General features: G+C 39.0%; 1 protein-coding gene across 3 annotated transcripts; it reads left to right on the top strand.

Annotated features, from left to right (window-relative positions):
* The first annotated feature begins 38400 nt into the window (after nt 1–38400).
* ITPK4 (inositol 1,3,4-trisphosphate 5/6-kinase 4) lies at nt 38401–132171 on the top strand. 3 transcript variants are annotated; one of them, XM_089167438.1, is made up of 14 exons: nt 38401–38748; nt 39903–40058; nt 42593–42628; nt 57258–57456; nt 58422–58516; nt 59132–59233; nt 72255–72323; nt 72794–72993; nt 86426–86579; nt 108718–108831; nt 123542–123604; nt 129777–129922; nt 130044–130200; nt 130701–132171. In XM_089167438.1, exons 4-14 carry the CDS (start codon nt 57258–57260, stop codon nt 130836–130838), a joined length of 1437 nt encoding a protein of 478 aa, XP_089023564.1. In that variant the 5' UTR covers nt 38401–38748; nt 39903–40058; nt 42593–42628; the 3' UTR covers nt 130839–132171. The 3 variants fall into 3 exon arrangements, with proteins under 3 accessions (XP_089023564.1, XP_089023562.1, XP_089023563.1); XM_089167436.1 differs by having other exon boundaries at nt 39903–40077; nt 130701–132165; XM_089167437.1 differs by lacking the exon at nt 59132–59233 and having other exon boundaries at nt 38402–38748; nt 39903–40077; nt 130701–132160.
* Nucleotides 132172–144179: the final 12008 nt, after the last annotated feature.

Raw genomic sequence — 144179 nt, 5'->3', positions numbered from 1 at the left:
AGGTACTTTCTCGACTTTTATTATTAAATTATTTGAATACAAGGAATTGTTCTTGCTTTTGATTATATTATTGTGCTAAGTGACTATGATCGTTCCTAAACTTGATCGGCGGGACAGTAATTCACTCCCCGGGTAATCCAGATAGGGTATCCCCTTGGTGGATTTAGGGCGGGATGTGACAGATGGTATCAAAGCCCAAGTTTTCGGACAATCATAATCATGGAACACAGTAATAAAGCATCCTTGAGTCATAGACGCAGAAGTGACTCAAATTTTCTTAGAAGTGAATAATAGAAAACTTGGATTAGAAACTTGAATAAATGAAGCATACATCTTGGTCGAATAATACACAATAATTAAAGGTTTATGACTTATACTTGGGTTGTAGTCATGGTTAGAGTTAAGTTATCAGCTTTGAGTTATTGAGTTTATGTGTTGAGTCTTGAGTTGAAAATTTGTCGCCGAGAGTCGCCCTTGTGAGTAAGTCTTTGTGGTGAGCCGTGTTGTCATTATGTGTTGTTATGAGTCTGCGTCGTATTGTCGTCGTGTGTTGTCGTATGAGTCTGAGTCGGGAGTCGTCATTGGGAGTAATGGTCGTGAGTGGTCATCATGAGTTATAAGTCATAACTAAACATTAACAATTTCTAATGCAATAAAAGAAATGCATAATGTACAATAACATAAATGAAACAAACTGAATTTCATTAATCACATAGGAGATTTTTACAAGTCTGAAAGGAAATACATCCAATAAAGCATAAAAGGAAACTCCTAGTACTATCTATCTAGGTGATCGACTCTGACGATCTGTCTGATCCCTCCTGGATCTGAACTCCTTCCCCAGTCGTGCGAATCTCTCTCCCAAGGTATACATATAGGACTGTATCCTCTCCTGTCAAGCCTCGATCCTCTCAAGTATAGAGTAAATCGATGACTAATGAGAAGCCACACCCGGAGCCTCAGAAGTCATATATGTTGGATCTCCAATCTCATGGAAGCGTGGTGTAAGAATCTCCTCGTGTCTCGGAATCTTATCCTGACCGCGATCCTCATCTCTATGATCCTCATCTCCCTGATTACCAATAAAACTTCCTCATCCTGAACTGGAACCCCATCATGATCATCATTGTCTCCATGCTCATCCCCATCATCACTGTCATCGGCATCCTCATCCTCTATGTCATTCATCCTTGACAATATCACCCTCATCCTCTGACCTAGCTTGCGTCGCGAAGCCTCTGTGATGTCTATGCCAACCAGAATCTACCAACGGAAATCCCATACATACGAAACGTCCAGAATGCGGGCTAGTACTTTGGTAGTGAAGCCAATCCATAGCCTCCAATCTCTCTCGAATGTGAAACACCTCTAAATCATCCACATCCACCAATCGTCAGTGCTCGATCGGTATATCATGGAAATAGTGCTCGTATAGAAACTCAGCCGTAGGAGTAGTGAAATGCTCCTCGTCCGTAACCTCAGCCCGGGGAACAAGTCCTCTACCCCTATCCACCCGTCGCCCTCCTCTAGGCATGGTGAATCTGTTGAAACAAAGAAAGAAATTCATTTGAATTAGTCCCAGTGCGTGATTGTTACATGAAGGGCATTTTCGTAAATTTTCAGAAAATTTCGTTTTTGTTAAAATTTTGATTTGATTATTCTAACATGTGCATAAGACCTGTACAAACATGCTAGAATACTTTGTTTGGTGAAAATTCATCTTTTTGACATCTTCAAGGTGAAAATTCAGCAAGTAGGAGAGAGAAAATCCCTCTTTTAGCTTGCATTTGTGATTTTTAAAAAAAAATTGGAATTTGACCGAATGGAGAGTGGGAACACCTTCCCCATAGTAAATCAGTATTGTAGAAATTTATTTCATGTTAAAATTCATTTTGGTTTGAAAATGAGACAAGTTTTTGTAAAGTTGGGTTTTTATGAAATGAATAGTGATTTGATAACCAAAATGAGTGTAATCTTGTGTTTGAAGCTTAGTCTTACTTGAAAATTAATGGAAGCATGTTTCTAATCACCTACATGCATGATTCTAACCATTAGCAACAAGTTTTATTCAGTTTTAATGAAAAACACATCAATGGTAAATGAAGTTTTCAAGAAAAGAGAAGTGGGCCCTTTTAAATCTAACTTTCGCGCAGAATTTTTTTGGTCAATCCTTTTGGTCGATGCCATCGACCAAAGTGCATCGACCAAGAAAGTGAAAATTTGCTGCTTTGGCCAATTTTGAGAAAAATTGCTTTTTATTACTTTGTTTGGATTTTTGATGACTTAAACAGTTGAAAGCAAGTGTGTTTGTGATATTGGAAGCGTGATCTTTGAATTTGAACATTTTCCCTATAGATTTTAATTTTCGTTTGGTTGTTAGAATGCCCAGAAAAAGGAACTGCGGTGCTTCCTCAAGTCGGAATGGGAAGAGAGTTGTTCCTAAAGCTGGAGTGTCCTCTGGAAATGTTGAAGTCCAGAACCCTCCGAAGGGTCAAGCTACCGGCAACCTATCCGGTGCTCCTCCAGTGGTCAACTACCAAGAAATCATTAATCTCATGGGGGATATGTTGCAACAACAGAGTGTGCAGTTCAACCAAATTTTGAGTGGGTTAATGGCCATGCACCGCGAGACCCGTGCTACTACCCAGGCAGACCCTGACCTTGTTAATGTTGGAGAAGTGAAGTTAGGCCACCAGAAGTCCCTACCCAGCGGAAGTTCTAGCCACACTAAAAGGACGGATAAAAAGTTCACTAGGCCTGCACCGTATCCCGCTTCGACTTATCAGCCCCGAACTGTGGGACAAGGTGTTGGGGATGCAAACCTCAATCAAACTGCTGCAGACCCGAGTCCGGTGCATCAAAGACCTATAGAGCCGGTGCAACTTTGTAGGACGAGAGGAACTCACTTGTTTCTACTGCCGTCAAAAAGGACACTTCGCCCGCCGCTGCCCTCACAAGCTAAGTCGTCAAGTTGCCTTGGCTGCAAAACCAGTTCAAGCCCCTCCTGCCAATTAAGTAATTAGCATTGTTGAAAGTGAATCAGAACCAGATCAGGATCTCATAACCAGTGCGTTACTCTTAACCCCCAACTCTTATTATTGACCTATTCTCTGATTTTTGCATTTGCATATATACTATAAGCATTGTTTTGATTTATAGTTGCCTGTGCATTGTATGAATGCCACAGGCATTGTTCCGATTTATTTTTTACTTATGCATTACGTACATATCATATGTGTTGCTTGATTTAATCCTTACTGATTCATTGCATAAAGGCCATATTCGTTATTTTGATTTATTCTTGCTATATGAATCTGCCTAGTCCGTATGAAATATCTGTGAGTAATGTTTGAATTCCTCTTGACTATTTGAGAAGTCAGCCAAGAGTCCATGCTTCTTTACCTATTAGACTTATTTCTCGTTGTACTTTCCTTTCCCTTGGTAAAGATTTGGTGGAACAATCACACCCCTGAAAAAGTTTCCTCATCTTATTGGAAGTCCAGGTATGCTTTCAATTTCGAGGACGAAATTATTTTAAGGGGGGGGAGAATGTGAAATCCCGCCTAATCCTAACCTTGCTACTGTGCCAAATCCATACCTACCTTATACATTGTTCGATTTATTCTTTGTCATATGAGTTGCCTAGTTTCATTTGGTGGAAGTTTATCTCGAAGCTGATCTTTTTCCCCTTCTATTTCTTCCCTTTGATGAGAGAGTGATCTTAAGTCATTCCCATGACTGATCCTTCTATCCCTGCTGTTGTAGAGTGGACCTCCATACACCCTATAACCTTGTGAACTCTCCACATGATGATTTCTGAGAGAAATCAAGTGTGATCTTCATGATTTGTTATCCCTTTTAATTGTTTCAAGACTTCAAGCTTTTCATCTCTTGTTCCTCAATCAAAGGTTAATAATCTCTCTTGTATTGTATTGATCTACTCTTACTATGTTTTATTCTTTGTGATTGAGATTTAGAAGAAGATGATGCATCCTTGCAACCATCTCTTCTACAATCTCCTGTCATTCTTATGGTTTTATGATCTTCATATTGATCTTCACCATGATCCTTGTGAAATCTTCATGAAACCATGATCATACTTTTGATTTGATTTCAAAGCATGTTAGATTTATTCCTTGTTTCTTATAAAAGACTTATTGTTAATTGTTTTCCGAAGATTTTGGGAGAAGAAAGGTCAAGATAAAAGCAATGTCTTCCATCTCTTTAGAAGCCTAGTACTCTCCCAATTTCGAGGACGAAATTATTTTAAGGGTGGGAGAATGTAACATCCAGCCCAAACCTAGCCCGGACACCCTTTTTATTTTGGGATAAAGAAAGACTTGTTTGATATTAGACCTTAAAGTTGGACTTTAGTTTCAATATTATTATCTTTGAAAACCTTAGGAAGCCATGTCAGACCTTTCCCTTAGGGTAGATTTGTAATGTTTGGCCTTATCCTACCTTGGCCCGGCCCGAGACCTGTTATGTTTGTATGTAAAACCCAGCCCTAACCTTGACCCGGAAACCTTGTTATTTGTAGGTCCGATGACCCGAAGTAAAGTAAGAAGTCAGCTTTGGGCCATCCCAGTAGAGGACTTGGTGTCTGGCTTTGAATCCATGAAAGTTGATGATGAGGTTCTATTTATGGAAACTGAATCCTGATGAAGATCTAATTAGTTGATGGACTTGGAGTGCTCTCTATCTTGGTTTGAAGGCATTTCTACCTATTAGGTAAGTCACTTGACTTGTGTGCAAAACCCCTTTAGGATTGGATTTGATCTGGACCTTCAATTCCCTGTTTTGGTCTTCTTTGTAAGCATTGGTCGATTGATTGGTCGATGGACCAGTCGACCAATCCACTCGACCAATGAGTCTTGTCTTTGGCAATTAGGTTGTTCTTGCTCTATTTAAGTCCAATCTCGAGTCCACTTCGTATTTGCTGCCTCCAAACCCTCTGGAACGAACCAAAGACTTCTGCAAGTCATCTCTCTTGCATCCTTGGTGTTTTCTTGACGGATCTTCATCGAAACTCTTCTTTTTGCATCAAAAGGTATGTCTACTCTCTCTTCTTCTCCTCCATCTTTGTTTTTCTTTCCTTTTTGAGTTGAGACAGTAGAAGAGATGCTGCATTCTCTGTTGCAAACATCTCTCGAACATGTTCTCATGATCATCCTAAGGATTTGAGGCTAGAACAATGATCTTAACCATGATCATTGCAAGCTTTTGAAGGAATCATGATCAAACCATGATTTAATCTCTGTTAAACTTCTAATCTGAATTCTGATCTCTTTGGATCTTCTATGTTGATCATGTTAGTAGTTAATTACTCTGTTTTCTTTCCATGATCCATAATCTATCAATTTCTAGTTGTTCTCTTCTACCATACTATGTGTTCTTCATGATGCATGATAGTTACATATATGGTAGGTTTTATTTCCTTATTTAGATTTATGCTTCTAAGCCTTATTCCCTGAAGATCTATGTATGTTTTCATGTTTTCATTACCGAAAGCAATGATCCATCCTCCTATTGTTCTTGTCTTTGTTTTCTATTTCAAATTCATCAAGATCCATGGTTGAGTTAATTATGGTAACTTTTTGTTTCCTAATTTGGATCTTGATATCTTGATTTGATTGGTGTTTTGAGGCCCCCTATTTGTTAGAATACTACTGATGTAGTCTACCCCTTGATTAGTACCCTTTTGAACCACCAAATTCGGATTTCATATCTTAAAACTCGATTTTATAGGCTTGTCGCATTGGTCGACTGATTGGTCGACTGGACCACTCGACCAATCCACTCGACCAATGAGTACAAAGCAACTCCAGATTTGGTCTGTTTCGGATGTTTTGATATCTTTTCTCGTTAGGGATCTTTCCTAATATGTTGTATATACTTGTTTAGGACCTTCTTCTCAAGTTTGCCAAGATCTTACTTGATTTCTTAGGATTCCTTGCGAGTTATAAAAGGTAAGGATGGTTATTTCCTTAATTACATAGATAGCATGAATCTAGTTTCTATATTTGAATATCATTAATATGTTTCCTAAATTAGATTCTTACAATGATATACTACTGTTGCATAACTTTGATTACAAGTAGCATTACTTATTCATATTTAATTGATTCATGTATGATTTACTTACCAATGTTATACAAGTGATTGTAATTACTGATTTCTTTCCATATATGAAGTTACCATATATGTGATGATATGAATTGATGCATGTGTATGCTTAAGTATGGTTTGGAAAGGAGAGGTGTCCTTTTGACACTTCTGTCCTTGGACTACTACGGGAATATTATGGGATGTTTCCGGAGATGCCCTCTGGACACCTTCCTAAACTGTTGGATGACATATCTAGGATTGTCTAGTAGTGTTTGGCTAGGATGTCCTGTTATGTCGGACCCTAATCGGAGGGGTATTGAGACCGAACGACCCGTGGTAGCAATGGGGATTCATGGGCGCTCAAGACCGGTAACCAACCCGTGAGAGGACGGGAATCACATTGTGGGGGCCATTTATTGGTAGGGTTGCATATGGTTAGACTTGGGCTCACGGGCGCTTAAGACCGGTAACCAACCCGTGAGAGGACGTGAGAGCTTCCCGTTTACCATATGTGGATGATCAATAGGGTTGATGAGTCCGTAGTCCGAGTTGGTCGGTGCCATAGGATACGCCGACTCTAGTGTGAAGGATACCGGAAAGGATCGTCGGGGACGAGGAATGGAAGTATCTGGATCTCGACTTGATGTAACCAAGTAGAAGACTTGCATTTGGCTAGGTTTTACCCCGACATGCGCCAAGATTTATACCAAATGGTTGTGAGAGAGTGTGTTGACTTAACCCCCTGCCATGGTTTGTCCTGAGGGATGAAGGACCCATTACCAAACGGCTGCTCAAGACCGGTGAAATGATCCGTGAGAGAATCCAAGATATCTTAAATGGTTGAGGATGTGAGTGGACTTTCCTAAAGAAGTACGGTGCTATGACTTAAAGCATGTCCGCCAATAGAGACCAGCATACATAGAGTTAGATTCATTCATTCATTGCTTGTCTCATATCATATTGCATTTATGTTTGTTCGGAATTCTCGCCATTTATGTTATTATGGATTTTAATCGCTTTATCGAGTTTCTTTGAAACTCATTCCTTTATTGTACAATGTTGTTAGATTATCCTGCAGGTACTGAGTGTTATGACGGTCCCTATGAAGAAGCGCAAGGCGAAGAGGCATATCTCCAGGAAGGTGATTGCGGTTACCACAATTACTCTGAAGATCCCGCGAGTGGTTATGCTCCGTACGATGCTTAGTCCGACCATTGAGTGGAAGCGTCCTTGTGCCATTTATGAGATTTACACTTACAAGGATGTTGTCTATAAAGTGGAGAACAATTTAGTTACCCAATGTACTTGTTACTGGGATTAGGTTTTGTCTAGTTTATTCTTTAGAGCTACTTTTCCGCTGGTTGTAAAGTGGGATTTTTGCCTCGCTTTACTTATCTGTTTGATACTCTGATTATATCTATTATTCTGATTCATTTATGATTCATTCTTTCCTATTTGGATCTATGATTTATCTTCCGCACTCTTGTTATGATTGTTCATGATTATGTTATTGTTTATGTGGGAGGTTGATCACTCGATACCTGATCTTCGGGCTGTGGATCACACTCTCGGGTATGCCAGATAGGGTACCGGCTAGGAGGGCGTGACATTGTAGGTCCAAAAACCCGAAGTGGGGGAAATGAGACTTGTGGACCCTTTTGGTTGATGTTTTGGTGTCGGAACCCAAGCCCTTGGACATTGATGATGATGCCCCTCACTTGAGAGCATTGTTAGTGTTAGTTTTGAATCTGCGCACCGAAGAGGGGTGAATTAGTTGAAATACAAAATGAACTCCTGTTCTCAATACAAATATATTTCCTGAAACTAGACTTCTTGATGGACTTTTAGGAGAAAACCCCACTCCATTTGACCCCATATAGCCCTCCAAATCCTTGTCCGAAGTTGCTGAACTATGTCTGACAAGTCCTGCTTGCGCATCGAATAAGGTGAGATTAGTTGGTGGAACTAATGACCTCACATGCTTGATCCAAAGGTATTTCTGGAAATTAGACTTCTTGATTGACTTGCAGGAGAAAACCTCCTCAATTTGACCTTGTATAGCCCTCCGAATCCCCTCGTTCAAGTTGCTTGAACTATTTCGGATTTTCTCTGAAACACAGCACTGTTTTGGTCGATCATTTTGGTCGATGCCATCGACCAAGGACCATCGACCAAAGTTGCCCAGAATCGAGAAAAAGATGCTTTTTGGATATTCCTTCATCTATTTAAGTGAAACCTCGAACCTAGAACAATATTTCACTCATTTCAACACCTGAGAACGTGGGAAGGCTCCTCTTAGGCTCCTCCTTGGCTTGGGTGATGATCTTCTACAAGAATCCTTGTCTCTCTTCTCCAACTACCATCTTCCAAGGTATGATTCCTTCTCTTGCTCTCTATCCTACCCACTTCTCTTCTTCTTTTTACTGTTGAGACCATGGCCAAGGTGCTGCAACCTTGCAAACACCTTGCCATGAACGTCTCTTCCCATTTATACTTGCTTTTCCTTCATTCTTACTATGCTTCACTTGCATCTTGATCCTTACATATACATTACCATGATTCCTTGCTTAACAACTTGATTTCTTATACTAAACTGAGATGTGGAGTATGATTAGTCTAATCTCTGGCTTGCAAATGATTGTAATCAAGTTCCTAACCTATTCCCCAACTAATTCTCTAGCTTCCCTTTCAATTACATCAATTTCTCATAAATGCTAGGATTCTTGTCTTTAGAACATAGGACCTCAATTTGGGGGTTTTCATTTGGACCATTGGATTTTGATAATACTTGCTAGGTAGTGTTCTTACATTGTTATTAATCATCCCTCCAAGTTTCAGATCGATCCGAACCCCAGAAGATCCATTTTGGACCGAAATCCCCAAAATCCACTATTCGTCCCGAAGACAATTTTGGTCGATCCTTTTGGTCGATACCATCGACCAAGACCATCGACCAAACTTGTTGCTGACAGCAACCTTGCTCCGTTTTGATCCGTTTAACATCCAATCTTCCCGATTCCTTCTCTAACTTATTATTGATGTTTGTTTAGGGCCTTAACAATTATTTTGGACTATTTCTTGGTACTCTCAATTCATCATCAATTCAACCCAAGGTAAGGATGGTTATCTCCATAAACATATAGATCATCAACTTATGATTTATGTTCTTATTTATGAATAGAATCTCTTGATTTCTTTTAATCGTTATAAGACTGTGATATATGTGTTAGAAGAGTAGTATTGAAATCTTTATACTCTTGTCATGTTACATTACTATTCTTGTTTACTTATGTCTATGATGATTCATTTCAATATCATGATTTAACTTGTATTATGAAGATGTATTGGATGGCATGAGAAGTGATGAACTTGAATATGTGATTGCCTACGTATAACTTGGGATTGGGGAGTGTCCTATTGACGCTTCTGTCCTTGGGCACCGGAGGGAATAGTATGGGATGTTCTCCGAAGGTGCCTATCGACTCTTTCCCGGGTTATTGGATGACATACATAGGATTGTCTAGTGGTTTGGCTAGGATGTCCCTGTCGTATCAGACCCGAATCGGAAGGGCATTGAGACCGAACGACCCGTGGTAGCAGTGGGGATTTGTGGGCACTCAAGACCGGTAACCAACCCGTGAGAGGTCATAAATCTCATTGTGGGAACCATTTATTGGTAGGGTTGCAAATGGATAGACTTGGGCTCACGGGCGCTCAAGACCGGTAACCAACCCGTGAGAGGACGTGAGAGCTTCCCGTTTGCTATTTGTGGATGACCAATAGGGTTGATGAGTCCGTAATCCGGGATTACGCTGACTCTAGTGAGAAGGATACCGGAAAGGATCGCCGGGGGCGAGGAATGGACGTATCTGGATCTGAGTTGATATGACTGAGTAGATGACTTGCATTGGGCTAGGCTTTACTGTGACATGCGCCAATACTTATACCAAATGGTGATGTGAGAGAGTGGTGACCAAATCCCCAACCATGGTTTTTTTTTAGGACTTTACCGATATTCCCCGGCCATTCCCAAGATATGGAACGGGAGAGTGACAGATGACCCAGAGAAGTATGGTGCTATGACTTAAAGCATGTCTACCTTAGAGACCAGCATTCATAGAGTTAGAACCATACTTGCATCATGTGTTCCATATCATATTGCATCATGTTATGGCTTGTATCATATGGTTTATATTTTATGGAATGACTACCTTGCTAAGTTCTTTCGAACTCACTCCTTTTTGCAACATATTTTGTTAGACTTTCCTGCAGGTACTACCACTGTTGACTGTGGCAGTCAACCCTCTGGAGGCCGAGTTGAAGACTTGTATCATACTGGTGGCGATGAACCAGTTGATAAAGAGGAGTAGACCGAGATCGGGACTTGTTTGTAGCAGTTCAGTTTTATATTTGTGTGTTAGGGATGGGATGTCGCCTCATTCCCTTTTTAACCTTTTATTTGAATTGTTGGGACTATAGCTTAGTTGTTTCACTTGTTATTTGGTGAATCGGTTGTAACCTTTACTTTTAGTCGTCTCATCTTCCGCTATTATTATAGGATGGGTTTCCTCCCTCCTTTTCACACTTGATTGTTTATACTAATGAAATCCTTTCCACACTCTGATGTTATTTGTAAATCCTTCTGAGGTACTTTCTCGACTTTTATTATTAAATTATTTGAATACAAGGAATTGTTCTTGCTTTTGATTATATTATTGTCTAAGTGACTATGATCGTTCCTAAACTTGATCGGCGGGACAGTAATTCACTCCCCGGGTAATCCAGATAGGGTATCCCCTTGGTGGATTTAGGGCGGGATGTGACAAGTATTGGGGATTGTCATGTAAAGGGCAATTCATTCCTCGATATCCAATGCGGAAGCAATATGGGAAAATTGTGGCTGGCCTCTATTCATATGCAAAGTGTATAAAGATGGGAGGATTTTGTGTCCCATCGAGCTTAATAGAGGTAGGTAGGTCCATGTGGAGATCAAGTGCAACACGAGCTGCCAAGGAGTAACTGGTGAGGGCCCTTGATGGGCATTCAATCTCTATCACATATCTCACCTATGAAAAGACAATTTGCAGAATATCATAATCGAAATACAGCCAATTCATAATGAGTATTTGCACCCACATGATGCCATAGTGAAATGGTACAATAGCTGCGGGAAAGGTCGGATCCCTTGGGTGTATAAATATTAAATGATGTCCTTTATACTGCCATGGTTGAGAAAAGAGGAGACAGTGAACATCCCGTGATGAGTTTAACTTGAGAATGAATCGATCTGGTGCACCCACCTTCTACCACATAATAGCCTTCGATTTTAATGGCTTCCGCCTTCCACGCCTTACCAGCAAGAAGCTGCAAGTCATAAGGATTAACAGCCGATACATTTGGTTCCCAACCTATGATGGAATATCGCAAAGCATAGTACTTTCTTATTCTTTGGTATTATTAACTTTAAAATCTTAAATCTTAAACTTCCAGGATATGGGGTCAAGAATTCAGATTTCCTTTGCGTTAGGAACAAAGCTCTACATATATTAAATAGTTATCCCCCCTCCCCTTTAATAAAGCTACTAGTTCCCCAAAAAAAAATCTAAAACTTTATGACTATAACCTGCTTCGTTCATCCCACAATATGTTGAGTTGAAAAGACACAAGATATAACTATTAATTTCAGTAAAATGAAATTACAATCCACTTTCTTTCATTTCAGTAGTAATTCCCAACATCCAGGAAACATCAATTTCACTAACAGTTAACCTGTCCAAGTGTGAAATAGCAATAGGATCCAATGCTTAACCACAAATTAATTTCAACAATACAAAATACAAACTTAAATCTGTTAAAACCTCAGTTCTCAATACTACATGAATACTTCATGATTCTCTCTTGATTAAACAAACCAATAACAAAGTATTTCTTGAGAACCTATATCAATACAAAAGTCTACATAATTAGTGAGCTAATAATCAAATAACTGAACTTTTTAACTACGGATCCAGTGCCCTGAAACTTCGCTTCTTACCAGTACAAATAGACTTGCCAAAATATAGGCCAGCTTATGAATGGCCTCAATTATCACCTGATCAAATAAATAGGTGAGCAAAATCAGTGTATATATATGCTTCTGTAACCAAAACAACAAATTTCAATAATTTTCCAACTTGCATAAATTAACTGGACCTTTCAAGGTACTACCATCGATGGATTAGACTAGCTACTTTGGCTTTAAAGTCTTCTACTCTTGCAAGTGCTTCTTTCATATCTTCCCTTTCTGCACAGATTGTTCTTAGATCTTCCAGTTTAGCAGACATTGCTTCTAGGACTTCTAATTTCTTTGCCTGCTCTTCATTTCTGTTAACTATAGGTGATCATAACGGTTCAGTGCTTCAAACAGATGAAACCAATAAACCTCACACAACATGACAAATAGAACAGAAGCGTGCAGCTATTTGGTTAAATGAGATACTTGAAATATCACAAAACCATATGATATAAGAAACAAACACTACTAGGGAGAATTTTACCATTACCCCAAATTGTGTGCAAATCTCAGTCACAAAATCACAAAAGATGTTAAATGGTTCAGACTCATTAAAGATAACCAGGTAACTCGAGGATAATGATCCACAAAAGTAACAAAATACTGAAAGCCTAAAGTGGAAATGATAGGACATGGTCCCCACACATCAAAATGAACAAGAGAAAAAGGTTTATCTCCACTATTATGAACTCGAAGGGGATAGCTTACACGATGAAGCTTCCCAACTGACATGACTCACAAGGTAAAGAAGAAATGGAACTAAATTGTTTATCCAAAATTTTCAATGTTTTTAATGAAGGATGGCCTAGACGGTAGTGAATTTGGAAAAGAGTAGACGTGCTCGAGCAAGCAATCGACAAAACATCCTCAAACAAGTACAGCCACCCATCTTACGGCCTCTACCAATTGTCCTCTTCGTCCTAAGATCCTAAAACACACAATAGCCCAGAAAGAAAGTCACAAAACAATTATAGGCGGTGGTTAATTTAGGAACAAACAATAAGTTAAAAGGAAACTCAAGTAAGTATAACATAGAAGACAGGGACAAATTGGCGATGAGGCCAGCAGTTCCTATACCTCTAACATTGGCATGGGACCATCAACTAGGGTGACAATGGAAGAGGATGGGGAAAAGGATGAAAAATTACTTGAAACTCCAGTCATATGGTCGGATGCCCGTGAGTCAATAATCCAGTGACATGAGGTAGAAACAAGTATTGTAGCATTACCTGTCTAAACAAAGGTGGTAGTAGGAGGTGAACCTGAAGTGCCTATAACTGGGCGAAACGGACATATTCTTCATCAATCATTTTCACAGTATTCCCTTCTAGATGGATGTCTCTAATGATACAGTTGTCGAAACCTGAAGTGGCTTGCTATGAAGCTTCCAACAAAATCTCTGTGTATGTCCTAATTTTCCAGAGTGATGACAAGTCTTGACATTCCCAGCAGTTTCATTGGATCCCTCAGTGTTGGGGTTTCTAACTAACCTCCATTCCCATGACCATAAGTACTTGATCCACCACCAGAGCCGCAATTTGAAGGGAGCCTCGATATTCTCTAAAATTATTTGTGGTCAAGATATCATCAATTGAGAGTGAAAGCAAGCGACACATGCAAAACGGCGTTTAGGACTCGATATGGCCATTACGAATTCAGAGTGATGCCTTTCGGCCTTACTAATGCACCAGCCGCTTTCATGGATTTGATGAATAGGATATTCATGATGTCTTAGATAAATTTATAATAGTCTTTATTAATGACATCTTGATTTATTCTAAAGATGAAAAGGAGCATGTCGAACACTTAAGGTTTGCTTTACAAAGGTTGAGAGAAAAGAAGCTCCATATGAAGTTTTCCAAGTGTGAGTTTTGGTTTTCACAAGTAGTGTTCTTGGGTCATTTTGTATCTGCGGATGGAATCAAAGTAGACCCAGATAAGGTCAAGACAGTGGCAGATCGGGATCAACCCAAGTCAGTTACTGAAATTAAAAGCTTCTTGGGACTTGCAGGATACTATAGAAGATTCATTGAAAATTTCTCTAGGTTATCCGCACCAATGACAAGGTTGACAAAGAAAGGTGTGAAGTTCGTGTGGAGTGAATTGTGTGAAAAGAACCTCCAAGAATTGAAGAAGAGATTGACCAATGCACCAGTTTTGATTGTACTCGATAACTCTGGAGGATTGACAGTTTACACGGATGCATCGAAAATCAGCCTCATTTGTGTTTTGATGCAACACAGGAAAGTGGTAGCTTATGCATCACGACAACTCAAGTATCATGAACATAACTATCCCACTCATGACCTTGAGTTGGCTGCGGTGGTCTTTGCTTTGAAAATATGGTGCCACTACCTTTATGGAGAGAAGATAGTCATTTTCACCAACCATAAAAGCTTGAAGTACTTCCTCACCTAGAAGGAGTTGAATATGAGACAACGTCGGTGGTTGGAGCTAGTAAAGGACTACGATTGTGATATCCAGTACCATTCGACTAAAGCAAATATAGTGGCCGATGCTTTGAGTAGGAAGAGCACTCAAGAAGTGATTGATCTTAATGCACTTAGCAAGCCTTTGCTGAACTCCATCATGGAGTTGGAATTGGAGATTGTACCAGAAGGTTCCGATGTGATCCTTGCCACTTTGACAGCAAGGCCTACCCTAAGAGACAGGATCATTACCTTACAACCTTTGGATCCATTGTTGCAAGAGAAGCTAGAGAAGATTTCTTCAGATCCTCATGAGGTAATTGATTTTTCTTTATCCTCCAATAATGCTCTAGTGTACAGAGGAAGAATATGTGTACCGGCGAATGAAGATCTAAGAAAAGCGATTTTTTGTGAAGCACATCACTCTATGTTCACTGTGCATCCCGGTAGCATCAAGATGTACAAGGACTTGAAAGAGCACTATTGGTGGATTAGATTGAAAAACGATGTTGAAGACTTTGTGGCCAAGTGTGAAACTTGCCATGGGTAAAAGTCGTTTGACAACCATCTGCGGGTCTTTTGCAACCACTCCATGCATGTGCCAAGTTAGAAGTGGGAGGACATCACGATGGATTTTGTCACGGGTTTGCCTCGAACCAACAAGGGAAACAACATAGTGTGGGTAGTAATTGACAGATTGACAAAATCAGCGCACTTCATTCCTATGAAGATTACCTTCACCATGGACAAACTGGCAAAGTTATATGTGGATAACGTGGTGAGATTACATGGTGTGGCGGTGAGTATTGTGTCGAATCGTGACCCAAGGTTTACATCAAGATTTTGGAAGAGTCGGCAAAAAGCTTTGGGTACCCAACTGAGTTTGAGCACAGCTCATCATCCCCAAACGGATGGACAATCTGAAAGAACCATTCAGATCTTGTAGGACATGCTTCGTGCTTGTGTAGCTGACCTGAGTGGAAGTTGGGATGTACACTTAGCATTAGCGGAGTTCGCTTACAACAACAGCTATCAATCTACTATTGGCATGGCACCATTCAAGGCTTTGTATGGACGAACATGTAGAACTCCCTCTATTGGGATGAAGCTGGAGAACTAAGAGTTTTGGGCCCTGAGTTGATAGAAGCCATTGGAGATATGGTTGACTTGATTAGAGAAATAATCAAGGCAGCTCAGTTTAGGAGAAAATCTTATGTAGACAAAAGGAGGATAGACCTTGAATTTCGAGTAGGCGAAAGGGCTTTTCTGAAGGTCTCACCAATGAGAGGTGTGATGAAGTTCAACATCAAAGGGAAGCTCAGTCCAAGATATATTGGTCCTTTTGAATTATAGAGAAAGTAGGACCGGTTGCATATCGGTTGGCACTTCTGACAACCTTGGCAGGTGTACATAGTGTGTTCCACGTTTGTATGTTTCATCAATGCATAAAGAACCTAGAACACCTATTACCACAAGAACCTGAAGGATTGAGTGCGGATTTGTCTTATGAAGAAGAGGCTGCTGAGATATTGGACCGAAAGGACAAACAACTCCGAAATCGAACCATTCCATTGGTGAAGATTAGGTGGAAGAATCACACAATAGAAGAAGCCTTGTGGGAAAAAGAAAATGAAATGCGAGCGAGGTATCCTATCCTCTTTGGTGCCTCAGGTACGTCAATTTCGAGGATGAAATTTTTTTAAGGGGGCAGGAATGTGAAATCCCCCGGATTTCTAACCCATTAATCCATGATTCTAGGACTACGAACCCGGGCCTCGAGTCGGCGACAACTGTGGACAATTTGAGTCTAGCCCGATAGTTTGGAAGTGGACCCAATGATTATTGATGATCCTAGTGATGATTCAACAACTCTCCTACAGTTTAAGAGAAGAGAGAAAGTCAATCACGATGGCGTTAAAAGACGATTTTGGCACATCTGTCAACCGACGATGGAGTGTCCGATTGACGTGGTTAAGGTATCCAAACGTAGATAATCGAAAGACCTTTTATTGAAACCAAAAATCACTGAATTCGGAGTTTGGATGGGGGTTCAAACTTGGACCGGTCGGTTGGCCCAGTTGACCGCCCCAACCCCCCATCCCTTCTCAAACTCTAGGACAGAATCGGGATTCTAAGTTTTTAAACCCTATTTTAGGTTTTAACTAGGGGTGTAAATGGATAACCGAAATCCGCTTCCGAATTCGCATCCGCATCTGTTTAAGGGTATCCAAATCCGTCCGATTACTAATAGGATGCGGATATGGTATACCCATTTCCTACTGATTATTATCTGTCCGAAAATATTATCCGATTTACTTATTCAGATTTATTTTTCTTATTTTTATAAATTTTTTACTCATGATATGTGACTATTTTTCTAGATTTTCTACTAAAATAGCTACAAAAGTTGCTAAATTCTTAAATTTCAAACTTATTCCTCACAAATAAAATGGTAAATATGTAAACAGGTAGTCAAAAACTTGTATTCAGTCTATATTCATGCCTATTTAGAAGAATCTACTTAAGAAAATAACTATCCAATTATCATCTGAATCCGACTAAATCAGTCCGAAAATTGATAGGATATTATTTGAATCTTTCCGAATATAATAGGATGTGGATATGGTATTACCACTATCCGATCCGAATTTGGTCCGTTTACACCCCCAGTTGTAACTCACCTCTAAACGTATTTTCTAATGCTAGAGTGCGGCTAAGGCTTTGGGAAGAGAAGAAACTAAGGAGAAGAGTAGGTCCCATCCAACCAAAGGTGCTCTGTGACTCGGATCGTTGCAAAAACATTGGAAAAAGGTGAAAATTCTTAAACCCTCTTTAAACATAGTTTGTGGGGGTTTTTCTTCTCTCTAAATGTGGGATTGCGGTAGTGTAGTGGTGTCAACGGTGCGGTTTGGAGCGGTTTCGGGCCGGTTTTGGTTTGGTGTAGTTTGGGTTCAGGCTAACTAATGGTTTGGGCTAAGGGTTTAGATTCGGGTTGACTAACGGTTAATGGTGTGTAAGAAAAAGAACAAGAAGAAACAATTGAACATCCTACAACAAAAAAGAAAATTATATGAAAAGCAAAGTTGCATTGGTCAATTTCCATTAAAAAAAAACCCACCCATTCTATAGAAATCAAGAACCTAGATATTAAGTAGTAAAATAACTATTTGATCTTTGAACCCACGCATTCATGCTTAATTTTTTTAATTGTCTATACCAACTACCTAATGGTAATATAATGATTCAAATACTATTTAATATAAAATTATAAAACGGGTTGTAAACGGGTTATAACGGGTTGCGGTTCGGTTTCGGGTTGGTGCGGGCTCCACAACCCTCAGCCCAATTACAGCCCATTAAGGTTTGGTTCGGGCTGGTTTGGGCTAAACGGACCGGTGCGGTTCAGTTTTAACGGTTCAGGCTATAAATTGACACCCCTACGGTAGTGGAAGCATGTTAGGTTTATTGAATGCTCTTCAATTCTTGTTTTAGTGTTTTCCTTTAGTAAGAGAGTTGTTGGTGTGAATTCTTGCAAAAGATTTCGTTTTTTGACTCTCTGAGACGCCCGCAGGCGATTTAGGAGAGCCAAATTTGGGGCTTTTTTATCTAGACCAAATTGGATCAAATTGAAGGTACCCGTAGGATCCTTTTGCTGCCAATTAAACTTTCTCAAAGTTTCATTTCGATTTGACTTAGAATCGGTGGTGAAGTAGTGACCATCCACGAATTAGGTTGAGAACTACCTTTTTTAAACTAGTGGTCAGGATTTTGTTTTGTGGGAAGATTTGGGATATCTTTTAAAACCCAAATTGACTTCTAATTTGTATTTATTAATCCTCTTGCATGAATAGGTTTATTTATTGTTTAGTCACCAACTTGTGGGAGTGAATTTTGGACTTTGGAGAAAGGATCAAAGTGAAAGGTGATGAATGACTAACCATGTTTTGTATAATTAATTGTTGCTATTTTAAACTATATTGTTGATATAAATTGCTGTAAATTTCTATCTACCATGATATGTTTATGTGTGACTTTGCACGAACGGAAGGTAAGGTTGGCAAGAATGAGTCTCTCTTTTTATGTTGAAACCCTAAAATTAGTGATAAAACAATATTAGAATGTATGAGATGAATGAGATTGGATGAATTGAGTTTTTCTTTTATTCTTAAATCTTAAATTATTGATATGAGAGTATATGGATGATGTGAATTAAATTACTCTTTTTATTATATATTACAAACTAGGGTTGTGGGTTTGCCCATTACCCTAGTGACCCTATGTGATTGCATCTAAACTAAAATACATGATTGATAGGTGTCTAGAAGTGTTGGGCTAGAAATCCTTAAGAGTACTACTACCCTTCCGGTAGGGGTATTGAAGCCGGCTAACCCGTGATGCTAGTGGCTGGGTCTTGGGTGTCGAACAGGCCTACTATCATCATAGAGAGGTAAAGTTGCATAGAATAGACAAGGGCTCCTGGACACTTAAGACTGGTAATCAACCCGTGAGAGGACATGGAGAGCATCATGTTCATTATATATGGATGACCACTGGGTTAAGGAATGTGATCCAACAAACACCTCCCGTTGAAGATTCTATTCATAGGTGTGAAGGTATTGAACCAAAAAGGCACTAGGCATGAGGGGAGATATCTGGACCATATGTAGTACGAGACCGTATGATGTTGCACTGGGTTTAGGATTATCCTTGACACGCACCAAATCTCATACCAAACGGTGATGTGAGAGAGTGGTGACCTATACCCCAACCATGGTTCGACAGGACTTTACCCAACAACCGCGAAAAATCCAATAGACGTCTCTTATTGAGGGTGAGTGACTGAGACCGCCTAAAGGAGATTGGTGTTTAAACTTAAAACGTGTCTACCTTAGAGACTACATGATAGAGTTAGGAACATCATATCACAATCATGCGTCAGTTTACTTATATTATTTATTTACATGGTTATCCTATGAATATAATGTGAAAATTGGATGAATGTGTGATATGGATGTTAGTTAACCTCACTGGGTTCAGTGAACTCATTCCTTTATTTTTGTGTGTGGTCTTTAGACTTCTCTACAGGTTGAGGACCCTACTCCTATGGAGGATCCTATGTCAGGAGGTTACAATGAGGGCATGATCGGAGAAGATGTGGATGCACATGATGCTTCATGTTCGTGTCAAGATTGCTCATATAGAGTCGCTTCCATTAGAGTTTTCCTTAGATTATTTTTCGTTGTAGACATTCTTTCTTTTCTTAGAACTCTGATGTTTAACTTTGTGTAATCATTATTTCAGATTTGATAACTTATTATTATTTGAACTTGATTTATTCCTATCCTTTTGATTATGCTATATCATATGTTGTATGGAATTGTCACTGAACCTAGGTCTTGCGGTGTATCACCCCCACGGGTATTCAGGTATGACCGGATATGGCTAGGTGGGGTGTGACACCTAGAGAAAGAGATATACCACCTAGTTTGAATCTTTTAAGCTAACATGAGAGTCAGATAGGATTTTTTTTTATTACATAATTAAATTAACAATCCTAAACGCATTAGACGAATTGAATTGGAAATAAATAAATAAAATGCCTAACCATTCGTTTTCTAAGTAAAAAGGTGCATACATAAATAAAGGCAAGAATAAGTGGATCACAATAGATAAGAAAAATAAATAAATAAATAAAGCAGAAAGTGGTTTGAGTGTTAGCTCAAGATCAAGCAAAGAGGATTGTAGCTAAGATGCTTTGACTGTGGACCATTCGCCATAGCTTACAATCCACTGCATAGTATAATATAAAATTGTGCAACGAAAATAATAGAATAATTAAATAGGCAAAATTTCAAGGACGCCTCAAAATCTATAGCCAAAATCACAAACATCCCAAAAATATATCAAGCTAGCAGAGACACCCCAAGATGTCTCTTAAATTGGCAACCCTTTTCCATTAGAATGGTAAATTGAATTAGAGGAAAGAAAAATATATCCATATTAGTATTTTTATATAAAAATTAATATTATGATTTTATCCTATTCTATATATTATAATATAGAAAGATCAACATACCCTTTATATATATATATATATATATATATATATATATATATATATATATATATATATATATATATATATATATATATATATATATTTTTTATATATATATATATATATATATATATATATATATATATATATATATATATATATATATATATATATATATATTTTTTTTTTTTTCTTTTCATCAAAATATATGATTCCTTTATTACTAAAAAAATCTCTTAAAAAGAAAAAAGAAATCCAAAGATTAAAATTACATTCCTCTTTTACTCTAAGTGAAATCTCAAGATCCAAGTAAAACGCAAACTTCATTTATCTTCTACGTCTTCCTCATTCCAAGCCTGTTCGTAAAACAAGAACTGTAAATTGTAATCTTGGAAATGAAAGTTTGTTTAATCTTCTTCATTCTGGGTCGAAGAACTCCCGAAAGTTCTCTGGGCATATTGAACAACAATTCGTACATCAACGGGGGAGACACCACTCAAGTTAGCTTATGGATCAAAAGCTTTAGCTCCTGTAGAAGTAATGGCAGGAACTCTCAGGGATCGAGAATTTGAAGAAAAGGCAAACGAGCAAGGATTGTTAGATAGCCTAGAGCTATTGGATGAGGTTCGAGCAAAGGCTATCGCCCGAATACAACATTACCAAAGAAGGATAGCCTCTCACTACAATGCTCGGGTGAAACACCAACAGTATTGATCGGGAGATCTTGTCCGTAGAAATACCCTGGCCTCAGATCCACGCCATCAAAGGAAGTTAGACCCTTCTTGGGAAGGACCGTATATGATCGTGAAACCAGTCGGTTCGAGAGCTTACAAGCTGAAGAATCCTACAACCAATCGGGAGCTAGATCGATCGTGGAATGCAAGACATCTGAAGAAGTTCTATCCTTGAAGAAATTATTTTTGTTTTTGATGTGATACACATCAATTTTTCCAGATATCAATCCAAATTTTCAAGCACTGAATCCTTTCAAATGGAGGGCACATGAAATGATCAGATATTCATCTTCAAGTCAAAAGGTTTCAGTTACGTTGATTATGGGGCATCAGGTGTATGCTCGAATGAGTCCTCTAAAAGCTTAGGAATTCGAAAGAATTCTTCTAAGTATGTTGATTATGGGGCATCGTGTGCAAACCCGAATGAGTCCTCCAAAAGCTTAAGGAATTCGAAAGAATTCTTCCAAGTAAGTTGATTACGGGGCATCGGGTGTATGCCCAAATGAGTCCTTCAAAAGCTTAGGAACTTGAAAGAGTTCTTCCAAGTACGTTGATTATGGGGCATCGGGTGCAACCCGAATGAGTCCTCCAAAAGCTTAAGGAATTCGAAAGAATTCTTCTAAGTAAGTTGATTACGGGGCATTTGGTGTATGCCCAAATGAGTCCTCCAAAAGCTTAGGAATTCGAAAGAATTCTTCTAAGTACGTTGATTATGAGGCATCGGGTGCAAACCCGAATGAGTCCTCCAAAAGCTTAAGGAATTCGAAAGAATTCTTCCAATAAGTTGATTACGGGGCATCGGGTGTATACCCAAATGAGTCCCCCAAAAGCTTAAGAACTTCGAAAGAATTCTGGTAAGTATATTTATTAGGGGGCATCGGGTGTATTCCCGAATGAGTCCTCCAAAAGCTTAAGGAATTCGAAAGAAATTCTTCTAAGTACGTTGATTACGGGGTGTTCGTGTGAAATCCAGCCCAAACCTAGCCCGGGGCACCCTATTTATTTTGGGTGAAGAAAGACTTGTTTAATGTTAGACCTTGATTTCAGTGTTACTATCTTTGAAAACCTTAGGAAGTCATGTCCGATCTTTCCCTTAGTGTAGATCCATGTCCCGAAATGATGGAAGTTGTCCTTGTGGGCCCTCTTTATGGAAGACATGGTGTTTGACCCGAAACCCATGGATGTGGTTGATGGTGCTCCATACTTGGATGCATTGTCAGTGATTGTTTTGAATCTGCAGCCTGAAGAAGGTGAGCTTATTTGGTGGACCTAATGAACTCCCGTGCTCAAGCTGAAGGTATTTCCCAAAACTAGACTTCTTGATTAACTTGTAGGAGAAAACCCCACTCAATTTGACCCCGTATAGCCCTCCGATTCCCTGTCCAAACTTGCTGAACTATGTCTGGCCAATCCTGTCTGCGCATCGAAGAAGATTGAATTAGTTGAAGCACATAATGAACTCCTGTGCACGATCCAAAAGTATTTCTGGAAAAAGACTTCTTGATTGACTTGTAGGAGAAAGCCCCACTCAATTTGACCCCGTATAGCCCTCCGAATCTCTTTCCGAAGTTTCTGTTCTTGTCTGGTCGACTGCCTGGTTGACTGGCCAATCAACCAGCCAGTCGACCAAGGGAATCTAGCCCGAGAAAATCTGTTTTTTTTGGTCATTTTGGGTTCTATTTATGTGGAACTTCGTGGTTTTCACCCCATTTACTGTTGGGACTCTCTTGGGACGTGGGAAGGCTCCTCTTGGGTCTCTCTTTGGTGTGGGTGAAGAACTCCTACAAGACTCTTGATTCTTCTTCTCCAATTTCTTCCCCAAGGTATGTATTCTCTCACTTACACTCTAATCTACTCTCACCTCTTCTCTTTCTTGCTGTTGAGACTATGAAGATGGTGCTGCAACCTTGCAACCACCTCTTCTAATATCTCTTTTGATTTGCCTAAACTCCATTTGCATTCTATCAATGCTATATTCCCTATACATGATCCCTAACCTTGCATTCTTATGATTTTCTACATAACATCATGATTTCATCTCCTAAAACTGATTTGCTATAGTATTCTAGGTCTGATTTCTTGTTAGTAATTGATTCAATCTATTGTTCATCATTCCCTTAATTGATTCTATGAATTCCCTTGCAATAGCAATCAATTTCATTGAAAACTATGATTCTAGCGTATAGAACCTAGGGTTTCAATTTGGGTATTCCTAATTGGACCGTTGGATCTTGATGAAACTTAGTGTATAGTGTTCTTATATTGCCATAATCATTCCCTCCAAGTTTTGGATCGATCGAAGCACTGGAATATCAATTTCGGGCCAAATCTCATATTCAGCCCGTTCTTCGTTTGCTGGTCGATGCTTGTCGATCGCTTGTCGATCGATCGATCAACCAGCCAGTTGACCAAGATATGACAGCAACTCTGTATTAGCCCGAATTGCTCCGTTTGACCCCGATTCGATTGTTTTCTTCTCTAATGTTGCTTATGTGTTGTCTAGGGTACAAACATTGACTTTTGGGCTATTCTTGGTGATTATTGGTATTATTCCGACTCGATTAAGGTAAGGATGGTTATCGCCATAAATACATAGGCTATGTGCTTATGCCTTGATTTTCATAACTTGGTGAACATGGTCTCTTTATTACTTTTGGACATCATACGACTATTATACATGCTTTAGAACAGTAGTATTGTGATTTCATATATTCTTGTTATAATGATTAATTATTATGGTCACTTATACTTATGATGAATCATTTCAATATTATGACTGAACTTCTATCATGATGATGTATCAAATGTATGTGAGATGTTGGACTTGAGTATGTGGTTGCTTAGGTATAACTTGGGATTAGGGAGTGTTCTATTGACACTTCTATCCTTGGGCATTGGAGGGAATAGTATGGGATGTTCTCCGAAGGTGCCCATCGACACTTTCCCAGGTTATTGGATGACATACATAGGATTGTCCAGTTGTTTGGCTAGGATGTCCCTGTCATATCAAACCCGAATTGAAAGGGCATTGAGACCGAACGACCCGTGGTAGGGTATGGTTTGATGGGCGCTCAAGACTAGTAACCACCCCGTGAGAGGACATAAACCATACTACGGATACCTGAAAGGGGCCATTTATTGGTAGGGTTGCAAATAGCTAGACTTGGGCTCACAGACGCTCAAGACCGGTAAGCAACCCGTGAGAGGATGTGAGAGCTTCCCGTTTACTATTTGTGGATGACCAATAGGGTTGATGAGTCCGTAATCTGGGATTACACTGACTCTAGTGTGAAGGATACCGGAAAGGATCGCCCGGGGCGAGGAATGGACGTATCTGGATCTGACATGATATGACTAAGTAGATGACTTGCATTGGGCTAGGCTTTACCTTGACATGCACCAATACTTAGACCAAATGGTGATGTGAGAGAGCGGTGACCGAAACCCCAGCCAAGGTTGTCTGGAAGGTTTCAGGACCCAATTCCCACCGGCTTGAGTGATTGAGACCTACCCAAAGAAGTATGGTACTATGACTTAAAGCATGTCTACCTTAGAGACCAGCATTCATAGAGTTAGAACCATACTTGCATCATGTGTTTCATATCATATTGCATCATGTTATGGCTTGTATCATATGGCATATGTTTTATGGAATGACTGCCTTGCTGAGTTCTTTTGAACTCACTCCTTTTGCAACATGTTTTGTTAGATTTTTCTGCAGATACTACTACTGTTGACTGTGACGGTCAACGCTCTGAAGACCAAGTTGATGACTCGTACCACACTGGTTGTGGTGAACACGTTGATAAAGACTAGCAGTCCGAGACTGATATTTGTCAGGAGCAGTTTCGGCCTGGCTTAGTTTCTTATGATTTTTTTATTTAGGAAACATTGTATAAGCTAGAAGAAACTGTAATTTAGTTGCTTACCTTTTCTTTCCCTTGTTTTGAGAACCGGTTGTAACCTTTACTTTTATTCGATCTACCTTCCGTTATTGTTGTAGAGTGGATTTCCGCCTCATCCCACTTTTTAACTATTTATTTTATTGGTATCTTTCCGCACTCTGCTGTTCTTTGTGATTCCTTTAATATTCCTTCCTTGACTTTTATTATTAAATTACTTGAAAACTATGAATTGTTCTCGCTTTTGATTAAGTTATTATGCTAAGTGGATATGATCATTCCTAAACTTGATCTTTTGGGCTATGGATCACTCCACCGGGTATTTACGATAGGGTACCCCCGGGGTGGATGTGACAGTTCGGGCTCGTGGCATTTGGCTTTATAAGATTAACGAAAGGTTCATTGATATAAAGGCCCGAATGGGGGGCTAACCCTTACACACACACACACACAAAAAGAAAAAAGAGAAGAGAGTCCAAAATACAACTTTCTTACGAATTTCAGACAAAAAGAATACAGGTTCGCAAGAGGATCAATGATTTGGTCTTGGGCAGGATCGGGAGTCTGGCCCTAAGTAGTTGGTTCTGCAGTATCCTTCAGAGGAACATTTTCTTCCATTTCTTCACACTCGGGAGTCATTGGAGGCTCATCGCTGAGGTAACCTTCGATGTTCGGGTTAGTAGGAGGAGGGTTGTCCTTCTTAGAAACCCAGTTTGGGATAGCCAACCCCAGTTCCTCGAAGGTCTCATCATAAATAAGGTATGCATGCTGCTTGATCGAGTATGCAAGATCCCTCGTCAAAATGCTCTTCCAGACCTCACTGATGCCAGCCCGATAAGCCACCAAGTTGTAAAGAGACAACAAATCGCCAAAGGGCTTACTGTTTAGGTACTTCTCAACACAGGCTTTCTGAATGTCCGGATCTAGATCTGCGGGGCCTGAAGGATTAGCAGACCCTAGTTTATCCTCCAAATCCAGCTTCTCCTGAATAAGACCTCCTCCGATAGCTTTGAGACCTCTTTCTGTTTGGACTTGTCTAGGGCATCGCTACACTTAGCCCAAGCGCTAAGGCGGCCTACCCTTAGGTACGTTTCCGTATCATGATGGAAATGTTTCGTGAGGACCCTGCATCTAGAAAGAAAGCATTCGGGAATAAGTCAACAAACATGGCAGGAAAAGAAATCCAAGTACATAAAGCTAAGGTTCGGGACAAACCTGATGTTAGAATTCACCAGCTCCTCATCGGGCATATCACTCAGAGCCTTCTAATCTCTAGGGGCCCGAGCATTTATTTCCCAATCAATGGACTCGTCTGTGTTTCGGGAGATTAGGTCCCGAGTCCTCAGTTTCCAATTGGGGACGTAGATCTCCCCTTGATTGGTTTTGCTTCTCTTGGAAGCATCATCATCAACCAACTTCCGTTTCCTTCGAATGAGAGTTGTCTCATCATGGGTGGACTCCATAACGTCCACCGGTTCCTTCCCCTTGGTAGTAGGATCCTGCCTTATCTTCAGAAGCCCCTTCGGGGCAGAAGGAGACACTCCCTTTGGGGCAATAGGAGAAGTTCCCTTCGGGGCAGGAGAACCCTCCAAAGCAGCCTTGTCTTTCCCCTTTCAGGGAACCCTTTCTTCTGCAACATTAAAGCTCTGCTTGGCTAGAGCCTTTATTTCATTCCGGTTGAACTTGGGAGGCACTGCAAGATCAAAAAGAGAGTTAGAATCACAACAAGAAGAATGAAAGAATTGATAATAGACAACCAGATTCGGGCGCTCACCATGGGTTAGACCCCAAAAACGAAGAACCACTTCATATTCCAAGGCATATCCATGGATCTCTTGATGTGGCTGAATGGCTTTAATGGATTGAACCACCTCATCTTCGGTGGCAGATAGAGAAGGAGGACGATTGAGCTGAGTGAAGGAGTTCGGGTTACTCCAAGAGATCGAGAAGTTCAGATGGGACTCGGGAGCACAACAGAAGACATACCCATGATGCCATCCTTTGTGGTTTGAGGGGCAAGTGCCTTCGGCAAGTATTCCTCCTTGCCATCCCAAATCACCCTTCGAGCGCTTAAAGAGAAACACCCATCCGGGAGGATTTGACTTACTCATATAGTAGAAGTGTGAAAATAAGGCCAAAGAAGGGGTTATCCCAAGATCGCGACAGAGCCCGAGGAAGCCAATAAAATGCCTCCAGCTGTTCGGGAGGAGCATACCAAGATAAATATCCCAATGGTTGAGGATTTCAGAAAAAAGCGGGGAGAAAAAAGGAAATCGAACCCCACTTTTAAGGGATTCAACATAAATGGAGAATTCTCCAGGAGGATTGGAATTAACTCTTTCATTCAGGTTCGGGACCTGAAGAACATAAGAAGAAGGAATGGAATACTCAAAATAAAGTCCATCAATTTATGATGGATGAGCATGGGACACATAATAGGAAGGGCTGGTGGAAGGACTTTTCGACAGTCAGAACTCCCAGCCATCGGTTTCTTGGGGGCTTTCCTCTTCTTGGAAGAAGTTCCCTGAACTTCGGGCACATTTCCAGAGGGGTCCCTAGGGCTAGCTGGGATAGAACACAACCAGCAATCGGTGATCCTGTCACCTTGATTGCTAGAAAGCTCAACAGAGGCAGTGGGGGTTGCTACCTCAACAAAACCCTCTCCATCAATCAAACGATCAATGGAGTCATCATTCGAGGTTTTATCACTACCCATGGTGGAAAAGAGTAGAAGCTGGAGGCTAAAACATGAGGTTTTGAAGAAAAGGGAAGAGAAACAAAGCAGGCTACCCGAATGTATTAAAATAAGAACAGAATAACAAGCAAAGTGGAAGAAACTTACTTGTGATTTGAGAAGAAGCTAAAACTTGAAGAACAGAGGTTGATTTGTGAAGGTAGAAACTGGAAATCCTCAGAGCAAGAGCAGAACTTCTAGAGCAAAAGCAAATTCGCAAAGAAGTGAAAAGGAGAAGAGAAGAGGGAAAAGCCTTTTATAGATGTGAAAGAAAAATAGACGAACGAGATTGAGTTCAATCAACGAACGCGATTACACGACGGTTCGAGTAGGATCAATCAACGGGCAAGATTCAAGACCATCACTGGTTCTCAATTGTTGACAGTTTGAGCGACAGAGTAATGATGGCAACACTTAATTATTGACAATTCGAGCGATAAGAAGTGATGGCAACGCTTCCCCAAGCACTACGTGGCGTATGACGCGCAAGAAATGAGGAATTCATGCAGCTCGACGACACATCGCTGGGTGTGAGTGTCAGAAGCATTAAATGCGGACTTATTCAAATTGACAAGACATTTCGTCTCCACTCATGTTCGGGGCAATGAAGACCAAGCCAATCGTTCAGTCCAAAGTCCTCCCGAATCCCTCGACTTGGGGGGCAAGTGATACGGAGAAAACCTAACCGAACTTGATCGGATCGGGTTAGAGTCTCAAGACCCGGTTGAATCGAGATCGGGACCGGTCTTGACCCGATCTCTACGATCGTGAAGGAAAGAGCCATCTTGACGGTGGTAAGCCATGAATGTGATCTCGAACCTTGCGGGATACGTAACCAAGTTATAGGAGGTAATTGCCATTGAGGCAGAGAAGGGAATCGTGCTAAGATTGGTAACTACTCACGATCCCGAATATCAAGGGTAAAACCCCTACAATCGGACAGCCACCAACAAGGATCATGAATTCATCCAACGATCGAGAATGACAGGTAAAATCTATATAAATGAATAGCCTACTCGCATACGAGGTATTTGAATCGTTTCCTCTACATTTACGTTCATTTTTACTTTGCAATCAGCCAGAGTCTTGTGATCAGTTCATTGGCTGACTTAGCCTTCCGAGGTGGTCTCTCGATCATATGATCAGGCCACGTAGAACTATATTTTGCAGGATCATCTTCACAGATCTTGAGGCTAAGTAGATTTTGGACGCATCAGTGCTAAATATGTGAACCATGATTTGATAGATGTTTTTTTAAGAATGAATCTACAAATTTCATTCCAAAGATTTAGGCTAACTAAACGGTTAATTTTTTGAACCATGACTTCATATATTTGAAATCTCTAGATTTTTGAAATATCTAGACTCAGGTAACCAAACAGACCCTAACATAATGAATAACAGTGAGTAACGAGTAATATTGCACTGTGTTGCAATTGGGCCACCAGTAACTTTTGTGACTTAAAAGGAAAACCTAGTGAAAGACCCTAACGGATTTGTTATGGTTTGAATTTGATTTTTGAATTCAAGTTTTTTAATTCAATTTTTGAATTCAAGTTTTGAATTCAAGTTTTCAATTTTGAATTCAAATTTGAATATTCTAAATGAATCTTGTACAACAGCCATGTTTATTTATAAATACATAAGACTTACCCATCAAGGTAAGCAATCTACTTATCAAAATTATAGTTTTTCTTTGCATTCTTTCATGGTATTAGAGCTAAGGTTTTGAGATTTTTTTTTTTCTTCCCAAAACACTACATTTTCAATGGCCACTGCTAACACTCCATTCCCCATTACCAATCTCTCCAACCTTGTTTCTGTCAAGCTTGATGGAGCAAATTATCTCATGTGGAGAGAACAATTAGAATCCATTTTTATTACCTGTGATCTTATGCATCATCTTGATGGTACTGGATCGATGCCAAATCAAACTATCACTACAGGAGGAACTCAAACGCTGAATCCAACATTTCAAACTTGAAGAAAGAATGATCATTTTGTTCGAGCATGCATCAATGCCACCCTCAAACTGTCTCTTTCTTCTCAAATTCTTGGCCTTCAAACACGGAAAGATGTATGGGATTCTCTTGCATAACTTTTCCAACAACAATCCACTACTCGAAGGACTTATCTTCACAGTGAATTGCAAATGATCAATAAAGGAACAAGCACAATTACGGACTATCTTCACAAAATTAAGTCCATCGCTGATTCCTTAGCGGCAATCAATGACAAGGTAAATGACTCTGACTTGGTAGCATATACATTAAATGGTCTTGGTTCGGATTATCTCACTTTCATCATCACTGTGGAAAATATTACCCCACCCGTTACCTTTACCGACCTAAGAGCCAAACTACTTACTCATGAGCAACGGTTACGCTGTGGCTATGGGAACACTCAATCAATCTTAACTGATTCACATACCCCTAATGCATTACTTGTTACAGATCAGCCTAAATTTAATCGGCCTAATAATAGTATTAATTCCTATCCACCCAACAACCAAAACCCACCTAGATCTGACTTCCAAAATTCATCAAATGGCTCTCCAAGATCTCAAAATTCCTATAACCGACCAAACCAAAACTCATTTAATACTAATTCCTTCAAATGTCAAATATGTGCTAAGCAAGGCCATTCGGCCAATAGATGCTATTTCCATTATGCCCAAAGCCGAAATAATCCTAATCCACCACCTCACATTCCTTATGCTGGCTTACATGGTACCCAAAATACCCAACACATTACACCACAGAATGATGCACAGTGGATACCGGATTCAAGTGCTACCAACCATATGTCATTTGATCCACCATGCTACAACAATCTGCCACTTACAAAGGAGAAGACCAGATTTCAGTTGGTGATGGTAAGAAACTCCCTATAACTCATATAGGCTCCTCAATTGAAAACAAATTCAAATCATTTATCTCTTAATGACATACTAATTGTCACGCCCTCCCAGCCGGTACCCTATCTGGCATACCCGAGAGTGTGATCCACAGCCCGAAGATCAGGTATCGAGTGATCAACCTCCCACATAAACAATAACATAATCATGAACAATCATAACAAGAGTGCGGAAGATAAATCATAGATCCAATAAAGAAAGAATGAATCATAAATGAATCAGAATACTAAATATAATCAGAGTATCAAACAGATAAGTAAAGCGAGGCAAAAATCCCACTTTACAACCAGCGGAAAAGTAGCTCTAAAGAATAAACTAGACAAAATCTAATCCCAGTAACAAGTACATTGGGTAACTAAATTGTTCTCCACTTTATAGACAACATCCTTGTAAGTGTAAATCTCATAAATAGCACGAGGACGCTTCCACTCAATAGTCGGACTAAGCATCGTACGGAGCATAACCACTCGCGGGATCTTCAGAGTAATTGTGGTAACCGCAATCACCTTCCTGGAGATATGCCTCTTCGCCTTGCGCTTCTTCATAGGGACCGTCATAACACCAATCAAATCAAGATATCAAGATCCAAATTAGGAAACAAAAAGTTACCATAATTAACTCAACCATGGATCTTGATGAATTTGAAATAGAAAACAAAGATAAGAACAATAGGAGGATGGATCATTGCTTTCGGTAATGAAAACATGAAAACATACATAGATCTTCATGGAATAAGGCTTAGAAGCATAAATCTAAATAAGGAAATAAAACCTACCATATATGTAACTATCATGCATCATGAAGAACACATAGTATGGTAGAAGAGAACAACTAGAAATCTATAGATTATGGATCATGGAAAGAAAACACAGTAATTAACTACTAACATGATCAACATAGAAGATCCAAAGAGATCAGAATTCAGATTAGAAGTTTAACAGAGATTAAATCATGGTTTGATCATGATTCCTTCAAAAGCTTGCAATGATCATGGTTAAGATCATTGTTCTAGCCTCAAATCCTTAGGATGATCATGAGAACATGTTCAGAGATGTTTGCAACAGAGAATGCAGCATCTCTTCTACTGTCTCAACTCAAAAAGGAAAGAAAAACAAAGATCGAGGAGAAGAAGAGAGAGTAGACATACCTTTTGATGCAAAAAGAAGAGTTTCGACGAAGATCCGTCAAGAAAACACCAAGGATGCAAGAGAGATGACTTGCAGAGGTCTTTGGTTCGTTCCAGAGGGTTTGGAGGCAGCAAATACGAAGTGGACTCGAGATTGGACTTAAATAGAGCAAGAACAACCTAATTGCCAAAGACAGCACTCATTGGTCGAGTGGATTGGTCGACTGGTCCATCGACCAATCGGTCGACCAATGCTGACACAAGACCAAAACGGGGAATTGAAGGGTCCAGATCAAATCCAATCCTAAAGGGGTTTTGCACACAAGTCAAGTGACTTACCTAATAGGTAGAAATGCCTTCAAACCAAGATAGAGAGCACTCCAAGTCCATCAACTAATTAGATCTTCATCAGGATTCAGTTTCCATAAATAGAACCTCATCATCAACTTTCATAGATTCAAAGCCAGACACCAAGTCCTCTACCGGGATGGCCCAAAGCTGACTTCTTACTTTACTTCGGGTCATCGGACCTACAAATAACAAGGTTTCGGGGTCAAGGTTAGGGCTGGGTTTTACACTAATAGTTCCCCAATTGTCAAAGAATTTAATTTCCATTTCTCAACTTATATCTAACAATAATTGTTCTGTTGAATTTTTTCCATGGGGTTTCTGTGTTAAGGATTTGGAGTCAGGCATCACTCTACTAAAGGGTCCAGTCAAAGATAAATTGTATTCTTTCTCGGCCAATGCTGTGCCTCCTTTGGTTCTTTATGAAAATAAAGCTCCTTCTGATATTTGGCATTGCCAGCTTAGTCATCCTTCTTCTGCAGTACTTACTCATTTGAGAAATAGTGTCTTATTTAATTCCTTTGAAACACTTAAATCCAATAAAATTTGTGACGCTCGCCAACTTGGCAAACATCACAAATTACCCTTTTCTATTTCAGTTAGTAGAACTACTCAACCATTGCAGCTTATTCATTGTGATTTGTGGGGTCCCACTAAAACTTTGTCAATTAGTGGATTCAATTCATATATTATTTTTGTTAATGATTTAAGTCGATTTACTTGGTTTTATCCTCTGTGATTTAAATCTGATGCAATTTATTGTTTCAAACATTTTAAAAATATGGCTGAAAACTTGCTTTCCACTTCTATTAAATTTTTTCAAAGTGATGGAGCCTTAGAGTTAACAAGGGGAGCTTTCAAAAACTATCTTGATGAATGTGGCATTGTATCCAGGATTTCATGTGCTCATACTCCAGAACAAAATGAAGTTTCAAAAAGAAAACACAGACACATTACAGAGATGGGTTTATCCCTTCTATTCCAAGCTCACATGCCCAAAGAATATTGGTTAGAAGCCTTTACTGCTGTTGTCTATTTAATAAACCGGTTACGTACACCAGTATTGCAGGGAAAATCTCCTCATGAAGCACTATTTGGCTTCAAACCAGATTATTGTTTATTGAGAGTTTTTGGCTGCCTTTGTTACCCCAACTTGACACCCTACAGAGAAGACAAATTATTCGCAAAGTCCAAGGCTTGTGTCTTTCTTGGTTATAGTCTTTATCACAAAGGTTATAGATGCTTAGATAAGGACACTGGCAAGGTATATTTATCCAGACATGTTAATTTTGAAGAAAAGGAATTTCCCTTTTCAAATCCCCCATCACACCAATCATCAAACAAACCACCAATCGAATTTATTTCTCTACCTGTTTTTATCCCACACACCCCACCAAATGTGTCTCCACTCATTTCTCATTCTTCTTCACCTATTTCAAACAACCAACCATCACAAACAACCCCTACAACATCATCACCAGCCATATCAATAGCAAATCCAACCCAAGATGTTAATCAATCCCCACCAACAATAGACCAACCACAGCCCCAACCATCTCATCCTATGATTACTAGGAGTAAAACCAATTCCGCTAAACCAAAAACCCCTCTCTGTTTACTCACTATTAGACACCCAATACCTCAAACCTTTCTTACCACCATCTCCAACACCCCAACTGAACCTAAAACATACAAATCAGCCTCAAAAGACCCAAAGTGGATTGATGCAATGCAAAAAGAATACAAAGTCTTGATAGACAATCAGACTTGGAACTTGGTGCCTTATTCCAAGGGTATGAATATTGTAGGCTGTAAGTGGGTGTACAGGATCAAGACAAAAAGTGATGATTCCATTGAGAGATACAAGGCACGATTAGTTGCTAAGGGGTTCAACCAGCAGGCAGGAGTGGACTTTCATGAAACATTTAGTCCAACTTGATGTGAAAAATGCCTTCTTGAATGGCAACTTAGCAGAAGATGTTTACATGGAACAACCACACGGGTTTGTTTCCACATCTAAACCAACACATGTTTGTCATCTACGAAAAGCAATTTATGGTCTCAAGCAAGCTCCACGAGCTTGGTTTCACAGATTCAAAACATACTTACAAGGAGAAGGTTTCAAGCAAAGCGTGGCAGATTCTTCCATGTTTACACGCAAAACCCAAGGTACAATGATAGTATTGCTGTTATATGTAGATGATATAATATTGACAGGAGCCAATGAAGCTGCAATTCAAAGCCTGAGCGAAGAATTTGCAATGACAGATTTGGGACACTTGCATTACTTCTTGGGAATTGATAGGGGTGTCAAAACCTAACCCGAACCGTTAAAACCGGACCGAACCGACCCGTTATAGCCCAAACTGGCCCGCACCGAAGCTTAATGGGCTGTGTTTGGGCTGAACAACCTCAGCCCGCAATGGTTCGGGCTGGGCCGGGCTAGCCCGTGTGTGGCCCGCTAGCCAGAACCGTTTAGCCCGAAATCGGCCCGAATCTGAACCAACCCGTTAAACCCGTTATAAATATATAAAATAAAATAAATTTAAATGTAAAAGACAAGAAAACCCCCAAGTTTCTATTTGTTTTCTTAATTGTGCTACTTTGGAATATGCAAACAACAAACCTATCAAAGCCTTCATCATTTGGATGACGAGCTTAGTAAATATTTAACAAGTGTATTATCATTTGAAAATCTTTTAATGTTTTATTTTGATCCATTTTTACAAGCATCAAGAAGGGAAAGGAGAATAAGCAAATACAACCCACTAAAATTCATCAAGATGCTAGCTTTCTTTTGTATATTAGTTCTATAAGTTTTACTTCTTTGTAGAAAAAAGTTTTTGGTTTTGAACACCCAACACAAGAGATTTAAAGAGAACTTAATGCTTATATGTATTTACATGCTCTTGATAATTCCACACATCAACAAGGTACTCAAAACATAGCGCTAGTAAATCCGAACCCAAACCGTTAGTAAACCAATTATAAATCGTTAGCCCAAACCGTTAGTCAACCCGAACCCAAACCCAAACCGCACCGGCTCGAAATCGTTATTTTCTTAATGGGCCGTGTTTGGGCTGAGTGCTTTTCAGCCCGAAACCGGCCCAACCTGAACCGTTGACACCCCTAGGAATTGAGGCTAATCGAAGTTCAGATGGTCTTTTACTCACTAAAAGTAAATACTCCATTGATTTATTAAAGTCTACAGGAATGGAGACTTCAAAGCCATGCACAACCCCAATTGTAGTTGGAACAAAGTTATCATCAACAACAGGTTATCCCCTACCTGATCCAACACCATACAGACAATTAGTAGGAGCCTTACAATATCTGACGATCACTAGACCAGATATCGTCAATCAAGTGTGTTAGTTCATGCAATCTCCTACCGAAGATCATCTACAAGCAGCAAAACATAATTTACGTTATGTCAAGCAAACTATTGGTGCTGGTGTTCTCTTGAAACCAACCCAACTTTCTTTCATAGCTGTTTACACTGATGCAGATTGGGCAGGATGTCTAGACACACGCCGATCAACTAGAGGGTTTTGCACTTTTCTTGGGGATAATTTGTTATCATGGTCTTCCAAGAAACAACCTACAATATCTAGATCAAGTACGGAAGCTGAGTACAAATTCCTTGTTGTCACAACATCTGAGTTACTATGGCTTTCTTATGTTCTATGTGATTCGCAAGTACAACTTCCAAGAGGAATAGACATTTATTGTGATAATGTGTCTGCAACACAAATGGTTGCAAATCCAGTGCTACATGCTCGCACAAAACATATAGAAGTGGACTATCATTTTGTCCGAGACTTGGTTTAGAACAACACCATAAAAGTGCACTTTTTTCGGTCAGATGATCAAATTGCAGATGTGTTTACTAAGGGCTTAACATCACAATCTTTCTTCAAGCATAGAGACAAACTCTTGCACCTGCCAATGCGAGTTTGAGGGGGGATGAAAGACCATAACGGATATGTTATGGTTTGAATTTGATTTTTGAATTTAATTTTGAATTCAAATTTGAATATTGTAAACGAATCTTGTACAACAGCCATGTTTATTTATAAATACATAAGACTTATCCATCAAGGTAAGCAATCTACTTATCAAAATTAGAGTTTTTCTTTGCATTCTTTCACCTAGAATTTTTGAAATTGTTTCAGTCATGCACATTAAATGCACATGATGGTCAAGCGAGATTTTGGTTAGTTGAATCCAAAATCTCTGTCGAGATTTCAATCTCAACCGTTGAATTTCAATGGTTGAGATTTCAATCTCGATCGAGATTTTGAACTGAGGACCGAATTGTTTGGCTTGATTGTCATGCATATTAAATGTGTTAGACTAAAGCAAAGTCCTAGAATTTCACTCCATTTAAGGGCCACCGGCAAAAGACTCTTTTTCTTTATGGGACAAGGGAGCTTTTTATATGTACTGGAAGGAATATTACAAGGTTAAAAAATAAAAAAAGAAAAAAAAAAAAAAAAAAGAAAAGAAAAGAAAGAAGAAGAAAGGAATATTACATATGCTATCAGATGGTCATTACCTCTTTTTTTTTTCTTCTTTGTTTCAGGAGAAGGGTTGGACTAGACCTGTAAACGGATCGGATTCGGCTCGGATACACCAGTATCCGAATCCGAATCCGGCAAAAATTTCGTGTAGGCATCCGAATTCGAATCCTAAACTTTATCGGATATTCGATAATAATCCGATTATTGATTGATAATCGTCCCTTTTTAATATTTTTTATTATAAATTTCTAATTTTCGATTACCGAATACTGGTTTCAGAATCCGATTACTGGTATTAAAATCCGATTATCATCCATTTTTAAAGAAAAAATGTTAAATACTTTACTCTATCCGGATATTATCCAAGGTCCAACGTATCGGACCAAGTCGCCGTGTCGGTGGCTGGCGACACCACCGACACGACGACATATCGTCGACATGTCGGCGATTTTTGTGGTGAGGAAACTTTAGTTGCACGGTATCCTTTAATATTCAATCAATTAAAAACAAATAAAAAACTTAAAATATTTGAAATATCTCTCTTAAAGTCTCTTTACAAATTTGATGGGACGTCTTTGACTCTTTACTCAGCATTTTGTACCCATTTCATATTTAAAAATTAAAAACCGACAGTCATCACGTGAACACAACAAACAAACCGAGCCCTTATCTCGGTTTCATTACTCTCTCTCATATCTCGGTTCATTATCTCTCTCTCATTCTTGGTGCGCGGTGGTGTTGAAGGTTCTCGACTCTCGGGTTTTATGTATCTCTTTCTCTCGTTCTTTGCCGGCGGTGATGAAGGTTCTTGGTTTTCTTTATTCTCTCTCGTTCTTGGTTTATTGATGGTGATGGAAGGTTTGTCGTCGACGAACATCGGAGCTAGGTTTCTCTTCAATCGTTGAGGCCACCAATGGTCCGAATACCGTCTCTCGGGATTCCGATAGTCTCGACACCCACACATCCTCCACGCCGCCGGCAGACATCTCCCGCCTCCACCGGGAACCGGATATGAAGTGGCACGCCCGGAATGGCCCCTAAGGCCGCTCCCCGTTGGCTTCGCTCGCCGAGTCGATGAAACCGACGGAATGTCGCCCAATTGGCGAATATGCCGATAAGTCGACGACTTAATGTAAAATCGGGGGGGGGGGGGGGGGGGGGGGGGCCCCCCGCGATATGGCTCGCCCTCGGCGATAAATCGCCGACATAAGGTACCTTGATATTATCCGATCCGATAAGCAATTATCCGAATCCGAATCCGGTTGCTTAGATGACGGATATGGATATTTTTTCGGTAAAAAAATTTTTGGATACAGATACCCTTAAACAAATACGAATGCGAATTCAGAGACGGATTTCGCTATCCATTTATAGGCCTAGGTGTCTTTCTACCATTTGGCGTACGAGACAACGCATCCTGTCAGGTAGTCGGAAGTAGCGTTAACCTTGCGCAAAGGATGGACGGTAAGTACACTCAGCAAAATCATCACGTGCCCAAAGCCCCAAATGTTCTCCAAAACATCCCGAAGAATCCAATTCGCACCGCTTGTACGATCGACAGATTGACATCTTGCCTGTCACTACGGACGTTGTGAAATCCGATGCTTCTTCGCGTTGCAGGTTCACATTACGGAACCAAGCATTGAAGCCGATCACCTGGAGTTGGATTTTGGAATGCTACCCTTGTCTCCGTTCTTCTCCGTCTTCGTTCGCCGTTGATTTCAGTTGCGGCCGGTGATTGAAGTCTGAAGCTTCAGATTCTAGAACTCAATGAGTGTTTGCGGTGAAGGGAGTCGATTCATTGCTTCTGTTCTTCGGTGAGACTCTTCCCGGTGCCCCGTTGTCATCTCCTTCTCCGTCTCTGTCAAGTCAATCGGAGTTTCTCTCCTAGAATTCTTTCACGCGGAGATATCTAATATCTCTGCAAACTTCATAAAGACTATACCAGATTATCGTTAGCTATTTTAATAAATTGTGAGTCTTTTTGTGATCATAATTTTCAACATCTGGAGCAATGTAAGTAAGTTGTTAGGGCCTTAATGGAGGATGTGACGCCATTCAGCCAAATCCGAGAAAAAAAGAAGTAAGAAAGAGGGAAAGAGAAAACAAAGTCACCATTTTGAAGACTAGAATTCTGGAAATAGATACTGGAAATAAAAACTGATTTTTAAAAGCTAAAGTTCTGGAATTAGGAAAAAGAATTAGAGTAGCACGGGGACTTAGGACTCGGATAAAGCCCAAGTTAAGGTTGATTGTTAGGGTGCCCTTTGAATCGCTAAATAATGGCAGGATCTGATTAGCACACTTGCCTGAACCCAAAAAGCTGTTGTTGAAACCAGGATACAGAACAGGGGGCCGCAAGTCATAAATCACAAAGACCATATTTAATGATTATAACAGTATAAGTTATATCAAACCAACTCAAAAGTTGGAGATTAAGCATTCGGTAACAGCATTTCAATAGATAGGGATAAGGGGTACCTAATTCTGTGCAATGAAAAGCAGAGTATAAACTGAAAGGAAAAATCCCAGGTGCCTCCCTTGAATCCAGATCAGTGTTCCTGTCTGTAATGGACAGAATGGTTTCTGGTACCAGATTCTCTCAACTATGTTGCAGAGCATACTTTAACTTCAATTACTTTTGTTTTTTTCCAATGTTTGCTGATTGATATTTTGATATGTCAAATAGTAATCTTATGAGATGTACTGGGATTTCTTCTTTTATATATATATATATATTTCGTTTTTGGGCGTGGTGAACATCTGTTATTTAGGGAGAATATGCCCATACTTTTGTTTATAGAGTGACTGTTTTAACACATATTGAACAAGCAGCGTACTTTGCCGAATGCTTTTTCTTTAATTCTGGATTAAAGAAGTACCGGGTCCCATTATTAGAGTAGTACAGTTACAGCATTATTCAGATGTCTAATCTGTATTTTTGAACTTTTATTTGTTGAGGATGTTTTAGAGGGGTAGCTAACCAGGAATAAAAGCATAGCATGCAGAGAGACAAAATGGTGGCCGTTCGAGGTATTCTTCTAAATGAATTGGTCCTTTTCGCTGAAGACAATGAAGGAAATTTGGGTTTTCAGTCAGGAGGACAGGCTCTTCTGCGCAGACTCAAGTATTCTAATCTCCGTGTGGTATCTTTCACTTCTTCTTTTGGAGTGTCTTCTACAATTCATGTTTGATTTGACATTGTTGTTGGCATGATTAGTGAATTAAAATGCACTTGCAGTTCTTGTCTTTTCTTCAATATCTTCTTGAAAAATGTGTGTATAAAAATTCTGAATTAATTTGGTTCTTGCACCACCCATGAACCCCTGCTTTAAGTGGGATTTTTTTGTAGACTTCTGTTAGGGCTATAAGCCTTATTTTATTTTAGAGGGAAAATGATTCATATAGGATTCAGTGTTTCTTTTTGTGGGTTAAATACTGGATTAAGTAGTACTGTTTTCCTCTAATGTAATAGCGATAGGTTGGAACATGTGACTACAATGAAAAAAGAATAGATGGAAAGAACTCAGTCAGGAAAAACTTCTTAAACTGATTATAACCAGAAAAGTAAACAAATAATATGTATATCTGAGCAGCTAAAGCTACAATTTACCTGGCAAATACAGGGGACATAAAAGGGAAAGTAAAATTAACTACACATGATTCATATTTCTCAGGCAATGTCTGTACATATATGGGTCATCTACCCTTGAAGAACACAACAGAAAATATCTGATATCGTGGGCAAGGGGTGTTTAACCTTCAACCCAAACAGACAGACATGGTCAGGTCTTGTGAGGTTGCTCCTGCGCTCTTGGGGGTTGCTACTTGTCCAAAAAGAGCTGGGGTATGCATCAAAGGGAAGAGGTCGTGGTGCTTCCAGCTGGGATGGTCGGGGTCAAAGGTGATGCCCAACGGCAGGTTGATTTCGAGGAAGGTACACTATCAGGGAAGTTGCAATGTGATCTTGTTGATGGTCGGTTGATTGCAGTTCATGAAGAGTTGGTGAATGTGGAGAATGCAATACTCAATTTGGTTAGGGAAATTTGATTTGTAGGTTTTTGGGATGCTATGCAAAAATCAAGATTTTGTTTTGGTTAGGGACTTGATTTGTAGTTTTTTGGGAGGTTTTATGTTTTGCTATGTAACCCTTGATAATTGGTCTTGGATCCTTTTTGTTTCTTATTTATAAATTTGATCCTTTACTTTAAAAAATGCTTGCAGAAAGAAAAAAAAAATGATAGAAATGTCTTACTTTTATATTTACGACTGTGACTATTATAGGCATTAAGTCTGATATTAACTACTTCATAAGAGACTAATGATTTAATCGCTAAAACATAAACTGGTTGATGTAATGCTAGTTTTAAAAGTCAAAGAGGCTAACCCTTGAACTTGATCTTGATGTCAATTTAATCCCAAATTTGGTTTTAGAAACAGGAAGAAGCTATCCACCTGTACATTCTATTTTCTCACCTGATATGATCAAGGATCATGATCTTGCTTTTGAGGCTGGTGTTGACTGTTAAAAACTTTGATGGCCAAGATGTGTTAAAAACAGAGTTTTAGGTCAAAACTGGTTGAAACCATTGAAACTAATCAAAGCTACCAAACTTGTCAAAAACTTGCTGAAACTATTGAAATTGGATTGGTTGGAATTGGTTACAATTGGTTATAACTTGGCATTTATTGGTCGAAACTTCCGAATTTCGGAAATATTGTCGATGCTCGTTGAAATCTGTGACTTCTAAAATTAACCCCTGGATTTATCTTGGTTTTGACGGAAATTTTGGCCTATCTCAGTAGGAACTTAGACCATGGATATGATTTAACCAGCTCAAAGGCCATCTTTTCAACCAGCAGACATTGAATTGCCCCTGAATTCCTTTGTAATCCATTTCCATTCAACTTTAAATGTATGTAAGGAATTTGACCAGCTCAACATTTCATAAAATACCCTTTGCAAACACTTTTGGAAAAGGAGAAACAAAAAAGTAGATGACGAATACTTTCAGCAGCATTCCAATGAAGGCAACAGTTGGAGATCCTTATTTCTTTGGGAGAACCTCTGAGTAGGAAAGGTGCAGCGTCATGTTATGAAAGCTGCCTTGGCATAGGGTGCTTGAAGTACGCAATTTTATGCCAAGGTTGTGGAAAATTGCTTTGAAGAAGAAAATCGGCCTTTTGGTAATTTGTAAAGGGCAACTATTAGCCAAGTAGGCCTGATCCAGGACATGAGTGCTGTTGGTAGATAGTCCTTTTGAAGAGTTGTTCCACCCAGACTGCACTGAACTTTTGTTGTTTATATCTGTCAATGCAACTTGCGTCTGAAAATGCTTGTGCCATCATTTTTGTTGATTTGGCAGTAGATTTTTAGCAAGAAAAAACATAAAAAAATAAAAGTAAAATGGATAACACTCAAGTAGGCACATTCACACATTAGCTGAAGAGGATGCAGTCCGGTAGGCATAGATGAATGAATTTATAGTCTTCAAGAAAACTCTATGCAATCACAAGTTATTTTTGTAATCCACACATGCTTGAGGCATGAAGTAATGAATATGCTTGTTTTGTTCTACCATATCCTAACTGTTGCAAAATGTGATGAACTAACCTTGTAGGATAGTTGTTCTGATTCGTCTACTGTTACCTTTCTTGCAGGGGATTTGTTATGCAGCGGGTGTTTCAACTCAGAAGGTGCAAATAACTTTATGTTCTGGTCCATATATAAAACTAAATTTACAATTTTTTTGGTTTGGATATTCTTAGAGAACTCAGGCCTGTCTGACCCAAAATTAGGAAACTACCATATTTGCTGGCATTAACATTGCTCTTTTGGGGATGATATGAACGGAATTGATATTAGTGTTGGTCTTTGGGCTTTTACTCTGACATAACCATTGATGTTAGCATACTGAGTGTTTTTGAATTACAATGTCTGTTCTCAATCTGGTCATTATTAGAATGTACATCTCTCTTGGCAGGACTGACACAATTCTGATGCTTGTTCTTGGTCAATCTGGAACTGGCATATGTAGACCCTCTTAATATTGTTCTACTGCTGCTATCTTAGTGTAGTTAGGTGACTTATGTAACTCCTGTTGGTTGCCTTGTACCTATTCTAGGCATTGTTTATGAGTTATCTTTGATTACATTTTGTCTTAGTGGTGCTCAGGTTACCATTCATCAAAGAAACTGCATCTGAATCTGCAAGTCCTGGTTTCAGCACACCACTGCTAGAAATTCGATCATTTGCATCCAGTTCGAACACATTTTCCTCCTACTTGTGAGCCGATTTGGTGAGTTAGGCTTTTTGATGCAGCACAACCAGTTACTGTTCATGTCACTGTAACATGAACAGCAAACTGGAAGATTATTCTTCCTTTGTGGTGAGCCCCAAGTCCAGCTTGCAAAGGGGTAAAATAGAATATGCTGTTATGCATTGGATTTTAAAGATAATCTAGGATTTCATTATTTATTTAGTGGGACAATTATGTAATCAGATTTTTAACTTGGGTAGGATATTTAGGATCAGGTTTAGTTAGTTTTAAATTGCCAAGGATCCTAATATAGTTGTTTTTCTTATTGAAGCATGTCTCTGTTATTATTTGCAACACTTAATCAGCTTATTGAGGATGACATAGAAAAGATGAATTAAAGCTTGAGCTCTATATGCTTGCAGACCGCCCTTCTCTCCTTTTCTCTTATCTTCTTATGAGTGTTCTTCTCCCTCTTCCCTTGCTTCTACAACACAGAGTCTTCTCAATTTTCTTTCTTGTTTTCTTCTTCTCTATTTTGTCCCCCATTCATTGGCATTAGAGCCCAAAACTGGGTAAATTTCTTCTCTCTTCTCTCTCTCTCTCTCTTGTGCAGGTCTTCAACCTTCACTTGTCTCTTTTCACTGCATGTCACCTCCCTGAGATCTTTCTATTTGTTATATCCTTCCTTCTTATTTTCCCTAATTTCTTTTCTCAGTGGTTGTTACCAAACAATGTTGTAGCAACCCATCAAATCTTGCTTTTGTGGTGCCGATTGAGTGAGGAAGATTTTTTTTAGGATGGATTTTTTTAAGAGAGTGAAAAGTTGATGCAGCACAACCAATTATTATCCATGCTACAGTAACATGAATTGTTATCTAAGAGATTATTCTTCCTATTTGGTGGACCCTAAGTTCAGCTTGCAAGGAGATAAAATAGGATATGCTGTTTTGCGGGAGTTTTAAAGATTATGTACAAAGCGCCGCCTAGGCGGCAAAGCGGTTTTGAACCGCAACAACGGGCTGATTCTTGCCGCTTTTTGCTAGGCACACCGGTTGCCGCCTTGTGCCGATGCAGCCTAGATGCTAAAGCAGCCGCTTTTTTTAAATTTTGTAATTTGTGCATACTATTTATTTATTTTTTTAATCATAATTTATTCTACAATGCCGTATATAAATTAAACATGTGAGTCATTTTGAAATCGAGGCCCAATTTGCAAATGAACTTTGAGGCCCAAAGGCACAACAGAATGTGAACATGAGCCATATTCAATGATCGATATAGTAGATACTACTTCTTCATTCATTCACATTGATTATTGATATATTACATACACATAATTATTGTTATGAATCATGATGCTGATGAGATGAAGTTATGTTTTTATTCTTTTTTTGGATAATTTTTCATAATTGTGATTCTTGAATGTTTTTTTATTTTTATGAATGTGATTGTTGAATGTTTGTTTAGTACTTTAGTTTATTATAAAAAGTATTTGTATTAAAAATATTGACTAAACCGCTTTGGTCGCTTTATTGCCGCCTAAGCGCCGCTCAGTCGCCTAAACGCCAAGACGGAGCCCCAATCGCTTTGGTCGCTTTGCCGCTTTAATAACCATGATGTAGGATTTGATTACTTATTTACTGGGACAGTTATGTAATCATATTTTTAATTTGGGTAGGATATTTAGGATCAGTTTTAGTTAGTTTTAAATTGGTGTCTTAGTAGGATCAGTTTTAGTTAGTTTTAAATTGCCGAGCCTCCGAATATAGTTGTTTTCTTATTGAAGCATGTTTCTTTTTTTTTATTGAAACACTTGTAATCAGCTTATTGAGGATGATGAAATAGAAAAGATGAATCAAAGCTTGAGCCTTGTATGTTTTGCAAGCCCCCTTTCTCCCTCCTCTTCTCTTTTTCTTCTTATGAGTGCTCTTTTTCCACTTTCCTTGCTACAACTCTTGAGTTTTCTTAGGTTTTTTTTTTCTTGTTTTCTTCTTATCTATTGAGTTCCCCATTAATTGGTCTCAGATCCCAAACCTGGGTAAATCTGTTCTCTCTCTTGCGGACTCTTCAACCTTCTTCTCTCTCTTTCTTGCTTTCCTCCTCTCCTTGAGATCTTACTATCGGTTATATGCCTGCATTCTTTTTAATTTCTGGTAATTTCTTTTTTCAGTTATTGTGCTGAATGATGCTGCAGCACCCTACCAAATCCACTTTTTTGTGGTGACAATCGGGTGACACAGATGCATTTTTTTTTAAATTTTTAAATGAACTAGAGGATGAGGTTTCTTAAAGAGGAAAAATTGATGAGAGTTCTGGTAGGATCAGTTTTAATTAGTTTTAAATTGCCAAGATTCCTACTGTAGTTGTTTTTTCATTGAATCATGTTTCTTTATTATTTAAACACCTGTAATCAGCTTATTGAGGATGAAATAGAAAAAGATTTATTAAGTTATGTGCTGTGTACTATTTGCAGCCCCCCTTCTCTGTCTACTCTCTCTTTTTCTTATGAGTGTTCTTCTCCCTTTTCCACTGCTATAACTCCTGAGTCTTCTCAAGCTTCTTCTTTTCTTCTTCTCTATTCTGTCCTCCATTACTTTTGATTCAAATCTGCCCTTTGTTCTATGTTTGCATTTATCTTTAACTCTTTTCCCCTCATTTCTTTCTCTTGATATCTGTTTGAGGATTTTCAAACTGAATCAACCCTATTATCTATGGAATTGTTGCCTCACAAATTTGGTGAGCGCTACTTTTGGTCTGTTGTAGGTGTACTTTCGTCTTGGTGTATGTAAATGTAATTAGCTCCTTGTAATTACAATGCCAACTTAGCTGGGAAAATATATTGTGGTAATTCCAGAAACCTGGTCCAGAGCTTGCACTCTCCTTGTAATAATCATTATCAAGGATAGAGGTACTTTTGTGTTTAGTCTGTTGCTAGTGAAATCCCTGTGGTTTGAGGCGGCCAGCATGCTTAGTTGGTGAAGTCACTAAGTATTGCCAAAATATAATTTGAGTTCCTATAATTGTCCACTAAACATATTAAGTAGTTGAAAAAAGGGGGAAATAAAACCACTGTGAGTCAACTTTTTTTTTTTTTGGGGGATGAATAAAGAAATATATTAAAGACAACAATGCCAAGAATACAAAGGGAGAGAGAGGGGGGGGGGGGGGAGGAACAAAGCCTTTCAAGAGGAAGGCCTAAAGGAGGAGGTGAGACTCAGGAACTAACAATTAGCCTATTCTTGGGGGAGTCAGTCACCGGGGGGGAATGGGGAACATAGAGAAGTCTAGATGAGACCTCAAAATAGATGGCCTTCCAATCATGTTAAGGGATCGAGATTTGGAGGACCATCGCCTAAGATTTCGCTCCCACCATAAGTGGTGGATAATCGCACCAAACACTAGCTTGCCAACTTGGACACAAAGGGAGGAGCCCGAGAAGACTCTCAAGCACTAGGCCCAATCTGGAGCAAAGCCATTAGAGCACCTCGACCTGGGCTAAGCAAGGGTTTTCTCTCAAAGAGATCGGGAGAAGGGGCATAAGAAAAAAAGGTGCTCAAGGTCCTCAGTGCAGTTCCAACAAAGGGTACAATTAGGGTTAATTGGGCTATGACGGCTAATGAGGAAGGCTTGGGTAGGAATGGCTAGGTTAAGGGCTCTCTAGAGGGTAAGGGAATGACGGTGAATGTGACCTTTGAACCAAACTAGGGGGTCCAAGGTACAAGGTAGAGGGGAGTTTGAGGAGATTCCAAGCAGAGGAGGTGTAGAAGAGCTTGGTGGGAGGGAAGCCAGATGGTGATGTCTTAAGCGGAAAATGAATGAGGGTCTAGCAAACCAAAATCTTTTAGGATTAGCAACTCAAATGGGACCTAGCATGGGTTTTTTGAAATTCCAATTATGGGCTACTGTTTTTTATTTTATTTTTAAATAATGATATGGGTTGTAACGAATGAAACCAATGGCAAAGAATGTGGTTAGTCTATGTGAAAGCTCCCATTAATCTGTATGAGGTGGTTACGTTTGGTTTTTAGGGAGAAGCATAGTTGTCATGGCGACGAGGCAATGTGAGGCGGTTTAGGCCAGTTGAGGCGGTGAGGCGGTGAAGTGCCCGCCAAGGCACTTCCAAGTTGGTTAAGGCGTTTCAAATGACAATTTTAGTGTGCATCCCCTAAACTCTAGTTCATTATAAGTATATTGGACATTATATAACAAAAACACTAAAGCAGTCCACGTTAACAAAGTTAAAGTTATAAAAAAAATAAAAAATAATAATAACAATAAAAAGGTATTAGGATTACCTTCATCGGAGTAGATGAGGAAACCTACTATTGTTTGAGAAGAAAAGGCATCGTGCCTCAGTGATAGGTAGGAATTTAAAAAAAAAAAGAGAGAAAAAGAAGAAGAAGAAGTTGGAACCACCTTTGCCGGAGAAGATGGTGACGTAGGTTGTTGTCTGAGTAGAAAAGATGTTTCAGAATAAGAGGGAACAATCTTTTCAGTATCTTTTTCAAAATAAACCACTCGCAGGTGTCGTAATTGACTTATGTGCTATGAAACCAAAGTCATGATCTTCTCTGACGAAAGTCAGTTGGAACTAAAGGTTCGACTAACCTGCGAGAGCTGACTTAGTTGTCGTGAAACCAAAGGCGAAGGTTAGTGCCCTTTAATCCCTTAAGGTTGTCGTCTTCTTCCGCAGCCCCAACTCGAGGCATCTCCTTCAGAACCGACCTAGGTGCCATGAAAGAAGCAAATTTTCTAAAAACCTCAGAATCCAAGCCGTCTACATTGCTGCTGCAACTCCGAATGTGAAATCAGAGTCTCAAACTTTAAAACTAAAAAAAAAATATATAAAAAAAGAGCCGTTATGAGAGGAATAGATTGGAACTAACCTTCGCTTGAGAAGAAGACTGCCAGAAAGAGTCGGAGACTGCCGAAATATTCCAAGTCGCCGCTGTGAGAGGTTTTGACATTTTGGTTTTGCGATTCTTGCAAAAAGATTTAGGTTCATTTGTTATGCTTTTCCTTTTTTTAATATAATAATTTTGATTCCATGTAATGCTGATGTAAATGTTGTGAAACACAATATTGGTTGAATGGCTTATTGATCAATGTGATCACAAGCCCTCTATTTATAATTAAGTGGAAAGTACACTATTATACAAATACCCTTACTTGGGTAACAAGAACTTTACATGAATAAAAACTCTAATAGAGTTGGACTCCTTGTAGAACTCAACTAACACTCCCGCTCAAGTGGAGGCATAGATATTAGTCATGCCCAACTTGCTTACAATAGGAAGGAAATCTCCTTCTTTCAAACCCTTAGTGAAAACATCTGCCACTTGGTCTCCGGACCTCACAAAAGGCATACAAATAAGTCCTTGTTCCAATTTTCCTTTGACAAGAAACCTGTCAATTTCAATGTGCTTAGTTCGATCATGTTGTATTGGATTATTAGCAATACCTATAGCAACCTTGTTGTCACAATATAACATCATAGGGTTTGGAACTTGGACTCCAATATCTTGTAGCAAGCCTTTTAACCATAGTAACTCACAAACTCCATGAACCATAGCTCTATATTCAGCTTCGGTACTGGATAAAGCTACCACATTCTATTTCTTACTTCTTCAGGTAGCTAGATTACATCCAACAAAGGTACAGTAACATGAAATTGACTTTCTGTCTACAGATCCCGACTAATCAGCATCAGTGTATGCTTTTACTCTTAGATTATCAGTGGGAGACAAAAGTATTCCTTTTCCAGGAGTTCCCTTCAAATATTGTAGTATTCTAGTAACAGCCTTCATATGAGATGAATATGGATCATGCATGAATTGGCTCACTATCCCCATGGCATAAGCGATGTCTGGCTTGGTGTGGGACAAGTAAATAGGCTTCCCTACTAGCCTTTGGTATCTTCCTTTGTCCATTGGTTCTCCCTCTTTTTTTTTAAGTTTAGCTCTAGCTTTAATAGGGGTATCAATTGCTTTACACTCCAACATTCCCACTTTTGATAATTAAGTCTAGGACATACTTTCTTTGGGATAGGAATATACCCTTCTTTGATTGAGCCACCTCAATCCCTAAGAAGTACTGTAACTTCCCTAGATCTTTTATCTCAAATTTTATGCCAAGAAAGTTTAACCTTTGAATTTCTTCACCATCATTCCTTGTGATGACTATATTATCCACATAAACAATGAGAAGTGTGATGTTAGTAACTGACTCTTTGACAAATAGTGTATGATCAACATTGCTTTGCTTGTACCCAATAGAAGTTATTGCCTTCAGGAAGCGTCCAAACCATCATCTAAGAGATTGTTTTAACCCATAAATTGACCTCTTCACCGACAAACTTTCTCTGCAGTATTGTTGTCGAAGAAACCATGTGGGATTTCCATATAGACTTCTTCCTCCAACTCCCCATGCAAGAAGGCATTCTTTACGTCTGGTTGATGCAGATTTCAGTCTTTGTTCACGGCTACAGACAATAGGACTCTGACAGTGTTCAGTTTTGCAATGGGGGCAAAAGTCTCCTGATAATCAATCCCATATTTCTCCGCAAATCCCTTTGCAACTAGTCTTGCCTTAAACCTATTGACTGATCCATTCATGTTTTGTCTAATCACAAACACCCATTTGTAGCCCACTGGTTTTTTTCCTGGAGGAAGTGTAACCAGCTCCCAAGTATCATTTTTCTTCATTGCCTGCATTTCCTCTACCATAGTTGCCTTCCATCTCTTATTAGCATAGGCTTCCTGCCAACTTTTAGGAACATATATAGATGATAGAGAGGATATAAAAGCATGGTAAGAGTCAGAAAAAGAGTCATAAGAGACATATTTAGCTATGGGATGCTAAGTATAAGATCTGACTCCTTTTCTCGCAGCAATAGGAAGATAAGAAGAAGATACCTTAAGGGGAACAGTAGAATCTGATTCTGGAGCAGGAGACTAAAGTGGTAACGTGTCACCTTTCTCCACCTGCTTTAGCCAGTTGTAATTCTTCCTTTGATAAGTTTGCACCTCCTTATTCTGGTCAATCTGGTATTGAAAGACCTCAACAGTGTGCCTCACAGGAGTGGTCTCCCCTTGGCTGGGTTCTTCACATGGTTAAGAAAACGAAGGGGGAGGATTAGAGTCCTCAGGTATACTGGTTGAAGTCTCCCCCTGGTCAGGAAACTCTTCTTGAACTTTTAAGTTGTGTTGGTGTGTGATAGGAAGATCTAGAGTTGGAAAGAACACCTCTCCTTTAGGACTCTCCCCCTGGAGAGGTATATAGTAAGGGCAAAACTCATTAAAAATTACATCCATGGATACAATGGTTTTCCAGGAAGGACGATGATAACATTTGTACCCTTTATGAGTAGCAAAATACCCCAAAAATATGCAGCATAGGCTGCGGGGATCTTGCTTACTCTGGTGGGCTGTGATTTTAGCATAACACACACATCCAAAAACCTTTGGGGAAATAACAAAAGAAGAGGCTCCCTGAAAAATCTCATTAGGACATTTATAACCAAGTATCCTACTGGGCATCCTATTCATAAGGTAAGAAGCAGTGAGTATAGCATCACTCCAGTATTGTTCAGGTACATTCATATAAATGATAATTGAACGGGCTATCTCTAAAAGATGTCGATTCTTCCTTTCGGCAACCCCATTTTGGGCAGTCGTATCAACACAACTGGTCTGGTGTATATGCAGAGTCCAGAGAGATATATTTGAAATTCACCATCAATTTACTCTGTGCCAATGTCATTGCGAAGGATCTTCACAGTGGCATTGAACTGAGTTTTAATCATATTATGAAAATCACGAAAACATTGGAAAACATTTGAAAACCTCATTTTTTTGTTTTAAAAGATAAATCCATGTAGAATGAGAGTGACAATCAATAAAAGTAACAAAGTACCTATAACCAGTAATAGACACATGTCGGTAAGGACCCCACACATTAGTATGAATTAGCATAAAAGGAGTAGATTTTCGATTATGAAGAGAAGATAAATAAGTATAACAAGTTTGCTTCACAAAAATGTAGGCTTCACAAAAAAAATCATCCTCATTACAAGAAGAAACTAAATCAGGAAATATTTTCTTAAGAGTTCCTAGAGGGGGTGACCTATGCCACTGATGAAGGTCTAATATTACCGAATGGACCTGATTAGAAGATGTAGTCAGAGCAGAAGTAGATCCTCCAATCAGCTCGAGCAAATAAAGTCCATTGTCTAGTTTACCACGTAGAATCTCTCCTTCCCCGTGACTATATCCTGGAAGACACAGTAAAATGGGATCAAATCACTTTACAATTCAAGTCATGTATAAGACTACTGATAGAGAGCAAGTTAGTAGAGAAAGAGGGAACATGTAAAACTTTAGATAAAGAAAATGATGGAGAATGCTGAGTGGTCCCTTTTTTAGCAATGGAAGAATAGGAGCCATCGGCAATTCAAACTTTATCCTTTCCAGAAGTTGGAGAATATTGTAAGAAAAAAGAGGATAAACTTGTCATATGATTTGTGGCTCTGTATCAATGATCCAAGGAGTAGAAACTGAAGAAACTTGGAAGCCTGTAAAAGTTTTACCTGAAGTAGCAATGTAGGAGTTGGTATGGGTAGTAGAGGAAGTAGTGGTAGAGGCTGTACCAGCAGTAGAAGACTGTAGAATACGCCGTAGAGTAGCTAACTTCTGTTGTGAAAAAACAATGTTTGCAGAGGGTATTGTGGAAATTGTCTTAGAAATATGAGCTTTTGGTTTTCCTCTTCTTTGTGATCTTTTTTGCTCAAAATCAGCAGGCTTCCTATGAGGTTCCAACAATTGGCATTGGTATGATATGGTTTGTTACAGTGCTCACACTTGACAATCTCCTTAGCTAAATAAGATTTAGTGCTAATAGACTATAAAGCTATTTTTTCCACAATAGGAGTATGAAGCATGGTTAATTGATGGCTTTCCTCACACTGAACTAGGGCATAAGACTGTTCTAGTGTAGGAAAGGGAGAACGACTGAATACTTGTACTCTGATCTGATCATACTCCACATTCAAACCTGCCAAGAAGTCATATACCCGAATCTTATCAACATGCTTCCTATAAGTAGACACATCATCTGGATTAGTGAGGTGATAATCCCCATAATGGTCCAACTCTTGCCAAAGAGATCATAACTTAACATAATATTGGGCCACAGTCAGTTCCTTTTGGGTAATCTCATGAAGCTTCTTTCGTAGCTCATAAACTTGTGCATCATTCCCCAACTGTTCAATAGGTTTCAGTAGTAGCCTTCTAGATTTGGGCTGTAGTATCAAGTAATAGATATCCACGGACAATATTTGGATTCATGGAATTCAAAAGGAATGACATAATAAGAGAGTTATTTGAGATCCATTTATCCTGTGAAACACCTGTTGTAGTAGGTTTGATAGTGGTGCCCGTAATGTGTCCAATAAGTCCTCTTCTGACAATAGTCAGGTAAGCAGATCGAGACCAGATCAAATAATTTGTTCCATCAAATCTTACTAAAAAAGGATGAAGAGTGGGGTAATGTTCGGAACTGGTGGGAGTAGTAGTACCGTCTGTAGTTGCCATGTTGAAAAAAATTGTCTGCAGTTCTTCAGTCTTCACTCTTCAATTGAAACATTGTAGGATTCAATAGCCACACAATTCAAAAAGTGCATATAAGGAAACACCATGTCTTTTTTTTCTTCTTCTCAGTAATTACAAATACGTCCCTGGAAAATCAAAATTTGCAAATAGGTCCCTGAACTTATACAAATTTACATATAAGTCCCTGTAAGTATGTAAATTTGCAAATAAGACCATAAACCATGCAAATTTACCAATAGACCCTTGAGAGAATGCAAATTAAAAAAATTAACCCCTCAAACATCTGTTTTATTTGGGCTAATTGAAACGCAGCTTCAGATGAAGAACCAAAGAGAAAAAAAATTGCAGGAGCAGTGGTAGTGTCACGGTAAGGCAGAGGAAGGTAGAATGTTTGAAATAACTCACTGTGGTGCAGCGGCAGAGGCAGGAGCAGCGGCGGATTTCTTCTTCTTCTTTCCCTTTTTTCCTGTTCTTGGTTTTGTCGAATCGAACTCACTGCATGTAGTGGTACTGAAGAACAGCCAGAAAGGTCGATGGGTTTCGATTTGTTTTCGATGGGTCTTCAATGGGTACTGAAGAACATCCAGAAAGAAAGGGCGATTGGTTTCGATGGGTTTGAAGAGCTGCTAGAAAGAAAAGGCGATGATGGGCAATGGGTTTCGATACTCTTTCTGCGACAGCGAGAGTGAGAGAGAGGCAAGGAGGTAGGTTCAACAGCGATAGCGAGAGAGAAGCGAGGAGGTAGGTTCAACACTCCCCTCTTTTTTTTCTTTCTCTCACTTCCCTAATAGTACTTAGGCTCTGATACTATGTTGTGAAACACAATATTGGTAGAATGGCTTATTGATCAATGTGATCACAAGCCCTCTATTTATAATTAAGTGAAAAGTACACTATTACATAAATACCCTTACTTGGGTAATAAGAACTTTACATGAATAAAAACTCTAATAGAGTTGGACTCCTTGTAGAACTCAACCAACAGTAAAGATAAGTATACATTCAGCCAATAGGATTTTTTAGATTGGAATCTAATGATATGAAGTCAAAAACTTTGTTAGTATCGCCTTATGTATGAGGTGAGGCTCGCCTCACCATCTCCCTAAGTGCCTGGACGCCAAGGCGACGCCTTGATAACTATGGGGAGGAGGGTTAGGTTTCAAAGGATATCAAGGATACTCAGCCTATGGAAGGTATTGGATAAGTTTCTGAGATGGGGAGTAGGGTCTATAGGTGTTTGGATAGGCTGAAACTTGGAGAATGTAAGTAACAATATTGGGATATGATCCTCCACTTCCCCCCCCTTCCTTTTTGGTGAATGATCCTCCTCCAAGTTTGCTTGGGCTTTGGATGGTAAATTGAAAGATATGGAGTTTCTTATTTTTGGGGTTTTGAGGAGTACAACAACTCATGAAAATATTTATATCTTGAAATTGGCTGGTCAAAAAATAGGGTTAAAGTCTCTATGGTTGTAGGGATGATGTACCTAAAGCTTAAGACAATTTTGGTGGTTAAAATGGACCTAACCTGAATTTGGGTGTATTAGGAAGTCCCAAGATTCAAGAATAGAAAAAAAAAGGTGATATGTGAGCGAGATGGGTGTAGCCAGATATTTGGATGGGGGGAGCATTCTGATGCTTTTGGATTGAATGTAGATGAAGTTTGTAGGCTGTCAATTCAGCTACAACAATTTTAACCAGAAAAAATAAATAAATTCAGCCACACCTATAGTTCAAGATATCGTTTCATCTCGGTATGTATCTTAACGAGAGATATCGAGGTTTTGGTTGAAATCTTGTTGAAATCTGGTGCAAGGTCTGCCAGATTTCAGTGGTATATTTTGATGTGTTTTAGCCATTTTTGGCCTGATTCTTCTAAGGTGATCTATTTTAGGGCCTATAAATACATAACAATGGTTAGTTTGGTTAAAAAAAAACCCACAATGGTTCTTTTTGGATTTGCACCCTTGTTTTCTTCCTTGCAGTCAAATGTGAATGTATTTTCACACATCTAAACATTCTTGAAGTATAAATTCACATTTATGGAAACCCTTTTTAGGCTATTTAAACACATTCAATGATCATATTGCAAGTAGTTACCTCAATAGGTGTCTTTTATTCACCTTTGCTTGGTAGTATACTGTTGAATCCTCATGTACAATTACACATTTATACATTGGTTAATACTCAAGGACATAAAGAACAAGTAATTAAAAGTCTTAAACAAGTATTGAAATGAATCATTGTTACATATTGTCAAAGATTCATATTAATTAAGTACATGATTCTCAAGAACTTCATCACATCATACACTCCTAAAGTCATATTACAATTTTTTATTATTTTTTGAAAGTTTGATGGAACTAATGGGCATAGTTCTTTGAGTACCCATCATAGAATATGGATCATCAAGTTGTGAAGAAACCTCTTGATCCATTGTGATAAGTCATATGATGTTGCTGGTAGCATGTATGATGGTGGGTTGTTTGGAGCAGATGTCGTCAACAAAAATCGATTCAGTACATCCTTTTGAGTAGGACTCGGACTTAAGTTCAACCAAAAATTCTGAGGTTCCTACTGGAATTTCTGAAATTTCGATATTTCAGTCTGAAATATTGAAATTTATTTAGATTCTGACAAAATTTCAGTTAATTTCATTTCGACCCAACATCTTATTTCGAGTGGGGTCGAAATTTTCAAAATTCACTGAAATTTTGGTGAAATTTTCTGAAAATTTTTTCCATGGCCACAGGCCTACAGCAAGGATTTTGGCTCGTTTGCTTAGAACCCTCAAGGCTTGAGAATAAATGTTAAATAATCTGAACTGTATCTAGTCTTCCCTTTAGGAGATATAAATAGGCTTCTAATCAGCCTTACAACACATAATAGAAATAGGTACTGAAATCCTAAAAGAAACAAAATTCGAAGGCCTATTAGACCTATGACTCTTACTAGAGTTGTGACATGTGCACTTAAAACTAAAATAAATAATAAGAAATTACTATCTTGCCTTTTTAGCTTACATTGGATAGGATATACATAATTAGACCAATTAACTAACCTTTTCTTGTCATTGCACGGTTGTCAAGGCGGCAAGGTGACCGAAGCGATTGGGGGTTCCGCCTAGGCGACAAAGAGGCTCATAGGTGGCAATAAGGTGACCAAAGCGGTTGGGTAATTTTTTTCAATACAACTACTTTCTATAATAAGCTAAACAAATATTCAATAGTCACATTCATAAAAAAAAAAGCATCCAAGAATCATAATTATGAAAAATTATTTAAAAAAAGAACACAAACATAAGTTCATCTCATCAAACCATGGTTGTCAAAGCGTCCGCCTAGGCATTCACTGATTCATTGATTCTTGGTGTTGAGTATGGCTTATGCTTCACATTCTATTGCCAACGGGCATGGGGTTTTGGAGAGGCTGCCCCGGCGGGAGGGTGGGGGCAGCGCCCCCTGAGCAAAAAATAGTTTATATGTCACTTTGGGCCTTGGAGTTCCTTTGCAGATTGGGCGTCAATTAAGCGGTTCAAAACAAAGCGGTTGAAAAACCGCTTTGCTGCCTAGGCGGACCCTTTGACAACCATTTGTAGTTGATCTAAACACTTGATTTTTAGGCCATAGTATAGGCTCAAGATGAATATCTATCAACCCTAGGTTGATTTTAAAGGAAACTAGTCCAATTCGGTGCTGGATCTGCATCAGCTTCTGATTGTACATAATCAATCTCTTGTTCATCCATTGGGCTCAGGTCAGTTAGTAGTTGCAGAAGATGTTTCATCTTTTTGTTGCATAAGGGTCGCTTGGGCATCCTTGGAATGGATTATGAGGATCGTGTGGCTTCAGGGATTGCATGCGTCGAACCCATCAAGTTGTTCCTGTAGTTAAAGAGCTTGATCTAATATGTGTTCTACTGGATTCTTATTGATAACAAGTAAAATGTCTGGGTTTACCAAAAAAAAAAAAAAAAAAGTAAAATGTCTGGAAAAATGGTACAGAAAAGAAGAGTGTGCATGGGATGTTTACAATCATCTTCTTAGGCGGGTCTGTGTTTTTGTTGTGTTATAACTCGTAATCAGTGTGACGTCATTTTTGTGATTTACCTTGTGGGTGAATCTCAGCTTTGGTCCTTGAATTCATTCCAGTGTATTCCTTTTGCTTACACAAGCACAACTAGTTTTTTTGTTCCACAATTCCAATGTATTTCTTTCCCTTGCACAAGCACAACTAGTTTTTCTGTTTTAAAATATTTGTTATTAGCAAAGAGTGTGTCTATCATAGTAAATTCTCTGCACCTTATACAGTAAAGTTTTCCATAACCAGTGGAGATTCTAGAAGTTCAATAATCAATACTACTCTCAACTAAACCCACTATTGTTCCAATTACAAGATGACTTAATTATGATAATCACTTCAGTTTCTTGACCAAGTTTCTACAACTCTGCTGGTCATAGATGGCATTTCTTAGGAGCACGGCAACCCTATATTTGGTAGATTACTTTATGTGGAATGCATCTTCTGTGGATGATGCTGTCAATGAGGTTCTACAATCATGGGGTGACGTCAGAGGAAGTTGTATCTATGTTACTACCTGTGAAGATGAGGACTTCAGTCTTAAGATCAGCAATCATGGATGGTTCCCTGTTGTTAAAAGTAAGTTCCTCATCAGTCATCGCTATTTCTTGGGATGCTGAATGTGAAGATTTCCTCTTTAGCATTTGGAATATGTATACTCAACTTCTTAGATCAGTCAATGTCCTGAAAATTTTTGTATGCATGAGACCAAACAGTCTATGGTCCCCCAAGGGATTTGTTTAGCCGTTGGTTGAGCTTTCATGTGTATTCTGCAACTTTCTTTTGAAACATTTGTGACTTTGCTGAGTCCAAAAGACTGGTGATGACCTTGAAGGCTTGAACAACCTAAAACAGATAAAGATACAAATGCTGAATACTAAGAAAATGATGTGTAACTTTATTGCTAAAATCTAGTAAATGGAAACAAAGACGCTATTTTGATTTTCTGTTGACATGCCTCAAAGTTTTGTGCTGAAGCACCCAAAAGAAAGGGGGGGGGGGGGAGAGAAAACCTTGCAGAATGCATGGGATAAGATATCATAGATTGCAACCACACCATGGGTTTATTACTTAGTATAGTATCTCCAAGTGGGAAATGTCAGATCCTCTATGGGTGTAATTTTATTTTATGCCATCAAGTCTGATATGCCAACCTCAGCAAGCTGTGGGCTCAATAAGAGTTTGTACAGATTCAAATGCTGATCTGAAAGTAGTATTAGAGAAGGATTTGAGAAACCCTTTCTACATCCAAGAAACTAGCTGGTTCTGCCCATTATCCATGTGTATGTCTCTCCATTTAATGTGACATAGTTACATGGCCTTATGGGTGTGACTGTACTTTTGAACTCACTATAGATTTTACACAATGATCTTGAAATAGAAAGTAAAAGCTCCTAGCTTCTCCTCATGTTCCCCACTTCAAAGTTCATCTCTCCCCTTGTGCTTCTGTCTTGTCTTCGTCACAAATGCTGCTGTGCAATTTGTATCTTGCCTGGCCTTTACAGCTTCACTGGCTGAACATAAGACTTGGCTTTTCCCTTCAGGGACTGCAGGTGTTAGTACAACAGAGAATTCAAAGTTGCTGCTTATTAACAAGCTTGAAGAGTTGCCTTTGACTATCTGCCATTTTAATAGAAAGGTGGATTGAATAAACTTCGTTTCCTATGTTATCTCATTAATTCTTTTCAATCTAGGATGATTTTTTCAGTAAGCATGCTATATGTGTACATTTTTCTGTTATGTGAAGAATGCGCAGGAACTTGTTTAGCACTAATATCGATTGCAAAATAATGAGCACGAACAGTTTTGGTTTAATGGAAAAACTTCTTGTCACCCTGCATGGTGGCAAATGCATATACCATGTGGAAGAGTGATGTGGCAGATATTTCTGTTAGATGTCCAAAGAATGGTCTGGATTGGCTCTGTACAATTTCAGCTTTGTATTCATTTAGCCTTCCTTTGGTAGTGGCATATCCTCCCATTTATGTCTGGCCACTCCCAATAGTCACATGCACTTACTTTCTAATCTTGATTTAGTGGTCAGTTCACCATGTGGAAAACTCCAGCTGGCTGAAACTTGACATGCGTACACGAAACATGTGATCCACCTATCCACAAAATTTCAGCCTAATCTGGTTGGACGTGGCAGAAATGGTTTACAAAAATAGAATGTCACCAACATGGTGGCAATGAGTTGATACTTTGAAAGAAGACAACTAGTTGGTTATATTTATTTAATTTTTTTTTTGGCGAGTACATATTGGAGTTTGAAGCAAGTCATCAGTCTAAGAGGGGAAGTCTAGGAGTTGGTGATGAATCTTACTTGAGGAGTAAAGAAATAGTAGAAAGAGGAACAGTAAGAGAACTTGATGGATCATTATACCTTTCCTTTGTGTGTTATTTTATTTGAGCTGTCTCTTTTTTCCTGTTTTTATTTCACTGAGTAATATTTCCTTGGGGACAACATCAAGTAGAATCACGGTTTAGACTTTCTTTTCATTTTGTTTTTCTGTTTCAGTTGTACCAAGAACACTGATATACCAAAATTTAGTAAAATTTATTCGGAATGGTGTATTTTTTCAGGAAGATGATTTGATTGCTTATTTTGGCAAACAGCCGTAATAGGCTCTGATACTTCTGGAGTACCTTGTTTGGGCCTCTGTAAATGTCCATAAACCTTCATATTGCGGGAACAATTTCATTAGGTTGTGCTTTGGGTTTGCACAGTGGTTGGCAATAAACATCGAACCTTATTGTATACTTTATGTAATATGTTAGGACCCCCCCTTACGAGCCTAACTTATCTTCCTTGCAGACTTAATAAACAGCAGCAGAGATTACTCAGATTAATAAAAATACAGAACACTAACAAGCAAGAGAACTGGATATCATTGCATATGTATTACGATAACAATCCATCTTGAATCACTACAACTGATTCTATTCATCTGCTAACTAATTCTTGGAATGATAAAACAAAAACAAGATAAAGCTGCAACTAACACCAGAAGGCTATTCCCTTCTCCTGAGAGGCTCCCTCTCCCTGCAAGATCAACTTGCTCTTCCCTTTTTCCTCCCCCCTTACTTTTCTCTTGCTATTCCCCTTATATTCCTTCTTCCATTCCCCTGGTAACTCTTAACAAACTTGGCTCTCTTAACCACTGTCCTGCTGCCACCTGGCCTAACAATTCTGTCCTTTAGCTCATAACAGAAATGGTGGTGTTTGCCCAATAATGGGTTGCCACTTGGCCTTCCTCTACACCCACTGCTGGTGTAGCTACCATATCTTCCCTGTTTCATCTATGTTTTGCCCTGTTCCAGGCTTCCAGCCAATGTTTCTGCTGGTTTTCTCTGTCTCTTCTTATGTTTATACACTTGTGTAATCAGGGGCGTATCAACACTCCCTCCCTTCAGTTTCACCTTGTCCTCAAGGTGAAATTCAGGAAATTGATTGTGGAGCTCACGAAAATCTTCCCAGGAGTTCTCACAGCTTGGCAGCTGTTGCCAATGAATCAGCACTCCAATGACCCCTTAGTTGAGAAGCGAATGTCTAGGAGTGTCTGCGGGATAAGTTGAAGTTCCCCATCTTCGGTTAGACATGTTGGTAAGGGCTGAGTTGTGATGTTGAGACCCACTACCTTCTTTAATTGTGAAACATGAAAGACCGGATGTACCTTGGAGTCCGGTGGGAGTGTAAGCTTGTAGGCAACCGGACCAATTTGTGCTTCAATGGGGTATGGACCGTAGTATCAGTGGCTGAGCTTCTCATTGGGACGTTTGGCTAACTTCTTGAAGCGGTATGGTTGGAATTTGAGAAAAACCTCCTCCCCTACTTGATAAGTCACATCTCTTTGATGTTGATTTGAAGAAGATTGCATACGGTCTTGAGCTATCCTCAGATTGTTCTTCAGCTCAGCTATGATTTGATCCCATTCCCGTAGGTAAATGTCAACTTCAGCTACTTTGGAATAATTCCCTTCCCACTTGAGTAAAGGTGGGGGCTTACGTCCATAGACTATTTCGAAGGGTGTCATCTTGGTGGAAGAATGGTATGTAGTATTGTACCAGTATTCAGCCCAAGGAAGCCAAGTGATCCAGTTTTTTGGTTGTCTTGCACAAAAGCAACGGAGATATATCTCAAGGCCTCGATTCACTACTTCCGTTTGGCCATTTGTTTGAGGATGATAAGCACTACTGAATTTCAGGTTGGTTCCAGCTAGACTGAACAGCTCTTTTCAAAAGTTACTCATGAAGACCCTGTCCCGATCTAAAACAATGGACCTTGGAAATCCATGGAGCCTTACTATCTCCCTGATGAAGGTTACAGCCACATCACTTGCTGAATATGGGTGTGTGAGTGCCATGAAGTGTCCATATTTCAAAAGTCTATCCACCACCACCAATATGGTGTCTCCACCACGACTTTTAGGCAATCCACCGATAAAATCTAAACTGATATCCTCCCATACTTGATCCGGTATTGGAAGAGGCTGTAACAACCTTGCTGGCTTTATGGCTTGATGTTTGCTTCGTTGACATGTGTCACAACTTGCCACGTAATTTTTGACAGCCCTCTTCATATCTATCCAATACACAATTGCTGAAATTCTTTTTTAGGTGCAAAAATAGCCAGAGTGGCCCCCAAATGGAGTAGAGTGAAATTCAGCTAACAATTTAGGAATCATTTTAGACCCTCAGGAATAACCAGGCAATCTTTAAAGAAAAGAGTCCCATTCTTCAATTTATAATCTGAAAATGCAGTCGAACCACTAAGTAATGATTGCATAAGCTGCCTATAGTGCTCAGATGTATGAAGTTCAGTTCCTAATTCTTCTCCACCTTCCCATATTGCTGCAGAAAGACTAGAACAGTGGATTGGGCCCTCCATTTGTCGGGATAGTGTGTCTGCATCCTTGTTTTCACACCCCGGTTTGTAAAGGATTTCGAAGTCAAACCCCAATAACTTCATAATCCATTTTTGCTGATCTTCGGCCACTAGTTTTTGATCCAATAAATATTTGAGGCTTCTTTGGTCGGTGCGAACCTTGAAGTGTCTTCCCAAGAGGTAATGGCGCCATTTTTGAATTGCTAACACCACTGCCATTAACTCTTTCTCATAGACTGATTTGGCGCGGGCTCGCGGTGATAAGGCTTTACTCCAATAGGCGATAGGATGCCCTTCTTGCATGAGGGCAGCTCCTAACCCTACTCCTGATGCATCCGTTTCCACCACAAACTCTTTCGAAAAATTAGGCATAGCAAGTAACAGTACGGAAGTCATTGCGGCCTTCAATGCTTCAAAGGCTGTAGTAGCTGAATCATCCCACTAGTAAGCATCTTTCTTCAACAGTTTTGTGAGTGGTGTGGCTATCTTCCCATAATCCCGAACGAATCGCCGATAATACCCCGTGAGGCCAAGGAATCCTCTAAGTGCTCGGACATTCTTCGGGAGTGGCCATTCAACCATGCAACGGATCTTTTGTGGATCTGCTGAGACTCCTTCTGCAGAATTTATGTGCCCTAAGTAATCCAATATTGTTACAGAAAAGGAGCATTTTTTTTTGATTCACTACCAAGTGATTTTGTGATAAGATGTTTAGAACACATTGTAAGTGATCTAAATGATCTTCCATGGTACTGCTGTAGACAAGAATATCATCAAAAAACACTAGCACAAATTTACGTAGGTGTTTGCGGAATACCTTGTTCATTAGTGCTTGGAAAGTCGCTGGTGCATTCGAAAGCCCAAAGGGCATTACGAGGAACTCGTAATGTCCATCGTGTGTGGAATGCAGTCTTTTCTTCATCATTTTCAGCAACTCTGATTTGGTGGTAATCGGATCTGAGATCGAGCTTGCTAAACACCTTTGCGCCCCCCAATTCATCAAGCAACTCGTCTATCGCCGGAATAGGAAATTTGTTCGGTATCGTGAGTTTATTAAGTGCCCGATAATCAACACAAAACCTCCATCCTCCGTCTTTCTTCCTCACTAATAACACTGGGCTGGAATATGGACTTACACTGGGTCGAATTAGTCCAGCAGTTAACATTTCACTGACTAATCTCTCCACCTCATTTTTTTGTGAATGTGGGTATCTGTATGGCCTGAGGTTTGGTGGGTTACTTCCCTCGATCAAGCGTATCGAATGATCCTGTTGTCTTCTTGGCGGTAAGTCCCTGGGTTCTGCAAATATGGATTTGAAATATTCCAGTAAAGCACTTACTCTGCTGTTGAGACTAAATGGCTTCGGAACATCTGCCTGCATAGGTTTCAGCCAAATCCCACTTCCCTCTTGTTGTGCTGTCTTCCATAATTGGTGTAGAGATGTCTCCAACCTGAGTAGTGCAGGATCCCCTCTTAATGTTACATGTTTATTCTTCCATTGGAATTGTAGAGTCTAGAGCTTCCAATTGCTCTGAATATCCCCTAATGATGAAAGCCATTCCACCCCTAAAATCACATCGATTCCACCAAGTTCGAATGGTAAGAGTTCCTGTACAAACTGCACGTCTTCGATGCATATGGTAATATCGCGACATACTCCCTGGCCTTGTACATGCTTACCGTCCCCCAAAGTGACTTGAAATTGCTTCTTCCCCTCAACCTCCAACCCAATCTGCTGTACCATTTGTTGTGAGATAAAGTTGTGTGTTGTGCCACAGTCTACTAGCAACACCACCGGGATTCCTTCAATCGATCCTCTCAACTTCAGCATACGCAGTGAATCAAGCCTTGCGAGAGAAGTGTAGGATGGTTCAATTTCCGTTAATTGGATCAGGTGGCTCTTCCTCGACTTCGATAGGTGCTTCTGCAAGTGCCTCTGTTCCTCCCTGAGTTTCGTCTTCGTGGAGAAGCAAGACTCTCAGTTGCTTCAATGGACATTGGTGACCACGAGTGTAGGGTCCATCGCACCGGAAGCATAAGCCTTTATCCATCTTCGTTTTTATTTCCTCAGGTGTCAACCATTTCGGACGGCCGTTGCTACTGCTGCTTGCACCGCCGGATGTAGCAGACGAAACACCCTTTGAAGAAGATGCACTATTCACTGTGGTTTGCCCTACATTGGGTCGATTAACCACAGTTGAACCGGTATTGGTTTGAGTCATTGGACCCGATTGATTGGGCCGTGAGCCTATAGGGTTTGCTCGGTTCAGTGATACAGTTCTTTGGGCCGTGTTCTGTCCCCAACCATTGATGGGCTGCGCTATTGGAAACTTCTTAAGCCCACGAAGGGTGTTGTTTTTGGCCTCGATGGATTGGGCCACATCCATTGCCTGGGCTAAATTTTTAGGTTGAATTAGGCGCAATTCAGCCTTAATTTCATCGCCCAATCTAGACAAAAATGCCCCTTGTAACCATTCTTCTTCCTTGGCTCGGTGGCGGCGGTAAGGGCTTCAAATTGGCTGTGATACTCAACCACTATATTTCCTTGCCGCAATTCCATGATCGCCTCCTGTGGTGTTCTTGCCTGTGATGAACCGAATCGTTTTCGCAACTCCTGCTTCAACTCCTCCCACGTATGGAAAGGATTCTGTAGTTCTCGGAACTGTACCCACCCGATTGCAGGTCCTTCGAAGCAAATCAGCACTGCTTGTAACTTTTCTGCATCGGTGAGCCCTTATAGCCCAAAATATCTTCCGACCATCCATTCGGATCTTCTCCATTGAAAATAGGTAACTCCAGATACCTCGGAAAGAAATCGCGACGTCCCAGGGAAGTTGTGGTCCGTGGTGTTTCCTGTACGATGGCACTCTGTGAGTTGTCCCTCATTGATGTTGGTGCCGTTTCGGCCTGTCTTCCCAACGTGACTTCAGGCGATGGGCTATCGGTCTCTAAGGCTTTTCCCTTTGCCAGGTATGTTCTTAATTCACTCATGAACGCCACTTGACTTTGTTCTACCTTGTCTATTTTAGAGTCGATCAATGCGAGTTGGGTTTGCAGGTCTTTCACACTGTCTTCCAACAATTCAACTCTGGACTCCATTCTACTCCTTACCATTCCCCGAATCGACGTGCTCTGATACCAGATTGTTAGGACCCCCCCTTACGAGCCTAACTTATCTTCCTTGCAGACTTAATAAACAACAGCAGAGATTACTCAGATTAATAAAAATACAGAACACTAACAAGCAAGAGAATTGGATATCATTGCATATGTATTACGATAACAATCCATCTTGAATCACTACAACTGATTCTATTCATTTGCTAACTAATTCTTGGAATGATAAAACAGAAACAAGATAAAGCTGCAACTAACACCAGAAGGCTATTCCCTTCTCCTGAGAGGCTCCCTCTCCCCGCAAGATCAACTTGCTCTTCCCTTTTTCCTCCCCCCTTACTTTTCTCTTCTATTCCCCTTATATTCCTTCTTCCATTCCCCTGGTAACTCTAACAAACTTGGCTCTCTTAACCACTGTCCTGCTGCCACCTGGCCTAACAATTCTGTCCTTTAGCTCATAACAGAAATGGTGGTGTTTGCCCAATAATGGGTTGCCACTTGGCCTTCCTCTACACCCGCTGCTGGTGTAGCTACCATATCTTCCCTGTTTCATCTATGTTTTGCCCTGTTCCAGGCTTCCAGCCAATGTTTCTGCTGGTTTTCTTTGTCTCTTCTTACGTTTATACACTTGTGTAATCAGGGGCGTATCATAATATTTTCTATTTACACATTGTTTTGGCATTGGAAGATAGAATAGGCAAGTAAATTCTGCAAAATTGATGAAGGAACATACTAATGATTGTCTAGACCACTGTGCCTCAAAATACTAATGATTGTTTAGACCCAGGTGTTCTGATCTGTTGAGAAAGTTGATTGTGGTAGAATGGCTTATTGTGATCTGTGTGATCTTAAGCCCTCTATTTATGATAAAGTGAAAACAACACTATTACATAAATACTCTTATTTGGATAACAAGAAATAGAAATTTACAGAGCATAAACTCTAATTTAACTCCTAGTAGAATCCAACACTCCCCCTCAAGTTGAGGCATAGATATTTGTCATGCCCAACTTGCCCACAATAGGAAGGAAGTCTCTTTTTTTCAAACCCTTAGTGAAAATATCTGCCACTTGGTTTCCAAACCTCACAAAAGGCATGTAGATGAGCCCTTGTTCCAGCTTTCCTTTGCCAAAAAACATGTCAATTTTAATGTGCTTAGTTCAATTATGTTGCACCGGATTATTAGCAAAACTAATAGCAGCCTTGTTGTCACAGCATAACATCATAGGGTTTGAAACTTGGACTCCAATATTCTTATAGCAAGCCTTTTAACTATAGTAGCTCACAAACTCCACGAACCATAGCTCTATATTCAGCTTCGATATTGGATAAAGCTACCACATTTTGTTTCTTACTTATTCAAATAACTAGATTACCTCCAACAAAGGTACAGTAACCTGAAATTGACTTCCTACCTGGAGATCCAGCCTAGTCTGCATTGGTGTATGCTTCTACTCTTAGATTATCATCAGTGGGTGACAAAAGTATTCATTTTCCAGGAGTTCTTGTAATAGCCTTCATATGAGCTAAATATGGATCATGCATGAATTGGCTCACTATCCCCACGGCATACGCAATGTTTGGCTTGGGGTGGGACAAGTGAATAAGCTTCCCTACTAGCTTTTGGTATCTTCCTTTGTCCACTGGTTCTCCCTCTTTTTCTTTAAGTTTAGCTCCATCTTCAATAGGGGTATCAACTGCTTTACACCCCAACATTCCCACTTCTGATAATAAATCTAGGACATACTTTCTTTGGGATAGGAATAAACCCTTCGTTGATCAAGCCACCTCAATCCCTAAGAAGTACTGTAACTTCCCTAGATCTTTAATCTTAAACTCTTTGCCAAGAAAGTCCTTCAACCTTTGAATTTCTTCACCATCATTCCCTATGATGACAATATCGTCTACATAAACAATGGAAGCGTGATGTTAGTACCTGACTTCTTGACAAATAGTGTATGATCAGCATTGCTTTGCTTGTACCCAATAGAAGTCATTGCCTTCACAAGGCGTCCAAACCAGCATCTAGGAGATTGTTTTAACCCATAAATTGACCTTTTCAGCCGACAAACTTTCCCTGCAGTATTGTCATTGGAGAAACCATGTGGGATTTTCATATAGACTTTTCCTGCTAACTCCTCATATAAGAAGGCATTCTTTATGTCTAGTTGGTGCAAGTTCCAGTTTTTGTTCACAGCTACAGACAATAGAACTTTGACAGTGTTTAGTTTCGCAATAGGGGCAAAAGTCTCCTGATAATCAATCCCATAGGTCTGGGTAAACCCCTTTAGTAACTAGTCTAGCCTTCAACTTGTTGATTGATCCATCCATATTTTGTTTAACCACAAACACCCATTTGCAACCCACTGATTTTTTTTCTTGGAGGAAGTGTAACCAGCTCCCAAGTATCAATTTTCTTCATTACTTGCATTTCCTCTACCATAACTGCTTTCCATCTCTTATTAGCATAGGCTTCTTGCCAACTTTTAGGAACAAATATAGATGATAGAGATGTATACAAAAGCACGGTAAGAGTCAGACAAAGAGTTATAAGAGACATATTTAGCTATGGGATGCTGAGTGCAAGATTTGACTTCTTTTCTCCAACAAGAGGAAGATCAGAAGAAGATACCTCAAGGGAACAGTAGAATTTGATTATGGAGTTGGAGATTGAAATGGTAATGTGTCACCTTTCTCCATCTGCTTTAATCGGTTGTAATTTTTCCTTTGATAAGTCTACACCGCCTTATTCTAGTCAATCTTGTTTTGAAAGACCTCAACAGTGTGCCTCACAAGAGTGGTCTCCCCGTGGCTAGGTTCTTCACATGGTTAAGAAAACGAATGGGGAGGATTAGAGTCCTCAGGTATACTAGCCGAAGTCTCCCCCTGGTTAGGAAACTCTTCTTGAACTCTTAAGTTGCGTTGTTGTGTAATAGGAAGATCTAAAGTTGAAAAGTACATCTCTCCTCTAGGACTCTCCCCTTAGAGAGGTGTATAGTAAGGCCAAAACTCATTAAAAATTACATCCATCGATACAATGGTTTTCCTGGAAGGAGGATGATAACATTTGTATCCTTTCAAAGTAGCAGAATACCCCAAAAATATACAGCGTAGGTTGCGGGGATCCAGCTTACTCTGGTGGGCTGTGATTCTGGTATAACACAGATGTCCAAAAATCTTTGGGGGAATAATAAAAAAAGAGGCTGCCTGGAAAATCTCATTAGGACATTTAAAACCAAGTATCCTACTGGGAATCCTATTCATAAGGTAAGAAGCAGTGATTATAGCATCACTCCAGTATTGGTCAGGTACATTCATATCAATCATAATTGAACGGGTTATCTCTAAAAGATGCCAATTCTTCCTTTCGGCAACCCCATTTTGGGCAGCCGTACCAACACAACTGGTCTGATGTATTATGCCAGAGTCAGAGAGATATCTTGAAATTCACCATCAATATACTTTGTGTCATTGTCACTACGAAGGATCTTCACAATGGCATTGAACTGAGTTTTAATCATATTATGAAAATCACGAAAACATCGAAAAACCTCATTTTTGTATTTTAAAAGATAAATCAATGTAGAAGGAGAGTGACAATCAATAAAAGTAACAAAGTACCTATGGCCAGTAATAGACACATGTCGGCAGGGGCCCCACACATTAGTATGAATTAGCACAAAAGAAATAGATTTTCTATTATAAAGAGAAGGTAAATAAGTTGAATGAGTCTGCTTCGCAAAAATTTAGGCTTTACAAAAAAAATCATCCTCATTACAAGAAGAAACCAAATCATGAAATATTTTCTTAAGAGTTCCTAGAGGGGGGTGACCTAGCCTACGGTGCCATTGATGAAGGTTTGATATTACCAAATGGACCTGATTAGAAGATGTAGTCAGAGAAGAAGTAGATCCTCTAATCGGCTCGAGTAAATAAAATCCATTATCTAGTTTACCACGTCCAATCTCCTTCCAAGAAAGTGATGGAGAATGATGAATGGTCCCTTTTCCAGTAATGGAAGAATATAAGCCATCAGCAATTCAAACTTTATCCTTTTCAGAAGTTGGAGAATATTGTAAGAAAAAGGAGGATAAACTTGTCATATGATCTGTGGCTCCTGTATCAATGATCCAAGGAGTAGAAACCGAAGAAACTTGGAAGATTGTAAAAGTTTTACCTGAAGTAGCAAGGTAGGAGTTGGTATGCGAAGTAGAGGAAGCAGTGGTTAGAGGCTGTGCCGGTAGTAGAAGACTGCAGAATACGTCATAGAGTAGCTAACTCCTCCTGTGAAAAAACCAATGTTTGCTGTTGTGGAAACTGTCTTAGAAATATGAGCTTTCGGTTTTCCTCTTCTTTGTGTTCTTTTTTGCTCAAAATCAGCAAGCTTCCAATGGAGCTTCCAACAATTGGCCTTGGTATGATATGGTTTGTGACAGTGCTCACACTTGACAACCTCCTTAGCTAAATCAGATTTAGTGCTAATAGACTGTAAGGCTGATTTCTCCACAATAGGAGAATGAAGAATGGTTAATCGACGGCTTTCCTCACACTGAACAAGGGCATAAGACTGTTCTAGTGTAGGAAAGGGAGAACGACTTAATACTTGCACTCTGATTTGATCATACTCCACATTCAAACCTGCCAAGAAGTCATATACCCTAATCTTATCAACGTGCTTTTTATAAGTAGTCACATCATTTGGATTAGTGGGGTGATAATCCCTATAATGATCCAACTCTTGCCAAAGAGATCGCAACTCAGCATAATATTGGGCCACAGTCATATATTTTTGGGTAGTCTCATGAAGCTTCTTTCGTAGCTCATAAACCTGTGCATCTTTCCCTAGCTGTCCATATGTTTGAGTAGTAGCCTTCCAAATTTGGGCTGCAGTATCAAGTAATAGGTATCTACTGGCAATATTTGGATTTATGGAATTCAAAAGGAATGACATAATAAGAGAGTCATTCGAGATCCATTTATCCGTGAAACGCCTGTGGTAGTAGGTTTGATAGTGGTGTCCGTAATGTGTCCAACAAGTCCTTTTCCGGCAATAGTCAGGATAAGCAAATCGAGACCAAATCCAATAATTTGTTCCATCAAATCTTACCGAAAGAGGATGAAAAGTGGGGTAATGTTCGGAGCCGGTGGGAGCAGTAGTACCATCGGTAGTTGTCATGTTGAAAAGATTATCTGCGGTTCTTCAGTCTTCACCCTTTGAAAATTAACTGAAACGTTGCAGACTGCAATGGCCAAACCACGATTCAAAAAATGCATATAAACACCATGTTTCTGCTTCTTCTTCTTCTTTTTTTTTTGGGGAAATTACAAACAAGTCTATAGAAAAGCTGAAATTACAAACAGGTCCCTGAAACTATTTGAATTTACAAATAGGTCCGTGAAACTATTTGAATCTACAAATAGGCCCCTGGAATTATGCAAATTTGCAACTAAACCCCTGAAATTATGTGAATTTGCAATTAGGTCCCTAGAAAAAAACAAATTTATGAATGAAATCCCTCAAACATCGGTATTCTGTTTCTTCCTATTTTTGGGCAAATAGTACCGTAGCTAAGGAGGAAAAAAAAACTAGATATGATTCGATACAAGTTTGTGCCTAATTCAAGGTTCGAAAGAAAGAATCAGATGAAAAGATTCAACGGAGATGAAGAGTTTCAGAAGAAAAAAAACCAGAGAAAACTCACTGTGATTATACGATCAATGGGCCAAAACTGTTTGTATTCTGTTGGCTGCGATTCTGCAATTCAGAAGAAAACTGTGTTGGCTGCAATTCTGCAATTCAGAAGAAAACTGTGTTGGCTGCGATTCTGTTCTTGGAGCAGGAAGCAGCAGCAGCTGCGATTCTATTTTTGTTCTTTCCTACTCACAAGAAGCAGCAGCGGCGGTGGTGGATCTTCTTCTCTTCTTCTCTTCTTCTCTTCTTCTCTCTCTCTCTTTTTTCTTCTCTTCGTTTTCTTCCCTAATCATCTCGAGGCTCTGATACCATGTTGAGAAAGTCGATTGTGGTAGAATGGCTTATTGTGATCAGTGTGATCTCAAGCCCTCTATTTATGATAAAGTGGAAACAATACTATTACATAAATACCCTTACTTGGATAACAAGAAATAGAAATTTACATGAACACAAAATCTAATTTAACTCCTAGTAGAATCCAACAAGATCCAGGGATGCATACTTTGACTGTCTACTGATATGAACTATGACATACAGCATCAAGTCCACTCGTGGACTGGTGGAGCTGTCTTGCATTTCCTCCCAACTATATGATAAATGCTTGCCACAAAGTAGTCAGCAAGAACAAATGTTCTGAGTTCTTCACAGCTGTCCTACAAATGGCCTATTCTACATAAGGGAGGCAACATATGCTATAGGTCACTGTAATATGAAGATTGAAAAACCATCTGCTGATCAGTGATCAAAGTGATTTGATGGCTTGGGCATCACGCATGGATGTGGATGGATAGGAGGTGTCCATAAAAGATGATCTGATGTCCTTGTGAGTGGGCATTATTCTTGAAAGCTGGGGGGGAGTGGTTAAAATAAATTAGGGAATTGAGCCCTCACTCTCAAATGGAAGAAAAAGAAGAAATGGGTAAGAAACAAGTAGAATACTGGGAAGGGACTATAATGGAGGTAATTTCTATATGCGAGTATATGCCCTGAAAAGACCACTTCTAGCTATTCAATTAGCCATCTCATTGGCCAACTTTTGGCAATTCTTCTCAGAAGTTGATCATTCCACTAGACATGTACTATAACTTAGATCCTTTCTGCCAACATATTCAAAGATTTTAACTTGTAGAAGTGTCATAGCCTGAACTCAGAGGGTATCCCTCTTTTTTTATACTGTTCATTTGAGAATTCTCCTCGGTGTATGAGGATATTTGCTTTGTCAAAGAGAGCCGTGTTTGACGGAAGTAGAAGGCAAGGGGGACCAAATTGCAGTAATGGAGTACCGGAGGTATGATTTCAAGGCTACTTACAGAGATCTATTGAGCCATTCAAGGAAGTTTTTGCTAAAGAATCTTCGAGAAATACCAATATTATGAATCCTTCATGCATAACTGAAAGTTTAAACATTGAAAGCTTTTGTAGTATTTGGACTATCACCGTATTGGCAATCACTGAACTACCTAATGAGACGGCCCCTAGACGCCCCTTAGCTGCACTTAGTCTTGGAACACAAGTGTTGGTTGTTTGTTTCTTCATTCTCGCTTAATAGTTCATTTTTTCCTATAACAAGTTTTAGGTAACAATCATAGCTTTTACTAGAATCTTTTTAATATATTTGATTAAATTTTGCTATACTTTAAATAAGTCCATAACATGTGATTTGTTTTCTCCATTATAAGCAGGGAATGGGTATTAATGTTATAACCGTTGGTTATATGATGAAACCTTCTCGGGAAGAAGATTTTGCAAAGGTAATTTTTCTTATGTAGATTTAAAGTAGTGGGTTTAAATATGAGAAGTGGTCCATTAGGAAAATATTGGACATCATATTTATTATGTATCTACTCCATAGGCATACAAATATTCATGGGCATACAAAATATTATGTACTGGAAAATGGAGTCTCTGTTAATAGTTTTTAAACAAGGAAGCTGCTATTGAATACCCACTTTTTGAATCTTTACGTAAGCATATTAATAGTTATATGCCTGATTTAATATTTTCTGAATATGATAGATCAGATGGCTGCAATCATTGTAGTGGTTGGACATCATGATTCATGAACTGCCAGGCCTGTCTCTAGAAATGCTTTTTTTAGCAAGCAGACGCAGTTTATATTCTTTGCAGTTAAAATTTTTGCCCATTCTATTGAAGGGAAAAAGTTTGCCCATTTTCAGTGCCTTGGTGAAGCTTATGTTTTTTGTTTTCTGATTTTGAACAGAGAGGTGCATTCCCTATCTATCCTACTGAAAATGGGTTGATGTTTGTTCCTCTCACATTTGATCTGCCTCTAGAATCTCAACTGCGAGAAGTTGATGTCGTTCTACACAAAGCAACTGATGAAATTCTCAGCATTGAATTGAGCAGTTCAGAATTTTCAAACAAAATCTCTTATTCCAAGGGAATGCAGGAATTGGAAAGGTGACCTGAAAGCCTATTTAATTTCTTTCTGATAGCTGTGCTAGAATAGGCAACGAAAAATGGATTAACATGACTATGCCAATTCAAGCCTTTGAACTAAAGAGAAAATTTCCCCGAATAAACATGCTTCCTGCTAATACCAGAATGTAACTACAGAGGCTGTCCTGTTATAAATTTTCCTGTAGGCAGAGTGATGAGCTTTATTAGACTTACACCTTTTCTTTATTTGAATTTTAGCAGCACTTAAGTTGAACTTCTTCCTCCGGGTCTCTATGAATGTATTCTTCACATCAAACTGATAAGTAGCTATTCTTGGTTCTTTGCAAGATAAAATAATCTATACGAATGTCCTTACTTTATGTGGAGCTATAGGCTACTTTGCCTTGCTAAGGGCCAATAATAGGATCTCAAAAAGAACCAGCTTGAATTTGCTAACTTATGCATAGGGTCAGGCACAAACAATTGGGGTTGTATAGGGTTGTGATCTCTAATGGTTATGGGGTTTTATGGATGTTGTGGCCCTCGGGATGTTTCTGTATGGAAGATTGAATGTTGTGTAAGGCAGTGTAAAAGGGTGAACCTAGTGGCGAAGGCTTCTGCACGAGCAATGTGATATGAACAAGGGCCCCTCCCCCTGGCTGAAACCCTGGTGTTTTCATTTTCCAGCCTCAATTAGTTGATGATTTTAATTTCAGAAGTTCTGTTTTGATTTTTGGAGTCCAATTCTATTTAGAAGTCTTAGTTTGAATCAATTGTTTGAGTTCTAGTGTCATAGGGAGTCTTCCTTTTAAACAAGACTCTTTATGGATAGGTATTTTATTTCAAGTCAATTTTTTTTATTTTATGTGGCTCTTATTTAATTGCAGAAGGGTATCCTAACTTATGAAGGAAACCCTAATTGAGTTAGTTTCTAAGTTCTAGCGGAGTCTAAGTCCGTTTCCCAGTTAGAGTTAAGACTCTTTCTTTCTTGATGTAAGGCTATAAATAAGCCATTCTTTTCATTGTACAAAGAGTCTGCATTGAATAAAGAATTGAAGAACTCCAGTGGGTAATTAGGTAATTATTTCAAGCCTTCTTGGGAGGGCCACGACGGACTCTTAAAGCTTCTTGCCTTCAATTGCAGCATTCAACTTCAGCAACCAGCAGCCTTTTCCTTCAACAGCAGCTCACCAAGTAAGTCCAACACCCCAGCCCCTTCCCCCACCTCCAGCCCCATTGCAGCCCTCCCCCTCCCCTTCTCTCTGTTGCGCTACCTAGGAAACCTCACCCCCTTCCATTGCAGCCCCCTAATCCCCCTCCCCCACCCCTGCCAGCCCCTTAGACTACTCCTAATCTGAACCAAATAAGAAAATAAAAATAGAAACGGACTCCAAATGAAATTCTGGCTATAACTACACCTAGTTGGGCTCAACTTGGACTGCCCAAAATGACAAAAATGCCCCTTTTGTTGCACCATGATCCTATGCTGTTGGGCAGTACTGTGTGCTGCTTGGCAGTGAGCTTGGGCCTTCTTTTGGCCTTCGGGGCCTTATTGGGATCGGCGTGGAGTCCTACATCAATTGATATAATCAAGATTTGCGAGGTTGAGATGATTGGGTTTTGAGATGGACTAATATTGATCCCAAATCCATATGTACCTGTGGAACAAGCCCCAAAACCAGAACCACAAGGTTGTGGGATGTGATTGCTTTGAGAGGCAGCTGGGTTTGATGATGTGGTGAGTTTTTGTTGATTTGATGTCTTTATTCAACCCAAGCATGAAGAGGAGAAGGGATCAAGTTAGTTTTAATAAAATGGTTACTGTTCGGATGAACAATACCCGAGTTACTATTAACAGTGATTTGAGAGCACTCAGAGCAGATATGGACATCTGATCTGGGGATTTGCTGGTGGACACTATTTTTAGTTTATTTTAAATCTGGATTCTATTTAGTCATTCATGCACATGGCTGGCATGGTTGTCAAAGGTGACAAGGTGAGGCGAGGCGATAGAGGGCAATGAAAACAAGAAAACCAAGCAAGGCGACTAGTTGCCTTGACCCAAAAATGGGCCTAGGCGCCTAGGCAGATGCTTTGACAACCATGATGGCTGGATTATAAATCCTAGTAGTTTTGAATTCTAGCTAGTGTCTATTTTCTATAGGGTTGTATTATCACTAGTTACAATGTTAATAGTTTCTATTTTCAATTTAAAAGGAATTTTAGTTCTGATAAATCTTTAGCCACACTATGAGGCCTTTTCATGGCAATGGAAAAGGAGACTTTGGAGAAATTGAATTTGTGGCCTAGTAGCCTCATTTATGGAGTAAAATCCAAGTCAACAGCTTCCATAGGCCATCACCCTACTCCCTCACTTATTCGATCTATCTTCCTCCTTTTCCTTCCCTTTTCATATGTAAGATATCAGATCTAGTCATTTAATTTGGTCTTCATTATTGTATGGATCCTAACTGCAATTGATCTCCTGCTGGTTTCCCTTGTTTGAGGACAGCTTTTGCATTAAGGGTTATCTCTATAAGGGTTTTGGATGAATTCTTTGCTCAGGACTGATGGGTATGATGTAGGGTAGCCTCAACTGGATGAATGCCAATAGCTCTGAAGAAAACTTTAATAGGTCTGCATAGGTTGAAGATTAGACCTTCTGTGATGGGTTCTGTGATATGCTTTGAATGGGTTAGGGTTTATGACTTTTCTGGTTAGTGATGAAGTTGAAGATGATGGACGGTTTCATGGCTTCAAATGGGATGGTTAGCTGCACTTTCATGGGTAATAGAGCTTTTTAAATATAGGGTGAAAATAGGGTGACATGGGGTAATCCTTTGAGAAATGTTTTATCCTTTTGTGTGTTGGGGAGGGGGATTTGGGGGAGGGAGGTGATGCAGGACAACCAGCATGGAAGCAGGACCAATAGAACCAGCAATGGAACAGGCCAGCTCAAGCAAGCCTGTTCAGTTTCAGATGGTTTTTTAGAAGGCTAAAAGGAGGTCAAAACAGTGTTCACGTGAACAGTGTCACAGCCCATTATTTGGCCTATATGAAATTTTCCACAAAAGAATTTGTGGGCCTTAGATTATATTACATGAATGTTTTGTTCTTGGGAGATTTAGGATTTAGTTTACTATCTATTTTATTTATTTATTCATGTGGCTGAAATATAACGCCTAATAGTTTCTAATTTTAATTAGTTTATATTTATATTTCCATAAGATTCTATCTTCACTAGTTACTAGGATATTAGTTTCTATTTTTCAGTCTACTAAGTTTCTGTTTCTTGTAAAACTTTAGCCAAGCTATAAATAGGCCCTTACATTCAATTAAAAGAAAAGGACTTTTGGAGAAAGGAAAAAAAAAATGAATTGAAGCTTTAGCTTTGTGCATTTGTAGCCCCCCTTCTCTTCTTCTTCTTATGAGTGTTCTCCTCCTCCTTCCCCTTCTTCAAGTCTGATTCTTCTCAAATTTCCACTTGTTGCCCCTATCTTTTTTAATCTTCTTTCTTCTTTGTCTTGCCCCCATTATTTGTTATTAGAGCCCAAGCCTAGGTAACTCTCTGTCTATTGGATTCTTCACTCTATCGAGCTTGCTCTCGATTTTTCTTCCTTGCTAATTTCCTTCTCCTTCTTATGACCTGTCTTTGCTACTAATTCTTCTTCTCTCTCTGATTTGTCTTCTTTACTTCTTCTTTTTGTGGTCTTCCTCCCCATTCTATTCTCCACCTATTTGCTACCAGTGTGATTAATATCATTGTCACAAACCTTACCTCTCTTCATTCTGCACACCTTTAAAAAAAAAACAACATACTTCCTTCTTGAACAAGCGCTTTCTATGTAGCATCAATTCTTATTTCACTAGTACTCAGGGAAGAGGTGTTTTTTTTTTTTTTTAATATAATTTTTAATAAAAAAAGAGAGGGAGAAATTGATGCAGAACAACCAACATGGAACTAGGACCAAGTGAACTAGCAACAAATCAAGCCAGCTCAAGCCAACCGTTCAGTTCAGATGGTCTTTTAAAAGGCCACAAAGAGGTCAAAACACCGTTCACATGAACAATGTCACAGCCCATTATTTTGCCTATCGGGAATGTTCCATAGAGTTTTTGTGGGCCCAAGATCAGATTGTATGATGATTTTATTTATGGGATATTTAGGACCTTAGTTTAGTTTCTATTTAAGTTATTTATGCATGCGGTTGAAATATAAAGCTTTGTATTTTCTAATTTTTATTAGTTTCTATTTCCATAAGATTCTATCGTCACTAGTTACTAGGATATTAGTTTTTATTTTCAGTATACTAAGTTTCTATTTCTTGTAGGGCATTAGCCAAGCTATAAGTTGGCCCTTACATTGCAGTAAAAAAAAAAGACTTTTGTAGAATAGAAAAAAATAAAAATAAATTGAAGTTTATCTTTGTGTGTTAGCAGCCTCCTCTCTCTCCCTTATTCTCTTCTTCTTATGAGTGTTCTCCTCCTTCAAGTCTGATTCTTTTCAGACTTCCCCTTCTTCCCCATATGTTCTTCAACCTTCTTTCTTCTCTATACCAGCCCCAATTTAAGGGGGGGGGGGGGGGGGGGGTTGGCGTCGTTACAGGTGTCTACATCCAAGAAAAATTGTATCTAGTTTGCGGTATGTTGGCTAGGTTATGCTTCCAAAATTTGGGAGGTTTTGTTTGGTTAGTGAAAGACCATAACGGATCTGTTATGGTTTGAATTTGATTTTTGAATTCAAGTTTTTTAAATTGAATTCAAGTTTTTAATTTTGAATTTAAATTTGAATATTGTAAACGAATCTTGTACAACAGCCATGTTTATTTATAAATACATAAGACTTACCCATCAAGGTAAGAAACCTACTTATCAAAAATAGAGTTTTCTTTGCATTCTTTCATGGTATTAGAACTAAGGTTTTGAGATTTCCCCCCCCCCCCAAAACACTACATTTTCAATGGCCACTGCTAACACTCCATTCCCTATTACCAATCTCTCCAACCTTGTTTATGTCAAGCTTGATGGAGAAAATTATCTCATGTGGAGAGAACAATTAGAATCCATTTTTATTACCTGTGATCTTATGGATCATCTTGATGGTACTGGATTGATGCCAAATCAAACTATCACTACTGGAGGAACTCAAACGCCGAATCCAGCATTTCAAACCTGGAGAAAGAATGATCATTTTGTTCGAGCATGCATCAATGCCACCCTCACACCGTCTCTTTCTTCTCATATTCTTGGCCTTCAAACAGCGAAAGATGTATGGGATTCTCTTGCACAACTTTTCCAACAACAGTCCACTGCTCGAAGGACTTATCTTCGCAGTGATTGCAGATGATCAATAAAGGAACGAGCACAATTACGGACTATCTTCACAAAATTAAGTCCATCGCTGATTCCTTAGCGGCAATCAATGACAAGGTAAATGACTCTGACTTGGTAGTATATACATTAAATGGTCTTGGTTCGGATTATCTCACTTTCATCATCACTGTGGAAAATATTATCCCACCCGTTACCTTTACCGACCTAAGAGCCAAACTACTTACTCATGAGCAACGGTTACGCCGTGGCTATGGAAACACTCAATCAATCTTAACTGATTCCCATTCCCCTACTGCATTACTTGTTACAGATCAGCCTAAATTTAATCGGCCTAATAATAGTATTAATTCCTATCCACCCAACAAATGAAACCCACCTAGATCTGACTTCCGAACTTCATCAAATGGCTCTCCAAGATCTCAAAATTCCTATAACCGACCAAACCAAAACACCTTTAATTCTAATTCCTTCAAATGTCAAATATGTGCTAAACGAGGCCATTCGGCCAATAGATGTTATTTCCGTTATGCCCAGAACCGAAATAATCCTAATCCACCACCTCACATTCCTTATGCTGGCTTACATGGTACCCAAAATACCCAACACATTACACCACAGAATGATGCATAGTGGATACCGGATTCAGGTGCTACCAACCATATGTCATTTGATCTAGCCATGCTACAGCAACCAGGTTTCAGTTGGTATGGTAAGAAACTCCCTATAACTCATATAGGCTCCTCAACTTTGAAAACAAATTCAAATCATTTATCTCTTAATGACATACTCATCGTTCCCCAATTGTCAAAGAATTTAATTTCCATTTCTCAACTTACATCGACAATAATTGTTTCGTTGAATTTTTTCCATGGGGTTTCTGTGTTAAGGATTTGGAGTCAGGCATCACTCTACTGAAGGGTCCAGTCAAAGATAAATTGTATTCTTTCTCGGCTAATGCTGTGCTTCCTTTGGCTCTTTATGGAAATAAAACTCCTGATATTTGGCATTGCCGGCTTGGTCATCTTTCTTCTGCAGTACTTACTCATTTGAGAAAGTGTCTTATTTAATTCTTTTGAAACACTTAGATCCAATAAAATTTGTGACGCTTGCCAACTTGGCAAACATCACAAATTACCCTTTTCTATTTCAGTTAGTAGAACTACTCAACCATTACAGCTTATTCATTTGTGATTTGTGGGGTCCCACTAAAACTTTGTCAATTAGTGGATTCAATTCATATATTATTTTTGTTGATGATTTCAGTCGATTTACTTGGTTTTATCCTCTGCGATTTATATCTGATGCAATTTATTGTTTCAAGCATTTTAAAAATATGGCTGAAAACTTGCTTTCTACTTCTATTAAATTTTTTCAAAGTGATGGAGCCTTAGAGTTAACAAGGGGAGCTTTCAAAAACTATCTTGATGAATGTGGCATTGTATCCAGGATTTCATGTCCTCATACTCCAGAACAAAATGGAGTTTCAGAAAGAAAACACAGACACATTACAGAGATGGGTTTATCCTTTCTATTCCAAGCTCACATGCCCAAAGAATATTGGTTAGAAGCCTTTACTGTTGTTGTCTATTTAATAAACCGGTTACCTACACCAGTATTGCAGGGAAAATCTCCTCATGAAGCACTGTTTGGCTTCAAACCAGATTATTGTTTATTGAGAGTTTCTGGCTGCCTTTGTTACCCCAACTTGACACCCTACAGAGAAGACAAATTATCGCCAAAGTCCAAGGCTTGTGTCTTTCTTGGTTATAGTCTTTATCACAAAGGTTATAGATGCTTAGATAAGGACACTGGCAAGGTATATTTATCCAGACATGTTATTTTTGAAGAAATTGAATTTCCCTTTTCAAATCCCCCATCACACCAATCATCAAACAAACCACCAATCGAATTTATTTCTCTACCTGTTTTCATCCCACACACCCCACCAAATGTGTCTCCACTCACTTCTCATTCTTTTTCACCTATTTCAAACAACCAACCATCACAAACAACCCCTAAATCCAACCCAAGATGTTAATCAATCCCCACCAACAATAGACCAACCACAGCCCCAACCATCTCACCTATGATTACTAGGAGTAAAACCAATTCCGCCAAACCAAAAACCCCTCTCTGTTTACTCACTATTAGACACCTAATACCTCAAACCTTTCTTACCACCATCTCCAACATCCCAACTGAACCTAAAACATACAAATCAGTCTCAAAAGACCCAAAGTGGATTGATGCAATGCAAAAAGAATACAAAGTCTTGATCGACAATCAGACTTGGAACTTGGTGCCTTATTCCAAGGGTATGAATATTGTAGGCTGTAAGTGGGTGTATAGGATCAAGACAAAAAGTGATGATTCCATTGAGAGATACAAGGCACGATTAGTTGCTAAGGGGTTCAACCAGCAGGTAGGAGTGGACTTTCATAAAACATTTAGTCCAGTTGTAAAGCCAATCACCATTCGGACAGTATTAACCGGTTCACTCTCAAAGTCATGGCCAATACATTAACTTGATGTGAAAAATACTTTCTTGAATGGCAACTTAGCAGAAGATGTTTACATGGAACAACCACAGGGGTTTGTTTCCACATCTAAACCAACACATGTTTGTCATCTACGAAAAGCAATTTATGGTCTCAAGCAAGCTCCACGAGCTTGGTTTCACAGATTCAAAACATACTTACAAGGAGAAGGTTTCAAGCAAAGCGTGGCAGATTCTTCCATGTTTACATGCAAAACCCAAGGTACAATGATTGTATTGTTGTTATATGTAGATGATATAATATTGACAGGAGCCAATGAAGCTGCAATTCAAGAGGTTATTCAAAGCCTGAGCAAAGAATTTGCAATGACAGATTTGGGACACTTGCATTACTTCTTGGGAATTGAGGCTAATCGAAGTTCAGATGGTCTTTTACTCACTTAAAGTAAATGCTCCATTGATTTATTAAAGTCTACAGGAATGGAGACTTCAAAGCCATGCACAACCCCAATTGCAGTTGGAACAACAAAGTTATCATCAACAACAGGTTATCCTCTACCTGATCCAACACTATACAGACAATTAGTAGGAGCCTTACAATATCTGACGATCACTAGACTAGATATCACCTATGCAGTCAATAATGTGTGTCAGTCCATGCAATCTCCCACAGAAGATCATCTACAAGCAGCAAAACGTATTTTACGTTATGTCAAGCACACTATTAGGAGATATGAAGTTTCCTGTTTTTTGGGTCAACAGGTAAGGTTTCAATCAAGAATTGGTGAAAACTAGGTTAGGAAACTGAATTCCAATTAGGATTTCGATTGACTGCTCTTGGAATGGAAGGCCTGTAGGTTATGATGTTTGGTGTAATTATAATATAGGGTTGGGAAGTAATGTGTTTCTTGTTATTGGAGGGAAATGACAAATTAGGGAAGGGGAGTCGGTATAGAAATTAGAGGTGAGAGGAGATGGGGATGGGGTGTAAGCTACAAATTTATATATATTGTTGGATTCTATTAGGAGTATAATAAGAGTTTGTATAGGAGTTAAATTAGAGTTTGCATTCATGTAAACTTCTATTCCTTGTAATAGTCTACTTTCCACTTTATTATAAATAAAGGGCTTGAGATCATGGATCAAGAAGCCATTCTGGCAAACATTGTATTTCAACATGGCATCAGAGCCTAAGTGCGATTAGGAAAACAAAACGAAGACCTACCTCCTTCTTCTGAATTTTTTTTTCAAACCCATCGCAAACCACTTCAATTCTCTAATTTTCTTAAAAAACATCGGAGTTCATCAAACCGGTAGCAATTTATAATTCTTTCCAAACATCGCTGCTTCCTGCGCTATCGAGAGAAAAAAAAAAGGGGGAGAGAAAGCAGAAGTTCTTGGCAAGAAACGAGTTCTTCGGTCCGGAATCTTCCTTCTCTCGTCATTAGTGCTACAACTCGCTGCTTCCCGCGCCATCAAGAGAAAAAGAGGAGAAAAAAGAGAAGAAAAGCCACCGCTCCTCGCGCCTCAAACGGTATCTATCATTCTTCGGTTTTCTACCACCAAACCGGACGGAAAGGAGAGAGAGGACGAGACCACTTCCGCGTCCTGCTGCTGTTTTTTCGCTACTTCAGAGAAGCCGAAGGAATCTACAATTCGTAACCATCGCCATCTCCAAGAAACCAGTACCTTTGGCGAAACAAAACCCCTCTGGTTCCCTTTAGACCCTTTAAACCAAACCAAACATTACACCATTTGTCTAAAAGTCTTTATATTTAAACCAAACCACATCATAATTGGACCAAACCAAATTTGGACAAATCTCTTTACATTTAGACCAAATCTGACCATTGCATATTTGGTTGATATTTTTTTTTCTTTCTTCTAATCTACTATTTTGCTTTACAAAAAAATAAAAATAAAAATAAAAATAAAAATAAAAGGAGAAAAATTGTCTGAGTTGTTTGGCTATTGCATTCTGCGACGTTTCTTTTACTTCGAAAGGGTGAAGACTGAAGAACTGCAGATAATTTTGTCAACATGACAACTATTGATGATACTATTGCTCCCACTGGATCCGAATATTTTCCCACTTTTCATTCTCTTTCGGTAAGATTTGACGGCACAAATTACTTGATCTGGTCTCGATTTGCTTACCTGACTATTGCTGGAAGAGGACTAGTTGGATACATTACGGGCACTACTATCAAACCCACTACCGCGCGGTGTTTTACAGATAAATGGATATCAAACGACTCTCTTATTATGTCATTCCTTTTGAATTCCAGCATCCAAATATTGCCGGGGTTACCTATTACCGATCTGCAGCCCAAATCGGAAGGCTACTCTGAAACATATGGACGGTTGGGGAATGATGCACGAGTTTATGAGTTACGAAAGAAGCTTCATGAGACTACCCAAAAGGAACTAACTGTGGCCCACTATTATGTTGAGTTGCGATCTCTTTGGCAAGAGTTGGATCATTATGGGGATTATCACCCCACTAATCCAGATGATGTGGCGACATATAAGAAGTACATTGATAAGATTCGAGTATATGACTTCTTGGCAGGTTTGAACGTGGAGTACGATCAGATTAGAGTGCAAGTTTTAAGTCGTTCTCCCTTTCCTACACTAGAACAATCTTATGCTCTTGTTCAGTGTGAGGAAAGTCGTCGATTAGTCATGCTTCATACTCCTATTATGGAGAAATCAGCTTTACAGTCTGTTCGCACTAAATCTGATCCGACTAAGGAGATTGTTAAGTGTGAGCACTGTCACAAACCATATAATACCAAGGAAAATTGTTGGAAACTGCATGGGAAGCCCGCTGATTTTGAGCAAAAACGAGCACAAAGACGGGGAAAACAAAAGGCTAATCTTTACGATACGGTTTCCACCACACCCTCTGAGACGTTGGTTTTTCGTAGGAGGAGTTCGCTACCCCGACGTATTATGCGATCTTCATCGCCGGTACAGCCTCGACCATCGCTTCCTCTACTACCCCTACCAACTCCTACCTATCTACTCGGGATCCGGGAAGGAGATTGGTCGTGGTAAATGGACTTTATTTGCTCGAGCCGATTCGAGGATCTACTTATGCTTTGACTACATCTTCTAATCCGGTCCATTCGGTAATATCAGACCTTCATTAGTGGCACCGTAGGCTCGGTCAACCCCCTTTCAAATTTTGTCATTTTCTCTAGATTTGTTTTCCTGATACTTTTATCTTACCATTACAATTTCTTCATTTCCAAGTTTCCCCATTGGAATTTCCTTTGTTATTATCTTCCCACATGTAACGCTACACGTGAGGGGGAGATTGAAGATGTCTACAATTCAAAGCCTTTCATGTAGACTTCCTTATGTAGAATTTGATCTTTGTTACCTTTGAAAGTTTGTCCCTTACCTTCGCAATCTTCCACTTTGGAGATCTAACATTGCTATAGAGCTATCTTTTTGACTGTGCAGAACTTGATCTCTGTTAACCCTGGAGATTTGCCCCTTAACTTGACATCTTCCCTTCGGAGATCTAACCTTGCAAAAGACTTGTCGTTTGACCTTTGCAGAACTTGATCTCTATTACCTTTGGAGATTGTCACTTATCTTGACAAATTTTCCCCTACCTTTGGAGATTGTCCCTTGGCAAACTTTCCCTTTAAAGATCTAACATTGCTACAAATCAAAACTTTCACTTTGGCTGTTTTACCCTAGCTATTGTTACCCCAAAAATATATTTTCCCTCAGATTTGTGCAGAAATTTAGTCTTCTCAACATTTGAAGATTCTACTTTTTTACTTGGGCGTTCTTCCTTGGAGACATAAAGTTGCAGTAAAGATGAGGACAAATCAAATGGAAGTCTATAAGGCAGACGTAATCTATAAGTTTGAAGATCAAATTGCAGATGTTTACCTGGACAGATGTTTTATACTTTTTTGGTCAAGTTGGACATGTGTGATATCCATGCCTCAACTTGAGGGGGAGTGTTGGATTCTATTAGGAGTATAATAAGAGTTTGTATAGGAGTTAAATTAGAGTTTGCATTCATGTAAACTTCTATTCCTTGTAATAGTCTACTTTCCACTTTATTATAAATAAAGGGCTTGAGATCATGGATCAAGAAGCCATTCTGCCAAACATTGTATTTCAATATATATATTTATTTATTTATTTATTATTATTTTTTTGGGTGGAGGGGGTGGTGTTGGGGTTGGGGTTGTGTGTACTTTCACAGTTCGGTCCAAATCTTTGACTGGGACTTGACTAACTTGAGTGACTCGATAAGTGACATAGAAAGCCTAACAATGGGCTCGTTTACATTAAATAAAAACTGAAACTAAAACAATAAAATGAAGACTATAAAAACCTAAGAGGACCATTTTGCCCGTGACTTGAAGTTGAGCAGAATCATAACTGCCTATGTGCAACTGAAACAAAAACTAAATATAAAATATGAAAGGGGGGGGGGGGGAGGGGTGAATAAGTCGGACTAGTGGATTTCAATCAAGTGACACGAGAGTATATAGTGGTTTTATTCAAGTGAGTGTACGTCCAGTCCTATCTAACCTTAGAGAGAATCCTACCAGTTATTCTCTTTCAGTACAGGAGGTGGAGAAATAACACCTTTACAATCTTGTTAAAAGCCTTTCACATGCAGGTCCCCTGATTGATGTGCATCAGTTGTTCTTAATTGGAGTTGAATTTGTCTCTCAGTGCATAAATGTTGGAGCTCGACTCCCACTATCATTGGGTGTATATGTGAACTAGGCGTCCAACAACAATAACACGAATCTCTCCCCCCCCCCCCCCCCCCACCAAAAAAAAAAAAAAAAAAAAAGGAAATCAATCAACAAACCTCATCCCTAAATATGACAAATTTCCTCATTAATTATTGACAAAGAAGTTCTCCACGGATACATGGAGAACTCTCGCAGAACAATCACAACTGAATAGAATGCTTGAAAGAGTTCCAAGGTGTAACAATTGCTTGCTTAGCTCACTCATCAACAGCCTTGTTAGCACTTTCAGGCTGCCAGGAGAGCTGTATACAGTATACTTTGTATGAGTAGCTAGCTGACAAATATTTCTTGTTAAGTGGCCATAACTCCACCATTCACCCCTCTCATCTGAAGTTGATTTCATATCATTGGAAGAATCTCCTTGTGCTACAGCTTGAGATCACCATGTACTTTTTAAAGATCTATACCAATCTTGAGAGCTGCGGTCTATGCTCTGGTTAAGCTCCTTTCCCGATGGGTCCAGATATACGGAGCCTGCATCTCATAGTGTAGAGTACAGCTGTCTATATTTATCTAGGGTACTTTATCAGGAGGGTTCTGCCAAAGGATTATACTCCCTGATTTTTTTATCCCTATATAAAGATTAGGAAACATTGGGGTTTTCAAGTGGCTCTTCTAGGACTGTATGATGCAAAATTTTAAAAGGGATTTCTTTTGCTTGGGAATTGATCTAGTAAATTATGTATACGTAACCAAAATCTAAATCAGTTTCTATTACAACACAAATATTTGGGATGTTTATATCATTTTAAAGCTAATTTTTCTGTTTCTAGTGATGCAAGATTTTATCCAATTATGCTCATTGTACTCTGTTCTTAAACAGTTATCTCCAATATCACCCAGACTGTTGTGTGATTGACCCACTCAAAAATATATATCCTTTACTGGATCGGCAACGGATTGAAGAGATTTTACTGGAGTTGGAAGATCTGAACAGAGAAGGACGATGTAGAATCCGGGCCCCACATTTTATAAAGGTTTTTTGGTCAGAATGTTGCTTATTTGCTACTTATTTTGAACTTAACATATTAAATGATAGCAACAATGATAAATGCTCGCTTGTAATGTTGCTTATTTGCTACTTATTTTGAACTTAACATATTAAATGTTAGCAACAATGATAAACACTTGCTTGTCTTATTCAAGTATTTTGTTGCCTTCAAGATGGAACACTAACAAAACTGATGAACTCTTGGAAAAGATCCATTAGCTACTTCATCAAGTGGTCTCATAGGTGTATCGCAAGAGTTTTCAATCTCTAATATGTAGTCTTGTCACTTTATAAAGGTTGTACCTAGTGCAAAAGCTTCCCGTGTTTGGCAGGGTATGGAGGTTCAGATGTACGCACCCTAACCTCTGTTTGCAGGAGTCTTATCACTATATACTGTCTTATTTTATTTTATTTTTATTTGCAATTCTGTGGGGTATAGCTTTTGACAAGACTATGGGCCAGTTAGCAGGACCTTGTCAAAACCAGCTTGAATTGGGTGAAATAGCGGTAATGTTATCAGGAATCAAGGTTGTGATGGGGCTGTAACTTGGATCTAGTTGAGGTTTATGGTTGGCATGTATATGACCCAAATTTTGGAGGGTTCTAACAGTTAGTTTGGTTAGAATTTAGGTAACAACTTTGGGGTTCTTGGGAAATTCGAAAAGGGGGCTGCATCTAGTTTTCGAGAGATGTGATGTGGGTGAATTTTGGATAATCACTAGGTCAGTGGTGATGGTGATGTGGTTCAAGGATGGAGGTGATCCAGTTGTTGGACTGGGCAGGATTGAATCTTCTTGACAATCACCTTGTTTTTGTTCTTCTAGAAGCTTTGGGGGGGGGGGGGGGGAGAAATTATGAAATTCAAATTTGACTTACTGTAGTTGCAGTCCTTTAAGCAACTTCGATGGAGTAATAACTTGAACTAGACCCTCGATAGAGTAGATAGATCTTCAACCTAGTTAAAGTACCTCCTGGGCTTTTTACCGACAAGGAGTTGGCTGATCCATGGTCCAGTCTCACGAGATCTTGGCTGAAATCTCGTTCTTTTGAGTCCTTTAGATGAGATCTCATGCAAGTAGAGTTGATACCAAAAAATTACAACGTCGCGGCCAAGATCTCGTCTTAACCTCGTGTTTATACATACCCCATGTCGGTCGAGACAAGTGGAGATATCATGATCTCGAGTAATCTTGACCTGTCTTGATACTCCTTCCCCCATGCCGGTTTTGGTATTTTGGCCAAATTTTTTGCCAAAAAGATGGTTGGATTTCTACTAACAAGCTGTTTAGCTCATCTACAACAAAGAGCTACCCCCCCCCCCCCCCCTCTTAATAGAAACTATGTTTTATGCTAGTAAAGGTGGTTCTGGTGGAGTAGAAGTTGGAGGAGCTGCTTAGTCATTGATTTTTCTCTTCTACTCTTGTGGTGCAACTTATTAAGTATACCGATGTTGTATGTGAACATATTTGATGTATTATTTGACTTTAAGCCTTTGTGTTTTCATTTATAGCACATAATGGTTGTGTAAATCATGTTTTATAAGTCTGCATGTTCATACCTTCAGCATATTGGTTTCAAAGTTAGGGCTGAGTTGGCACTTGTATATGCATTTGCTTTCTCACAAATCTATGGCCTCCACTATGTTAAAGGCCTGAAATAAGCTAAATACCAAATTCCAGCTTGAACTAGGCCCTAATACCCAACAAGATGGGCCCTCGACTTGGGTCTAGTTGACCAAGGATTTTTACCACATCTTGGTCTTGGCGAGATCTCGGTTTTTTGAGGGGCCGAGATCCCTATCGAGACTGAAATATCAAACCATGGACTTATCCAATCAGTTGCAACAGGAGCTCAGACTTTAGAACCCAACTCATCAGGAGCTAATCAGCATAGACCCAAGCACTAAGCAAAGGGATCTCACGCTGGAGAAGGCAGCAGCAATCACAAGCGGAAGTCAATTAATCAAGTTCTGAGTTCTATTCTTCCACAATGGAAGTATTTATAGGGCTGAAAACCCAATTACAAACTCCTAATAAATAGAAACAAACTCCTAAGACTTAACTAATGATTATTCCTAAATAAAAAAGGACACTTGTTAAGGGAAAACGTAGCTGACAACCTAACCCAAAAAACTAAAACACAGATGGGAGAGTCTTGGGTTCCTATTTATCTCTCTTAACTACCAAGTCATGTGACAATTTATGTGGTTACATGACCTCTAAATACACCCCAAAAAATATAAATTTGTGCTCAGCCTAAATAACCATATTCCAAGTAAATTAAGTTGGCTTGTTAAAGATATACCCATTGAATAAAGGCACAACACTTATATGGAACCACCCTAAGCATATTCTAAGGAAAATAAGCCCATTTGATGGTGCATCTACATCATCAAGTGTAAGTAAGTGAAACTGTCACACCCAACCAAAGCTGGCTGGGTTATTGTGCCTGAGTCGTTGTTACATGTTATTACAGTACCCAATCCATCTATGTTCCATAAGTAATTTAAATTACTAAATCAAATGAATAACAAATAACTAAAAGGAATGTCTTTGCCTCAAGAGGGTCCATCCTAATCAATGAATTGTGGATCCATAAGAGCATGCATGGCATGCACACAACGTGTCATGCCCTGCATCCTCCTGCTATGTGTCTGCCTGTCCACCATTGTCCTCTTATCCATGGGTCTTTTGCTCCTTGAAGGCCGCAGCAGGTGTACCGTCATCTATAAACAGGGAAATATCCATGGGTTGAATTCCACTGAACTTGTGAGGGGGAACACTCACATATCAGTATGCTGGTATCAAGCATTAAACCTAGTACCAACTACCAGTCCACGATGAGTGGGGCCCACACATCTCCCATTGACCCGTTGTTCTTGGTAAGGTCCATGAGTTTCCACCCATCCTTTTCATCTCTCAAAAATGAAAATGCATGATCACTGGTATAGGATTGGCATGTGTTGACGGATGTGCCTAACCATGCAGGGCTCTTCTACTTATAGTGCTTCCCATGGTTAAGCGATACCATTCCTTAAGCCCTTCCCATCTTGGTCTGATATCCCTAACCATTCTAGGGAGTAGGGATGGACAAGGGGTGCAGACCAGCAGTTTTTTCTAGTTTTGTTCTAGATTCAGTTGAGTTGATCAGCCAATTAACAGCCTACTTGTTCCTGATTCCATGTCACTGATCATGTTTGGAAGGCTATGGCACAAATTTATTTATATGGATGTGTTAGCACACCCCATTGATGGTGTTGGGGTGGGGTAGTTTTAGGTTATCAAAATATCCAGGTTTGGGAGGGGACCCGGGGGGGGTGGGGATTACGGAGTAGGAGGTAAGAGAGGAGAGTTTGCTTAACAAATCACAATTCAATCTGCCCTCCCCTCTTACCTCCTTCGTAATATAACCCTAGGAATCTTAACAAACCTACTTTCCACGTGGCCAACCAGGCTGCTCCCCTATAGGATGCTGCCACTTGTCCTTGTCCTTTTTGTGCTCCCACATGGATATTTTATCAAGGAACGAAGTTCCGGGAATTTCGTGGGAGCGAACGGGATGAAATATCGCCGATATCTCGGCGATATTTCGCCCCCATATAGAAAATTTCGCCCTTAATTTTTGTGTGTTTTTTACTCAATAATTTTGATAAATTTGATGCCTATCCTAATCTTATACAAATATGTGGTAAATTTGAATTATTTCCTAAAAATTATTCCATTTAAATTCTCTTACCTAGTCACATTTAATATGTTACCTTATGAGGCCTACATCATTAGGACATAATTGGAACGATTATCAAATCACTCTGAAGATTCTTTTATAAGATTCATGAATAATTTAAATTGTTTTCATAAATTATTTCATGTATACACTCTCCCCTAATCACATTTGGCATGTTGACTTTGATAATTTAATTATTTCTTAATAAATATTTCCATTTAAACCTCCTGCCTAGTCACATTTAACGTGTTACCTTCTAAGGCCTAAATCATTAGGACATAGTTGGAATGATTAACAGACGATTCTATTACAAAATCTCTTCATAATTTAAATTGTTTCCATAAATTATTTCAGAAACCAACAATGGAGTGACTGAGGATAGATCACAGAAATAATGAAAAGAAACAAGATTGCTATAAAAGTTTTATATAAGTTACAGAGACCAAAAAGAATAATGAGTTGAATAGGATAAAATGGAAGAGGAAGAAGAGAAAAGCCAAAAGGAAGAAAAGTAAAAATAACAAAAAATAAAATATAATTGAAACGGGAACGCGACGGATATCCGGTAAATATGTTCGTGGTTTGTTTGGGAAAATGAAATTTTTTCATGATTTTAATAACCTACAACTACCCCACCCCAACACCCTCAACATGGTGTCTTAACAAGATGCTATTAAATCAATACACGATTGAAACATAAATGAATAGGTATTACAACATTATGAATACTTGTTTAAAAAAAACTAAAAAATAGAAAAAGAAAAAAAAGAAGCAAAACTGAAATGTATCACTTGAAGCAGGACTTGTATATTTTAGGTTTCTGACAGAAAAAAGAACATGGTATCTTATAAAAGATAGTGGACAACCATTTAGATGGAATTAGTACAGTATACGAAAGATCAATCACTGTGGTAAAGAAGCAAATAATGATCTAGTGAACTCAACAAAGAAGTACCTCACATGAAATCATTGGGCATGGTGTTTCCCACTGCAATTGGTTGCAGAATAATATCCCATTGTCAGGTCAGTTAAGATCTTCCATCTTTTCTCCTTTTAATACAATTGCTGCAATATTGCAAGCGAATGTGCTTCAAATGGCACAGATGTAAATATTTGCTTCTCTTTGATTTAGTTTTTATTTGAAGGATGAGAGTATAAAGCCTTTCTTTTTGTTCTGTCTTTTGTCTTTGTGCACATGTTAGGACCCTCTTTGAGCTGAACTTATCTTCCCCTCAAACTCAGTAAATAAAAACAGTGATTACCCAGATTGACAAATAAAGAACGTTAACATAGAAGAGAATTGGCTGTCGTCCCATTAGCATCATGATAACATTCATACAAGGATTGATACAACCCAAACTCTATTCATCTGATAACCAGTTCTTGGAATAATAAAGTAAACAAGACTAAGCTGCAAACAATCACCACAAGTCTATTCCCTTTACCTGAGAGGCTCCCTCTCCCTGCAAGCTCAGCTTGCTGTTCCTTTTCCTTCTCCCCCCCCTACTCTCCCTCACTATCCCCATATATCCCCTCTTCCATTCTGCCTAACAAACTCTCCTCTCTTATCCAATGTCCTGTTGCCACCTGGCCTGTCATTTCTGTCCCTTAGCCATAACAGAATGGTGGTGGCTGTCCACAATGGATTGCCACGTCCTTCCCCTGCACCAGCGCTGGGAGCACATTCTCCCTGTTTCAGCCGATGCTACTGCTGTATTCCCCGCCTATTCCTGCGTTGACACTTGAGTAATAAGGGGATCAACACCCTCCCCAGTTTCAGCTCGCCTCAAGGGAAATTCAGGAAATGACTGTGGAGCCACGAAAGCTCCAGGAATTCCACAGCTGGCAGCTGCTGCCATGAATCAGCACCCCAAGAACCCCGAGTTGAGAGCGGATGTCTAGGAGTGTCTGAGGGATAAGTTGGAGTTCCCCATCTTTGGCTAGACATGCTGGCAGGGGCTGGGTTGTGATGTTGAGACCTACTACCTTCTTTAATTGTGACACATGAAAGACCGGGAGTACCTTGGAGTCAGGTGGAAGTGTAAGCTTGGAGGCAACCAGACCAATTTGTGCTTCAATGGGGTATGGACCGTAGTACCGGTAGCTGAGCTTCTCATTGGGACATTTGGCTAACTTCTTGAAGCGGTATGGTTGGAGTTTGAGAAAAACTTCCTCCCCTACTTGGTAAGTAACCTCTCTTCGGTGTTGATTTGAAGAAGATCGCATACGGTCTTGAGCCACCCTCAAATTGTTCTTCAGCTCATCAGCTCATCTAGGATTTGATCCCGTTCACGTAAGTAGATATCAACTTCAGCCACCTTGGAGTAATTCCCTTCCCACTTGAGTAAGGGTGGGGGTTTACGTCCATAGACTATTTGGAATGGTCTCATCTTGGTGGAAGAATGGTAAGTAGTATTATACCAATATTCAGCCCAAGGAAGCCAAGTGATCCAGTTTTTTGGCTGTCTCGCACAAAAACAACGGAGATATATCTCAAGGCCTTGATTCACCACTTCCGTTTGGCCATCTGCTTGAGGATGATAAGCACTATTGAATTTCAGGTTGGTTCCAGCTAAATTGAACAACTCTTTCCAAAAATTACTCAGAAGACCCGCCCAATCCGATACAATGACCTTGGAAATCATGGAGTCGACATCTCCCTGCTGAAGGTTACAGCACACGCTGCTGAATACGACGGTGAGTGCCATGAAGTGTCGATTTGAAAGTCTCTCCACCACACCAAAGGTGTCTCGGACTTTAGGCAATCACCGATAAAATCTAAACTGATATCCTCCCAACGGCGGTATGGAGAGGCTGTAGCAGCCCCGCTGGCTTCATGGCTTGATGTTTGCTCCGTTGACATGTGTCACAACTCACCACGAAGTTCTTTACAGCCCTCTTCATACCCACCCAAATACAAGGAGATTCTTTTGGGCTGCGAAAAATCAGAGTGGCCCAAATGGAGTGGAGGAAATTCAGCAAGCAATTTAGGAACCATCTTAGAACTAAGGAATGACAAGCCTTTAAAGAAAAGAGTTCCATTCTTCAACTATAATCTGAAAATTTGTAGAACCACTAGCGGTGATTTCAGACCTTCCTATAGCGTTCGGATGTCGAAGTTCAGCTTTAATCTCTCCACCTCCATATGCGGATAAACTGAAAGTTGCGGGCCTCCATTGTCGGGATAATGGTCGCGGCCTGTTTTCACATCCGGTTTGTAAAGGATTTAAGTCAAACCCCAACAACCATAATCCATTTCGGATCTTGCCACAATTGGTCCAATAAATACCTTAAGCTCCTTGGTTGGGCGAACCTGAAGTGTCTTCCCAAGAGGTAATGGCGCATGAATTGAACACCAGCATTAACTCCTCTCAAGACTGATTTGGCACGGGCTCGTGGAGATAAGGCTTTACCCAAAGGCTATAGGATGCCCTTCGCATGAGGACAGCCCTAACCCACCCCGACGGTCCATTTCACCACAAACTCTTCGAAGTCGGCATAGCAAGTACAGGACGGATGCATGGGCCTTAATGCTTCAAAGGGTAGTAGTGAATTATCCCAGGAAAGCATCCCTTTTAGCAGCTTTGTGAGAGGTGTGGTATCTCCCATAACTCAAACAAAGGATAATACCCCGTGAAGCCAAGGAATCCTCTAAGTGCTGGACATTCCTGAAGTGGCCACAACCATGCAACGGGGGATCCGAAACTCCTGCAGAAATTATGGCCCAAGTAATCCAAGTAGTCACAACAAAGAGCATTCGATTCACTACCGGTGATTTTGTGATAGAATGTATAAAACACGCGTAAGTGATCCAAATGGTCTTCCAGGGCGAAGACAAGAATATCATAAAAAATACTAGCACAAATTAGGGGGAATACCTGTATTAAGCTTGGAAAGTTGCCGGGCATTGAAAGCCAAAGGGCATTACAAGGAACTCGTAATGTCCATCGTGGTGGGAATGGCTTTTCTCATTATCGCAATCGATTGGTGGTAGCCGGATTTGAGATGAGATTGCAAACACCGCGCCAACTCATCAAGCAGCTCATCTATTGCCAGAATGGGAAATTTGTCGGGTATCGTTAGCTTATTAAGTGCTTGATAATCAACATAGAACCTCCACCTTCCGTCCTTCTTTCTCACCAATAACAGGGCTGAATAGGACTCACACGGACGAATAGCAGAGTTAACATTTCATTGACTAATCTCTCCACCTCATTTTGGAATGTGGGTATTTGTATGGCTTGGGTTTGGGGTTACTGCATCATTCAAGCGATCGAAGATGATCTGGCGGTAAGTCCGGGTTCTGCAAATGAAGATTTGAAATCTTCCAGTAAAGCACTTACCCTACTATTGAGACCAAACTGCTTCGGAGCATCTGCCTGCATAGGTTTCAGCCAAATTCCACTTCCTTCCTGTTGTGCCGTTTTCTAGAATTGATGCAGAGAAGTCTCCAACGAGTAGGGGGGTCCCCTCTAATTTCACGCTATCCTTCCATTGAAGAGTCGAAGCTTCCAGTTGCTCTGAATGTCACCCAACGATGAAAGCCATTCCACCCCTAAAATTACGTCTACTCCGCCAAGCTCGAATGTTAATAATTCCTGGACAAACTTCACGTCTCCGATGCAGATGGTAACATTGCGACACACTCCTTGTCCTTGGACATTCTTACCATCCCCTAACGTAACCTGAAATTGCTTCTTCCCCTCAACTTTCAACCCAATCTGCTGGACCATTTGATGTGAAATAAAATTGTGTGTTGCGCCTCAGTCGACTAGCAACACACCGAACTCAAGACCCTCTCAACTTCAGTGTACGAGGTGAATCAAGCCCTGCGAGAGAGCTGTATGATAGCTCAGTCTCCGTCAATGGGTCAGGCGGTTCTTCCTCGATTTCGATAGTTGCTTCTGCTATCGCCTCTGTTCCTCCCTGTGTTTTGTCTTCGTGGAGAAGCATGACCCTCAATTGCTTCAATGGGCACTGGTGACCACGAGAATAGGGTCCATCACACCGGAAGCATAAGCCTTTATCCATCTTGGTTTTCATTTCCTCTGGTGTCAACCATTTTGGTTGTCCATTGCTACTGCTACTTCCACCGCCGGACATGGTTGTCGAAACACCCCTCTTTGAAGACGATGCAATATTAGCAGTGGTCTGCCCTACATTGGCTCGATTAACCACAGTTGAACCGGTGTTGGGTTGAGTTGTTGGAGCAGATTAAGTGGGCTGCAAGCCTATAGGGTTTGATCGGTCCAGAGATACTGTGCGTTGGGCCGCAGTTTGTCCCCTACCACTAATGGGCTGTGCTATCGGATACTTTTTAAGCCCACGAAGGGTATTGTTTTTAGCCTCGGTGGATTGGGCCATATCCATAGCCTGGGCTAAGTTCTTGGGTTGGAATAGGCGCAAATCAGCCCTAATTTCATCTCCCAGCCCAGATAAGAACGCACCTTGTAACCACTCTTCTTCCTTGGCTCCGGCAGCAGCGGCAAGGGGTTTCAAATTGGCTGTGGTATTCAACAACAGTGTTTCCCTGCCGTAATTCCATGATCGCCTCGTGTGGTGTTCTGCTTGTGATGAACCAAGCGCTTGCAGCTCCGCTCAACTCATCGCACGATGGACGGGATTTTGTAATTCTCGGAACTGTACCCACCCGATTGCAGGACCTTCGAAGCAGATTAACGCTGCTTGTAGCTTTTCTGTATCGGTGAGCCCTTGCAACCCAAAATATCTCTCCGCTCTAGCCGTCCACCCATTCGGATCTTCGCCATTGAAGATATAACTCTAGATACCTCGGAAAGAAATCGCGGCGTCCCAGGGAGGTTGTAGCCCGTTGCGTTTTTGGTACGTTGGCACTCTGCGAGTTGTCTCTTACAGACGTTTGTGTTGTTTCATCCCGCCTTCCCAAAGTAATTTCAGACGATGGCCTATCGGTTTCTATGGTTTTGCCCTTTGCCAGGTATGTTTTTAGCTCATTCATGAATGCCACTTGACTTTGTTCTACTTTGTCTATTTTAGAGTCGATCAAAGCCAGCTGGGTTTGCAAGTCTTTCACACTATCTTCTAACATTTCAACTCTGGACTCCATTCTACTCCTTACCATTCCCCGAATCGACGTGCTTTGATACCAGAATGTTAGGACCCTCTATGAGCTGAATTTATCTTCCCCTCAAACTCAGTAAATAAAAACAGTGATTACCCAGATTGACAAATAAAGAACATCAACATAGAAGAGAATTGGCTGTCGTCCCATTAGCATCATGATAACATTCATACAAGGATTGATACAACCCAAACTCTATTCATCTGATAACCAGTTCTTGGAATAATAAAGTAAACAAGACTAAGCTGCAAACAATCACCACAAGTCTATTCCCTTTACCTGAGAGGCTCCCTCTCCCCGCAAGCTCAGCTTGCTGTTCCTTTTCCTTCTCCCCCCCTCTACTCTCCCTCACTATCCCCATATATCCCCTCTTTCAGTTTGCCTAACAAACTCTAACAAACTCTCCTCTCTTATCCAATGTCCTGTTGCCACCTGGCCTGTCATTTCTGTCCCTTAGCTCATAACAGAATGGTGGTGGCTGTCCACTAATGGATTGCCACTTGTCCTTCCCCTGCACCAGCAGCTGGTGTAGCTACATTCTCCCCTGTTTCAGCCGATGCTACTGCTGTCTTCCCCTGCCTATTCCTGCGTTTGTACACTTGAGTAATTAGGGGCGTATCAGCACATCTAATAACTTTTTAGTTTTCGCACAGGTACGTTGAAATCCTTAAACCAGTATGGATTTGGTACTATAGTGTGATTTCAGAATGGTACAGAAAACAATGGTGCAAGAAGAATTATGATTGAACCTGTTGGTTGGTTCAGTGTGTTGGTCTAATTATAAGTTATAGTTCAGGTTTTATTATTCAGTTGTTTAGTGAGGGTAATCATGTAGTTTTATATATTTCACATTATTATAAATAAGAGGCATGGGGGTCACATTGATAACCCAAGGGGTTCAGTTATTTCCACATGGCATCAAAGCCAAGCGCAAATTAGAAAGGAAAAAAAAAAAAAAAAAAAAAAAGGGGGAAAAACAAGTTCGACTTCTGTTTTTACTGCCTGGACTTCTCTTGCTCTCTCTCGTTTTTCGGCCAACGACAGCAGGCCTCCAAGTTCGATTCTCCTCCAACTCTCTTTCTTTCTCCTCTTTTCTTCTTCCGCTGGGCTTCTCTCTTGATACTGGCCCTCCTTGGTTGTTTAAACCATTAAAGGGCAGCATCCTGCAGTAGGTTCTTGCAGAAATTTTTGATGCTGTCTTCTTCTACCGCTATGAAAAGAGATTGTTTTTTGAAGACTTCCTGCGCTGTTTCAGATTCCTCTAAACAGGTTTGAAGCCTGAAGCATCCTGCGGTAGCTTCTTGCAGAAATTGCAGAAATTGATGCTGTCTTCTCTTCTACTGCAATGAAAAGAGATTTGTTTTGAAGATTTAGCCTTCCTGCGATGTTTCAGATTCCTCTAAACAGGTTTGAAGAGTGAAGAACAACAGGTTTGACCCGAAAGTACAGCAGGATTGATCAGAAAATTCCTGCAAGTTTTATCCAAAATTAACAGCAGGATAGATCATAATTGTTTTTTTGGATCAATTCGACTTTGTTTTTACTATCTCAAGAATTTTTTTATGGTGTTTTATTTGGTGAGTGGCTGAAGATATGACAACCCCGGATGTTTCTGCAGTTCCGACAAGTCATGAAAATTATCCCACTCTTTCCGCTCTTTGTTAGGTTCGATGGAACTAATTACTTGATTTGGTCTCATTCTGCTTATTTAACAATTGTTTGAAGAGGTCTAATTGGCCATATTATGGGCTCTACAACCAAACCGTTGATTGCTGGTGTTCTTCAGGATAAATGGATTTCAAATGACTCTCTTATCATGTTGCTCCTTTTGAATTCCATGCATCCAAATCTCGCCGGGGGGTATTTATTGTTGGATACAACAACCCAAATTTGGAAGGCCAAAGAGACTTATGGACAGTTGGGCAATGATACGCTGATCTATGAGTTACGGAAGAGACTTCATGAGACCACACAAAAAGTGTTGATAGTTGCCCTAGTACTATGCTGAATTATGGTCTCTTTGGCAAGAATTGGACCATTATGGTGACTACCATCCTACTAATCTTGACAATGTGGCTGCACACAGGAAGTATGTTGACAAAATTCGGATGTATGATTTTTTGGTTAGATTAAATGTGGAGTATGATCAGATCCGGGTACAGGTTTTGAGTCGTTATCCCTTTCATACACTGGAACAATCCTATGCACTTGTTCAGTGTGAGGAGAGTCATCGTCTGGCTATGTTACATAATCCGGTAGTGGAGAAATCTACTCTTCAGAGTATGAGTCTAATGTCCAAAACTGACTCAGCTAAAGATGTGGTCAAGTGTGAGCACTGCTACAAACCCTATCATACCAAAACAACATGCTCGAAATTACATGAAAAGCCTGCTGATTTTGAACAAAAAAGGGCCCAACAAAAGGGTAAACCGAAGGTAATCATTCATAGACTGTTTTGCAGTACCTATTCCAGATATTGGTTTTTCCCCGGAAGAGTTACTTGCTCTAAGGTGCATTCTATAGTCTTCTACCGCTGCCGCTGCTGCTACCTCTTCCAATGCTCCCTCCATTGCACACTTGAACTCCTATCTTGCTACTTCAGGTACCGTATTTACAGATTTCCATTTTTTCTCCATGGATTATTGATATTGGAGCAATAAACCATATGACAGATTATGCCTTTTTTTTCTTAAAGTATTTACCTACCTTAGGGAAAGATAAGGTTCGTATAGTTGATGGTTCTTACTCTTCCATTGCTGGAAAGGGAACCATACAACATTCACCATCCCTTTCTTTGTCTTCTGTCTTACATGTTCCATCTTTTATTACTAACCTTCTTTCCATTAGTAGTCTTACCAATGACTTGAACTGTAAGGTAACCGTTTTTTCCTTCCTACTATGTTTTCTAGGATTTGGTAATGGGGAAGGAGATTGGATGTGGTAAACTAGATAAAGGACTTTACTTGTTGGAATAGAATGGACCCTCTTCTTCTGCTATGTTTGCTACTCCTCATCAGGTCAATTTAGATTTGTTAGCCCTCCACCAATGGTATCGTAGGCTAGGACATCCCCCCATAAGAACTTAAGAAACCTTTTTCCCAATTTAGTCTCATCAACAATAAGGAATTCTTTTGCGAAGCTTGTGTTTTTGCTAAACAGACTTGTTCAAGTTATTTGCCTTTTAATATTAATATAGGTTCCATTACTTTTATGTTAATTCATATTGATTTGTGGGTGCCTTATCGACGCATGTTTGTTACCGGTCATTGATGTTTTGTTACTTTTATTGATTTTCATTTTAGCTCCACATGGATCTATATTTTAAAACAAAAAAATGGACTTTTTCGATTTTTCAAGATTTTCATAACATGGTTAAAACTCAATTCAAATGCCACTGTAAAGGTTCTTTGCAAGTGACAATGGAACTGAGTATAGTGAAAAAGCTTTTCAGAGATACCTCTCTCATTTTGGCATACTACACCAGACCAATTTTGTTGATACTACGGCCCAAAATGGAGTGGCCGAAAGAAAGAAAAGGCATCTCTTAAAGATTGCCCGTTCTCTTCTTATTGCCATGAATGTCCCCGACTAATATTGGAGTGATGCAGTTCTCACTGCTTCCTACCTGATGAATAGAATGCCTAGTAGAATCCTTGCTTTCAAATGCCCCAATGAGGTTTTTCAAGGGACATCTTCTTTATGCCAGGAATTTGACCCACAAGAGTAAGGTGGAACCTTGTGGCCTCCGTTGCATATTTCTGGGGTATTTTGTTGCTTAAAAGGGTTGCAAGTGTTACCATCCTCCTTCTAGGAGGAAAATTGTGTCTATGGATGTCATCTTTGACAAGTCTAGTCCTTATTATACACCTTTGTAGGGGGAGACTCCAAGAGCAAAGGTGTTCTCTCCCACTTTGGATGTTCCCGTCACATGTAGAGACCTAACAAACCCAATTCAGCCCCATTTAGAGGTTTAGGAAGAGACTCCTGACCAGGGGAAGCATTTGACCAACATACATGTAGACACTCATTCTCCCCCCCTTTCCTCATCTGAACCGTGTAAGGATCCTATCCAGGGGGAGACCACTCCTGTGAGGCACACCATTGAGGTCTTCCAAAAGCAACTTGACCAAAGTAGGGATGTGTAGACCTATCAGAGGAAGAAAACGAATCGGCAACAACAGGTAAAGAAGGTGTACAACTTACCACATCAGTCTCCTAATCTAGATTCAGGTCTTGTAAGTTCCCCTAAGGTATCTTCTATTGACCTTCCTATTGTTGTTCGAAAAGGAGTCAGATCTTGTACTCAACATCCTATAGCTAAATATGTTTCCTTTGATTATTTGTCTAAGGAGTCAGATCTTGTACTCAACATCCTATAGCTAAATATGTTTCCTTTGATTATTTGTCTAACTCCTATCGAGCCTTCATATCTTCCTTATCCACTGCATCTACTCCAAAGACTTGGCAGGAAGCTTATGCTAATAAAACTTGGAAGGCAACAATAGTAGAGGAAATGCAAGCTATAAAGAAGAATGGTACTTGGTAGTTGGCAAGGCAGGCGCGCCAGGCGCGCAACGCGCCCGCGGGCCCCGGAGCGCTCAGGCGCGCATTTAAGCAAAAGGCGCCGCTTTTTTCTTTCTTTTAAATCACGAGAAAGATGCCAATCAAAGGCATATATTGAAATGCTTATTAGATTCCGATTGTAAAGTACATTGTTGAACCTATATGCATATGTATAAGACGCACAGTGATCAAAGTAAAATAAAATAAAACAAACAAAATGAAAGAGAATAAGTCGCCGCTCACCCTCACCTCCCAACCAATCTCTCTCTCCTCTCTCTCCCTCCATCCCGCGCGACCCCGCGCGGCGCAAGCAACTCTCTCCTTCTTCGCGACTTTTATTTAGGACCTATTAGTGGGTTTGTAATATGTTGGATGACTGAGGTAGCGATATTAGTTTTTTATTGTATAAGATATGATAGATTTGAGTGAATGGATGTACACTAAAAATTTCACTTAGGACGCCTCAACCGCCTCAAAAGCGCCTCGGAGGGCGCCTCGTTGACTCATCGCCTCAATTAGCCTAACCCGCCTTGCATCGCCTCGTCGCCATGACAACTATGGTAGTTGGTTACTCTTCCTAGGTTGGAAGTGGGTTTTTGTGGTGAAACAGAACATGGATGGTTCAATCAACAGGTTGAAGGCTAGATTGGTTGCAAAAGGGTTCACCCAGACTTATGGAATTTAGATGTAAAGAAAGCATTTCTTCATGGAGAATTAAAAGAAGAGGTCTACATGGAAATCCCACTTAACTTCTCTGATAGCAAAACAAAAGGGAAGGTTTTTCGGTTGAAGAGCTCGATTTTTGGGTTGAAGCAATCTCCCAGGTGTTGGTTTGGATGCCTCGAAAAGGCCGTGGCATCGATTGGTTACAAGCAAAGTAATGCTGACGATACTCTCTTTGTGAAAAGGTCAGGAACTCATATTACTCTTCTTATTGTTTATGTGGATGATATTGTCATCCGTGGGAATGATGTGGTAGAAATACAAAAGTTAAAGAGCTTCCTTGGCAAGGAGTTTGAGGTTAAAGATCTAGGGAAACTCAAGTATTTCCTAGGAATTGAGGTCGCAAGGTCAGGCAAAGGCATTTATTTGTCACCGCGTAAGTATATTCTAGACTTACTTTTAGAAGTGGGAATTTTGGGATGTAAAGCAATGGATACCCCAATTGAAGTGGGCCTTAAGCTTAAAGAGAAAGAGGGAGTACCATTCGATAAAAGGGAGATATCAGAGGTTGGTTAGAAAATTGATTTATTTGTCCCACACTAGACCCGACATTGCTTTTTCTGTTAGTCTAGTGAGCCAGTTTATGCATGACCCATACTCGACTCATATGAGTGTTGTTACTAAAATAATTCAATATCTGAAGTCCACACCAGGAAAGGGAATACTCCTGTCACCCTCAAATAATTTGAAAGTGGAAGCTTATACAAATGCTGATTGGGCTAGTTCACCTGACAGAAAATTGATATTAGGATACTGTACATTTGTTGGGGGAAATCTATTGACCTAGAGGAGTAAGAAGCAAAATGTGGTAGCATTGTCTAGTATAGAGGCCAAGTATAGGTCTATGGTTCAAGGAGTATGTGAGCTTTTATGGCTGAAGGGTCTATTAGAAGAAATTGGGTTTCTTGTTACAAGCCCCATGATGTTGTATTGTGACAACAATGCTACCATCAATATAGCCAATAATCCAATAGATAGATTTTTTGTCAAAGGGAAAGTGGAAGCAAGGGCTGATATGCATGCATTTTGTGAGATTCGGAGATCAAGTAGCTGACATCTTTACTAAAGGGCTGAAGGAAGGAGACTTCCACCCTATTTTGAGCAAGTTAGGCATGACTAACATCTACGCCTCAACTTGAGGGGGAGTGTTGGTTGGTTCGGTTTATTTGTCAGTTGGTTTAATTATAAGTTATAGTTTAGGTTTTATTATTCAGTTGTTTAGTGAGGGCAATCATGTAATTTTATATATTTCATATTATTATAAATAAGGGCTTGGGGGTCACATTGATATCCCAGGGGATTCAATTATTTCCGCAGAACCCTCAACCAAGTCCGCGTCAGAGTGGTACCTCAGCTAGGGCTGAACCAATCAAGAGAGAGCTCAGGTTCTTTCTATTTTTTCCTTCTTAAAATAGGCCCATGATGGACATAGATGGGTTTGTAGGCTGTTAATTCCATAGGTTGATGTTGGACCTCATCCAGGGGTCCAAACCTTAGAGTATGATATCTGCTTAGTAATAGTTTAATTTTCATTGCAAGCTGTTTTTTAATTTCTGTACTAAGACCTCATCCAGGGGTCCAAACCTTAGAGTATGATATCTGCTTAGTAATAGTTTAATTTTCATTGCAAGCTGTTTTTTAATTTCTGTCCAACTTTTAGTAGTTTAGTTATAAGCGCAGGATAGTCCTTTTGTATGCTTTATTTCAGTTTTAAGTGTCCAAGTCTATAAAGAGTCCTAAGTTTATTAGGGTTCTATGTCTATTTCTTCTAGGAGTTTCTTTCCTATTTATCTAATGAGTGTTAAGGCTGATTAATCATCTATATATCCCCCCTTGAGTGAAATATAAAGTGGACAAAATTTTAATAGAGCATTGATTTGCTTTGTTAGATTAAGAGTTGAGGGACCTCTTTTTCTTCCTTGATAGTGCTCAATAATGCTCACCATAGACTACCAATCAGGATAAGAAGCTAAGCAAAGTCTACACTAGGTCTAGGACCTAACCACCTCCACCAATAGCTTCTGCACAATGTTCTAGAGATTCACCAAGCAAAGTGAATCAGATACCTAGGCAAGGAATCCCTATCCCCCAAGAAAGTAGTCTTTTTAAGCAAAGGTCAACACACTAAAGCAACAACTTAATTGTTCTGAGAAACAATGAGATATTAGCTTTAGTCTACCCAATTGAATCCATTCATCAAGCTGAAAAAGAGCGAGGCAACCATTATAAATGCACCATAGCTTGTCAACCAATCAAAGGAAAAGTTCTTAGCAAAAAATGCCTTTGATGAAGGAATAAAAGGCATTGAAATATTACCGGAATAGAATGCTCAAGATATCGGCAAGAAAGATTCTTATTGTTGGATAGATTATTGAAGTCTCTTTAGAACCTAATCCTATGCTTACGATAGACCAACAAAGGGAGGATCCTCTCCAAGAGATTAAAAGCTCATTAATGTGTCTTCATCTAAAGAAGAACTTCATCATAAAGACAAACAATGGGAAAGTACCAAGATCTCTGCTTCTATTAAGGAAGTGGATCGTGAAGTCTTCAATCACATGCATCGATAGATCATCAACAAAACATAGATAATGGATCGTCGGATGTCATAACAGTGAACTGGAAAAAGAGATTAATTGCACCAAGGGGTTCTAACTTTTTCTATGATCTAGAGAATGATAACTTATGTTTTTTCTTCTTCTTCTTTACAAATGAGTGGACTTGAAGTTTTGTATTATGGCTTTCAATTCTAGTGTAGAAAACACATGCTGTTATTTGCTAAATCATAAAAAGAGTAGAAGTCCATGGTGCAAATTGGTCTCTTTGGTTGTCTACCAGTCCGCCCTTGTGACTACCGAAGAACCACTATTTATATTTTTTTGCTGATCTTATCAATACATGGAGATCGAAGAGTTCATGGCGCATAGTTTCCTTCATGGAAGTGGAGATCTTGGTAGTTTTCATTGCTTGTCTCTATTATGAAGATTTGTCTAGATGGGGACTCATCAATGAGCTTCTAATCTCTTGGAGAGGATCTTCCCTTAGTTGATCCCTTGTAAGCATAGGAATGGATTCTAGAAACTCTTCAATCATTTGTTCAACATTAGTTATCTTTTCCGCCCATGTCTTGGACATTCAATCTCAATAATATTTCAATGCCTTTCATTACTTTATCAGAGGTATGTTTTGCTAGTAACTTCTATTTTGATTGTTTGACAAGTTGTAGTACTTTTGTTATGGCTATCTTGTTGATTTCAGCTTCATGAATGGATTCAATAGGGTACAAACTTGGGTTATAATACCTCATTGTTTACTAGATCACATTGAGTTGTTGCTTTAGTGTGTTGAACTCCATTTCAAGAGCTTCCTTTCTTAAGAGGGTGAGGATTGGGATTCCCTACCTAGGTACCTGACTCGCTCGGTAAATCTATAGAACACTGCTCAGCAGCTACTGACGGCTGTGATTAGGTCCTTCAACCCAGTGTATATTCCTGCCTAGGTCCTTGACTTCATGCGTAATCAATTATGAGCACCATCAAGTAGTCTCAAGGAAGTAGGTCCCTAACCAACTTCTAATATCACAAAGTAGACCATTTCTCTACTAAAATTTCATCCACTTTATTCTTCACTCAAGGGGGTTTATAGATGACTAATTAGCCATACATGATACAACCCATAAAATAAATAGGAAAAGAAATTTCTAAAAAAATAGAATTAGAAACTTAATAGCATAGGACTCTATGTTCTTGGACACTTAAAACTGAAACAAAACGTGAAAAAGACTGTCATGCCCTTATAACTTAAGTTGGGAGGAATTAAAAGAACCACTTGAAATACAAATTAAACTAATTAAATCTAGTTTCACACTCAAAAGTTGGGCTTAAACCCATGGAATTAAAGGTCGGTAACGTATATATGTCCATCTTGGGCTTTTTTTAGGGGCCTCTATGCTTCGGATATGCATCATCAATGGTTAATGGGTTTAAGGGTTCAGAAGGAGCTGAGGTTAGGATCTTTCCTCCAAAATTCAATGGATTTAAGTGGTGGGAAGCAGGGTTTCTGATCGGGCAGCAATTGGGGAGGATGAAGTGCAGGTTTAATCAAATCTGAGAATAAAAGTAAAAACAGAAAGAGGGAGAATACGTCCTAGAAATAGGGACTGTTGCCTGCGTAAGAACTCACCTACGGACTGCTTTCTTTGCCATTATAGGTGACAATTGCCCAGCTGTGTTCAAACCAAGGTCCCAGATTCGCTGCTTTAAATGGAGTCTAACTCCCACTGTTATGAATTCTCCTAGAGAAGAAAACAAGTTGCAGCTTTAAAAGCTCATAGTTCAAATAGTTTTACTCTAACTCTAATTGATCTTTACTTTTCCACATGGGGTAATAACTAATAAGTGGGGGCTGCGTACAGCCGTACAAAGAGTCCTAGGACTCTTTGTACTTTGAAACTAAAATTAATAAAGGAAATGCTTCCTTGTGCATGAAAGTGAAGGGAGTCCTAAAACAACTCTAACTATGTCCTACCCAATCATAACTATTCCCTACCTTTTTTGAAGCAACTAATAAAGATTACCATTCATCATCTATCAACTCTAACAAGAACTAGGCTAAAAAAACCTCAATCATCCAAAAAAATGGACTACTAGGCTAACAAAAACTAATTGTAGGCTAAATGTCATTTATTGACTATTATATGGATTAGTTGATTGACATCTATCAACTATAATAAGAACTAGGGGGAAAAAGTGTTGGCTTCAAAAAATATGTTCGGCTTTCCGTATTTAACTCATGTATTGCACGATTAAGGTTTGTAAAGTTGGCTTGATTACAAGGGGAACCCTACCAATGGAGGTCCTACCCATAAACCTGTCAACTGTATTTTTTCCCAAAAAAAAATTAAAAAAAAAAAAAAAAGAGAAAAAAAGGGGTCTTGTTTGGTGCTGCATCTGCATCATGTAACAGCTAGAGAGAAGTCCAATATTGTGTGGATCATCTGGATTTGTTGGACCAATTCCCTGTGCAAGGTCCTTCATATCCAATGGTTGGAAAGACCATCAGCCAGCCTCATTGCTTAGGGAAAGAGATTAATATTGTTATAATATTGATGATAATAATATTGATATGTAATGCTGATAAAAAGATTGACATTATTGGTATCATCAAACTAGTTATATATGTGAAATAATCATTTTGGAAAATCTTAATTTGGTTCTTTAGTGGGTCAGAGTGTTCCAATGTGCTAAGTGGCGCATTGAAACCTCCAAGGTAAGCTAGTTTGAATTATTATTTACCGTTTCTTATGCTATGTTAGATCCAGTAACATTAGATCAGTTGGGACTCAATGAAACCTAGATGACAAGGGTGATTGGATCGGGTCCAGGTATAAGTATATCTGGTTTGGACGATTGCACTGAGATCTTTTTTCAGACCTAAGCAAAACCTTTTCTGACAAAAACAATGATAGGACCTAACCATGCTTTATTCCGAACTTCCCATTTGAGTGGTCGTTGCAAGTCCCTGCATCTAATCACTGATGCAGCACAATCAGAAGTTACTGTTCATGCTACAGTAGCGTGAACAGTAACTTAGATGATAATTTCATATTTGGTGGGCCCCAAGTCCAGCTTGCATGGAAATAGATTCAAATTTGGTGGGCCCAAACTCCAGCTTGCAAGGAGGTAAAATAGGAACTGTTTTTGTGGGAGTTCTAGAGATAATTTAGAATTTTGTTATTTATTATTAGGATAATCATGTAATCAAAGTTTTTATTTGGGTAGGATATCTAGGATAAGTTTTAGTTAGTTTTAAATTCCTAAAAGTCCTAGTTGGATCAGTCTTTTGTTAGTTTTAAATTACCAAGAGTCCTATTATAGTTGTTTTCGTATCAAATATGTTTGTTTTGTTATTTAAACACTTGTAATCAACTTATTGAGATGGAATAGAAAAAATGAATTGAAGCTTGAGCTTTGTGCGTTTGCAGCCCCCCCCCCCCCTCCACCTCCTCTTCTTCTTACGAATTTCTTCTCCCTCTTCCCTTTCTTCAAGACTAATTCTTCTAAGATTCTCCCTTTTTCCCCTTTACTTCTTTATCCTTCTTTCTACTCTATTCTGTCCCCCATTAATCACCCTTACTATTTTAATTTTATTGGTGATTGATTGTTATCCATAGAGTAAATGATATTGTAAAATGCTCCATAGAAGTTGAGAAATGCAAATATTGGGTGTTATGTACCTCTATTCCAACCTGCCTTGCCACCTCTCTTCAACCCCCCCCCCCCAACCGGAAGAAAAAAAATAAAAAAACAGAGTAAAGCATCATATGATATATATATATATATAATATCATATATATATATATATATATATATATATATATATATATATATTCCAGCTTAGGAATGAGAAGTTTGATTTCATCTCCTAGTTCATGGAGTTAGGTTATCGTGTTGCTGATGATGGTAAGAGGGATTGTTTGGATTATGTAGTCATTACTCGCGTTCACAGAATGACAGAATTAGACAAAACTCATCCCTATCCCAACTAAATTTTGCATGGACCTTTGCCTTCCAGTAAGCTGTACTCGAGGTCATTACTAGATACAAGGCCTAAGCCATATCTGTAGTTTCTCTCCACTTCTTTTAAGGTTGTTTTGGGTCTGCCACTAGCTCTTTTAGTTCCTTCAATCTGGATTAAATCGTACTCACAGAATTGATGGGTATTAAAATGTACCAATATGTTCAGCATAAACTTTTTAGTGGATGAGATCAGTTGACTGTTGTCATTCGGAAAGGGATTAAGCATTATTATAGATTGAACAAGATTTTCGGGCTTAGGAGGGTCTAACTGAAACATTTGTCTTTCCAGGTTTGTGTGGTGCATTTCTTCAATGAGTACTAATTATTATTTCTTTCAAGGTGTTCTGTTTGCATAATTGGATTTGCTATTATTATTATTATTATTATTATTTTCACCTTCTTGATCTCAAGTCTAGTATTTATTCTTAAATGTGCAGGTCGACAATTTTAAAGAGGATAATTTGGGAGAAAGGCTATCTGAAGCAGAATTGCGTCTTCCAAGTATTGTAAAACCACAAGTTGCTTGTGGGGTTGCAGATGCCCACAGTATGGTATTGAGCTTTCATGCTTGTAGTTCCTGTTTATTTTGAGGGTCCAATTTTACATGCATCTCTACCTTCTTGTCCTTTAATTTTCTACTTCAGTAATGTGACGGAATAATAGTTAATCAACCTAAGATAACATAGAAAAGAAGAGGAAGAAGAAGCAAAGAAGAAAAAGAAGAGAAAGTGATGTTGGAGTTTTCCTTGGAAGAGCTATACGAACACTTACCCATGATAGCTCTTCATTATCTAGATTACAATGAAACAGCACACAAGATAAAGGGTAAAGAGACTAATTTAGCATAGATTAATACTCCTTGAGCACATGTAGACAAAACCCAGCAACTTAACAATGATGTAGCCTCAATTGATCAAGGGATAGGTAGCCAAGATCTTGTCAAAACCAAACTTTTAAGAAATAAAGGCTAAAAGGTACTTACCTTCCCTTTTGGTTGGCAGCATGACAACTACACCCATTCATAATATGCAAATGATACTTACATCCCCCTTAGTTGTAAAACCTGACAATAACCTCCCTACCATCAATTTTGCTTGTTAAGTGCAATGAAATGCAGGTTTTACCCCTGACATTATTAACATGCTAAAATACTGTTTACTTAAAAGTTAAAACAAACTAAAAGCCTAACATAGCTCTCAACTTAAAACTAACTAGAAGACTAAAATACCCATAAAACTACTATTTCCTAAATTCTGTGAGCAAGACAGGCGTGTTCTATCCTGTTAGGAGTGAGTGGGTTCTGGTTTTCTGGGGTGGTTGTGCAAGCACCTGAGCAGTGTTGACAAGGTTGCCTTGGCTCTCTGTGTGCTTCCATTAAGATTATTCTCTTGGGCCGAGTGTTGTCATTTGATGGTGGATGCCCCCATTCCCTCTCTCTTCTTCATCTTCTCAGCTGCCTCTGCTAAGTGGTTTTTCCTAGTTTCAATCTTCTGGCCTATATCCCTACAAATTCTTTGTGGAAAATTAGGGGATGTAAGACACAGCATAACACAACCCAACATTGTAAGCAAAATTTTAAAGAAGCCCAGAAATCCAAACTGAATACAATGTAACGTGTTCAAAGTTCTGACTTTTTAGAAATAGATCTGCTCTGTAAACACAAATGAGAAGAGTAGCAAACAAATAAAGACCCCTTTGTTGCTTCTTTCTGAGTCATACCCTCTTTTTTGATAAGGATACAAATTTATATTTCCCTGCATCCTTACCCATATTTTGCCCCACCCATTTTCATCCTCAAATCCCTAAGATCAATTTTGAAGCAAATTTCATGATTCCTAACCAAAAAATCTTCAATGCCTCATCAAGTCAAATCCTTGCAAACGGATGTGTCAAAACCAATCTTGTCCCCTTCTATGCAAAAGCCAAGATTCAAACCTTGTTTTTCGGCACTGAAATCTTCAGCTACTGCACTAACCAAGGCAAGAAAACCTGCCATCCCAGTGATGCGGGGACTCAAATAGTAAATACATTTTCTTCTTCTTCATTTTCTTTTATATACTGTTTAGGCCTCCAACTGTACCTCCACCGCTCCAACCCGCATTGTTGCAACCATGGTTCAAGATCTCGATCTGGAGGCCCATCTTGCCAACTCAAAAAAGAGATTTGGCTTGAGATCTTTGTGAGATCTTGCTAAGTTGGTGGGATTTTCTCCCCAACTTGAGGGTTGTTATGGGTCATTTGGAGCTAAAACTTCCAGTCCACCCTATTTTAGCCTTATGAACACACCAGTGAATTCAGATTTAACAAAGATAGTGTAATTGTGAGTTCCACTACCCCAAGTGGGAAACCATTGAAGTGAAACCTTAAAATTGCCTATTGTACGCATCATATACTCGACTACTTGTATACAATGCTTAAAGTTCAAAATTCAAATGCATTTGATACTGTACGTGTGTTCACAGTTCAAATTATGAAGTTATCACAATTAAAACTCTGGAGTCAACACTTGAGACCCTATGTGCTATAAGCACATTGTCTTGTATCCCATATCATCTTGACTCTCTGAATGAACAAAAGAGAGATATCTCGTGAGATCTCACTGGGAGTTCTTTGAACATGGTTGCAACTTCCACCCTTATTTGCACCTTTACTACCACAAATTACATTGTCATGGTTCCTCGAATTTTCAAGCACCCACCTCTGTTCTCGCTTGATCTCAACGATATGCAAGGTGTTGCTCTTCTTTAGTTGTCTACATCATCCTCTTCTTGAATGGATTTTTCAGGTTCATCTTGTTGTTGTGTATGGAATTAGTGATTGCTCTTCTCTCATTAGCATGTAGAAAGCTTGAAGAAGACAATCGGGTTTGATGAAGGTTAAAGACACATTTGAGGGGTATTTTGAGCTTTCAACTATTAAATTAACTAAAGGTAGTTTAGACCTTAGAGTTTTAACTATTAGGGTAACTGAGGGTAGTTTGGGATTAATACTTGAAGATCATATCAATTAAGGGCATTTTGGGGTTTTAACAGATATTTTAGCAGCAATGGTACCACTTATAATGGGGAAAATAAACAGTATGGAGGTTATTGTTAGGTTTCTAATGGTGTGGGGGATGTGTAAGTGTTATTTGCATATTTATGAGGGGTAGGGCTGCAACAGCCAGGCTAGGCCGGGTTTTTTCAAACCCAATCCCATCCCTAAGTGTTCATGGGTAAGCCCATTCCCATATTGACCTTAATTTAGGGTCTAAGATCCTTGTCCTTGACCCTAAACTTTGACTGCCCAAGCCAATCCTTGTCCTGCCCTGATTATCCTCGATCAGGCCGGGACAAGATGGGTTAGCCCTATCTTAATTCATGATTGGCCCTATCTTTGACCCTACCCCTCATCTAGCAACTCTAAAATGAAAGAAATCTTAACTAAATTGAGAATAAGATACACAATCAATAAATGAAACTTTACAAAATCCGAACTCTTATTAACTTTGAAACAAAAAAGAAAAAAAGAAAAAAAGAAAGAAAGAAAGAAAAAATTTCCAATTTGTTATTATTAACCTATATAATAATATTAAGTAGATGTACAATGAAAATATAGAACCTCTAAAATCTAACCTTTCGTTAAATCCAAACCGTTTGATGTATAAAAAGATAAACAAACCATACAACTTCCAAGCTTTGATTACTATTTATATCCTTGAGAAATTTGATATCAATAATACTCAGTTACATGAACAATAAAAAAGACAATCGTATACACCTAACCTGTTAAAACTTCTAAATGCTATTAAATCTTTGGCAAACTAAAAATAGAATGCATAAAAATATAAAACAATTCAAACTCCATATTGTTTCCTTGTCCATAAAAATAAAACAATTTTTAAGTCTATATTGTTGCCATGACAACAATAGTTAGGGCCAAAACCAATGTACCGATCAAGGCTAAAATCTAGATTGTGATCAAGGCCAAAATCAGGGACTAGTCAAGACTGGTCGGTTGGGACAATCATTAATCCCAAGCCTGGTCTTGGCCCTAATTCAGGGTCAGAATATTTGGCCCTGACAGGGTCAAAATCTTGAGCCCAGATCCTATTCAAGTCATGGCGGGGCTGGGTAGGTCAGAGCCATTAAGGCCAAACTTGCACCCCTAATGTGGGGGAGTGGTTGGCTTTCTACCAACTAAGAGTTGAGGTAAGTGTTATATACTCAAAACTAAAAGAAAAGTGTTCCCTGTGATTCAGTTATTTGTGTCCATAGGGTGAACACAAAAGGATCTTAGAAGAGGACTCTGGGTTGTCTAGTAGGAGTGGAACTGTAAGGGTAAGGTTATATGGTGGTTAATGTTGCCTATGAATAATCTGGGGTCTACCTAAGCTTTCAAGGATAATTTACCAATGGGTTGGTTTCCTTGAGATGGGGTAGTTCTCTTTCATTGGGAGGTGAATTTCATAGGTTTAGAATAGCCTGAAACTTGGAAGGAACATAGGTAATAATGTAGGAGGATGGTCCTCCACGTGTTGTGATGTTCCCAGGGTAAGTTGGCTTAAATCTAGGTACATGATTTTAGGGTTTAGAGTGTAGGAAAATTCCTGAAAACTCTGTATTTTGACATTAGCTACTTAGGAAGGCTTCAAACTGTAATTAAGGGTATATTTGGGCTGGTGGCGTTTGAAATTGGGTGAAACCTGATCAACATATCTAGTTATGAGGTTTCTTTAATCCAACGGGGGTTATGACCCAGGCTCAAACTTTCGGTTTTGAGGCCGGGTTTCAGTCAGCCTCAAAACTGATGGATGGTGGTGAAATTTCAGCCATCTTGGCCAAAACGTGGTACCTTTTCTACGAAATTACAATGGCCAATTTTGGCCCTAGTTTGATGGGGGTTTTGACCTGGCTTTTTGTATACACCCTATTTAAAGCATAAATGACACAACAGAAGATGTATTTTGCATAAAAAACCAATGTATGTACTCATTCATATACTAACACTTAGAGAGGCTTGTGTGTCCATTCAAATACAAAGAGTTGTAAATTGAAACACAAGTAATTTAAGTTTAAATAGAATGTTAAACAACATGATATTAATTAAATGGAATCCTACCATTTTGCTTTTTAAAACTGTTAAAATATCATTTTCTATTTTAGATTAGGTTATTTTTGGTTACTTTCTATTTTAGTAACTTTTTATTTTGGTTACTTTCCTTTTTTCTTATTGCTTGTCTGACAAGTCATCTCCATAGGACAGTGTCATTTTTAGTAGATTTGAGAGATTCTATGCACTATGTGTTTTCCTTTTTGCTGTAGCTTAGTTTAGGAAACTTTAGGAAAGTTTCCTAAACTAAGACGTGATTTTACGTTATACATAAAGTACTAGGGAAGAGCCAAAACATACATGCAAGCTTTCTCCCTCTTCTCTTCTTTTACGTCTTCTTCAGTCTTTTTCTATTCTCCTTTTTGAATTTCATTTGAGTCACTAGGCTGATTACAGGTGCTAAAATCCTAACATGGTAGCAGAGCGGGTTTAATCAGCTTAGGGACTGCTTCTTCTCGCTCAATTTTGATCAGTTTTCTTTGTTTTTTTCTTACCTGGTGCACGGCCATCTATAGCTACTATAATCATGTGGTAGAAACTTCTCCAACGACACATGAAGTCACCTACCATTCCTATTGCTGGAGATCCAGGGTGATATGGTTTCTAATTGACTGAGATTTGAATCTTTGCAGGATAGCCTCTAGTTTTTTGGATTGATCTGCTGTTTTTTTCATCTGGGTTATGATGGATATGTTGTCTTCTCATTCTGCAATCAATGTTGATGCTGCTGAAACTTTGAGGGATTATTGTATCTACCTAGAAGTGAACTCAATCACAATCTAGGAAGTTTCTGGTGGTTTGGTTACCACATCCTATTACCCTCTTTTCTCCTAGCGGAGACTGTTTATCTGGGATTTTCTAGTTCAGCTTCTAGTTCATGACTTGTTGTATCAGATTGTTTTCTTGTTTCTTAAAATATTGAGAAGATGTTGTTGGTTGTTGCAAGACTAAAGTACTGCTGCCTCCTTACCTAGCCGTTGTTAACTAAGGTTGAACATCACCTTCTATTCTATTTTCCTTCAAAAATCTTTACTTCATTTTTTCCCTTTTTTCTTTGGCAGTTTGTTTTGCTTTCCTGATTAAGGGTTGAAGATTATCAAGTTACTTACCTGCTTTTCTGATTTCAGCCACTCTTTGCTTGGCTTCCATAAATACCCCTTCCGTTATCCTATATGCCTCTCATCATCTTCTTTCACTTTATTTGGTTTTCCTATCTATAGTTACTTCCTAAATCTGTTTTTCCATTATTAGTGCTCCACCTAGTGCCCTTCTTTCGAACACTGGAGTCATGCTAATTGTTTCTCTTTTTGATTAGATTTCCTTCTCTTTTTTTTTTTTTTTTTTTGAAGATTCTCCCCTTATTTTTCTATTTTTTAGTTGTAAGGAGGAAGAAGTTTCTGCTTAGTAGGTTATGAGACTATAGAGGAAAAAAAAGAAGTAAAAAAAAGAGAGGAAAAAACTCACTTTATGACTCTCTTCTACTTTGCCATTATTTTGCGTGGTAGATCCCTCTTTGTGGGCAGAATTTCAGAATTTTCCATTTGGATTATTTTGCATGGTATTGCTGTCGTACTTGCCTGAATTAACTTCAGCCCTGTTTTTCTGTGCTTCTCTATCTAGCAAAATTGACTTCAGTTGTGCCATTCTTCTGGCAGATGGAATAGTATATCAATGATCATTAGTCTATAGTAATTTTTCTCTGAGCTAATTTTCTACTTTTTGGATCTTTGGGACGTACTATTAGCTTATCAGCTCTTCCTCTGATATTGGTTGGTTCTTCACTTAGTGTTAAGTGCCAGTGATTTACTACTTTTGCAGCTGCCCTGTTTGAGTTGATGCTGGTGGTCGGTAATTTTCCGTCACTATTTGTCTACATGTTTTACTAGACATGAGGGGGAGATTGGTGACTCATTCTAAATTTACTCAAGATTTGTTGGGAGTATTATTTTTGAAGACCTTTTATCCTCATAAGATGGTATTCTATAGTGACACTTATCTACTTAGTTACCTTTTATCTACCTATTGGGTTTGTAATAACCTATACTACATTTTATTTACTTACTTGGTCTGTAAAAATCCATACGGTCATTTGTCTACCTACTTGGTCTACAGTAACCCATACTGCCTTTTACCTACCTACTTTGTTTGCAGTAACCTATATTGTCTTTTACCTTCCTATACTTTTACTTATTACCTTCTTGCGAAGAGCTTATATGCAAGTTTGGGCTACACATTTTATCTTCTTGTGTGGAGGTTCTTCCCTACTACTGCCATTATTTGGATGGTGCCCTTGATGTTATTGTTGCTAACTTGCTTCTAGTCTTATGGATATGGTTCGGCTTCACTACTGTCTGTTATTCTCGCTGTTGGATGGTTCGTTCAATGTGAAGATTGTTTACTTAAGTGTCTATTGAATATCCCCTGGGCGAATTACTTTTGGTGTCCATCGGCATCTATTATTCATACATATGCTCAAGTTTAATGAAGTTTCTTTGATTTGTCTTGTTATTCCAAGTTGGAGCCCTTGATATGCTACTCTAGTTTGAGGGGGAACGTTTAAATGTCACTTTCTATTTTAGATTAGGTTTCTATTTTTCGTTACTTTCTATTTTTCTTATTGTTTGGCTGACAAGTAATCTCCTTAGGATGGTATTCTTTTTAATAGAGTTTGGGAGATTCTATATGTAATTTTCCTTTTTGTTGTAACTCTATTTAGGAAACTTTCCTAAACTAAGGCATGATTTTACATGACAAATAAAGTACTAAGGAAGAACCAAAACATACATGAAAGCTCTCTCCATCTTCTCTTCTTCTATGTCTTCTTCAGTCTTTTTCTCTTCTCCTCCTTTTTGAATTTCAATTCAATCCCTAGGCTGATTACAGGAGTTGAAATTCTAACAAAAACTATTTTTTAAAATATTATATTATTTACTAGTTAAATTATTAACTAAATTTAATTAAAAAACTTAAACATCATCATAATAAACCACACCAATAATTGCATACATATTTTACTGATGTTCCACTATTTTTAAGTACAAAACAGAAAATAATTGGTATTTTTTCCAATTTATAAATAATTACAGAAAATATTAGTACATCTTAAAATATTATATAATAAAATAATTCAGGGAAATATAAATTCAACACTATTGCGGCTTAGATCTTGAGTGATGGTGTCTCACACATATTAGATTCAATGTCATGTTTCATGTATACATACTATTTCTTTTTCCCTAAAATACATGATATGAAACTTATTTTTATAACCAGAAAATTACCCCCCCCTCAAAAAAAAAAAAAAAAGGGCTAGTCTTTCCTTCAAAAAAAATAAAAATAAATAAACAAGATGTTCCTAGATCAAGCTCCTAAACTAAACATGTATTGATATTTTATTTTATTTTATTTATTTTTTTTTTGGGGGGGGGGGGGGGGGGGGGAAAAAAAAACATGTTTTAAGCCACAAGCGTCAAGAATAAAAAACTTGGGATGAATGCACATGCCTAACTTCAAGGTGTGTTTAATCTCCAGAGAATTAGCAAGGAAGATGTTTGGTGACAAAGGAATACTCTGATTTGAGGGGGAATGGGAATCCAGATGCAAAATCTGCGATACCTGCAGACCTCGTCAAACCCTGGGAGTTTATAGTGTAAAGTGGACTGAAATGAACTGAAATGGTTCGGTACAGTTGATACTGCCATATTTATTTTGCATGAAGAGTTTCTCTCATTTTTTGCCAGGGGATGAAATTTCAGCCCATTTCAACTGATATTTGAAGGGTGGTTATGACAGTGTTTCTTGGGCTAGAACAAGCAAACACAAATTGTGGAAAAATGGCAGGGATGATGTGATGTGCTGACCTTGCTGTGTGATAAGCCCCTAATCACCAAGGTGTACAAGAGAAAGAAGAAGAGGGACTACATGATGCAACCTACAGCTACTACAGGGGATACAACTGAGAAGAAGACAGCTGGTGACACTCAATTGGACAGCAGCCACTTGCTGCAGACAGAGGAGCAGAGGGGTTCATCCAGTGGGCATCATTTAATTGGCTGAGAGTGGAAGAATCGGTTATACGTAGGGAGTTTGTTAGGATTCTGAAAAAGTATGTAAGGAGGGAGGGGGGAGAGAGAAAGGGGAGGAGGAAGAAAGTGAGCAGCTGGAGGGCTTGCTGGGGAGAGGAGCACCTCTCTGGTTGGGGAAATGGTTATGCAAGGAGGCCATTGAATTGAAATAGGAGGAGAGGTCATAGTTTACTTGCTGTATTTCAATTCCAAGAATTAATTTCATCTAGTGATAGCTGTATGTATCCTTGATCAATGGTTATCAGTAACATCGAATGAACAGAGTAAATTCAGGTTGCTGTATTTGCTGTTTCTGTGTTAATGAATGAAACCTTGCATTGCTGTTAGTGAGGTTATTGGTAGGATTCAGGGCTGTGTAGATTGAGTCCTATCATTGTGCTTCAGTGAGGGAAGTGAGGATCAAGGTGACAAGTTGAATCCACAACCCCAACACAAGTTTTCCGTACTTAAAAAACTACCCAATTTTTAACCCCCTAGGATCCCAAGGCTGGGCTTCAAACATGAATCTCAGCAGAGTCTTGACTTCAAACACGAAACTAATCATCCTCAAAGGAACAAAACCCATGCTAATGCAGAGTTATTTGACATGAACTCTTTATCTGTCTGTGTTTTTCTCTCAAGGGGCTATAAATAGGAGTAAACAGCTTTGCATCTCAAATCGAAATAGGAAAGGAACTCCTTAAAGAAAAAGAACTTTAAAACCTTTTAGACCTTGGATTTTGACACTTAACATTTAACTAAGCCTCTAAATCATGGAGATTACCAGGCTGATAATTCAGTGCTGAAAAGAAAACTATGAAAGACCATTCTTCCCTTCACTTAGGTTGGCAGAATTAAGTCATTAACAGAATTGCCACTTTTTAACTGAAAACCAAAACTATTTAAAAAACCAACTGTCGAATATAGCTGACACTCGTCCTAATGCTTGGAAACAGCCTCTCGGTGCTGGATAGCAGACCTAAGTGCATTATTTTGGTGTTGGCCCTGCATTGGAGAGGCTCATAATGTATGCATCCTTGACCCCTGATGCAGCACAGCCTTGGACCAGAAGATGAACCCAATTAAATTATGGGTTCACTAGGAAATTTCATTATTTTAGGTTTATTTGTTGATTTTATATTCTTGTTTTATTGTAAAACTCCGTTTTTCTTTTGATTTAGTATTAGGGTTTTTTGGGTCAGGAGTTACTTTATTTATCTTTAAATACTAATATGATCATCATTATACTTTTATGGACTAAAAAGATGTGAAAGTAAAGCTAGTGTGTCATGTGTAACCATCTAACTCCCAGTGCCCCTCTTGCTTTCTTTTTCCCATCTTTTGCATCTTCTTTTCCCTCCTTCCCGTATTACAACTCTAATCTTTCTCTCTCAGGTTTCCCTTCTTCCCCCCTTGTCATCTCTATTCTATCCCACAAAACCCCAACTTTGCTAGGTGTCAATTTCTCGTCTCAAACCTACAGCCAGATGTCAGAATGGAGCAACCTTATTGTTGTATCGAAGTCCATCCTCAATTTTGCATACCATGTAACTTTATCTATTATATAAAGCTAGGAATAGGGGTGGCAATTTCTTGTAACTAGCCTATCTTCTGTAGGCCATTGTCATCAAGGTAGAAGATCTCACTCCCTATCTTCTATAACCATTGTCATCAAGGTAGAAGATCTCACTCTCGAGCGAGATCTCGCCACCTTGAAAAACCGAGGTCTTGACCATCTCGGCAAGATCTTGGTGATGTGTAATTTTTTTTTGCATCAACTCGATGGGTTTTAGGGTCCTAGTTGGGTTGAAATTGGGTATTAGTCTATTTAAGAACTTTTGAACACACTGGTAGCCTTGGATTTGTGAGAAAATAACCCTAAGTATGACTTCTAAGTCTGCCCATAGTGTGAAACTGAAATACTATAGAATTAGGGAATGCAAGGTTATACAACATGTAATATTGAACATTTAATGCATATAAATGAAAAGCAAGTGTTTCAAATAACTTAAATGTCATCAAAATTCCATCCATAAATGTATCACAATCTCGACTTTTGAGAATAGAATAATAAAATTATACAACCATTAGAAGTTCTATATAAGTCATTAACTCATGAGTTCATAAGACAAGCAGAGAATGATTGATCTTCCTTAATGTTGTAGATGTGCTAAAAGTAGTTGCAAGTGAAAATCGAGCTGAAATCCACAAAAATCTGGCCAAAGTTAAGAGTTCCAGCACGATATGGTGAGATCTTGAGCGAGACATTCCATTTCGCAGAACTCGATCTCTATCTCATCTCGGTTTATGAAAAACCCAAGATATCTTGCGAGATCTCCCACCATGATTGTCATTGCTCTTCCTTTTTATTGGTCTTCTCCTTTTCTTTCCCTCTTTTATTTGGGGGGGGGGGGGTGTTTCTTCCATGCACATTATATGGTATCTTCCCTTGGGGCTTTTATTAGGTGGAACATTTAGGATGAATTTCCTGTTAACCTTTGGATACTTTAGTATAATGTACCACCCTTGTTTTCATAAAATATCAACTGCACCAGTGTTGTTAACTAGAAAGTTAAAAAAATAAAAATAAAAAGGTGGCTAAAGATGTCCTAGGTGAATCAAAAGGAAATGTCCTTTCTTATAGAGAGATGTGGTGGTGGGATAGTGAGGTTCAAGCTGCCATTAGGAATAAAAAAGCTAGTTTTAAGACATGGCAAAGAACTAAGGATGTTGAGGATCTTCAAAGGTATAGGTTGGATAGAAATGAAGCTAAGAAAATTACGGGAAAAGCAAGGGAAAAGAAGTATGAAGAGTTGTACAATAAGTTGGGCACGAAGAAAGGGGGAAAATCCATTTATAAGATAGCTAAGATGAGGGATAGGAAGAGTAGAGACCTTGACCATGTTAGATGTATTAAAAATGGAGATGGTAAAGTTTTAGTTTGTGAGGAGGACATTAAGAAAAGATGGGAAACCTATTTCTCTAGTTTACTAAATGAGCATTCTTCAAGCACTTATGATTCGGACGATTACACCTTTCACCAAGGCACCAATGTGCGAACTTATATTCGTAGAATTTCAATGTCCGAAGTAAAAGAAGCTTTAAGGAGGATGAAACTCGGCAAGACAAAAGGTCCTGATGAAATCCCAATTGAAGTATGGAAGAGCTTAGGAACCCATGGACTAGTTTGGTTGACTAAGTTGTTTAATAAGATTATGAGCACAAGGAAAATGCCAGATGAATGGAGGAGAAGCATCGTGGTTCCAATTTACAAAAATAAAGGAGATATTCAAAGTTGTAATAACTATAGGGGCATTAAATTGATGAGCCATACAATGAAATTATGGGAGAGAATAATTGAAACCCGTTTGAGACACTTAACTACAGTTGCAGAGAACCAATTTGGGTTTATGCCGGGAAGATCTACAACAGAGGCTATTTACTTAATTAGGAGACTTATGGAAAGGTATAAAGAATGTAGGAAAGACCTTCATATGGTATTTATTGACCTTAAAAAAGTTTATGATAGAGTCCCTAGAGCGTTAATTTGGCAAGTACTAGAGAAAAGAAGTGTTGCAAGTAAATATGTAGATATAGTTAAGGATATGTATGATGGTTTGGTGACTAGTGTTAGAACAGTGGGGGGACAACGTAATGAATTCCTGATAACAATTGGGCTACATCAAGGGTCAACTTTAAGCCTATATCTATTTGCACTAGTAATGGATGAATTAACCAAAGACATTCAGGATGAGGTCCCCTGGTGTATGCTTTTTGCGGATGATATTGTGTTGATTGATGAGACCCAAGTGGGGATTAATACCAAATTAGAATCATGGAGAGTAGCTTTGGAATCAAAAGGCTTTAAACTTAGTAGATCGAAGACAGAATATCTAGTTTGTAACTTTAGTCATGATCGGGCAGATGATGAGGTGATGATACTTGACGATAAAGAGATTCCTCAGAGTGATTGTTTTAGGTACCTAGGTTTAATCATAAGTAAAAGAGGTGATTTAGAGGATGAGGTTTCCCAAAGAATTAAAATAGGGTGGATGAAGTGGAGAGGTGCGTCCGGGGTCTTATGTGATCGGCGTATTCCATTAAAGCTTAGAGGAAAATTTTATAGGACCGTTGTTCGACTAACTATGATGTACGGTGCAGAGTGTTGGGCTATTAAAAAGAATCATATAGATAAACTCAGTGTAGCAGAAATGAGGATGTTAAGATGAATGAATGGCAAAACTAGGATGGATAAGATAAGAAATGATCATATTAGAGTTGATCTGGGAGTTGTTCCCTTAAGTGATAAGCTTCGAGAAAGTCGTTTGAGGTGGCATGACCATGTTCAATAGAGACCTATAAATGCCCTTGTACAGAGAAGTGATATAATCCATATTGAAGAAACTAGAAGAGATAGGGGTAGACCTAAGATAACCTTAGGAGAAGTGGTGGGAAAGGATATGTATAGCTTAGGCCTTGTATCTAGCATGGCCTCGAACAGAACTGATTGGAGGGCAAGAATCCATGTAGCCGACCCCATTTAGTTGGGACAAGGCTTATTGTTGTTGTTATTGTTGTTGTTGTTGTTGTATCCTTTTGTCTGACAGTGTTATCCATACCCGCCTTCACCTCTTCTTCACAACAGTATTTTGAAATTAGGATTGACAAAGTTACAATGATGTAGAGCATGATTGAGCTAATTGTATCAAGAGCCTTGATTCAAGACCAGACAGGAAAACAGATTGAAATTTAAAAAACCACTTAAGGATGAAGTTTCCACCTGCAGAACAGATTGTGTTCGGATTTTTTCTTTCTTTAACAGCTTATACACAGCCACTGATCAGTGGATGCTTTGTCCTTCTACTTGATTCAACAAATTCTGGAAACGTTATCTTAAAGGAAAGTGAAAAGGTTTGGCTGCACTGAGCAATATTCGAGAGTTTCAGATCTGATCTCTGACATGACAGCTCCAGAAATGATCGTCAAATGACCCAAATTTATCCACACAATTCAATCACGAATGCTTGCTCAAGTCCAGGGGTCCCAACTCACTCAAGAGCTTAGTCGACTTTCAGTTCCACACCATTCCACATCATCCCAGATTGCCTGCACCTTTGGACATGGATGCTACCTGGCATATCCCTTCCTTCAGTCTTCACGTAGAAGATCTGCTTCACCCCTTTCTGCAACCTCGTTTCCAAACTCAATTCCACACGCGAAATCCCTCATGTTACTTCCATGGTCTCTGATGGTATCATGACCGACACTCTTCTAGCTGCTTGAGCAAATTGAAGTCTCTGAATTATTGTTCTGGACGACTAATAACTTCTGTTTCTTGGCCTAGTTGCACCTTCCATCTGTAATGTATTAAATGCAAGTTGCATGACAAGACAAATAACCCCCTCCTCTTGAATAAAAAAGAAAGAAAAAATTTGTGGGGTTTTCAGATCCTTGGAGCTGCATGTTCACGTTGTCTTCTTCCTTTATCTCTGTCTCCCTTTTCCTGTTAACTGCGTGCGCTTGGAGATTAATGGCCCAAGGAAAATCATGTTCAGTTAGAAGAAAGGGTTTGCAATAATATTTTGTTGGTTCTATTAGGATTAGGGTTAGGATTAGAGTAATGCTTTTGAGGTCAAGAGTCTAGAAATGGAGACTTCCTGTATTATGAGCTTTAGTTCCTTTCTTTAAAGGTAGTTTGGCCATATGGAGAAATATAAACAGATGACTTTATCACTAAACAGAAATTCACTAATGGAGTGGACCACATTGATATTGCTGTGAAAAAATGGGTACCAGTAGTTTCCTCAAACGAAGGGAGTATGCCAAATTAGAAAACGAGGTACCTGAAATCAACCCAAAAATTTATTACCCAAAGGAATTAAGGAAGTATAAAATATACAATGGGTATGTTATCACCTGGGAGTCGATAATGTGTCCAGTACTGCTTGTATGTGAACAATACTGTTAAAACAAGTTTGGAGGACACTTTCTTCATGCCCTATTGATGCTACTTTTTCTTCAATGCAATCATTATATAATTATTTAACTTGCAAGTCAGGAAAAAACTGTTTCATTCTGCTTCTGGTAACTTTTTCTTACTTTATAGGCTATCACCTTTCGAATTGAAGATTTTGACGACCTATCAGTTCCTCTTCCAGCTGTTGTTCAGGTACACAAGAAATCACTCTTTACCTCACCTTCTTCAATCTATTTAGAATCACTATATTGTTGGTTTTTTACTTGTACTCTTTTTTCCAAAGGTTTATAATAATAAGTTGACAACCAACGTATCTTACTGCATCTCTGTGTCTCTTTCTCTCTGTCTCTACATGATAGACCAGCTCAATGGTCAAGAATTGATTCAGGGTCTTTAGACCATTTTCTTTTCTGGTCCAGCCAATCAAAACATAAATCTCTATTTCAATTTTGGGGTGATGAGTGGAACAACACATGCAGCAATTTCAATAGAAGTTGGAAAAGAGGCTTGCTGAATTGTCTGTTCTGGTAGTCTAAAAAAAAATGAGGGGAAGGAAAAAAGGAAAAAAAAATAGAGTGAGAGAGGAGGAAACGATGGGGAAGAGAGGGGAAAAAAATCTGTATATATTATTTTATTATTATTATTATTTTTTTTTTGGGGGGGGGGGGGTTAGTGAGGAAGTGTTCTGATTTTCAAAAGGAGGAAGACTGACAGCTGCTAAAGAGACAGAAAGAAAAATTAGATCAAACTGGGGGAGAGTGTATAAAGAGAGCGAAATTGATGATGGTAGAGAAAGGAGTGAATAATACACAAAATCTTGAAATCTCTTTCATTATATTCCATCCAATAAAGAGAAGGATACATTTGTTGATGCAGATCCAAAGTTTCCCATCTGAAGGAAGCATTTGCCTAGATAAAGCCCAGGACTTTGCTGCCAAGCAGCTTGGGCTGCTGCCCAACTTTTTATTTCATTTATTTTAGTTTTTTCTAAGTCAGTTTTAATAAAAGCTGTTAGGTCTTTATTATTCGGTTTTATTTATAATATAAGGGACTCCATTATTTAGGGTAGCTGTTTTAAGTCATTGGGACAAGTTTCCCTATATGTTAGCTGTTAGTCAAGTCCTGTTTTAAGTAGAAGTCTGTTTCCTAGTTCAGTTCATAGTTTGTTTCTCTGCTAACTGTATTTAGGACTTACAAGTTCTCATTGTACTCAACATGCCTAGAGCCTATATATATCCCACGAGGGAGGATACAGTTAGAGCTAATAATTGACCTATTGCTTTGCAAACCTTTGAGCATGGAGACCTTGCGTGGAGGTCATTTTTTTATGGAGACCAAAACCACTCTACTACCCTGGTTGTTAAAGCTCCAGGCAGGAGAACTAAATGCTTAGGGATTGAGACCTTAATTCCTTTTGGAGACTTGAATCACTCTAAAGGCTCTAAACACATTTGGCCCATTTCCTTCAATGTTTAGGTGAGGAGGACCGATCCCCATCCTCCTCTTTTCTCCATTAATTTTTATTTTCATTTTTTGAGACCTCCCATTCAAAAGGATCCATGTACACGCATACAACACTGGAATCCTCTCAAATTCAACCCACAGCACCCTCATGTCATAATCTATATCTGATCTACCTTGCTGGTCTATTCTCCATTTACCTCCATAAATGCCTCAACCTGCAACTTGTTTTATTTTCAGATCCTACCGTCGAAACCTACCTCTTATTGGGGAAACCAGCACCATCATAGCCCCTACACTCGATCCAAATCCTGTGCCCTAACCTCCTGTGAAAACCCCATGGACTTTGAATTCCTAGTCTCATTCAACTGACCCCTAAATTTTAGGAAGTATCCGAACACCGTCAAACTTCAATCCTTCATTGGGATTTCTGTAACATTACCTAAAGCCATAAATCAATCTGATTTATAAAACCCTAGAGCCAGCCCCTCCCTTTAATTTTTTGATTCCCCCAAGACCCCTTATTTTTAACCTAAATGCTACCCAATCTGGTACAAAACATATATGCTTTATGCTTACCCCCTCACTTGATACAAGTTACCTTCTCATCCTACCATCCTAAAACCCTAAATAGGATCCCCTGCTAGCTGGTTCCTAGTTGATCCTATTCAATAAAGGGCTACGTCATATTCTATCTTGGGGCTAGTTCTGAATTCAATTTTGGTAACTGGTCCTTAATGTAGCCTTGAAGTTCAGAATCCAATCAAGGCCCAAAACCAAATGCTGACCTAAAACATGGTCAGAAAAAGGTGGGGTTTGAATCTTTCTGCTTGTTGAATTCAAGGAGGCTGGGTGGGTTTATTTTGAGATTCTTTAGGGTTTTCTAGGATATGGTGGGTGATTTGCTGCATGGGGAGGGGGGAAGGAGGTGGCAGTGGTCATTGGCAGGGGGAGGGGGTGTGGTGGTTTCCAGCGGTGGTGGACGGTTTCCAGCAAGATGTAGGAAGAATACCTAAGAGTTGGATAGGAGATGGATGGGGGTCATTTTGGTCATTACACCTCATTAAGGGCTGAATTGTCAATCATTACACCTAACTAACAGGATCATTGTTAAAACTAAGAGTGGGTAACAAGTAATATTTGCTTTTGATGAAAGTGGGTTACCAATAATATTTCCCACTTAAGGGGGGAGAATGGAGTTCCACCCCCTTAAGGTGGGTGCCAGTAAAATCCTCTTAGGAATTTTAGGGCTGGATAAGTAAGGATTACTATAACTGCTGCAACTTTGGATTGAAACTGTAAATAATAGATAATAGAGAAGAGAAAAGAATAGAAGAAGATGAAGGCTGCAACTCCGGAGTTCAACTATATGAGTTGAACTCTCCAATATTGTTCAATAGATATAGAATGGGAACCAAAACATGGTTTGTAAGGAAACAAAACATGGGCAAAAACAAGATCTTCAAAAAGCCCACATGGTGTCCCTAAGGGGATCCCAATATTGTGCCTAGTGGTAATTTGGGAAGTGGGACGACTCTTGGGATCTTGATTCATTATTTTTAGTCCCCCTGTAGTTGGAGCATAGATGTTAATCATGCTCAACTTATTACAAATATATTCAATCCTCCCACTCCCCAAAGCCTTAGTGAAGACATCTGCAAGTTGTTCTCCAGTGTGAACATGTTGAAGAGAAATGAGCCATAGGTGCAGCTTCACAGAAACAAAGTAACAATCAACTCTAATGTGTTTCGTTCTCTCATGACACGCAGGATTGAAGGCAATGTAGACAGCTGCTTGATTATCACACCATAACCACATTGGAACAATTCCATCAAAACCAAGCTCAGTTAAGAGCTGTTTTAGCCATATGAGCCCACAAGTAATATGAGCCATTGCTTGATACTTAGATTCAGCACTTGATCAAACCACAATTATCCGTTCATTGTTCTTCTAAGAGACAAGATTTCCACCAACAAAGGCACACTAACCTAGGATAGGCCTCCTATCATCCGGAGATCCAGCCAACTCACTGTTTGGGCCATCCTTCATTCAAAAGCTTAAAATATTTGGTAGTCTTTTTAGAAAATTTTCTTTTTTACGTGGTGAGTCTTGTCAATTTGGGAAACTTCATTGCATAAATTATTTCCTCAGTTCAACAAATAGTCTGATCAACCCTTTTCTCTAGTTCATTATGATGTTTGGGGACCCTGTCTTATTATATTTATGTCTATTTAGGTTTTTAGTATTTTGTTATCTTTGTGGTTGATTATTCAAGAGACACCTAGAATGCAGAATTGCTCTAAGTTGTTTAACATTTTTTTGCTTTCATTGCTGAAATCTATACTCAATTTGGAAGAGGGAAGACGAGGGTATAGTTCTGTGAACAGTACCTTGAGAGAAATGGAAGGGGGAATGGAGGGAGGGAGAGAGAGGGGGCAGAATGGACCTTAGAAGATCTTTGGGTTTCGTTAATTTCATTTTGTTCTTTGCTTCTTTGAGATGATAAACTACTAGTTTTAAACAGATAGAACTCTTTAAGTATTTACCCATCATTGACAACCATCAGACATGACTGTTTCTTGAATATCAGCCCTCCTAACACCATTTATTATGATTGGAGACAAAAAGGCATAATATTCTATTTAAGAGATTCAAGGGCTCTTGTCAGTGACCTGCATTCTGATTAATTCATGAGGTAATATCTTCCATGAATTATTACCACAGGTACCAAATCTCCCTTGATAAAATATATACATCAGAGCACCCTTATGTGTTATGTCCATTACTTTGTTACATTTAAACCTTAAAAAAATGACAGGGTAAGACATTCTTGAGTTTTCTTGCATTTAGAGTTCCTTTTACACTGCATTTGCTTTACATGATTCTTCGGAATCATGGTTCTCCAGTTAAAAATCTTTTGGTATTCAAAAATCTGATACTTTAACAAATCAGCCTGATTCTCTTTTTATATATGATCTGTGAAAAATCATGACTCTCTGACGAGTTCAGCTATGAGTGGTCTCCAAAGAATCACATTTTATCCCAACTGAAAAGGGAAAATCAAAAACAAATAATTAGAAAATATATATTTAAAAATATTGACTTTGATAAAAATAATTTAAGAATCAAACTTAGAAAATCAACTTAAAAACCAACATTAGAAAAAAAAAATGACAAATTATTAAATTGGAAAAAAAAAATTTATGAACCAAAACTAGAAAACAAATAATTTTTTTTGGAATAATACAAGTAGAAAAGAAAAAAATATGTAAATACTTAGAAAAATAAGTTAGAACTCCATAAAATTTAAAGTAAACGTATTGAAATTGGAGTAATAGATTATAAATAATGAAATTAGAAAATTTATTTTAAGACAAAAATTGGAAAATTAAATTTAAAATATTGAAATTGGAATTAAAAAGACCAAAATTGGGAAATAGATGAAAAACAATTAGGAAAATAAATAAAAACCAATTTGGAAAAATAAATTTGTGAGCTACTTCTTTTTGTGAAACCTTTTTCAAATCCTATTGTGGTCATCCTCAAAAGAATCACTTGACAAAATTAAGGTAATCAAACAGTTTTCAGGAAGAATCACATGACAAAATTGGAGTAACCAAACAGTTCTGACTTTATTCGTTCTTTGAATCATGTTCTTAAAAAGCAATGTTCTTTAGGGTTACAGAAAACCAAACACAATGTTAATGTTTCAGTGAAGGAGAGAGATTGGTATTCTAATAGTCAGGATCAATCAGTGTAATCCCTCAAGGTTTTGCTACTGTATATAAGCCACTTGGTTCCTAGATCTTGTCAAAATTTGAGTCTTTCTGGGAAACTATAGGAAAAAGAATAATTCATCTTATATTTTAGGAATTCTTACTTTTCCCATCTCCACAGGCAAGAGAGAAAGAATGTCAACTATTTTCACCTTGTCAGTTTGTCTTCAAGTATATTCCAAAATTTTCTCCCAAAGTCCAGACCATTGGGGATTCCATGTAGCAGTATTAGAGCCGTTTCTGAACCATGGACTGCAAAAAGCTTTTCTTGACAGGGAAAGGATTAGTTTGAATCTTATATTTGTGGCATTCTCTTTACTTGCAGGTAGATAAAAGTGATGGTGATTGATTCTTTTGATCTCTGGTCCTTAATTTTGCGGTGATTCTTGAGGCATTGGACCTGTAAGGCTGTAACCCCCATTATTGGGAACCACTTTTTATGTTTAGCTTCATTGCAGTATTCAATATCACTCATTTCCTCTCATTATTATTTCTTTTTTGGTAAACACCTTTCCACATTATATAGTTAAATGTTTTATGCCAAGAACAGTAAAACAAAATTAACTAAAATGGGAAACAGAGACTATTGCTTCCAAGCTGGAGTGGGTGCTGGTGAAAGTATTGGGATAAGATGATGTTGGGACTGAATTACAAAATTTAAAAGTCGGTGGGAAATGAACAAAAAGTTCGGCTTATATAGTTCTGTCCTCCTGCTACATGTTTTCTTATTCTTCGAGGTAGTATCTGTAGGCTTATATGCTTCACTTTGATAGCAATTCAATTGTAATAATCATATAATTTTCATTGGAGGTAAGCCCTGTGAACAGTTTAACTTGTGGTTCTACTTCTTTTTATCTCCATGTAGGAGGTTTCCATTCATTGATTGTCTGATTGAAATTGTCTTATTTAAGTTCAACTGCCTACTTATCAAAGTTGAGTTACTGGAAAATTTGTAATATTTCGATGCTATTTGTACACTACGATGAAGTTTACTTAATTACGAATTATGGCTCTCTCTGTCTGTGGTAGTTTATGTTAAGGCAATTGGCTATTATGCCTAGGGTAGCTTTTTTCTTATCCATTTATATCTTTGGAATGAAGAGTCACTTTTTTTGTTGGAACTGCAGGAATATGTAGACCACTCGTCTTTGTTATTCAAATTTTATGTCTTGGGCGAGAAGGTTTTTCATGCTGTCAAGAACTCTACGCCAAATGCAGATATCTTATTTTCTTCATATGAGAAAAATGGACTCAAACCTATTATGTTTGACAGGTACGTCTCTCTCCATTATCATCCTCTGCCCACCCACCGACCCCTCCACAGCTTGGGTTGGGGCTGTTCAATCTGTTCTCAGGTTTCAGTTTACCTTATGTGGCCATCATTCCTTCTGCAGCCTAAAATCTCTACCCACTGCTGAAGTAGACAAGCAACACAGAGATCAGGTCACCTCCAAGACCAATAAACATGATATTGATCTGGGATTGGTGACAGATGCTGCAAATTGGCTAAAGAAAACACTGGATCTTACTATCTTCGGTTTTGACGTTGTTGTAAGTGACCTTTCTAATTTTCAACAGATTGTTATAAACCTGTGATCCTCTTCAGGGCCTGCGGTGGCAGGAGCCTCATACATGAGTAGGCCTCCTTTTTTCTTTTGTTATAGGCCTAGAGTTTAGCGTGTTGTAATGAATCTTACTATCTGCAAAGATGTATTATAATACATATATGGGTGAACTGGAGGAGAGTCTTTGGACCTTTGTATGAAATCGAGTCCACATTACAAATGCTAGCAGACTATGTGCAGTGTACAAACACTAATATCTCTATATATGCTCCACGTTGAACACGGGACTAGGGCTTGTTGCTTCAGTGTGGCCTACAGCATCTATGAATGTAACCAAGACTCAAAAGTGATTGCTAAAATCCCACTCGCCCATGTACACAATAATAAAACTATCTTACTTTCTTTTCTCCTCGTGTATTTCTTTTGATATTGTACTTTTGTTTCCCCACTGCTGATGCACATAATTATTTTACTTTTCCCATTTAGATCCAAGAAGGCAGTGGAGACCATGTTATTGTGGATGTGAACTACCTACCTTCATTCAAGGAACTGCCGAATGACGTTGCCATACCTGCCTTTTGGGATGCTGTCAAAGCCTCATATGTAGCAAGGAGGACAAGCTAGCCGAAGATCCGTTCTCCTGATGACACTTCCTACAGGTTGGCTTTTTGCGGAAGATTATTGGATTAGAAAGGATGAATGGCACCCCCACCATAGGTCAACTGATGCTGGGTCATTTGAACAATTCATCAGTGGCATCATGCATGTTCTGGCTGGTTGTTCAACTGGTTCAAGCCCCTGGCCCTTGAGTGGTACTTGTCATAAAATGATATTTGTTTTAACAGTTTGGCTGCTGTTGTGCTTTATTAACTTGGGAGGGACTACAGACACTGTTTGACTATTTCAGTTGACCAGTTTCACTAAGGAATTAAGGATTAGAAATACATTTTTCCTTTAATGGCTTGGTTTTCCTAACAAATTCAATAAGCTAAGTGTTACTTTTACGAATATAAAAGCTCATGTCGCCTAGTTTTCAGGAACATGGCCTGAGTTGTTTTTTTCATCCTGCAATTTTTGGCTTTTGAGGGCTCCACAGGAACCACAGGTGATGATACAGCGAACAGTGCTACAGGTTAGCTTTTGTGCTACTAGGAAAATGAGTTATCTATTTAGTGGTTAGATAGACATGTTGCTTGAACCATAGAAGATAAGCAGTAGCATTGGAGGTCTAACTTGACTAGCACACCTCAATTTTCTTCGTAGTATGGCTCCATGAAATTTTCTTCTGATTTAGAACATCAGTCTGTTTCTTCATTGTTTGGTATGATGGGATTAATATTGTCAGTAGGATCTGATGTGATTTGTTCCATATTGATACTGTCCTATGTTTACAAAATTAGTAGCTGTTGCTCCATTTGCTAGTACTCTCTATCTTCATTGTCAGAACTAGAGCACCCCCAATCCCTTACTGGATTGTGTTAAGAGGCCACAGAAGTCCTTTGTAACTATGGAAAATTGGCAAATTTAAAGATGGATTACACAAGTCATTAGTTTTGGATGAAAAATAGGTAGTTTCAGCAACATGTCCGTCTTCTTCATTTTCTTCCTTTGTGTTTATATAGTGTGTCCGGTGATTTCATATGCAACTGGTCTCAGGTAACCCATTCACATTTTTGACCTGGGGAATTTAACTCGTCTCTATAGGAGGAAATTCATATTCTGTCCCACATTGTTACTCTAAACGTCCAACAGTCATTTGCATCATGGATCAGCTAACCTTGCTTCTAATGGGGTATCTGCTTGTCCCATTATTCCTCTCTCACGGGTGAGCTCACGCACACCATGCTCAAAAGTGGGATTTCTTCTTCCCCTTATCCTAATGTGTGGTGGAGGTGTAAGAGTGAAAAAAAAATCCTCTTTTTGCTAGCAGGGGTAGAGGATTTTGGGATACTTCCCCCACCCCCAACCCAAAATGTAACAACATATCCTGATGGCTGATGATGACCAAATGGGTTGTTAGGGATCCTATAGCTAGCTCGAAGACAATTACCTACTCTCTTTTTTGTTATTCTAATTTTGACGAAGTAACCATTGTTTAGACCCCCACCCCATGGATGATACACTAGTTTTGTTTGCAGATGATGTATTCATTTTTTGCAGGGCTCAACTTTGCAACACTCGAAGCTGCTCTAGATTGATGTTAAGATTTGTTGGGAAAAGAAATCAATTACCAGAAAGTCGCAAGGTTGCCCTTCGTTCAGTAGAAATGTGGTGCAAGATGTGCAGCACACTTATGCACGCAACTGAATATTGTTGGGAATTAAATCCTTCCCATGTGTGTGTGAATTAAAGACAAATATATGAAGCCTTGTCATATGAAACAAATAAAAAAATGACATGTAATCAAACAAACAACGACATAAACACTATAATATATTTTGTGTAAAATTCTCCAAAAAAAAAAGGTAAAAACCACAGGGCTTCTTTTTCACTATATGGTAAATAATAGCTTTACAAGTAATACTTCTTTTCAAGCTTTCTACTAAATCTTGAAGATAATACAACCATCAAAGAGAGAACAAAACACTTAGAGAAAATCAACAAGAAAACAACCAAAATGGTCGGAAAGTTCAAAATAAAATACTCAAAAGCTTAGATATTACCGAACATAAGAGATTGCAAGAAAAAAAAAACTTCTAGAATAAGTAACAAAGAAAAGAGAATGCTTGCAGAAATATTTTTCTGCTCTTTTTCTTTAGGAGTTCAAACTATTTTTCATATAAGTACTCAAACTTTTTTTTTTTTTTTTTTTTTTTTTTTGAACACATACTTCCCCATGTGAGAATTTTACTTCTCCCTTTCACTTTACAAGAAAGTAGGTTTTTCACCCAATAAATGCCACTTCACGTAGCTGGACTTAAAGTGGGACAAACCCAACAAAATTCCCCTTCACACACATGAGGAAGGCTCTCCAATATTGAAAACGCATGTGCTATTCATACCTGTCAAAGATCTACAAAGCTTATATTTCTCTTTAGGCACTGTTTTCATCATTATGTCAGATGGAATCTTGTCAGTATGTATCTTGTTCACCTTCAACATTCCTTTCTCAAGAACATCTCTTATCCAATGGTATATTACCTCTATAAGCTTAGTCCTGAAATGGGACGTAGCATTATTGCTCAGATCAGTGACACTTTGACTGTCATATTTTACTATATACTCCTACTCCAAACCCAACTACATAAGAAAACGCTTTAACCGAAGCATCTCCTTATAAGCTTCAGTTGCAGCAATATGTTTAGCTTCTGTAGTTGATAATGTAACACACTTCTGCAATTTTGACTGGCATGAGATTGCTCCCCCTGCAAAAGTGAACAAGTAGCCTGAAGTGGATTTCCTTTTATCAAAATCACCTACCATATCTGAATCTATATAACCTTCTACCATGGATGATGAATCTCCAAAAGATAGACACGCTTTAGATGTGCCTCTTAGATACCTTAAGATCCATTTAATAGTTTCTCAATGTTGTTTTTCTAGATTTGCAAGGTACCTATTAACAACTCCACAAGTATATGTTATATCAGGTCTTGTACAAATCATAGTGTACATCAAACTCCCTATGGCTGATGCATAAGGGATCTTCTCCATCTCCTCCTTTTCTTTGTCACTTGTTGGAGACAACATGTCACTCAATTTGAAAAGATTTGCTTATAGTGTGCTCATGGGGTTGGCATTCTTCATGTTGAACTTCTCAAGTACCTTCTCAATATACTTTTTTTCTAATAGCCATAACTTCTTGTTTTTTCTATAACGCTTGATTGTCATGCCCAAAATTTGTCTTGCAAATCCAAGGTCCTTCATATCAAAAGCCTTACTCCAATCTTTCTTCAACCTATCAATCAAAGTAACATATTTCCATACAATGAGTATATCATCCACATATAACAAGAGAATAATAAATGAAGAATCTGAATTTTTTTTAAAAGTAAACACAATTATCTGAAGTGGTTCTTGTGAAATCATGATTCATCATAAAAGAATCAAGCTTCTTATATCATTGTCGAGGCTTTTTAGTCCATAGAAACTATTATTCAACTTACAAATCATGTGCTCCATCCCTTTCACAATTTGGTTGTTCCGTATAGATTTATTCATTTGAATCACCATCTAAGAAAGTTGTTTTCACATCTAGTTGCTCAATTTCTAAGTCCTAACTTGCAGTTAGACTAAGGATAGTTTGGATTGAAGTCATATTCACAATGAAAAAGAAAATTTCATCAAAATCAATTCCTTTTTTTATCCCAAGTCCTTTTACAACTAGCTTTGCCTTGTACATCACTTTCTTCTTGTCATCTTCATTTTTCATCTTGTACACCCATTTGTTTTTGAACGCTTTTCTACAGTTAAATAGCTCAACCAACTCAAAAGTTTTGTTCTTATTCAAGGATTCAAGCTCTTCTTACATAGCTTTCTTCCATTGGTCATTTTTTCTCATGCACCATTGCTTCCTTGAAAGTTACTAATATTTTTTTTTTGTAACCAAAGTTTCTGTCACTACTTTGGGTTGGTGTAACAAATTCCGATGATGGATATCTTGCTGAAGATTATTTTTCTCTTTTCAATATTCCAACATAAGTGGTGTTTTTGTGGAGGCAGTTCCCCTTCATCATCATTACCATTGACATCATCATCTTCATGTGCATTTTCAACCATTTGTGAATTTTCATCTTAAAATTCTTGAGCTTGCTATCCATGATTCTCATGAATGGTTAATGGTAGTGGTTTTTTATCAAAAAACTCATCGACGACCACCTTTGGTATTTCCTACTTTCTCAAAAATTGAAAAAGTATGATTTTCTCTAAAGATTACATCTCTACTTCTTATTACATCTCACTTCTTACCAACTTCTTCTTAATAGGATCCCATAACCTATAGCCAAATTTGTCATCACCATATCCTATGAAAATTCATGGCTTGGTTTTGTCATCAAGCTTGCTCCTCTCATCTTTTGGAATATCTACAAAGGCCTTACAACCAAACATGGCCACTCCAAAACTTTTGAGAAACATCTACATTCATGGGAATTGATGGAGATAAATTTATCAATTACACCGCTATATTTATAGCTTCCCCCCAAAAGCGTTTTGGAAACTTTGCATGTGAGAACTTGCATTTAATTATTTCTATAATCGTACAATTCATCCTTTTAGCTACACCATTATGTAGTCCTTGAAACAGTTTTTCATCTCGAATGTTATACTCAACATAATATTTTTTAAATATACCACTATATTTGCCATCATTGTCTGTCCAGATGCATTTGAGAGATTTTTCTATTTTCCTCTCAACCATAGCATGAAATTGTTGAAAATTTTGAAGGATCTTTACTTTTTTGAATGCATTATCAATAATAAAGCTCCAAACTTTCCTGAATGCAACATCAGTAAAAGTAATAAAATATAATCCACCACCAAGAATTTTGTTTTTATGAACCACCAAACATCTAAATGATTCAATTCAAGAATATTTCTTTTTCTTTTTTTACTTTCAAAGAGACTCAACGTTACTTGTCAACTAAACAGTGACTACAATGGGTTAGAGACATACTTTTAAAAACTTGGAATTGAATTTTCTCCTTGACGAAATTTCCAAACCATTCTCACTTATATGTTCAAGTTGGCAATGTCACAAATTTGATGGAGAATCATCAAAGGTAGTAGTATTCAGCTCAACTTTGGCTAATTGCACTTTAACTCTTTAAAGAGGGCAATATTTTTTATCTATTGCCATAACAACATTTTTCAATTTTCACACTCCACTCATAAATTGTGACTTATACCCTTCATCATCAAGCTTTCCAACTAAAAGAAGATTCAATCTATAAGCCAGAATATGTCTCAAATCCTTGAGAATCATCTTGCAATCCAAATTTGTTTTGATGCAAATATCACCCACTCCAATAATTTTTTACACACCATTATTTCCTAAAGTTATCAAACCAAAATCACCTAATTTGTATTAGATAGAAGAGTTTCTATATGAAATACCAAGGAATGATGCTCTTAAGTCAACCACCCAACTTGAAATAACACAACTTACAAAAACATAATAATCACCACACAATGAGAGAACTACAAATTTAGATGTAGTAATTGTAGTGGTCTCTTGCTATTCTTTATTTTCACCATCATATTTTCCTTCTTTTTAATTGAGCTACCTACATTCTTTCTTCATGTGCCTAGGTTTCTTACAATAGAAACAAAAATAACCCATTTCTTGACTTAATTCTACCTTCTGATTTACTCCTGTCATGATTTTCTCTATTCTTTGTTCTCTCCTTTTCTTATGTAGCCAAAGCCTTTGAACTGGAGGACTCTAAGGACTTTCTCCTCGCTTCTTCATTTAACAAATTGCTTGTAACTTGACTCATAGTGACAACTTCATTAGGGACCTTATTACTAAGTGAGACGACCAAAAGTTTCTCAACTGTTAAGTAATAAATTGAGAGTAATAAAGCTTGCAACTCATCATCTAGCACCATCTTCATTGTTGTCAATTGGTTAACAATATTCTGCATTTAATTTAGAAGCTCTCCAATAGAACCATTTTCTTTAAATTTCAAGTTTACAAGCTTCCTAATTAGAAAAGCCTTATTTTCAGCTATTTTCCTTTCATATAGATTATGTAATTTTTTTTAAAGAGACTTTGCACTGTGGATTCAACCAAAATGTGATAAAACACAATATCATCTACCTATTTCCTAATACATGTTATTGCCTTTCTATCCAGTTTCTTCCAATCATCATTGGACATGGAGTCGGGTTTATTGTCTACACCATCTATAGGCAGATATAGATTGTTTGAATAAAGGAGATCTTCCATTTTGGTTTTCCAAATCAACTAGTTGTTTCCCTTCAAATTTATCATCCGAGAAGATGTACTTGAATCCAGCTTTGATCCACACACAAATACATATACTATTGCTCTCACATGTTGGGAATCAAACCTTCCGATTTATGTGTGAATCAAAGACAATATATAAAGAATTTGTAATATGGAAACAAATAAAATTAAGACAAGCAATTAAACAAACAACCACATGAATACCAAAAGATTTAACATAGAAAATCCTTCAAAACGAAGGTGAAACCCACAAGGCCTAGCCTAGACAAATCTTCTATTATATGGTAAATAATGGGTGAAACCCACGGAAAGTTGTCTCATGTTCAGCTCCTTTTGGGTGAAGAAGTATTTCAAACTCTTATGATCCGTGAAGATAGCAATCTTCTCACCGTACAGATAATGTCTCCAAATCTTCCAAGCAAAGACAATGGCGGCAAGCTCTAAATCATGAGTGGGGTAGTTCCGCTCATAATCCTTCAATTGCCGAGAGGCATAAACCACTACCTTACCATGTTGCATCAACACACAACCCAAACCAATCTTGGAAGCATCAGTGTAGACTGTCAATCCATCGGAACTATCAGGTATAGTCAAAATCGGAGCAATTATCAATCTAACTTTCAGCTCTTCGAAATTCTTCTCGCAAGCTTCGATCCACACAAACTTCTCTTCTTTTATAGTTAGCTTAGTCATAGGAGCAGCCAACCTAGAAAAGTTCTCAATGAATCTTCTATAGTATCCCGCCAATCCAAGGAAACTTCTTATCTTAGTCACGGTCTTCGGTCTTTCCCAATCAGCAACTGTTTGCACCTTCTTAGGATCCACACGAATACCTTCGGCTGAAACAACATGGCCAAAAAATACTACCCTTGAGAGCCAAAAGTCACACTTGCTAAACTTAGCATAGAGTTTCTTTTCTCTCATCCTTTGCAATGTGAAGTTTAGGTGCTTCACATGCTCTTCTTCATTCTTTGAGTATATCAAGATGTCGTCAATGAAAACAATTACAAACTTATTGAGCACATCATGAAATACTCGGTTCATGAGGTCCATGAACACGGCAGGAGCATTGGTTAAACTGAAAGGCATAACTCTAAATTCGTAATGTCCATACCTTGTTCTAAAAGTTGTCTTAAAGTTATCACTTGACTTCACTTTCAACTGATGATATCCCAATCTCAAATCGATCTTCGAGAACACAGCCGCGCCTTTCAACTGATTGAAAAGATCATCAATTCGGGGCAGTGGGTATCTATTCTTGATTGTCAGCTTGTTCAACTCCCGATAATCAATGCATAGACGCATGCTACCATCCTTCTTCTTCACAAACAAGACTGGAGCTCCCCAAGGTGATACACTTGGCTGCACAAAACCTTTCTCTAAGAGTTACATTCAGTTGTGTTTGCAACTCTTCTAGTTCGGTAGGTGGCATTCTATACGGAGCTTTAGATACCGGAGCCACTCTAGGAGTTAAGTCTATGGAGAACTCAACTTCCCTATCAGGGGGCAATCCTGATAGGTCATCTGGAAATACATCAGAAAAATCACAAGCAACTCTAACTTCTTCAAGTCTCTTCCCTTCCTTGACCTTGCTTCCAGGTGAAGCACTTTCCACTAAGGCATGGACTTGCATTAAAGCGGTCAAAGTCTTCTTGCTAACTCTTCCCTTTTCATCTTGGAACTCGAAAACTGAATTCTCTTCCTTACGAAACTTGATCTTCTTCGAAGAGCACAAGATTACAACATTATAGGATGTCAACCAATAGATTCCCAAGATTACATCAAAATCTCTCATATCAAACAACACTAGATTTGCCTTCAGGTTCTTTCTACAAATTAACACAAGACAATCTTCTAACACTTTATCTAGTTTAACAGCAGAACCAATAGGGGTACAAATTGACAAACAACTAGATAAACATCGGGGTTTCAGGTTAGTCTTCAAAGCAAAAGTAGATGAGATGAACGATGAGATGAACGAATGAGATGCACCCGTATCAAACAAAACAAATGTTGGAAATGAAGCAACTAACAATGTACCTGTGACAACATCATGGCAAGGATCCTGTTCAACACCAGATATGTTGAACACTCTACTAGAATGAGGGATAGGGGCAGGAACAGGAGCACTTTTCATGACCGGAAGCATAAGGTTGGGCAAGTTTCTTCGGGCAAAAGCGGGCATAATGACCTGTTTGCTTGCAGAAGAAGCAAGTAGAATCTTTCTATCCAACAGGAGCCGCAACAGGAGGAGGTCTTCTAAAATGCAAGTCTAGGATTTACCATCCCAGGCCGAGGTGGATATACAACTCCCAAAGGTCTGACTCCACTAGACTGGCCATGCTGGCCCGCAGGAATAGAACTGGAACTTTGGCCAAAATTCCTCAGCTGAAATGCAGGAGCAGGTCTAACAAAATGCCGATTAGTGCGGTCTACAAAGCCAGGGTGCCTAGGTTGCCAGGGTCTCTAAACTCAAGCATTTTCCTTCTCATTTTCTTCAAGCTTCTTCGAGTTTTGGACAACTTGAGCATAACCTTCCAAAGGTAAGACTGTGAGGTATGCTTTGATAGAAGGCCGCAAACCCTTGAAAAACTTTTCGCCTTAGCATCATCGGACTTGATGGATTCGGGGCGAAGAAGAAAAGTTCTTCAAACCTTTGTTGATACTCAAGCATAGACAAGGTACCTTGCACTAAAGCCATGAACTCGGCCTCCTTGGCATCTTTTACGGCTTCCGGAAAGTAGTTCTAGCAAAATGCTTCTTTAAACTTCTCCTAGGAGACAACACCGGCATTAAGATTCTTGAGGATGGGCCTGGTGGAGGTCCACCATGCATCAGCTTCATGCTGAGGCTTATGCTCGGCAAATAACACCTTCTATGCATCAGAACATTGCAAATGTCTAAAAGCTTTCTCCAATTCTCGAAGCCACTTGTTTGGAAAGAGAGTGTCTTTTGTTACTCCAGTGAATGTAGGTACTTGTAACTTTAGGAAACTTTCCATCAAATGGGTGTGAGGTGTCCCGATGAATCTTTCCACAAGAGGGGCTGCAGCACTTGAAGTCCCAATTCCGGCACGGTTCTCATTGTGAAGGGTAGCAAAACCAGCCATCATTTGGTTAAATTGAGCAGCCTATTGTTGCATCATGTTGGTCATGACGCTGGCGATATCCTTAAAACATCCAATATCGGGGGCACTAGGAATGCCATTCGTGGTGTGGCTATCTTCTTGAGTTTGCTGGTCGAGCCCTCCAGCAGGTGTTTCCTTGTTCTCGACACTACCGGAACCAACGAAACGGTTTCTAAGAAGGACCATTCTGCAAAAATCAAAGATAAGGACACCAAAATTCAAATCTTTTAAAAACAACTTGATCAATGATTAGGATACTCAAATCATGGTTAAAACCATCAATATAGCAATCAAATAAGTCAACATTGGTGGAAATCCAAAGAAAACCAATCACAAATCAAGAATTTCCAAAAACAGCCCAAGGCAGCAAAATGACCTATTTTGGTCGATGACATCGACCAAAGAGGATCAACCAAAATGATTCTGCGCGAAAAATCAGATTAAAGGGCCCACTTCTTCATTTCACTTTCATTTCTCACATTTCCATTTCGAGTTTAGCTCTGGGGAAAACGACTCTCTAGGGTTCTTAAGGGTTCCAAGGCTCCAACAACACTTGCAAGTCTCCTTTGATCATCTACACAAGTAAGTTCTCTTTCTTCTTCTCTTTTCTTGCAAATCTCATTTACCATTGATGTGTTTCTCTTCAAAATTGAACAATGCTTGTAGCTAATGGTTAGAATCATCCATAGAGGTATTTAGAAACATGTTCCCATTAGTTTCCAAGCAAGACTAAGCTTAAAACATAAGATTGCACACACATTGGTTCCAAAATCACTATTCATTTCACAAAAATCAAACTTTGCAAAAACTTGTCTCATTTTCAAACCAAAATGAATTTTATCATGAAACAAATTTCTACATGACTGATTCACTATGGGGAAGGTGTTCCCACTTTCCGTTTGGTCAAATTCCAATTTTCAAAAATTCACAAACGCAAGCCCAAAGAGGAACTTTCTCTCTCTTACTTGCTGAATTTTCACCTTGAAGATGACAAAAAGATAGATTTTCACCAAACGAAGTGTTCCAACATGTTTATCCAAGTCTTATGCACATGTTAGTATGTTCGAATCAAAATTTTACTAAAATCGAAAATTTTCCAAAAATTTACGAAAATGCCCTTCATCTATCGAATACACACAGGGACTAATCCAAATGAAATTCCTTCATTGTTTTAACAGATCCACTAAGCCTAGAGGAGGGTGACAAGCTGATAGGGGTCGAGGACACGTTCCACGATCGGAGGTTATAGACGAAGAGCATTTCACCACCCCTATTGGTTGAGTTTCTATATGAGTACTACTTCCATGACATACCGATAGAGCATGGACGGTTGGTTGTTTTGGATGACCTAGAGACGTTTCACATACAAGAGAGACTGGAGGCTATGGATTGGCTTCATTTGTACACTACGGCATATCCGGTCTATCCAAATCTCGTTAGGTACTTCTATAGTAACCTGACTTACCGTTTCGAGGATGACCCACGAGATGGTTCTAGGATTGTCATGGAGTCTATGGTCGGGAGTACACAGATCTCACTACTAGGACACTATCTCGCATCTTGGATGTCCCGAACGTACCGGATTCCCTCTAGTGGATTCCCGCTGGTACAGACATCACTGAGGCTCTTCTTCCATAAGAGACACATGAGGTATGCATGACTCTATGGGATGACATTGGCTATTATATGCCCCGGAGTGGCACCGTGATGCGTCCTTTAGCTCGGGTTATCGCTCGCATCGTCGGGCGAAACATCCTTCCGAAGGCAGGGCACCACAATGTCAGCGATGGAGGCATTGGTCATCTATAGTATGTACACTGGATTTTCAGATAGACTTAGCCTACATCATGCAGAATGTCATGGTAGATCGAGTTGAGTTTCCTGGGGATAGGAACTTGGCTTTTGGTCGACTCTTGACACGCATTTTCGAGCACTTTGATGTGGACTTGGAGGATATGCCAGTGATTCAGGGCCGAGACATAGGTGAGGACATTGGCTCATGGTTGATTAGGAAGATGGGGCTCCACAATGCCGTCAGATAGGAGGATGAGGGTAACATCGATGAGGCATCAGAGGATGATGACTCAGAGGATGAGGATACCGATGACGATGATGATGATGATATGATGATGATGATGATGATGATGAGCATGGGGATGATGATGATCGGGGTCAGGATGAGATTCCGAGGCACGAGGAGATTCCTACTTCACGATTCTCTAAGGTTTGAGGTCCATCTCACACGACTTTTGAGGCTCTAGGTGTGGCTTCTCATCAGTCATCTATTCATTCCATACTTGAGAGGATCGAGGCTCGTCAGGAGGCTATAGAGGCTGGACAGAGGAGGATGGAGTCATACATGTGCCACCTTAGGTGAGAGGTTTGCATGACTGGAGGAGGAGGTCAGATCTAGGAGGGATCAGACAGATCGTCAGAGTCGATCACCTAGATAGATAGTACTAGGAGTTTCCTTTTTATGTTTTTCTAGATGTATTTCTTTTCAGACTTGTAAAAATTTTCTTATGTGATTAATGAAGTTCAGTTATTTTGTTTATATCATTGTGTCTTATTCAAGAATTCAAATTTGTGCTTCATTAATTTGGTTGCTAGTCCAGGTTATCTATTATTTACCTCTAAGAGCACTTGAGTCACTTTTGGGATCTGTGACTCGGAATGTTCCGTTACCGTTTCTGTGGTCGAGGTTCCACTTGAACCTGGCTCTGATACCAATCTGTCACATCCACCCAGCTGGTACCTTATCTGGCATACCCGGGAATGTGATCCACAGTCCAAGGATCAAGCATCGAGGGACCATGCCTCCCACATATGCGATAACACAATCATGAGCAATAATAATCAAGGTAAAAGCAATAAATAACAGATATCATGAATATGATAATATCAATAATCAAAGTGCGAAAATAAATGATACCAAGTGTATAAGTGTAATCATAAGAATGAGAAAATGAGTGAAAGTCACTCTCTCAACGGCAGCGGAAAAGTAGAAAATCAAGTTAAGTTACAATCCCATGTTTAAAGAGTAACTCAAAGAAAGTTAATTACATATCCCAAATGTTTAACAATAATCTAGGGAAATGGGGCACTAAGCAAGGGTTTCTTCTATCTTAATGATCGTCTCCTCATAGGTGTGGATGAAGAAAGCCCAGCACGGCCGCTCCCTCACCATAGTGGGGCTAACCCTGGTACGCAAAATAATCCTCTTTGGCACTATAACTTTGATCTTCACCGTAGCTACCACCCGGAGGGTAGTATGAGGGATCAAGGTCCGTCTCGTAGAATGTGCCATTAGAGTCTTCAATACCTGCGGAAAAATCTAACAACATTTGCACAAAAAGAATGAGTTCAAAATAACTCAACAAGGCAGTTATTCCATAATCCAAAATCATATAAATACAGATCATAACATAATGCAATGTGATATGAGACATATGATGCAAATATGATTCTAACTCTATGAATGCTAGTCTCTATGGTAGACATGCTTTAAGCCATAGCACCATACTTCTTTAGGTAAGTCTCAATCACTCAATACCGGGGGGAATTGGGTCCTACATCCCTCTTGGACAAATCCATGGTTGGGGTTTCGGACACCGCTCTCTCACATCACCATTTGGTTTAAGTATTGGCGCATGTCAAGGTAAAGCCTAGCCCAATGCAAGTCATCTACTCAGTCGTATCAAGTCAGCTCCGGATACGTCCATTCCTCCCATCCCGAGATCCTTTCCGGTATCCTTCACACTAGAGTCACGGATATTACCCACCGGACTCATCAACCCTATTAGCCATCCACAAATAGTAGATGGGAAGCTCTCACGTCCTCTCACAGATATGACCCATCGATCTTCGAGTGCCCATGAGCCCAAGTCTATATATTTGCAACCCTACTAATAAATGGCCCCTTTCGGGT

This window comes from Hakea prostrata, chromosome 8 (assembly GCF_041222555.1).
Source record: "Hakea prostrata isolate BN-2017 chromosome 8, UWA_Hpros_2, whole genome shotgun sequence".
Lineage (NCBI taxonomy): Eukaryota > Viridiplantae > Streptophyta > Magnoliopsida > Proteales > Proteaceae > Hakea > Hakea prostrata.
The sequence above is the reverse complement of the archived record's forward strand: the minus strand, read 5'-3'. Positions and strand labels throughout refer to the sequence as shown.

Excerpts from the sequence above, each read along its gene's own strand:
- ITPK4 (XM_089167436.1), top strand. The coding sequence starts at position 39,934 with ATGCAGAGAGACAAAATGGTGGCCGTTCGAGGTATTCTTCTAAATGAA. Across the intron at positions 86,580-108,717 it reads GGGCCCCACATTTTATAAAG|GTCGACAATTTTAAAGAGGA; the intron begins GTTTTTTGGTCA and ends TTAAATGTGCAG. Across the intron at positions 123,605-129,776 it reads CTCTTCCAGCTGTTGTTCAG|GAATATGTAGACCACTCGTC; the intron begins GTACACAAGAAA and ends TTGGAACTGCAG.